The sequence below is a fragment of the Symphodus melops genome, assembly GCF_947650265.1.
Source record: "Symphodus melops genome assembly, chromosome: 20".
In the NCBI taxonomy this organism is placed as follows: domain Eukaryota; kingdom Metazoa; phylum Chordata; class Actinopteri; order Labriformes; family Labridae; genus Symphodus; species Symphodus melops.
In genome coordinates, this window is record NC_136710.1 from 4,111,622 (window position 1) to 4,232,362 (window position 120,741).

Below are 120,741 nucleotides of genomic sequence, written 5' to 3' on the forward strand. Positions count from 1 at the left end.
AAGGGCAAATCTGAAAAACATCACTTAGAATACTCATAATGAAAGTAATTAAATATCATTGATCGGATACAGCTATGTGACCTAACATAAATAAAGATTTTCATGTATGAGTAATCGCTACAAGTCTTTTATCAAATAAGCATTATTAGGTGAATTACATTGTATTCATTCAAGCTAACAAATAATATTGAAACTACTGCAGGCTGTGGTATCTCAGCTACATGTGTAAAAATGTCTGTTCAATGTCCATATCTAATCTCAAAGCAGGAAGAATTGAGCCACATCCTGTAGTGAGAAGTTTTCTATCATTAAATATTAGTTTCACACAAGACACGAGCTATTAAAGAGTATGTATGTATGCATGTATGTATGTATGTATGTATGTATGTATGCATGTATGTATGTATGCATGTATGTATGTATTTATGTATGCATGTATGTATCTATGTACGTATGAATGAATGTATGTATGTATCTATGTATGTATGTATGTATTTATGTATGTATCTATGTACGTATGAATGAATGTATGTATGTATGCATGTATGTATGCATGTATGTATCTATGTATGTATGTATGTATGTATGTATGTATGTATGTATGTATGTATCTATGTACGTATGAATGAATGTATGTATGCATGTATCTATGTATGTATGTATGTATGTATTTATGTATGTATGTATGCATGTATGTATGTATGTATTTATGTATGCATGTATGTATCTATGTACGTATGAATGAATGTATGTATGTATGTATCTATGTATGTATGTATTTATGTATGTATGTATCTATGTACGTATGAATGAATGTATGTATGCATGTATGTATGCATGTATGTATCTATGTATGTATGTATGTATGTATTTATGTATGTATGTATCTATGTACGTATGAATGAATGTATGTATGTATGCATGTATGTATGCATGTATGTATCTATGTATGTATGTATTTATGTATGTATGTATGTATCTATGTACGTATAAATGAATGTATGTATGCATGTATCTATGTATGTATGTATGTATGTATGTATTTATGTATGTATGTATGTATGTATGTATGTATGTACGTATGAATGAATGTATGTATGTATGCATGTATCTATGTATGTGTGTATGCATATATGTATCTATGTATGTATGTTTGTTTGCATGTATGTATGTATCTATGCATGTATGTATCTATGTATGTATGTATGCATGCATGCATGTATGTATGCATGTATGTATGTATGTATGTATGCATGTATGTATGTATGTATTTATGTTTGTTTGCATGTATGTATGTATCTATGCATGTATGTATCTATGTATGTATGTATGCATGCATGCATGTATGTATGCATGTATGTATCTATGTATGTATGTTTGTTTGCATGTATGTATGTATCTATACATGTATGTATCTATGTATGTATGCATGCATGTATGTATGTATGCATGCATGCATATATGTATGTATGTATGTATCAATGTATGTATGCATGCATACATGCATGCATATATGTATGTATGTATGTATGTATGTATGTATGTATGTATGTATGTATGTATGTATGTATGTATGTATGTGTGTAATTTAAGGGGTTTGGAACTTAAACGCCATACAGGCTTCGACACTTTCTGGGCGCAGCTGTCTTTTGACCCCGGTGCAGCTGGTGCTTCTCTAGTGTGACATTTTTTCTTCACTTTAAGTGTTAAAAAAAACCAGTCCGTTTGAGCTCTTTACACAACAGAATGTGTGTCACAGTGTTTTCATGATCATGTGTGCGATTTCCTGCATCTTAAGACTTCTTGTGCATCAGCAAGCATATCTAAACAAAATAGAAAGTGAAAAAACACAGAATCAAGATTAAGACAAACTCTGTCAAACGTCTGTTATAAATGTTTCTGTTAAACAGGAAATATCTGTCTATTTGTGCACGTACAATTCTACAGATCAATTAGCTTACACTTTTCTACGAAGCATCAGACATCATACAGTAGGTACAACACAAGCAAGGATCTAGAGAGGAGGCAGTGCACAGAGACAAAGCACATCACATAGCTGATCTTAGGAGTTCTCATAAGCGTCAAAACCATCCTAAACATCATCATCATCTTCATTAAGGAAGTTTAATAAGCATTTTTTTATGGCTGTTGTTTTTCTTTTAGTGCACGTTTTAAGACTTAACAACTAATTTAGATTTGATATTTTACTTTTACCAAACAATTGAATCTTTATTGTAGGACTTTGACATTTTCATTTTGCCATAAACTGTTATGACTTATTGTACTTGGCCTTAGTAGCAAAACATAGCAGCCATGACTAAATACAACCAACAAAAGACAAATTCTTTGATGAGGTTTCTGTAGCGTCGCTTTGACAATGCTGTTAACCTCACTTGCTTTTCTTACAAATATAAAGAAAGATGGTAGATCCCAGCTTGATCTGAAGGCAACTGGACTTTGTTGAAAATCTAGAAAATATTTCACCTCCTTTTCGAGAGGCTTCTTCAGTTCTAAACTACATAACTGGTGGACAGAGCTGGACGTTTAAGCCTTTGTTAATTATCAAAGATGGTGAAATCAAAGTCGTTGAGCTAGTTTCGCCTTGAGTGGTTAACACCCCTGGTTGTCTGTGAGGTGTTGGGGTCACATGTTCTAAGTTGAGACTGATGGTGCATTTCAGATCTGCGAATTACATCTCATCTCATGATTTAGTTGGCCGAAAACCACTATAGTAACAGCATAAACATCAATGCTGAAGCACGTAGTAGCCATGTTGGATTTTAAGTCAGACCACTGAAGGTGGGTGTTCTCGGTGACGTGTCAGACTGGCACTCTCACTTCGGAAATCAAACTGAACACTCTGTGAGGCTTCAGTTCTTTAAAGAGAGAATTCATAACAGCGTTGCAGGATGGTGATAGATGGTCTGCAATGTGGGACAGGACACACGCATGTTCTATTCAACATGTCTTATGTGAGACCTGTAACATTAAGACACGCCAAGAACTCTTTCAAACCCTTTCTTTCTCTGATCCTTTCACATTTACTGTTTACAGCTTTATCCATTACCTTATATTTAGCCTCTTTGTAATCAGCCTGTTTATGACCAAACTCTATATTGGATTAACTGTGACTCTATGAGCTATCATGTGTTGTTATAAGCATGTTCACCAAAGTAAATCTAGACTATTAGTTTGGTTACTTTGCAGGGTTGTTGGTGAAAACTATGTATAAAACAATCACCTATCTTGTAAATGTAACATTTAATTGTCTTTGTTTTGACAGTTTTATAATATATATTTAAAAAATACTTCCATTTATTGACTTTTTTTGTTGTCTCTGGGCTTTTAGGGTTCCTGAACCAAAAGCTGAACTTCTGCTACTAGGTAAATGAGTAACATTTTCATGTTTGCTGACCTTTTTTTCTTTCAAAATGAGAAGTGAGAGAAGTGGCACTGGTCAGTGAGTCAGTCAAGAAGCAGAACAGAGATGTCCCGACACACCCAAATCCCTCGTAGCCTTTCAAAAAGATCCAAAACATCGACTGCATTTCATCAACAACGTCTTTATTTCCTGTTTGATCATTTTCACATCAACCACATTTACTCCAATAAAACACATCTTCTTAGGCTGACAATACTAAACAGGTACCATTTCATTAGAGAGAATATTTATTATGAAACAACATGTGAGGTCAAGCAATTTGAAAATTGGTGAAATATTATAATCTGCAGAGAAATCTTCCAAATTGGAAACTATTACATGAACTCACTGACGCTTTTACAATGAAATGTAACCACAGGAACCACTCTGCAGCTCTTTACTGAAAGTAAAACCACATGGCTCCACCAAGTGGCTAAAAATGTCCACACGTTCATTTGAACAGCCTTCAACAGTACTGACAGCTCTCCCTTCAAGGTAAAACAAGGAACTACCCATGACATGAAGCCAGCTATAACACAATGGACCAGAACATGCACGTATATGCACAGTATTATAATGCTGTAAAACTTTTTTTGTTTTAAAAAAAACTCTCATCAGTGGTTTGAATTCGGACTGCAGTACCCATTTCAAACACTAGGTATCATTGTTACATATTGCTTCTTTAATATATTTAAAAGAAGCACCCTGAATGCATAAACATGACATGTTGAGTCGCCTGAGCTTCGAGCGATTTGTTGATGATGATTCAGCTCTTTCATGAACCTTCAACAAAATCAGATAAAGCTGTGAGGAAAAAAGGACAAATTAAACAGTTGAAAAAGTGAATAAATTATGGGAGCTCTTTACTTTCAAATAAACTTCCAACTGTGCAGCCGGTGTCTATAATGAGAGTAACGTAACAACCCATGAACTTCTTGATTGATTTGACCTCAGATGGTCAAACTTGACTCCATCTTCTAAGTGGGATAACCTCACCTCACAAACCCCCCTCATCACACCTAATAATATCAGAACAGGATTTCTTTAGACATACCTTGCACTCACTGTGAGTGTCTTATAAAGGCACTTAGGGATGAGCAGACCAAGCTGTGACATTGAGATAATCATGTGATGGGTCATCTGAAATAAGAATATTGAATGACTTGAGTTTTAATCTCTGAATTACCCCCCAAAAAAAGCCCCTAATAAAAAAAAAAAAATGCATCACCTGTCTGAGTGTTTTCAGGAGCATTAAGTGTTTCGTAGACGCAGCCATCACCTTCAAATCAGAGAGAAACTCTTTGAGCGTTAATGATGAGAAAGAGTGAGAACTAGATTTCAGGATCAGATTGAAGACTGACCGTGCGAAAGAGACGAGTAAACATCAAGCTGAGTTTCATCTTGGTTGGCCGTCTGAGATTCTTGGTGCCTTAAACATGTATGAAGAGAAGTACATTAGCTGTAACCCACAGACTAGCATGAGTCAATAAACATGCTAATGATGTAGCTGCTAAAGTGTTCAATGAGAGAAGGGTTTACTTACCTGTTAAAGCGTGAAGCTGTAAGAAAGAGAAGTATTGAATCAATGATCTAGATTGTGAGTTAAAATAATAATTACCATGTAATCTTGCAAAATAATGATTTTTTTTTTACCTTTGGACTTTTTGTAGCAAACCAGCGAGATCAGCAGCAGAGTAACCAAGACTATTCCAATAACTGGTCTAACCACAAGAGGTGAGGAGGTGTACTCTGCAGTATTAAACAAACGGTTAGGAAGTCAATGAGGACGCAGTCATTCAATGCGTATCTGATGGTTTGTGGGAGTGTGTTAAATTAGTCCAATTAACAAGTGTGGAAATAAATACCAAAGTCCTGATTGTGCTGTCAGAATTTAAGGTAAAAACATGGACATGGTTTTCCTTTACCACCATTAGGAAGCTGGTAACAACTCGCTAACACTTCATCAGGACAGGTGACATGTTAGCTAGAAGCTCTTTCAGTGATGTACAAGATGCATACAGCAAATAAAAACCCTAAATGACTCGCTGTGTTTTAAAATCTGCAAACTGGGTAAAAAAAACAACAACATAAAAATACAGTTCTGCAAGATTCACTTGACTCTGCACTCTGCAGGTTGGAAAAATTACAATGTCAGAAAAAAACATTCCTACTTATGCAAAATGGGAGTTTGTTTCTTTTAAATGTTGGATAGAAATGTTGTATTAAATTCAAACGATCAAGTACATTTGATTTTAAGTCAAAGGAATTTCTATTGAACTAACTCTCTGAACAAAATAAATGATAAACATCCTCAGAGAATTTGACTCAACAGCAACAACACCAATAAAAAAGAATATATGAAACTTTAAACCCTCTGCAGAAGATATAAGTCGAGCAATAATTGTGTCTTCTGTGCTTTTACTTTGCTTTAGCAGGTCACTGTTACACGATACAGATCTGGATGCCGACATCTCGCTGACTATATTGTGAACGGTGCAGTTGAACTCTGTGTCTCCATCCTCTGTCCTCAGGTTGTATTGCAGCCTGGAGCCTTTTCTGATTTCGTTCCCTACAGTCCATTTGTAGCTGACATCAATATCAGAGTTCACACTGCACTGGAGCAAAACTGCACATGAGTTGGTGGAGGATTGCCAGGTGGAGTTTCCAGTCAGGCTAGGCTGTTGTGTTATAGAATCTAGTGAGAGAGAGAGAGAAAGAGAGAGAGAGAGAGAAGTTAAGACACTAATGTTGTTACAGACGTTAACAGCATTGGATTGATGCTTGTTGGAGATATTTTATTGTGTGTGAGAATGAAAAGTGGTTTTGATTCGGAAAGAGTACTGATTAAGGATTTGAAATAAAAAAGTCAAAAGTCATATCCTACCATGAACTTTCAGAGTGACTGTGACACTGGGCCTTTGTGTTTCTCCAGCTGAGAGAAAACTGAATTCACCAGAATCCTTCAGAGTCAGATCTTTCACTGTTAAACTCAAGCTTTTGGGGTCCAGTTTTAATCGGCCCTTAAATTGTTTTTCATCAACATTGTTATCTTTGTCTGCAATCACTGACTTTCCAAATTTCCACTTTGCGTCAGTGACTCCTTCAGTTGGTAAGCACGATGACAACTCCACTGTGTCCCCGACTTTTCTATGGAGGACATGTTGACAACTGAGAGCCTGCACATCTGAAACACAAGAGCACATTTCAATTACTAGTTTTTGTCGGGGCCAAATTGACCTTGATATAGTGACTCACCTGAGAGAGAGAGACGAGGGGAAAGGACACAGTTTTGGGGAGCTGGGTGACATGAAGTGATGATGAAAACTTGTAACTAACACACGTTAGCTTTAACGTTTCAGAAATGTTCATCTCTGTCATTCCTTTTATCTGAGAATGAGTGGGCACCCTGTTATACTGCGGGAAGCTAGTGGTTTAAGAGCTTCTGCTTCTGATTTTCAAATGGTAGAGACCGATGTCTGTTGATTTCTCAGGTTATGTTTAATAGAAATGAACAAGACAGAGTAGAAAAACATTCCTTCAGGTTCTACAGTGTGGCTGATCAATCTATCCAGGTACCTCAGACGTGTGATGTTTTCAGCTCCACTGTCTCTCTTCACACCTTTCTGTGTTACTCTATTTTCTCTTTGCTGTTCTTTTTCATGTTTCATGAATAATTGCATCTTGGATGTGGAGGCCATGTGGTTGATTAGATCGTATCGGAGGCAATTCAGAACCATTGGGTAGGTTATGTGACTTATCAGTCTCTTCACAGCGTGACCATCCTTTGATTAAGGCACAAGACAAGCATCTTGTGTTTACTGTATCTTCTTTAAAAGTACGAGTAATAAAAGTAAACTATGCTCTTTCCTTTTTGTACATTTATTTCTATTTGGCAAAGGACGGAAAGTTAAACGTAGAGACACTGCTAAAGAAAAACATCACGCCGCTTTAAAGTACCACAATAAGGAACACACTGTATGTTGCATTGAACTCGACCTCAGAGAAAGTAAACGGACAATATCAGGCGAACATTTTTCTTCACCTCTTCTCTGTTACTGGGTGACTGTGAATGGTTCCCATGATTATGTAAAGCTTACCAACACAACAACACAATAAGTAAGGTCCTTTACCTGCTTTTTGTAAACATAACGATGAGCATGGTTAATGTTAACAGACAAACAGTAAGGTCCTTTACCTGCTTTTGTAAAGTGTCTTGAGATAACGCCTGTTATGAATTAACGCTATATAAATAAAGATTGATTGATTGATTTAATTCATATAAAACTGCATCTTAACTGTCTCTGTTTTTAAACTCCATTACAGTAAAGCCATCTAGCCTCTAACAGACAGGTACAGTATACATACCATCCAGGCAGACCTCCAACAGCAGCAGAGCACTGAATGTAAAAAAGGCCTTCAAATATCGACTGTGATAACCGGCCATCTCTGCAGGGAGGAACGTCTGTTTCCTCTTCTTGTCTATTAAATGCCTCTGAAGACAGGAAGCAGAGCGTGCAGTCTCATTAGATACGTTGTTATTATTAGCAGAGCTGAATGAGGTTAAACATTTTATTTCAATGCTTCCTGTTCCTCTATATGTGGAAGCGGTTTGATGCAAATTCACGACAATAGGCGTCAAGGGGTTAAGAAAAAGAAAGGACGTTTTTAATGTAAAAATAGTCATTGTGTTTTGTTTTGGTTGAAAACATAATGTTTTAAGTCATTGAGTTATTCTTAAGATTTATCAGAAGTTATTCACATAAAGGAGTTGTTGCTAGTCATGCTAAGCTAACGTTAGCACATGCCTCTCAAATTGTCAAAAACTTGAGACTAAAACTCATCAAAGTAGAATCTGAGTCCCCAAAAGCTCATGGATTATATTTGGACACACGGTGGCAGTGTTGCCTCAAACAAGAGACCCGATAGCAGCGCCAGACAGATCAGCAGTACTGCCAAAGAAGCCTTTAAAGACCTCCCGTTCACCTGGACCTCCTGTTTGATAGTTTGAAACATCATATGAACATTAGCTTAGCATTAGCTTTAAACTGTGTTTATTCTAAACTATCAACAAATGAAAACCATTAACTGGATATGTAGGCTCCAAAATGTGTGATTTTTTTGGTGATCAAATGCTTTGATTTTTAATAATGGAGTAAATAATGAAATCATGCGTCTTCCATTCTGCCTTTGCATGCAAAAGTAGACATGTTTGTTTATTCTATTACACACAGGGGGATGACAAACTGAATTTAAAGCTAAATATTAAAAGTCGACTTAATAGTAGTTAACTGCTCTGACAATGTAAAAGCTTATTCTTCTACATTAAATCCTCCATGAGTCATAAAACATAATTAAAAAAAAAAAAAAAACACCCAAGATAACGAGGCTTCACTTGTTGGTGTAAGATAAGAAAACTCCACTTTCCTTTCACAGCTCTAAAATGTGTTGCTGGCTGGATGTTTAGACGCTTACATCAGAATGAACTGGAGATATTATCTGTGTACACACAGCAGCATGCTACTTTATTTTGCAAACAACATTTTTAAGAGGAAATTTGTACAGTGATTGTATAAAAAAAATAAGTGAAAAATGTTTTACAGCAAGCTTTAAAACACCAAAAGAGGATTGATTGTCAATATAAATCAATCAACACAACTAGTCATAAACATAATTGGCCCATTACATGTACAGCTATATCTGTAATGTAGAGACAAGACACGCAGTGGAAAGAGTCAGAAATCAGGAATGAACTGTGGTAAAGGAACCACAGGTCGGATTCAAACTGTACATGTTGTGCGTCAATTAACCACTTGGCCACTAGTGTCCCAACATTTTTATTTCTGTAAGATGTTGATAGGTTAAAAATAAACTGAATATAGGAAAGTTATTTACACAACAGGCACGATGCTAGGTACGACATATACAAAGTTACATACTTAGTTTGAAAGGAGCAGCATGTAACTCAGACACCAAGTGTTCAAAATGGGTACTGCAATCCAGTTTTAAAACAATGGAGAGAGCTGTCTACCTGGAGTCAATGTGCACACAGTACTCTCACCTCTCTCCATTTTTCAAAATTATCTCTAATATTGATCCTAGTTTTACCACGTTTCTGATCGTCAAGCTTATTAGAAAAAAAGCTGGATCTCTTTGGGTTGGGTAGAATCAGTTCTATCTGAGGGTACCAACGTAACTGTGTGTTGTTTGACAGCAGAAATAAAGCATACACATCTTCGTCTACAAGAGCTGACATCTACTTTTTGGTAATCGAGACCATTTTTTTTCAAGTTTGACATTTGGGAAGCAGAGTTTTTACAAATTACACACTTTGTGTTATCTGTGCCTCGGTTGTTTTGTGGAGGACGTAGATCTCTTCATGGACCTGGAACAAAATTAGAGAAAATAATTACAATTGAAAAAAATAAATAAATTAAATATCATAATATAATAGCATTTGATGTTTTTCAATCATTCCCATTATGAAATCATTTTTAATTTTCAATTAAAACATCGAGAATTTTGCATTGTCTCCAGTAGGACTCCCGCCTTAGGTGAAAAAAAAAACAGCTATTTAAATGAAAATGTTTTAATTTTGTTTTAGCAAAAGAATAATAAGCTTTAAGATCTGATGAATAAGTTAAAAAAAAGTGTTGAGCTTACTGTATTCGGTGTTCGCTTGCTGCTGCGTTGGCGGATGAGTTTCATTGACATATTCATTATCGATCTCACCTGAAAAAAAAATAGAATTTAGTTTCACTAGATAGATTATTATCACAGAGATGTTGGTGATTCTACACTTTAGATGTTTTGTTTGTTTTTTTAAAAAAAAGAAAAGTTGGTACTGAACCATCTCCTGTGGTTTTTGGGCCAATGGATTCATAGATAGAGGCATCAGCTGCAGACAAAGTTATGAGTCCATTACAATGAATTTCAAAAAAGTTGGGTCTTTAAAATGATAATTTCATGCTTTATTAGTACAAAAATATCTAACTTGAAGAATTTAGTTCACTCGACTGGACTCAGTCACAGTTGGCACAAACGTTGTGTTTCAAGACAAAGGCAATCACTTCTATTGTGACGACTGACCGTGGATAAGATTGGAGTAAACTTGCTGCGGAGATACATCCTGATTGGTAATTTGATCTTCAGCACTGCTCTGATTGGTTCTCAACCACTGCCTCAACCTTAAAAAAAAAGAAGTAGTAAATGCACAATTTTAATACACATAACTAATAACTTTCTGCTTTTAGAGCAAAGCTGAGAAAACATGGAGTTTTTTACTCACCGGGAACAGTTTGGATCTGTGAAAAAAAAGATGGTGTTCTTTAACAAATCAAATTCCCCCTTTGTAACTCTTCTGTTAATGATTTTTCAATGGAAGTTAAAATGTCTTACCTTTGAATTTTACATAATAAAACAGGAGGAGCAGAAGAATTATAACAACGGCTGCTAACAGGAGCCCAACAAGAACAGGTAAAACAGATGACGATCTGGCTGCTGCAAAGAGAAAGTTATTGGTAAATGGATTTGAGCTTGTTATGGATTGTTATAGACCTGTTATGGTCAAACTCACCTTTGACTGCCACCCAGCTCTCACGAGACTGTCTACTATTGCATTCACATTTGTAAAGTCCTGCATGTGACAGAGATGCTTCAGAGACGAGCAACTGTCCTCCGTTGCCTAAACCAATGATTTTGTCATTTTGATAGAACAACACAGTGCAATCCAATTGTCTGGTCTTCAACTTGCAGCCAAGAGTGAACGAATCTCCCTCAGTGACAGTATGAACCGGACTCACCAAGATCAATTCGTTTCCTGTAAGATATTCAAATATATCATTTCCAATCAGAAATCCACCAAGTACAATACATACTGTAGATGGCCTCTGCCAAAAAATGTCCAATTATCTTGTCTTAATATGAAACTCCTGAATGTATCTATATCGATTTATGTACTCTGTAAATATATTAGATATATATGTACATGTGTATAAGTACATCAGTAATATCTATGTGGTTGCCATCTTGTTTGTGCATGCAGAAGTATTTTTATGGAGGAGGGATATATATATATATATATATATATATATATATATATATATATGGTACTTTGCATTAAAAAAGAAGAGAACCTACTGGTTGCAGAGATGTTGACTGCATTGCTGAACTCCCCTGATCCAGACTCACACCAGTACACTGTATTTTCCTCCTGAGGTCTGGTAATGTGGCACGTGGCTCTTCTTATCATCGGGCAGTCAAAGTTTGAGCGAGGGTTCGTCTTCTGGAAACCCCTCACTCTCCACTCGTCAGAGTCCCCCTCACAGCTCAGCGTGACGGAGTCTGAGGTGAAGTGTTGCACTCTGTCAGGACTCACTTTGAGAGACACTGATGGAAAGTCTGAAAAGAGAAGTGACATGATGAGATAAAGGAGATTACATGGTGCATATTTAGTATCTTATCAGCCCGTGTGGTTGGATTCTTATCTTGCCGGGTTCTTAAGATGCTTGTAAGTCTTGTGATGGTTGGGTATCTTGCTGTAGGGCTCCATTGCTTTTTATTTTCTTCAAAGGTGCTTTAATTAGATTTTTTATAACTTCACTGTCAGACACATCTGACATATTTCTGGAATAACATTTTTCATGGGCGCGACCCAGATAGTGATAATTGCTGCATGACCCACCTCGGGGTCCTGACCCCCCAGTTGAGAACCACTTTATTTGTAATCATTTGATTTGAACAACAATACAAATCATCTGCCTTTATGTTGCTGAGCATTTTAATGGCCCAGTCTGCATCCCTGCATTGACTGTTTAATGACTGTACTCACACCTCTGGCACTACCTCAAACACCACTGTACATGCACATGTAACTAGTTTCTAGAGGGTCAGCACTTTAGTTTCTAAGGTTCCTTAACTGTTTACAGGTCTCTTTTAACCAGCACACGTGTTTCTCTCCTTCACAGGTTATGTACATTTATGCTAATGCTAATGCTAACTGCACAGGTTTAATCTGTAATTATATTTACTCTTCGTCACATAGGGGCTCCTAAATCTTAGTACAGAGGGGAGGGGGGACAGCGGGTGTGTATTGTAACTAATGTCTTGTGTCCTGCCTGTCTGTATACTGCTACTGGATGCCTTGAATTTCCCTTGGGATCAATAAAGTATCTATCTATCTATCTATCTATCTATCTATCTATCTATCTATCTATCTATCTATCTATCTATTTATCGTTCTATCGTTCTATCGTGAGTCATGATTGTGTTAAAGTAGCACAAGCTGAAAAAGATACAAACTGACCTCCAAACCAAACGAACTGTAGATCACTGTATTGAGTGTAATAGAAATGCTCTCCTCTTCGAGCTCGACACACGTACGCCGCTGTGCTCGTCTGTCCTTGAACCACGTAGGAATTGCGTGCGGTCGCCCTGCTGTCACCGGGGAGAAACTCGTATTTGTAGGTCTTGTCTGAGAGTTTTGGGACAGCTTTGTACCAGGAGAACTTCCACCCTGCTTCTTCATCTGCAATGTGACAGCTGAGCGTGACTGAATCTCCAGAATTCAGCCACGATAAAGACACTGCCAGATCGGGTTTGGGTGTTTCTGTTGGAAAGTCATCGACTCAGAATGAATGCTTTGAATCATATATACTTTTAAAGCAGATGATGAATAAAATGCAAAGCAACATTTTGTTGATCTGCAGATGTGACTTACTGTTATTCACAGACACTGTGACATATTCACTCCAATTGGTAATGTTTTCGTTGTTCATTGAGCTTCTGCCACGACACCGGTATTTTCCACTGACGTATTGCTGTGCCGTGAAGATGACTTCACGTTGATTCTTAGGTTTATTATACCCGTCTGTTTCCCATTCATATTCCCAGATTGTCTTTTCTCCATCTTGAATCTCACACGTGAGGATGATTGTCTCGTCTTTATATAATACGGGCCACTGTGGTTGTAGTGTCGCAACAGCCTTGCCGCTAACTGTTAAATGAAAAATAATTTGACAAAAATCACAAACTGCTGAACGTGTTTTTGTATCATTGCGTCGTACTGAAAAGCTCACCAAGATTGTTCAGTTGAATGTCATCCGATTTCGATGTTCTGTAAACAGGGTTTCCTCTTTCTGCGTTACACCAGAAGGTTCCTCCTTGGGAGAACCTGAATTTTGTTGAGCGGAACATCGGGGGCGAAATGTTTTTGTTGTCTCTGTAAAAGGAGTATTTCCAGCCACTTGTCGATGGAGTCACAGAGCAGGTCAGGATTGCGTTGCCCCCTGCAGGAATGTCTTTCTTATCAGCGCTGATTGTCACCCTTGCTCTTTGATCTTTAAAACAAGGACATCAAAAAAATGGGAGTGAAAACAAATTGTGACGGATTTTGAAATGTAAACCTCTTTAATTAAGAAAATCTTATTTAAATGACACCAATTACATCATGGTATTTATTGGACATGTATAAAAGGCATTCAAGAAAGAACAGGTACTTCTTTTTAACACTGATAAATTTCAAAAAGCTATATATATATATATATATATATATATATATATATATATATATATTAAAGGGGAAATGTCGGTGTTGTAACTCTCTTCATTTGTATCCAGACTACCTATAGGTTGATACAAGCTGCCGTCTGGTTTGGCATTAAATATGAGATGTTCTTCTCACATACAGTGTTACTTACAGAAAGTCAGCTTCATGGTCTCACTCCACTCTGTTGAAGAATAAAGATCTCTTCTGTCTCTGCCTTTGCATCGATACTCTCCACCGTCGGAAGAAACGGCCCTTTGGATCTTGTACTCATTAGAGCTCGCTGTTGTTTCTGGTTTGGGTGTCGTCCAAACATACACCCACTCTGTGCCTTCGCCTCCCTGGATCTCACATCGGAGAGTTCTCATCTCACCTGAAAAAATCTTAGTCCAGTTGGGATCCAGAGTCACAACAGCCCTGGCGGAAACTGATCACAAGAAAAAAGCTGTGAAATGACTGAGAACATGGATCAAAAATCAAATATAAAAGTCTACTAGTGATATAAATGATAACCACCATAAAGTGGCAGTAAGCAACATAGACCTTCCTCTTTTTCTGTGCAGGTTAATTCTGATTGGTTGTTTAACTCAGAACATATACGTAAAAAAAAAAAAAAAAAGGGACCGGCACTAACAGACAGATCAGAAACATTTCTTTGATACTGTTTGTGATGTGCAAAAACCATCATTTAAATATATTAATGTTGCTTAAACAAACCGTGCTCACCTAGTTTGTAAATGGTGACCAAGTCGCTGTCCTCTGTGAAATTCATCCCTCTTCCTGCTCTGCACCAGTAGACGCCTCCCTCTGTGACACTGATTGTTGTGTTCGGGCCCATTGTGTCATTTCTCATGAATATTTCTTCACCAGAATCTTTTGTCCCTCTGAACCACATGTACTTCCAGCCAGCAGGGTCGTCATGATCCACCGAGCAGGTCAGCAGCGTGCGTCCTCCCGCTGGTATGGTTGTGTTAGCAGCTCTCAGGGTAACGTTAAACTTTTGAGCTGTAATGATTATTTGACATGTTATAATCAATGTTTGTTGATACAGTTATCATGCCCACTTTGTCTCTCATGTCTTGATTTTATTATCAGGCAAACAGCAATGTATGTTTGAAAACAGATCAAGACCGAGTTCGATCACGATTGGCAAACCCTGAGGAACCTCTTTATGAATCATGAGTTAACAGATGTATTACTTGTCTTATTCTATTGAGCAATAATTGGTGATGAATGACTAAAAATAAAATGGTGACGTTCAAATCTGCAAGATCCTCTTATCGTCAACACAAACTTCCTGCTGACCTTATGAGGTGTTATAATTGAGAGATCCTTTAGGAGCAACATTTATGGAAAACAAATTATTGTTGTCTTCACTCATCTGGCAAATAAATGATTCAATATTAAATGTATTTAATGTTGTTGTACTTCAAAATCAAATATTAAACCTCGAAAGGCCAGAAGGAAGTCGTGCTCCACAGACACAAAAATAGATGTGTGAGTCTTAACAGGAAAGACAGACAGTAGCGGGAGAAAAAAAGGTGTTGGTGAATAAATAGAAAAACATAAATTGTGTAATCACCTTCAGCCTGTCCACTTGTGAAGACCACGCTCGTCACTAAACGTAAAGATTGATACAGCGTTAGATATTTAACAGATAAAGCTGGACTGTTATAAAAGAGAAAATGTGTTCGACTTCAGATGTTTCAAATGAACTGAATCAAAGTCAATGAAAAGTTACTCACTTTCTAAATATATTATATGATACTATATATAAAATAACTTGACATTGATGTCTATATAATTTTTTGAAACACAGGTAGGGTAAATACAAGACAAGACAATGCTAGACAAGCCCCCCCCCCCCCCCCCCCCCCCCAACCACACACACACACACACACACACACAAGTTGTGTAAATCTGAACATTTAAAAAGTCATGTTTCTACTCACTGAAGAGAAGGAGCACAGAGGGAAAAGTGTGTCCCATCCTCCCTTCGGCCACGTTCACTCCGTCACTCTCTGCTTCTCTGAAACCTTGAGGACGTCTTCTCGATGTTTTTGCTCACGTCTGAAGGTGTAACGGACGTTAAGATGAAGATCATGCCACTCTGAGCTCAGTAAGCTTGTGGTTGATAACATCATCTTACTTCCCTTTTTACAAGTATGCTGTCAGGAAAATGTCGAAAACTCGACATCGCTAAAAGAAAATGGGATTACTCGTGAAGCGTTTTGAATACATGTACAGAACATAAAAAACACACTTGTGTATGTACATGTGTGAAAAAATCAGATCGTACTTAACGGGCGAAGCTCCGTGTGTGTGACCACTGTGTGAGGTTTTCTTCACAGCATTAAGTCTCTTTTCTGATGTTAAATTAAATATGTTTAGAGCGTAACCACGACACCACTGTTTACCTGATTAAAGGTGCATCTATAAGGTACAGATACAAACTCTTGTTTACAGTATGCTGTGTCACAGCAGGTTAGAAAAGAAGGACCTTGAGCTAATTGTTGATGTAATGAAACAACTCCAGCCAACCAACAGGTTCCATTATTTTACAAACGTTTCTACGTTTCAATCTCTAAATAACGTGCAACACAAACTCTGTCACCTCTTACACCCTCAAACATTTCACATGAAAAAGAACAATTCATAAAAAAAACCAACAACTTTCAGAGACAAAATGGGAAGAGAGTTTCAGAAAGTTTCCTTACAACAAATTCTTACTTCAGACACATTTCATGATTTCCTGTTTAAAGTGTTGACATGAAGAAAACAGTGTCCTGTCAAGGCCTTTAGTACACTGTATAACGTCTCTGTGGTTTTCTAATATATTCCAGGTTTCAAGGTTTCTGAACCATTTGGTGACTGTGCAGAAGAAACATGAAAAAAAAAGAAGATTGACAGCATCTTGTTATGAAAAAAAAGTTTATTGTTGCATGAAGGAGTGATCTTGTAAAAAGCAAAAAGCAAAATAGACTCCAGATAAAAGATATGAACATACAGCAATGTCTCTAATGCATGTCGTGGGAAATTCTCCTTTGTGAGGTGGAGAGTTGCTAAGTCTCAGAAGAACTTCAGACTTCGGCGCTTGAATCAGATCTCTTTAATAACACGCAGCGTGGAGAGGAGGCCGCAGTCTGCAGCGCTCTCTCTCGAACCTTCACATTTCAAATCCTTATATGCAATCCAGAGAGGAGGTTACCTTACAGTGACAAATGGTGAGCTTTACATTTCAATAATACTTTGAAGTTATCCTGTCCTACTGGAGACAGTGACTCTTTGCTGATACTGAAATGACATCTGTATTTACATTTGTATGGTACTGTCTGAGAAAGAGGATGCCCTCCTGTAGCTCTCTGACACCTCTGTTCTTTCAGACCATTTGGTGGTCTATGTAATTTCTCACATGCAACACAACACACTCTTCTTCATGGACCTAAAAGACAATCAGAGAAACGTTATTCAAAAGGTTCAATAGATTTTGTTCATCCGTTTGGATCATGCAACAAACACTGTGGCGGGATTCTTACCAGCAGCTGTTCCTCCTTTGACTTCAGAATAAAGTGTTTCATGAGACATCTTTTCTACAAATGAACAGATCATTAGTTCAATAACAGCTCAGATTGAACTGAACAGATCTAAATCAGTTGGTCCTCAACAGGTCAGTCGGGACCTTAAAATGGGTCTCTGAGCTTTTTTTTTTTTTTTTTTTGCCAAAAGTCTTTGAAGGGCTCTTAAAAAAATCTCTTAAGTTTTGTTTTAAGTGTGTAAAGAATATGCATGTAAAAGGGAGGGAAACTGAGGTAAATTCTGTGGTTTAACATGTTTTAATGTAAACTAAGATGTTTGCAACAGATACTGTGATGGAAAAAAATTGAGAAGTCTGTTGCAAAATATTTTTGCAACAGACTGCTATTTGCAAAAGAATTTCCAAACAGCCGCAGCAAAAATTTAAAGAAAAGCAAAAGAACAAGTTCTATTGTATGTCCTCTGTTAAAATAAAATGGCACAGAAACTGTCATTTTAGGATGTAAATCGAAGTTTAAGAGTTGAGAAGATGATTGAGTTCTGGTGGTCGGGACCTGAGATGTCTCATTAAGCACCTCGAGTCATTTCAAATATATCAAAACGTTGTGTAAAAATAAAGTCTGAACTTGTGTTTGGTTTTTGTACCTGCAGATGATCCGATCTTCACGTTGTCGTAAGCAGAGCTCTCCTCCTCTGCTTCATTCTGCCGACCTGCTCGTTTGATCGGATGAATAAAAAACAAACAAGATCTTTATTCTCCAAAAAAATTAATCAGAGTTACATTTTGAAAATTCAAAGGCTCTTGTTTTAATAAGGATAATAAAATCTTGTAAACATATTAAGATATAATATTAAGTTAGCTTCGGGAGCCGGACCAGGCTGAGCCATCCCACTCCACCTAGTTTGTCTGATTCCTTCCTCATCTCTTTTCCTACCTTCCTCCTTCCTTCACCCACCTTCCTCGTCTCTTTTATCTTTTTTCTAGTCTGGGCTGTTTTATTATCCTTTTAGTCTTTGTAAATCACAAACACTTTATTTAACTTTAATAATTAAAGTTAAATAAAGGTTGGTGAGCAGGATTATACAGATTCTCTTTTTCTGGGGTTGCCGCCTGATGAAGCTGTAAAGAAGCCTGAAACAACTGTCTTCAGTACTCACCTTTAACTTTTGTGTTTTTAAACAGAATCAATGAGTACGTCACATCGTTGGCTTCATCAGCACCTGGAATAAACATGAGAAGATAACTCACCATCTTAAATCCAGGTTATGTGTCTGTTATACGTTTCCTCAGACTTTAATCCACTTAAATGACACCAAACACAAGTCAACAGCAGAATCAGCTGTTTGGCAGAGCCAGAGAAGATTTGACACGTTTCTCATGGGCGACATACTCAGCTCTGCTGCTCATCCCACAAATAAATGATCCACACAAATGTGGCAGCATTTAAAATGGAAACAAACAGGCTTTCGTACACTATAAGATTTATTGCTAAGAAGCTTTTTTAGGAGAAAGAAATAACCTACCAAACACAAACGTCCTTCCTTTTTGTGCAATGTTTATGAAAAGTGTGTTGTGATCTTTGGACTTATTTAAGGATTAAACTATCCCAGTTACTTTAAAGATCCTGATCTGCTTCATTCTCACTGTATAAATCTGTGAAAGCAGTTTTGATTCAACTTGAAGAAACATAAACAACAGATATACAGAGAGTTTTTTTTTTTACAAACAGACTGATTAGTTCGCTTTAGTTCCTTTCTTACTGAATAATTAATCATCATGTGTTTCTAAGAAGTGATAAGGCCTTGAGGATGAAATGAATCATATAATACATCTTGAGTATTTTATGATATATGATATGATGAGAGAAGATTGCCCTCTCTCTACCTTGAGTCTGGATCTGGTCGACCTCGTCATCTGCAGCACAGCTCTGATTAGTTTTCTGAGACTTTGAGGGCCTAAAAATAACAAAGGTTAAAGATCCTGTCAAACAGACAAGACAAAAACATACTGGATGCACTTTTAGCTTCTCGAGGGGGAAAACGTTTTACCGACCTGGTGAAGAATGTATCTGAAACCAAAAACAAAAAAAAGCAGTCGATGTTAAATTCTTTCATATTGAACCTCAGAATGAATCGATCATTATCTATGAGTTTGTTTTTCTTTGACAACCTTAAAGACTCACATTTTGACTTCCTGCAGTAACAGAACAGCAGCAGGAGAGTCAGGGTGACAACGAGAAAAGAAAGTCCAACGACCAACGGCAGAGGAAAGGAGGAACCTTCAGAGCTGGACGCTTCTGTAATAAAACAACAAAAAGGTTCTTTGTCAGGAAATGATCTCAAACTATTATAACTATAACAAAATGTAATGTTCATCTGTGGACTTTATGTGGGTTTCCTTTTATAGGTTCTCAATTAGGGGGGCAACATGTCTCCCTCGCCCCCCCAAAAAAATCAAAATCAAATTAGATTACAATGTCTAAAAAAAATCAATTACTTTGAAAAGTGATGTTAACAGCATTGCTGAATTGGCCCGATCCAGACTGGCACCAGTACACTGCTGTTCTTTTTGCACGTTTTCTGATGTCACACGTCGATCCTTTCACTGTTCCCCATTCAGAGCAGTTTGAGCGATGGCCTGCTTCAGTTAATCTCGTCACGCTCCAGTCAGCAGCGGCTCCTCTGCAGCTCAGTGAGACAGACTCTGAGGAAACGTGCTGCACTCTGTCAGGGTTCACTTCGATTACATTTTCATGAACATCTAAAAAGACAAGAAGAAGTGAGGGGTCAAATCCAGCACAGAGTTTGACGAAAAAAACTTGATATTGATTTGGAAGAATGAATTTAAAGCCCTAATTTGTGTGCTGACTTGGCTTTTTTTTTTTTTTTTTGTGTAAGAAGCAAAAACAAAACGTCTTTTGTGACCGACACCTGTCGTGCATGTGTCTGTCTGCAGAGGTTGTGATGTCACATCACAGTACAGTAAAGAATAAACAGACGTAAACATGGCGGTGCTAGAAAGAAGGAATGAAAAAACAAAGCATACAGACCTCTAGACCAGAGAAACGTCGGTCTGCTGGTGCGAGTATCATTTCCCCGGATCGCTTTGCACACGTATGCCGATGTGTGTTTCTGTCCCTGAACAATGTAGGAACGTTGATTTTGTCCACTGCAGCTGGGAGACATTGCTTCATGTCTGTAGGAGTTGTTGAATGATTTGGGGAAAGCCTTAAACCAGGTGAGCGTCCACGATGCATCACTGTTGTTAAACCTGCAGTTCAGGGTAACGTTGGCTCCAGGACTCGGCCAGGAAGTGGACACGCTGAGAACAGGTCTGGACTGATCTGCTCAAAACAGATGAAATCAATGGTTTCACATGATTTTAAATACCACACACTTCCTTTCAAACATTCCTTGTGAACAGCCCGGGGTGACTGTAGAGCCTGTTGAGGCAAAACTTCACTTAGTGTTCCCTCCGACCAGCGTTCATCACCAACATTTCCTTGTTGACTTTAAAGGCTGAACTTTTGGTTTCACAGTAATAATGCATGCAACGCTTTGTGTTCTCAGATGACTCCCCCTCAGGGAGGTTCCCTACTGTCACATTAAACAGGCCACTGTTTATGTTGAAGTTTGTGAGCTGTTACCTGCCTTTAATGTTGACAAGCAGCCATGTTTGTTTCTCAGGGAGTGTAACACCAACCAGACTACCGGTAAGTTTTCTTTCACGTAATTTACAAATGCGAATCCAAACATTTTTCTTGATCAAACATTTAAAAAAAATCACTTAATTAATTATTTTAGGTTTTTTTCCAACAAAATTTACAATATTGCAAAATACAGCACAAGTTTGTATTATACAATATTTGGGTTTTATTTGACTTTAATATTAAGTTTTAAATGTAGACAAAAATATGTTTTATTTTTTTCCTGAAACTCAGATAGTCATTGATCATCATATTTATGAACATTCACTCTGGGAGATGAACAGAAGAGACACTTATTACAACATACATGTTAACAGTACACTTACACTACTCTTCCCCAGCAGCTCTCCTCTCATTAGGATGTCCACTTTGTTTAACACTCTTTAACGCGCATTAGTCACATCCTGCTTTGTGTTCACACATGGACTAAAATACGTTTGCAGAAAAGAAAACCATGACTGATGATGCAAACATGTTTGACTCGTCTGGAGGGAATAAATAGAAGAGAAAAATGGGAAGAGTGTTTGTCATCACCTTCAGCATGTCCACAGTGGAGGAGAGTATCCAGCACTGAAATGGAGATTGATACCTCGTTAAATGTGATCACAATTTACAAAATGTTATTTTTAAAGCTAAAACAAGAGGGCGTTTAAGAACTGAAGACTTGATTTTTACAGAACAGCTGAAGTCTCAACGTAACTTTTGACAGCTGAAAAATGTCTAAATATTGAATCATCATTGAACATCAATAAGAATGATCAAAGGGAAGTCATAAAACTTTACAGAAGGTATAAAAACAGAACAGTCAAAGGGTTAATAATTTGAATCATCTTAAATTTACTAAGAAAAAAAAAGGTTAAAATGTTCTTGACAAGTTATCATAAAAAAAACCATCAAACTTGTACTCACTGAAAAACCCCACGACAGAGAGCGTTGTGTGTGCCATGTTGCTCCCAGCACCGACCGTGATGATTTCCTCTCTAAATCTTTAAAGCATGACGCACGCAAACTGTGGGTGAAGCCGTTGACGCTCATATCTTTCTGATCTCATGTTTCCTCGAATGCTAAGTCCGGCCCTGGTGTCTTTTCTTCCTTTTTTTTAAAACACCCACTCTATACGATGACTCTGTCACGAACACAAACTGCAGACGATGCAGATACTACTTTTGTCTTGTACTTGATCTCTGCTAAATACAAAGAGTTAAAAGTACAAATTACGGTATATCATAGACGACATACTGAAAACATAATGCAGCTTTGTGTGTCAGCACGACCTTCATCATCCCAGGATTGTCTGTGTACTGAATCCATGTTGAGTGTGTATGATCTCTGCCTGTTTGGTTTGCTTTCTGTGTACCGAACCTTTGACTGCATTAAACAACTTGCCTTTTTGAATGCTCCCTTTGAGTCTGCATCTGTATCCACTATGAGTCTGTCTTTGTGTCTCACTGGCATCGGTGCTGCTAATTTAAAAAAATGAGAAGCTGTGAGGACGTCTTCGAAATCCAATTTTATTTAAAAGGCATAAATCTGTACAGACATGTTCACCAATAACCACAGACACTTTTAAAGGCTTTTGTTTAAATACATGTTTGACATGGTTTGTTTGAAACTAGAGCACTAAGTTAAATATTTAAAAGAAAGGAAAATCTAAATCTAAAAACAAAGGACGTAAAACAGGCTAACAGCTCTGCTAAATTGTTAGCTTAACGCTTAAACAACAGAGTAGAGATGTTTATACTCTGGTTATGTTTACATTTGTAAACTATTCCTCGTGGACAAAATCTTCTGTTCTTGATACAGCACAATATAAGCAGTTCAAAAAATATGTAATTTATTTTAACAAAACAAAAACATGTGAAATGTAACAATTCAATTTTCCAAACACTTTCTGTCCAGCTATAAGTGTGCCAGTCAGTCACAGGGCTGATGTATAGAGACAAACAACCAGCCACACTCACATTCACACCTACGGGAAACTTCAGAGTCACCAATGAACCTAACCAGCAAGTGTTTGGACTTCGGGGAAGAAGCTGGAGAACTTTTAGAAAATGCACAAACGCACAGAGAGAACATGCAAACTCCAAATAACAACTTGACAGCTGTAAATTTTGATCAAGCAAAGACTTGTTTTTTTTCACGTTGTCGTCCATTCCTGAGGTCTGCTGATATAGAAACTTTATTGATCTGAGAGAGAAACAAACACAAGAAATGATTGGGAAGTATTCAAGAATACTGCAGTCTTTACCAGACCTTTTTCACTGTTTCAAATCAGTTGACATATACATAAAATAAATCCTAACGTTAATGTCCACATGATGTAAGGCTGCATCAAAACCATGAGACGTACCTGGTTTGAGTTCAGAGTAAACAGAGTCTTCAGTTACAGCAGGATTTGGCTTCCCTGAGAGAGACAGTTTTAAAAAAGACGTCATGATAGTGAATATTAAGAATAAAGCTAATGTATATAAAACTAAACACAAAACTGATCGACGCACAGTCTTTAAGTTTCACAAAGTTCGAACATGTTCAAAAGCAACGCATCTAAAACAAATGCAGAATTTAGATAAAAGCGCAGTATGTTTATTCCGCCACCAGGGGGCTCTCAATCAATACAATAACACAGGATGATGCTGAGGCTTGCAGGGAATCATGGGAAGTCTCTCCACTAGGCTTACATCACCTGTGATTTGACACATTACATGTTTGATATTGTGCTGTAGTCGATTGATTACTTCACTCACCTTTCTTTTTCTTGGCTTTACCTGGATTGAGGCTAACGTGGGAATAAAGGACGGATGGATCTGAAACAAAAGACAGATCTTAGGTTAACTTTGAAGACTGAAGTTGTAATGTACAAACAGAAAGCTTAATACTTTATGTATGAGATGGAAATGTGCTTAAAACATCTGGAAATGACATGAATTCAACATTCAAACAGCCAAAAGGAGCAATGAGAGTCATAAATGTCCCAAATTTAGCAAAGATTTTACAAATTTCGTCTCTTTCGACACCCAGTGGAAAAATTCAGTCACGCAAGTTGCTGAATAGTTCCTGAACTTCAAGCTGACCCATTATTCCCTCCAGTGTATGACATGATGCATTTTAACATTTGTACCTTCTGTCTCTAACTTCACATCAGAATAAATCGTGCTGTTGTTTGGTTCAGGGTTCTTTCCTGTAAAAAAATTAAAAAGACAAAACGAATAAATGTAAAAACAATTCAATACTATGTCCAATCTGCTGCATCTTATCGAGATACTTACCTTTCTTGCCGAAGTTTTTCAGCTCAATCTGAGAATATGTAACATCCTGGGACTGGGAGTGGTTTGCACCTGAAATAATACATGTTTAGTTATCCACAAAGAGCCACATCTGGACTGTGCATGAGCTACTTTTCATCTACAGTCAGAAACTATTCAGGAAACGCCAGTTTGGAGAGTGTTGGATGACATCATTGACCTGGTTTCACAATAGTTGCCAAATACCCTGTGAATGTTTGCTTGTTTCATTTTGATGATCATGATAAAGACATGCCGTGCTAAATGTCAGCTAGTTCCACAATTCAGCGAGTATTATGGGAAATTTAAAAAAAGAGGCAAAAGCAAGAAAGAGGAACCGCTCACTTCCAAAGTAAAAGTCACACGCCGATGCTCAGTGCAGCTTTTGATTTAAGCAGGAGGATTAGTGCTGCATTCATGTGCTATCTGACACATCCAGAAAATAAGTTTACGACTTGTAAAATGCACGTGAACGCCTCCTCAAGTCGGAACAACAGCTTGGAAAATGCAAGAAAAAATTAGGTGCCCGACTTGCCAACATCGCCTCATATTCATCATCACATTGAGGGCAAAATATGTTTATATGATTTATTTTGATGTTTCGTAAATGTTAAGATACTTTTATTACCAGTAAGTCGCTTACTGCACCTCAGAGTTTGTCTCATAACAGAGACATTCACACATCTTCTTCATAGCATCCACTCTTTCTTTGTCGTCTTTACAACATTCAAACGTTCCAACATTAGCAAAAGGACAATCTGCTCTCTCTAAACTGGCATTGTTCAAAACACATGAACGACAAAGATTATACACGATGCACCAACCACTTTAGCAAGACATCATCGCTCAGTGAAAGAAATATTAAATACTGCACTGACTGCTCCGTGTTGATTAAAAGTAAACCTTTAAATCTGTTTAAACGTTTTCATTATTAAAAAAGGTAGACACTGTACCATTTGTGGCGTCTTCTGGGCCTTTGATTGATTCATAATGACAGACGTCACCTAAAGAGTGAAAGAGAACGAATCAATCGAGTAACATTTTGTATCTTTGGAGGGTTAAAATAAAAAGGTGTTCTTATATGTACATGTTTAAATGCTTACCCTGCTGTGGGTTTGAGTATAAATCATGCTGAGCGGAAGGATTTGTGGCTGCGTCCTGATTGGTGCCTTCTGACTGGGTTGATCTTCAACATTGAGCAAATAAAACATGTTAAAGCAAAATGGCAAAGTGTTCATGTAGCGTTCAAAATGAGACATGAGAGAGCGCTGAACTGACCTGAAAAGGCTTGAATCTGTGAAAGAGACATTTAGTTTGTCATTATTTCAGATCAAGCAATTGGGGAAAAAAACATCAAATGTGAACGAGAAAAAAAAGTGAAATGAAGGTCTCACCCTTTGACCGTCTGCAGCGATACAACAGAAGCAGAAGAATTATAAGTACAACTCCACAAATCAGCCCGACAATCACAGGAACTAAAGGAGATGAAGAGTCCTCAGACCTGGACCCTGCTAAAACTAATAACAAATAACCGTTAATGAGCTTGTAAAACACATCTTCACATTATGGACAATGATGATTAAATGTTTGGTCATGTTTTCTCAAGCCTTGATGGATAGTTATAGTCGAATACATCATTTTATCTGATACTCTTTCAAATCCTGGACTAAACAACTAAATTAATAATTCAACACAAAATTATTGAATCATCAAAATGTCAAAATCGATTCATCTGAATTACGACAGAAAAGTCCACCTGAGTTTTTACTTGAAAATATAATTGTTGAAGTTATGTTGTCTAAGGTCATTCACACTAGTGAAGTACTGATTGCTAGTCATGCTAAGCTAACATCAACACGGCTCTCTCAGCCAGCTTGATGTTACTTCAAGAGTGTCTGTTTAACTTTAGTGCAAGCAAATGTTTAGGCTACCTTACTTTAGAGATCTCGACAATCCTACCCACCTGTTACTGACATCCAACTCTGAGACGACTCTCTCCCTGAGGTTTGACACTTGTAGAAGCCCTCATCAGACTTTGACACAGCAGAGATATTAAGCTGCTTTCTGGTATCATTTTGAAGGAGTTTGTCGTTCCGATAGAAGAACACATTGGATACAGGGTCGTTGTTTTTTAATGTGCAGCTCAGAATAACTGAACTTCCTTCAGTCACTGGATGGACAGGGCTCACCAGGATGATATCAGACTCTGTTAAACAGTTGAAGCAAAGAGGATTCAACCAGAGATCATCAGGTTCAAACTTGAAGATAAGCAGACACAGAATAATCCGAATATAATTCTTCTTTTACAGCCATGCATTAAAGTCATGATAAATCTGATGTGTGATCTTGTTTACATCTTACTCCTTCTTGTGTTTCAGACTTTGGCATCAGATCAATAATGATTTACACTCAGACTTTAATCTTTGCTCTTATCTCATTAAGAGAGTAAATTCTCTTCTCAATGTCGATCAGGCAAAAAAAAAAAAAAAAAAAAAAAGAGATAAAAATCTTACTCTCTTTAGTGATGTTGACAGCGTTGCTGAACTCTCCTAAATCAGACTCACACCAGAATACATGATTTGTTGAGAAGGAACTGTGTATTGTGCATGTTGATCCAGTCATATGACCCCTCCAGGAGCAATCACTCAGGTAGCTGTCTTGTTGAAACCTCACTCTCCACTGAGTAGAGTTCCCCTCACACTTCAGTGAGACAGAATCATAGGTGAAGTGTTGCGCTCTTTCAGGACTCACTGTGAGAGATGCTGGTGAGGGCAAATCTGAAGAAAAAACAAACAAGGAGTTTAACAAAGTCCAGCAGTCTAAAGATTAAAAAAGAACACACAACTTACCTGCTGTAGGATTTTATATCTAATTAAATAGCCAGCTGCTTCTGCTGTCTGAAAATTAAATGACTTTCTTTGACCTTCCATTTCTAAAGATATGACAGATGAACATTTCATACAGATGTTTCTCCATGGGTAGTTGCGGTCTTACTTTGTGTCTGTGTTTCAGGTCTGTAGCTTTTTCTCATGTTCCATTTATTGTTTTGTCAGGAAAGCCTGAATTAGATTTTTCATATTGTGTGTACATGAGACGGACTACTGACCAACATTATTATAATCACAAACGCCCAAAAAAGAGAGTCTCTCATCATCTTCATTTTAGTGTTTGTCATGCTACCAAAAACAACAACAACCACTCACCAAGGAAACGAGGGGTTAACATTTGGCTGTGTATGTTGTACTGTAGGTCTCATCAAGCATATGTACTTGTGAATACACAAACATTACATACTGGATATGATGTATTTAAATTGTCTATTCAGATAGATGAAGATATTTTTGCAAACATTTATGATTATGTTCAACACTCTCTTTTATGAGCTTCCTGCTTTTTGAGCACGTATATGTGTATGTATACAAGCTGACAACTCAATGAAAAGTTATTCACAGAAAGAAAGAGCATGAAGTCATCGTGATCAATTCTCATCTTGCTCTCTGATTGTTGACTCATAGAGACAAAAGTCTAAGTTGTTCATAAACATCAAATGAATAAAGATATTATTCTCAAGATAAAGACAGAATCTAACTGACCTCCAGACCAGACAAACTTTGGTTCACTGTAAGGAAGGTAACGCTCTGGATCTCCTCTTCCAGCTCTGCACACATATGCTGCTGTGTGTGTCTGTCCATGAACAATGAAGGAAGACTTTTCACTTTCAGATAGCAGCTGGTAGCTGTAGGAGTTGTCAGATAGTTTGGAAGTAGCGTTACAGGTATACCAGTAGAACCTCCATCCTGCTGATGGATGTTTAACCTCACAGTTCAGAGTCACAAAGTCTCCAGCACTCAGCCATAATGGAGACACTGTGAGGACAGGCCAGGGTGGACCTGTTGGAAAAGTGATTATTCAAAGAAATAAATAATCATGTAATGATGGAAAATCAGATATCAGTAAATAAGAAGTTGATTTTTTGTTTAATATAAATGAAAAAGTATTTGAATAAACAGTTTAATATGTATTTAAAATGGACGTTACTTACTGTTTAAAACTGTTAATGTGATGGGATCGCTCCAATCTGTTGGAGACTGGTCACTTCTTTTTCTGCCCTTACAACTGTAGTTTCCACTGTGTAAATCATAAGCAGCTCCAATCCTGTATTCCTTTTCACTTGAAGGTTTGAAGCGGCTTGAGCTGGTTGTTTTCCACTCGTACTCCCACTCAGCGTCGTCTCCATCCTTTATCTCACATCTTACAGTAATCGACTCGTCATAGTAGAATTCAGACCAGTTTGGGTGCAGAGTCACGACAGCCTTGTTTGCAACCGCTAATGTTCAAGAATTCACAGTGAGTATACAAAGATGAAAAAACCTTAAATCTACACCAAATAATGTCAATATGCAAGACTTACTATTTTCCTTTAACTGAACTGAATCACTGTCCTCTGTTTTGTAAGCTGGGTTTCCTCTCTCTCCTCTACACCAGTAGAGTCCCTCCTTAGAGACACGTTTTTGTCCAGTCGAGGAGACATCTTTTACGGTTGATGGTTTAGAGGATTTATCTGCTGTGGACCAAAAGTAGTATTGCCAACCAGATGATAAGCTCACAGAGCAGGTCAGGGTCACATTACCTCCTACTGGAATATCTGTGTCATCAGCCTTCAGTTCAGCCTTTGGTTTTTGTGCTGTTCAGTTTAAAACAGGGAAATAAGAAAGGATTAATGTTTCTTTCAATAGCCCTTAAAATAAAAAATACCTTAAGGAAATAAATGATTTTAAGTCCATCTTACCTGATACTTTCAGTGTGAGTGGAGTGCTCCACTGTGTTGAGGTAAGTACCTCAGTTTTGTGTTTTCCCTTACACTTGTATTCTCCTTCCCTGTAAACAGTAGCACTTAATTCAAAGGATTCACTCTGTCTTACAGATCTATCAGAGCTGGTTGTCTCCCACTCATACTCCCACTCAGAGTCTTTTCCACCCTCGATTTCACATGTCAGAGTGATCTTCTCTCCGCTGTATATCTCAGTCCACTGGGGCTGCAGAGTCACAACAGCCCTGTTTGATACTGTTTGTGTTGAAGAGTTCCCAACAAGGACACAATGAGGAGGTAAAAAGAAACATCTTTACCTTTTTATCAAGAAATGTGTGAATAGAAAACAAAAAAACCTTAAACTTACAGATTCTGTTGATAGAGACTGAATCACTGTAATGAGTGTAGTAAGCTGGGTTTCCTCTCCAGCCTCTGCACCTGTAGACTCCTTCCTTGGAGACACTGATTTGTCCATTTGAGAGGTAAACATAATCTTCTGTGATGGTGATAAAAGAGAATTTGTCTTGTCTGTACCAGAGGTACGTCCAGCCAGAGGATGTAGGGTTCACGTTACAGGTCAGGGTCACAGCGCCCCCTGCTGGAATGGATGTAATTTCAGCTCTCAGTTCAGCCTTTGGTTTTCTTGCTGTTTGATTTGGAAGCAAAGATGTGAAAAGGTAAATTACTGTGCCTACAGTCAAACTCAAACAGTGGTGCTCCCAGAAGGAAAACTGACTTAGTGTCAGAATTTATCTCTTAAATTATGTTACATTTAAAATATATTCATATTAGTTTGATTCCAGTAAAGACCCCATCATGTCTCTATCACTTAAAAAAAAAAACTACAACATGAGAGACTTTTCTCACTTTGACACCATCAGACTTAGGAGAGCTCGATCAATATCAACAAACATCGTCTTTTGTCAAATGTGAATAACAGATGATCTTTATGAGCAATTATTCAGACACTGATGGAAACTTCAAAGTTCACTGACGAAATCATAGTGAGATATATTTTATGCACATTACAAAAGCTCTAATGGTTTCTTAGTTATTTTATCACCATTCTGAAAGGAAAACATAATTAATTACACAGCTCCTTTTAAAAGACTGATTTCTGTTTGTTTAAAGTAAACAATTGTTTTTTTGTAATTTAGATGGAAACATGAACAGATTTTATTTATTGTCAACATGGTTCAACTTACATATTACAGTCAATTCGAAGGGTTCACTCCAGTCTGTGTAGGTAGTATTAGGGTGGACTCTGCTGCCTAAGCAGCTGTATTCTCCGTTGTCAGATGAAGTGGGATGGTCAATAATGTATATATTGTTTGTTGTACGTTGTTCTGAGCCTCGTATTTTCCAATAAAACGTCCACTCAGCGTCTCCACCTCCCTCAATCTCACATCTGAGAGTGATCGTCTCACCCCAGAACATTTCAGGCCAGTTGGGAGTAACGGTCACTCGGGGACGGTTATCTGTTCACATCACAAAGACTCAGGAAAGAAACAGGATTGGAAATAAACTAAAGAGAAAAAATGAGATAGTTTTCATCCATAATCCTTATTGTAATGATCTAAATGTCTGTACAATATAATGATGACAATAATGACACAACAATAATGTTGCACATGGTTTAAAAGTAACGTGTACAGCAGCGTTAAAAGGAGCAGCTGTTAAAGAGAAATAAGAGCTTACAGAATCACAACAGTTTCTTGAGATACCAGCAGCTTTCCAAGGTAAGGACAGAATCAGGTCAAAACAGAAAACTAAAATACATAACTTAAAAATATGTTTTAAAAGCAAACTTTCAGGAAGATAAAGTTCACCTTCCAGGACAATTTCTTTTAAAAATTCAGTGAGATAATATTTAAACACAAAACACTACATGAAGATGCTGTTAAAGTGATGAAGTGGGTAAAAAACAGAAATATAAGACAATAACTCACCTTGAGCCAATCCGCGGGGGAACAAATTCAGCACTAAAATGAAGTGCACTAAATTAATAGTAGACATCAATCAAAGCAAGATAGAGTTTCATTTTAGACAACTGTTATTGTCAAAACACTTGAAAATGAGATGATTCATCTCAAGGGTTTGGCGGTCTAATTAATTCAAAACATTTTACATAACAAAACCATCGACTATTTACTGTACATGTGTTGCTCAAATATTGTACAAACAGCAAGTTCAGTATCTCCTGTTGTTTTATTCAAACTGCCAAACTTCATGTTCATAGAAACATGACTCAATGTTTGAAATTGACAAAACTTAAGATGCACTGATATACTCACAGAAAAACCCCAGCACACAACGCAAGGTTTGGTCCATCTTCACCTCCAAAGAGTCAACGAAACTCTGACGCTTAGCTTTTTAAAAAACATTAACTTTGTGTTTGTAATAATGCAGAAGAATAAAGAGAGGCAAAACAAGGAACAGTTCATTTAAATGTGAGCACAGTATTTCTCTCTGACTTCTTCTTTCTCTTCACTTCCTTCCCTTTTACACAAGATTCTGAGAAGAGCAGTTCATCAACCACAATAAACCTGTTTACACTTCCTGTCTGCTGCTCCAATAAGAAAGAGATCATGTGAAATGAATTCTGTCAGATGTAAAATAAATCAATCAACTATGGCATAAATAAGTAATAATTGCACATCAATGAAACTTCATGCTCAGAACTTTAAGACCACATAAAACAACAAACTATAAATATGATTTCATGCAATAAACAATATGAGTGTCCTTGTTTAATACGTCCTGGTGGTAGAATTATAAAATGAATGTTATTTAAAAACTTACATTAGAAATAATAAGTAAGACTTCATGTCCCGGTGTGGATCATAATGGAGTACTTTCAAGGTGCTTTTGAGCAAGGCACTGAACCCCCAACCTCTCTGGTGTACTCGCTGTGTAGCAGTGTGTAGCAGTCACACTCTGACATGCTCTCTCCACTAAAGCATGTCCACTGGTCCTGTTTGAACACGTGTGTGAATCCGGCTTATGTGTGTGAGAAGCATGTCTCTAAATAACAGAGTGTTAAACCAGAATTTCTCTCAGGGATTCAAAAAGGATATGTAACTAAAAAAACAAAAATTATAATTAAAACAACTAAAGCCACAGTAAGAGGGTGAAAAAAAAAAACCTCAACATGCAAATGTTCCCACATTGTGGTAGAGATCTAGTTTCTAGTTTGTTTGAAACCCACAACACCAGAAACATGAACTGCTTATTGCCCAGGGCTAAATATTATTATTTTTCAGGTTGTTTTCACTAGCAGAAAAAAAGAAGACAAAAAGTTGACAATATGTTTCCTGTAATCTTACATGTAACTTTACTTTCTGCCTCATTTACCATCTAGACGTTTTTCCTTTAGTACTCCGGGAACAGTTGTCCTGATGCTTTCACAGCGGGCTCTAACTCATTGATTATTGGTTTCTTGGGAACTTTGAGTGAAAAGTTGTTTTACTCATCTTAATTAAGCAAAAAGTAAAAACCACAAAACTCAGAACATGAGGGGAACTGAGGACAAATGTAATTCCCCCATGATATAGTTGGTACTTGGTACAGTCTGACTGACCACTTCCTGTTTAAACAGCTCTGCTGCAGGAGGCACATCTTTCACTGACAGCGGCCATGATGTCACTGAAGCAGCAGAATTTACACTATTAATAACTTTGAACAACTTTAGCAGTGTGAAAAATGGGTGGATGCTGAAGTGACCTTGTTCAAATAGCAACATTCAAGTTTTGAAAGCAGCTTGATGATGCCGACAATAAAGCAAATAAAATCAACTGTTTATAAGTATACCAATCAAATATGGGAAAGGAGAATGTGTTACTCTCTATCAAATAGAATATACAGTTTCTTTACTGAAATGAAAACAGAGCTGCAAGTTCAAGTTGTTCATATTTTGATATGCCTGATAAATGGGAAAATTATATGTGACCTCTCAGTCAGCATTTTCAATGTTAACAAAAACGTTTTTGTTTTTCAAGGAGCAAATAGGAAATTAACTAACTTGATAACCACATTAACCTGATTCCTCTCCAAATGGATAATGTACTAATGACTCAATGAGAGGACGACTGTTAAAAAAATGCAAAAGAGCAGATTCAGCTTAATATTGATCGAGTCGCTGCTGATGTTAAACTAATGAATAAGCACAAGGCCCTTGGTCAGTGTAGAACCCTCATCTGAATAAAGAGGTGCTTTATACCAGAGCAAATGTGTCCCATCACATCTGTGCCATATTAATATTTGCCAGTGGTAACCAGATGGAGTCATGTAGTGCCCCATTATTTTTTAATTTAGAGCCATTCAGAATCCCCACAAAGTCTGATACAGACGAGAAAAAGAGACAGCTGTTGGTGAGAGGCGTAAATGCACAAGGAGAAGTTACAGTGAAAACATAGGTTTAAAAAAAAACATGTGGAACGGCTGTGATAGTTAATTAAAAACATGTAGTTACATTTCCTCATTCGAAATAAAAAGATTAGGGGCGCTGATGGCCTTAAACATGTATGAATCATCAGACAAAAATAGGACAGATGAGTATGAAAGACTGAAACTCTTGGTTGTGTTTTGCTTCTGTGACCTACTTAATTAGTTTGAAATGTTTTAGAACTTCATTTTGTTTTGTATGAAATGTTTGAAACTGTGTAACGTAAAATTAGTAGTTCAAGTACTGCACTAGACTGTTGGGTCCAGACAGGATGACAAAGTTCAGGCTGTGTCCCTTTAGAGAACCATGACAAAAGACTCTTTATCCCAGCATGCCTTGCATTTACTCCCAGAAGGCTTTGCCACACCAAACACATAGGTGTGAAGTTTGGGAGGGATAAAACCCCAGGACAACTAGTGTTCTCCCTCTTTCATACGTCGTCTGGCGACGTCCGAGGATATCAACTCTGTTCCTGTTTCGCAGCACGACTCTCTTTGTTTAAAAGTTTTGGCGCGCAGATAACCCAAGGCCTTGAAGCATACCGACATCCTGAATTCCGAGCTTAGATCATCCATTTGAACGCATCTCTAAGAAGAGCGTCTTATTTCTCCCGTATTAAAACGGTATTGAGAGAGATTGTAAGGATTACATCTCGTTCCGTCCTAAAAGAAAGGACATCCACGGAGATCACCTCGCTCGACGGAGGACACTACGGCCCTGCTCAACCCCTTGGACGCGGCGCCATCAGCCAACAACTGCAGGAAGACGCTAAAGATCGTTGCAAGGACCCCTTTTCTTCCTTCATCAACCGCGGACAAACGGTTACAAGTGAGGCTTAGCTAGGTCTGGGCAGTTAGATATATAGAGTGTTTAATAACGGAGTTATTATTGTGAAACTGTGATAATATTTGCTTGGTGTTTGACCACTGTGTCTTAGATTTTATGAGAGTAAAACCTCTTTTGTTTTCTTTATTTGTGCCGCTGCGTCCCGTGTGTTTCTCTGTGAACTCTCGCGTCATAACCAGGTAATAGACTCATTATCAGAAAGACTAGTGTGAACGCCGGCTGATACAAATCCGGCCACTGGCTTCTGGTAGTGAAGTTAACTATGCTCTGAGTTGTGCGTGAGTTCCAGGCTGAGATTGAGCTTCTGAGGTGCGTTCTTTTCTCTCGCTCTCTCCCTTTACACACACACGCACATTTCGGCAGACGCACACACATAGAGATCTGTGGCTTTCCAGACGCTGCAGAAATGTAGATCAGGTAGAGACAGTTTGACTCCGTCTCTAGACAATAGACCAGGTTAGGAGACCTGTATTCTGTGTCCGCCATCACGTGACCACGCGTGGTCGCGCTGCCATTTTGATCTCTCTCTCTCTCTCTCTCTCACTCACTCTCATAGAAACACGCACGCACACACACACACACGTGCCACGCTTGTTTATGTTTGTTACCTGTAGTTTGGTTTATAATAGTTGTTTGTTTGATTGAGTTTCATTGATTAACTTGATGTTTCTTTGTTAAATAAATTCTGTTATAATTTAAAGAGCAGTTGTTTGTGATTACTGTGTATTTGGTTTGTGACGTAGGCTGGGTGAAAGGTCTTTGTGTTCGATATCACACCTTCAATTAAATACAGATTATTAATGATATTGGTATTTAATTAACTAATTTGAGACTGATATTTGTAATATTTTGGTTGTTCCCTGTTTACAGGGCGGTGCCCCAAGGTTTATTAAACTCAGTTTAATAATAATAATTGATTTATTTTAATAATTATGTAAACTTAATTATTCAATTTAATTCAACAACTAAATGTTACATCCTAAAACCCCAACATAATGTTGCCGCCGTGGAAGGTCCCAACAACACTTTTATGTGATGTAAAAAGGGTAGGTATAAAAAACTTCAGTACTAAATATTGATTGAGTACACTACTACCACTACAACTACTAAAAGATGTGTGTCCTTAATGTGTACCATTAAGTTTTACCAGTTCACTTAAATCTCTGCTTTTAAAGAAGAAAACATATGGCTGCTCAAGCGATGCAGAACCTTGGTTATTTTCTGCCACTGAGCTGCGACACTGTAAAAGATGACAATGTTCATAATTTGTATTTCTGTATTTTCGAAGGTAAAGAACTCCACATCGTTGATTGATAATGAATAAACGTAGCACAACAATAACTTTCTTAAAAGGATGATTTTTTAAACGTTTGTCTTTATCAGATATGAAAGCTGAAGATAGAAGGGAAATATGGGAAAGAGAGAGTGGGATAACAGACACTGCAAAGACCGTATTCTTATTGGCTGGTCTGTCAAAAAGCAAGTAAAACCAAAAGAAACTGTTGTTCCTGTTTTAAAAAAATTATTATGATCATTACAGTACTTTAATACATTGACAATATAAAACTGTCAAATAATGGAGATACAAATTACTGACCCTTCAATATATAAACTATAATGTAAATGATTATGTAGTAGATATAACAGTCATGTTGATGTCCTTCTGAGATCTTTGTAAGCCAACACTGACAAAGAAACAGATTTTAATCAACTGGATGCTCAAGCTAAAATAAACAGTATCAAGCAGCTGAAACAACTTAAAAAGACAAAAAATAATGACAAAAAAAGATCTGTACTTGTAAAGATAAGAAACTCTGTGAAATATTCTGATAATAATTGTAAGCTTTTAGCTAATATGAGTGATTGAATATATATTCTGTCACTCTGACTTAAACAGAAAACAAATCGACTGTATTAATCCTTGAACATTTGTGATAATCGCAAAACAGAGATACAAGTATTAATGTTACTGATGTGAAGATAATCTATGTAATATAATCCGCTCCCTTAAACGCACAATATGTAGAAAGTTATTGGACTGTTTACACTAAAATATCAAAATAAACAAACATTGACTGAACCTGTTTTATACATATTTTCTGTTCAGTATTTACATTCCCACAAATATTTCCAACAGTTATCAAAGCCATAGAAATCCTTAATATTATAGTAACTGTGTGGCCGCCATGACAGCACCTCCATGACACACACAACATGTTTATCGTTGCCGTGGAAACACTTTCTGTTGCGTAAAAGACCGCTACATAAATGAGAGGTAACTGCCACCGAAAGCTGCCGAACTGTTGCTGTATGTGCCGCTGTGATAAAAAGATCATGTAAATCAGACGTGGATACATGAGCTCGTCTTTAAACATATTCTCTTCTTCAGGTCTGTTTCACCCGCTTGTCTTCATTATGGTCAACTCCTTTTCAGTGTCTTCAGAGCTTCACTGATTGGTTGACATAATCATCCCCTTTAGAGAAATGAGAATCAAGCAAAAGTTTCTTCATCAATGTTTGTAAGGACGAGTGTCGTACAAATTCATAAATTCATGACAAACATAAAACAACTTTGAGAGACATTTTCCTTCAATTTAAAATATATCTCCTACAGTGTGTATTAAATAAAAAAGTACAGTACCATCGTTGTTGTCCTCAGAGATTTGGAGTGTTTCGTAGACACTGGCATCACCTGTATGAGAAATGAAAACCAAACGTCATTCTGATCTCATTTTGGATCCATATATTCTGAAAACTCTGTGTGTAAACACACAATACCAATGAAAAGCTTACCGTGCAGGAGAGTAGCGTATATGTCAGGTTGAGCCACATTCTGGTAAAGTTCATGACTTCTGGCAGAGTCCTGGTTGTTACTCTCAGACTGGCTGGGCCTTAAACATGCAGCACTGACATGTATTACATTTAGCAGCATGGCTTCAATTACTGTTATATTTAAAATAATTAAAGAGAGAGTTGAACCTACCTCCTGAAGCATGAGTCTGTGAAAAAGACATGTTACACTGTGTTTTACTTCATGTAAGCCACACTGCTAATCTCTGTCAGTACACAACTACATTTAATATAAATAAATAATTTAATATGAAGAAGTAAAAGAAGGTCTTACCTTTGGACTGACGAGAACAATACAATAGGAGCAGAAATATTGCAAACGCTACTCCACAGATCAGCCCAACAATCACAGGAATTACAGGAGATGAAGAGTCCTCAGGCCGGGGCAATGCTACATGTACACCAGCCATAAAGAAGAACAAACAGTAACTGATACTACAATTATACAAACAGTCCTTCAGCTGATTCAAAGTGTTATTAAATACTCTGATTCATGATGTTTCAGTAAAGACAAAACCACTCAAATGAGTACAAATAATATCCAACATAAATACATAATGTGATCACATATGTACATGTTTGAAATCAGCAATGCTTCATATCAGGACTTTGAAATCCACTGACTCAAACAAAACACTTTAAGACTTTACTGAGTCCAAAAATTAATGTTACTTTTAGTTCAGATACATTTTCTCTTAATTTCCCATTTTAAAGGATACAAAACAAATCCTAGTAAACATTAAAGAAATCCAGTCATTGTTATCTTACTCACCTGTTACTGACATCCAACTCTGAGACGACTCTCTCCCTGAGGTTTGACACTTGTAGAAGCCCTCATCAGACTTTGACACAGCAGAGATATTAAGCTGCTTTCTGGTATCATTTTGAATGAGTTTGTCGTTCAGATAGAAGAACACATAGGAAACGTTATCTCTGTGTCTTAATGTGCAGCTCAGAATAACTGAACTTCCTTCAGTCACTGGATGGACAGGGCTCACCAGGATGATATCAGACTCTGTTAAACAGTTGAAGCAAAGAGGATTCAACCAGAGATCATCAGGTTCAAACTTCAGACACAGAATGATGAAAATGTGTCTTCTATCACAGCCATGAATCACCTTCTTGTGTTAAATGTGTTTGAACAGTAACCGACTATAAATAATAATCTTATTTCATAGCACCTTTAAAAACAGCTGTTTACAAAGTGCTTTACAGATAAAAACAAATACATCGACATTCTGGGAAAGAAAGTTAAACAAATGGACCAAACAAGGAGTATAAGTGATCAGTATTTCATGATTTACACTCAGACTTTGATATTTGGTTTTATCTGTTTTACTTCTCAGTGTCGATAGAGATAACGTGTAACTGAATGTTGAATTGAATACTTGGATGCTAATGGATGAAAAACCTTGAGAAGAAATGTAATAAAATCTTACTCTCTCTAGTGATGTTGACAGCGTTGCTGAACTCTCCTGATTCAGACTCACACCAGCACACAATATTTCTTGAGAGGGGACTGTCTATTGTGCATGTTGATCCAGTCATTGTATCCCGCTGGGAGCAATCTGTAAGGTAGCCGTCTTCTTGAAACCTCACTCTCCACTGAGTAGAGTTCCTCTCACACTTCAGTGAGACAGAATCAGAGGTGAAGTGTTGTGCTCTTTCAGGACTCACTGTGAGAGACGCTGGTGAGGGCAAATCTGAAGACAAAGAAACTTGGCTTTTAACAAAGTCCAGCACTGTCTGTTGTGTATGTTCAACACTCTCTTTTATGAGCTTCCTGCTTTTTGAGCATGTATATGTGTATGTATACATGCTGACAACTCAATGAAAAGTTATTCACAGAAAGAAAGAGCATGAAGTCATCATGATCAATTCTCATCTTGCTCTTTGATTGTTGACTCACAGAGACAAAAGTCTAAGTTGTTCATAAACATCAAATGAATAAAAATATTATTCTCAAGATAAAGACAGAATCTAACTGACCTCCAGACCAGACAAACTTTGGTTCACTGTAAGGAAGGTAAAGCTCTGGATCTCCTCTTCCAGCTCTGCACGCATATGCTGCTGTGTGTGTCTGTCCATGAACAATGAAGGAAGACTTTTCACTTTCAGATATCAGCTGGTAGCTGTAGGAGTTGTCAGATAGTTTGGAAGTAGCTTTACAGGTATACCAGTAGAACCTCCATCCTGCTGATGGATGTTTAACCTCACAGTTCAGAGTCACAGAGTCTCCAGCACTCAGCCATAATGGAGACACTGTGAGGACAGGCCGGGGTGGACCTGTTGGAAAAGTGATTATTCAAAGAAATAAATAATCATGTAATGATGGAAAATCAGATATCAGTAAATAAGAAGTTGATTTTTTGTTTAATATAAATCAAAAAGTATTTGAATAAACAGTTTGATATGTATTTAAAATAAAAGTTACTTACGGTTTAAAACTGTTAATGTGATGGGATCGCTCCAATCTGTTGGAGACTGGTCACTACTTTTTCTGCCCTTACAACTGTAGTTTCCACTGTATAATTCATAAGCAGCTCCAATCCTGTATTCCTTTTCACTTGAAGGTTTGAAGTAGCTGGTTGTTTTCCACTCGTACTCCCACTCAGCGTCGTCTCCATCCTTGATGTCACATCTTACAGTAATCGACTCGTCATAGTAGATTTCAGACCAGTTTGGGTGCAGAGTCACGACAGCCTTGTTTGCAACCGCTAATGTTGAAGAATTCACAGTGAGTATACAAAGATGAAAAAACCTTAAATCTACACCAAATCATGTCAATATGCAAGACTTACTATTTTCCTTTAACTGAACTGAATCACTGTCCTCTGTTTCGTAAGCTGGGTTTCCTCTCGCTCCTCTACACCAGTAGAGTCCCTCCTTAGAGACACGTATTTGTCCAGTCGAGGGGACATCTTTTATGGTTGATGGTTTAGAGGATTTATCTGCTCTGTACCAAAAGTAGTATTCCCAACCAGATGATAAGCTCACAGAGCAGGTCAGGGTCACAGCACCTCCTACTGGAATATCTGTGACATCAGCCTTCAGTTCAGCCTTTGGTTTTTGTGCTGTTCAGTTTAAAACAGGGAAATAAGAAAGGATTAATGTTTCCTTAAATAGCCTTTAATAAAATACCTTAAGGAAATAAATACACATGAACGTCAACCATGAAACGCATTTAATCACTGCGATCTGCACTAAAAACTTTTCTTTTAGTTAATTTCTCAAAGAAGAAATAAAGTCACAAGTCAAACTTGTTTTCATGTTGATTTAAAGTCCATCTTACCTGATACTTTCAGTGTGAGTGGAGTGCTCCACTGTGTTGAGGTAAGTACCTCAGTTTTGTGTTTTCCCTTACACTTGTATTCTCCATCACTGTAAACAGTAGCACTGAATTCAAAGGATTCACTCTGTCTTACAGATCTATCAAAGCTGGTTGTCTCCCACTCATACTCCCACTCAGAGTCTTCTCCACCCTCGATTTCACATGTCAGAGTGATCTTCTCTCCGCTGTATATCTCAGTCCACTGGGGCTGCAGAGTCACAACAGCCCTGTTTGATACTGTTTGTGTTCAAGAGTTCCCAACAAGGACACAATGAGGAGGTAAAAAGAAACATCTTTACCTTTTTATCAAGAAATGTGTGAATAGAAAACAAAAAAACCTTAAACTTACAGATTCTGTTGATAGAGACTGAATCACTGTACTGAGTGTAGTAAGCTGGGTTTCCTCTCCTTCCTCTGCACTTGTAGACTCCTTCCTTGGAGACACTGATTTGTCCATTTGAGAGGTCAACAAAATCTTCTCTGATGGGGAAAACAGGGGATTTGTCTTCTCTGTACCAGATGTACGTCCAGCCAGAGGATGTAGGGTTCACGTTACAGGTCAGGGTCACAGCGCCCCCTGCTGGAATGGATGTAATTTCAGCTCTCAGTTCAGCCTTTGGTTTTCTTGCTGTTTGATTTGGAAACAAAGATGTGAAAAGGTAAATTACTGTGCCTACAGTCAAACTCAAACAGTGCTGCCCTCAGAAGGAAAACTTACTTAGTGTCAGGATTTATCTCTTAAATTATGTTACATTTAAAATATATTCATATTAGTTTAATTCCAGAAAAGACCCCATCATGTCTGTATCACTTTAAAAAAAAAAGACTTTTCTCACTTTGACACCATCAGACTTAGGAGAGCTCGATCAATATCAACAAACATCTTCTTTTGTCAAATGTGAATAACAGATGATGTTTATGAGCAATTATTCAGACACTGATGGAAACTTCAAAGTTCACTGAATAAATCATAGTGAGACATATTTTATGCACATCACAAAAGCTGTAATGGTTTCTTAGTTATTTTATCACCAATCTGAAAGGAAAACATAATTAATTACACAGCTCCTTTTAAAAGACTGATTTCTGTTTGTTTAAAGTAAACAGTTGTTTTTTTGTAATTTAGATGGAAACATGAACAGATTTTAATTATTGTCTACATGGTTACACTTACATATTACAGTCAATTCGAAAGGTTCACTCCAGTCTGTGAAGGTAGTATTAGGGTGGCCTCTTCTGCCTGAACAGCAGTATTCTCCGTTGTCAGATGAAGTGGGACGGTTAATAATGTATTTATTGTTTGCTTTATGTTGGTCTGAGCCTCGTATTTTCCAAAAAAACGTCCACTCATCGTCTCCACCTCCCTCAATCTCACATCTGAGAGTGATCATCTCACCCAGGAATATTTCGGGCCAGTTGGGAGTAACGGTCACTCGGGGACGGTTACCTGTTCAAATCACAAAGACTCAGGAAAGAAACAGGATTGGAAATAAACTAAAAAGAGAAAATGAGACAGTTTTCATCCATGATCCTTACTGAAATGATCTAAATGTTTGTACAATATAACGATGACAATAATGACACAACAATAATGTTGCACATGGTTAAAAAGTAACGTGTACAGCAGCGTTAAAAGGAGCAGCTGTTAAAGAGAAATAAGAGCTTACAGAATCACAACAGTTTCTTGAGATACCAGCAGCTTTCCAAGGTAAGGACAGAATCAGGTCAAAACAGAAAACTAAAATACATAACTTAAAAATATGTTTTAAAAGCAAACTTTCAGGAAGATAAAGTTCACCTTCCAGGACATTTTCTTTTAAAAAGGCAGTGAGATAATATATAAACAGAAAACACTACATGAAGATGCTGTTAAAGTGATGAAGTGGGTAAAAAACAGAAATAAAACACAATCACTCACCTTGAGCCAATCCGCGGGGGATCAAATTCAACACTAAAATAAAGATTAATAGTTCATCAGACATCAAAGCAAGATAGAGTTTCATTTTAGACAATTGTTATTATTAAAACACTTGAAAATGAGATGATTCATCTCAAGGGTTTGGCGGTCTAATTAATTCAAAGCTTGTTACATAACAAAACCATCGACTATTTACTGTACATGTGTTGCTCAAATATTGTACAAACAGCAAGTTCAGTATCTCCTGTTGTTTTATTCAAACAGCCAAACTTCATGTTCATAGAAACATGACTCAATGTTTGAAATTGACAAAACTTAAGACGCACTGATGTACTCACAGAAAAACCCCAGCACACAACGCAAGGTTTGGTCCATCTTCACCTCCAAAGAGTCAACGAAACTCTGACGCTTAGCTTTTTAAAAAACATTAACTTTGTGTTTGTAATAATGCAGAAGAATAAAGAGAGGCAAAACAAGAAACAGTTCATTTAAATGTGAGCACAGTATTTCTCTCTGACTTCTCTTCACTTCCCTTTTACACAAGATTCTGAGACGAGCAGTCGATCAACCACAATAAACCTGTTTACACTTCCTGTCTGCTGCTCCAATAAGAAAGAGATCATGTGAAATGAATTCTGTCAGATGTAAAATAAATCAATTATGGCATAAATAAGTAATTATTGCACATCAATGAAACGTAATGCTCAGAACTTTAAGACCACATAAAACAACAAACTATAAATATGATTTCATGCAATAAACAATATGAGTGTCCTTGTTTAATACGTCCTGGTGGTAGAATTATAAAATGAATGTTATTTAAAAACTTAGATCAATGTTCATGTCCCGGTGTGGATCATAATGGAGTACTTTCAAGGTGCTTTTGAGCAAGGCACTGAACCCCGAACCTCTCTGGTGTACTCGCTGTGTAGCAGTGTGTAGCAGCCACACTCTGACATGCTCTCTCCACTAAAGCATGTCCACTGGTCCTGTTTGAACACGTGTGTGAATCCGGCCGATGTGTGTGAGAAGCGTGTCTCTCAATAACAGAGTGTTAAACCAGAATTTCTCTCAGGGATTCAAAAAGGATATGTAATTAAAAAAACAAAAATTATAATTAAAAAAACTAAAGCCACAGTAAGAGGGTGAAAAAAAACAATCAAAACCTCAACATGCAAATGTTCCCACATTGTGGTAGAGATCTAGTTTCTAGTTTGTTTGAAACCCACAACACCAGAAACATGAACTGCTTATTGCCCATGGCTAAATATTATTATTTTTCAGGTTGTTTTCACCAGCAGAAAAAAAGAAGACAAAAAGTTGACAATATGCTTCCTGTAATCTTACATGTAACTTTATTTTCTGCCTCATTTACCATCTAGACGTTTTTCCTTTAGTACTCCGGGAACAGTTGTCCTGATGCTTTCACAGCGGGCTCTAACTCATTGATTATTGGTTTCTTGGGAACTTTGAGTGAAAAGTTGTTTTACTCATCTTAATTAAGCAAAAAGTAAAAACCACAAAACTCAGAACATGAGGGGAACTGAGGACAAATGTAATTCCCCCATGACATAGTTGGTACTTGGTACAGTCTGACTGACCACTTCCTGTACCAACAGCTCTGCTGCAGGAGGCACATCTTTCACTGACAGCGGCCATGATGTCACTGAAGCAGCAGAATTTACACTATTAATAACTTTGAACAACTTTAGCAGTGTTAAAAATGGGTGGATGCTGAAGTGACCTTGTTCATATAGCAACATTCAAGTTGTGAAAGCAATGATGCCGACAATAAAGCAAATAAAATCAACTGTTTATAAGTATACCAATCAAATATGGGAAAGGAGAATGTGTTACTCTCTGTCAAATAGAATATACAGTTTCTTTACTGAAATGGAAACAGAGCTGCAAGTTCAAGTTGTTCATGTTTTGATATGCCTAATAAATGGGAAAATTATTTGTGACCTCTCAGTCAGCATTTTCATTGTTAACAAAAACGTTTTCGTTTTACAAGGAGCAAATAGGAAATTAACTAACTTGATATCCACATTAACCTGATTCCTCTCCAAATGGATAATGTACTAATGACTCAATGAGAGGACGACTCTTAAAAAAATGCAAAAGAGCAGATTCAGCTTAATATTGATCGAGTCGCTGCTGATGTTACACTAATGAACAAGCACAAGGCCCTTGGTCAGTGTAGAACCCTCATCTGAATAAAGAGGTGCTTTATACCAGAGCAAATGTGTCCCATCACATCTGTGCCATATTAATATTTGCCAGTGGTAACCAGATGGAGTCATGTAGTGCCCCATTATTTTTTAATTTAGAGCCATTCAGAATCCCCACAAAGTCTGATACAGACGAGAAAAAGAGACAGCTGTTGGTGAGAGGCGTAAATGCACAAGGAGAAGTTACAGTGAAAACATAGGTTTAAAAAAAAACATGTGGAACGGCTGTGATAGTTAATTAAAAACATGTAGTTACATTTCCTCATTCGAAATAAAAAGATTAGGGGCGCTGATGGCCTTAAACATGTATGAATCATCAGACAAAAATAGGACAGATGAGTATGAAAGACTGAAACTCTTGGTTGTGTTTTGCTTCTGTGACCTACTTGATTAGTTTGAAATGTTTTAGAACTTCATTTTGTTTTGTATGAAATGTTTGAAACTGTAACGTAAAATTAGTAGTTCAAGTACTGCACTAGACTGTTGGGTCCAGACAGGATGACAAAGTTCAGGCTGTGTCCCTTTAGAGAACCATGACAAAAGACTCTTTATCCCAGCATGCCTTGCATTTACTCCCAGAAGGCTTTGCCACACCAAACACATAGGTGTGAAGTTTGGGAGGGATAAAACCCCAGGACAACTAGTGTTCTCCCTCTTTCAAACGTCGTCTGGCGACGTCTGAGGATATCAACTCTGTTCCTGTTTCGCAGCACGACTCTCTTTGTTTAAAAGTTTTGGCGCGCAGATAACCCAAGGCCTTGAAGCATACCGACATCCTGAATTCCGAGCTTAGATCATCCATTTGAACGCATCTCTAAGAAGAGCGTCTTATTTCTCCCGTATTAAAACGGTATTGAGAGAGATTGTAAGGATTACATCTCGTTCCGTCCTAAAAGAAAGGACATCCACGGAGATCACCTCGCTCGACGGAGGACACTACGGCCCTGCTCAACCCCTTGGACGCGGCGCCATCAGCCAACAACTGCAGGAAGACGCTAAAGATCGTTGCAAGGACCCCTTTTCTTCCTTCATCAACCGCGGACAAACGGTTACAAGTGAGGCTTAGCTAGGTCTGGGCAGTTAGATATAGAGAGTGTTTAATAACGGAGTTATTATTGTGAAACTGTGATAATATTTGCTTGGTGTTTGACCACTGTGTCTTCTCTTTTGTTTTCTTTATTTGTGCCGCTGCGTCCCGTGTGTTTCTCTGTGAACTCTCGCGTCATAACCGGGTAATAGACTCATTATCAGAAAGACTAGTGTGAACGCCGGCTGATACAAATCCGGCCACTGGCTTCTGGTAGTGAAGTTAACTATGCTCTGAGTTGTGCGTTAGTTCCAGGCTGAGATTGAGCTTCTGAGGTGCGTTCTTTTCTCTCGCTCTCTCCCTTTACACACACACGCACATTTCGGCAGACGCACACACATAGATATCCGTGGCTTTCCAGACGCTGCAGAAACGTAGATCAGGTAGAGACAGTTTGACTCCGTCTCTAGACAATAGACCAGGTTAGGAGACCTGTATTCTGTGTCCGCCATCACGTGACCACGCGTGGTCGCGCTGCCATTTTGATCTCTCTCTCTCTCTCTCACTCACTCTCATAGAAACACGCACGCACGCACACACACACGTGCCACGCTTGTTTATGTTTGTTACCTGTAGTTTGGTTTATAATAGTTGTTTGTTTGATTGAGTTTCATTGATTAACTTGATGTTTCTTTGTTAAATAAATTCTGTTATAATTTAAAGACCAGTTGTTTGTGATTACTGTGTATTTGGTTTGTGACGTAGGCTGGGTGAAAGGTCTTTGTGTTCGATATCACACCTTCAATTAAATACAGATTATTAATGATATTGGTATTTAATTAACTAATTTGAGACTGATATTTGTAATATTTTGGTTGTTCCCTGTTTACAGGGCGGTGCCCCAAGGTTTATTAAACTCAGTTTAATAATAATAATTGATTTATTTTAATAATTATGTAAACTTAATTATTCAATTTAATTCAACAACTAAATGTTACATCCTAAAACCCCAACATAATGTTGCCGCCGTGGAAGGTCCCAACAACACTTTTATGTGATGTAAAAAGGGTAGGTATAAAAAACTTCAGTACTAAATATTGATTGAGTACACTACTACTACTACAACTACTAAAAGATGTGTGTCCTTAATGTGTACCATTAAGTTTTACCAGTTCACTTAAATCTCTGCTTTTAAAGAAGAAAACATATGGCTGCTCAAGCGATGCAGAACCTTGGTTATTTTCTGCCACTGAGCTGCGACACTGTAAAAGATGACAATCTTCATAATTTGTATTTCTATATTTTCTAAGGTAAAAAAAACTCCACATCGTTGATTGATAATGAATAAACGTAGCACAACAATAACTTTCTGAAAAGGATGATTTTTTAAACATTTGTCTTTATCAGATATGAAAGCTGAAGATAGAAGGGAAATATGGGAAAGAGAGAGTGGGATAACAGACACTGCAAAGACCGTATTCTTATTGGCTGGTCTGTCAAAAAGCAAGTAAAACCAAAAAATTATTATGATCATTACAGAACTTTAATACGTTAACAATACAAAACTGTTAAATAATGGAGATACAAATTACTGACCCTTCAATATATAAACTATAATGTAAATGATTACGTCTGTTGAAACAGGTCATTAAAGATATAACAGTCATGTTGATGTCCTTCTGAGATCTTTGTAAGCCAACACTGACAAAGAAGCAGATTTTAATCAACTGGGTGCTCAAGCTAAAATAAACAGTATCAAGCAGCTGAAACAACTTAAAAAGACAAAAAATAATGACAAGATAAAATCTGTACTTGTAAAGATAAGAAACTCTGTGAAATATTCTGATAATAATTGTAAGCTTTTAGCTAATATGAGTAATCGAATATATATTCTGTCACTCTGACTTAAACAGAAAACAAATCGACTGTATTAATCCTTGAACATTTGTGATAATCGTAAAACAGAGATACAAGTATAAATGTTACTGATGTGAAGATAATCTATGTAATATAATCCGCTCCCTTAAACTCACAATATGTAGAAAGTTAATGGACTGTTTACACTAAAATACCAAAATACCATAAATAAACATTGACTGAACCTATGTTTTATACATATTTTCTGTTCAGTAGTTACATTCCCACAAATATTTCCAACAGTTGTCAAAGCCATAGAAATCCTTAATATTATAGTAACTGTGTGGCCGCCATGACAGCACCTCCATGACACACACAACATGTTTATCGTTGCCGTGGAAACACCGGCTGTTGCGTAAAAGACCGCTACATAAATGAGAGGTAACTGCCACCGAAAGCTGCCGAACTGTTGCTGTATGTGCCGCTGTGATAAAAAGATCATGTAAATCAGACGTGGATACATGAGCTCGTCTTTAAACATATTCTCTTCTTCAGGTCTGTTTCACCCGCTTGTCTTCATTATGGTCAACTCCTTTTCAGTGTCTTCAGAGCCTTACTGATTGGTTGACATAATCATCCCCTTTAGAGAAATGAGAATCAAGCAAAAGTTTCTTCATCAATGTTTGTAAGGACGAGTGTCGTACAAATTCATAAATTCATGACAAACATAAAACAACTTTGAGAGACATTTTCCTTCAATTTAAAATATATCTCCTACAGTGTGTATTAAATAAAAAAGTACAGTACCAGCGTTGTTGTCCTCAGAGATTTGGAGTGTTTCGTAGACACTGGCATCACCTGTATGAGAAATGAAAACCAAACGTCATTCTGATCTCATTTTGGATCCATATATTCTGAAAACTCTGTGTAAACACACAATACCAATGAAAAGCTTACCGTGCAGGAGAGTAGCGTATATGTCAGGTTGAGCCACATTCTGGTAAAGTTCATGACTTCTGGCAGAGTCCTGGTTGTTACTCTCAGACTGGCTGAGCCTTAAACATGCAGCACTGACATGTATTACATTTAGCAGCATGGCTTCAATTACTGTTATATTTAAAATAATTAAAGAGAGAGTTGAACCTACCTCCTGAAGCATGAGTCTGTGAAAAAGACATGTTACATTGTGTTTTACTTCATGTAAACCACACTGCTAATCTCTATCAGTACAAAACTACATTTAATATAAATAAATAATTTAATATGAAGAAGTAAAAGAAGGCCTTACCTTTGGACAAACGATAAGAATACAATAGGAGCAGAAATATTGCAAGTCGCAATATCGCTACTCCACAGATCAGCCCAACAATCACAGGAATTACAGGAGATGAAGAGTCCTCAGGCCGGGGCAATGCTACATGTACACCAGCCATAAAGAAGAACAAACAGTAACTGATACTACAATTATACAAACAGTCCTTCAGCTGATTCAAAGTGTTATTAAATACTTTGATTCATGATGTTTCAGTAAAGACAAAACCACTCAAATGAGTACAAATAATATCCAACATAAATACATAATGTGATCACATATGTACATGTTTGAAATCAGCAATGCTTCATATCAGGACTTTGAAATCCACTGACTCAAACAAAACACTTTAAGACTTTACTGAGTCCAAAAATTAATGTTACTTTTAGTTCAGATACATTTTCTCTTAATTTCCCATTTTAAAGGATACAAAACAAATCCTGGTAAACACTAAAGAAATCCAGTGATTGTTATCTTACTCACCTGTTACTGACATCCAACTCTGAGACGACTCTCTCCCTGAGGTTTGACACTTGTAGAAGCCCTCATCAGACTTTGACACAGCAGAGATATTAAGCTGCTTTCTGGTATCATTTTGAATGAGCTTGTCGTTCAGATAGAAGAAGAACACATTGGATACAGGGTCGTTATGTTTTAATGTGCAGTTCAGAATAACTGAACTTCCTTCAGTCACTGGATGGACAGGGCTCACCAGGATGATATCAAACTCTGTTAAACAGTTGAAGCAAAGAGGATTCAACCAGAGATCATCAGGTTCAAACTTGAAGATTAGCAGACACAGAATAATCCGAATATAATTCTTCTTTTACATCCATGCATTAAAGTGATGATAAATCTGATGTGTGATCTTGTTTACATCTTACTCCTTCTTGTGTTTCAGACTTTGGCATCAGATCAATAAAGATTTACACTCAGACTTTAATCTTTTCTCTTATCTCATTAAGAGAGTAAATTCTCTCCTCAATGTCGATCAGGCAAAAAAATAACTAAAAAAAAGATACAAATCTTACTCTCTTTAGTGATGTTGACAGCGTTGCTGAACTCTCCTAAATCAGACTCACACCAGAATACATGATTTGTTGAGATGTAACTGTCTATTGTGCATGTTGATCCAGTCATTTGACCCAACCTGGAGCAATCGCTCAGGTAGCTGTTTTGTTGAAACCTCACTCTCCACTGAGTAGAGTTCCCCTCACACTTCAGTGAGACAGAATCAAAGATGAAGTGTTGCACTCTTTCAGGACTCACTGTGAGAGATGCTGGTGAGGGCAAATCTAAAGAAAAAAGAAACATGTGGTTTAACAAAGTCCAGCAGTCTAAAGATTAAAAAAGAACACACAACTGAGCTGCTGTTAGATTTTATATCTAATTAAATAGCCAGCTGCTTCTGCTGTCTAAAAATTAAAAGACTTTCTTTGACCTTCCATTTCCAAAGATATGACAGATTAATATTTCATACAGATGTTTCTCCATGGGTAGTTGCGGTCTCACTTTGTGTCTGTGTTTCAGGTCTGTAGCTTTTTCTCATGTTCCATTTATTGTTTTGTCAGGAAAGCCTGAATTAGATTTTTCATACTGTGTGTACATGAGACTGACTACTGACCAACATTACTGTAATCATACAAACCCTCCTGTGGAGACTGTAAGCAGCTATTAATAAGATGCTCAATTATACAAAGTAAAATGTGTATGTATACAAGCTGACGACTCAATGAGAAGTTATTCTCAGAAAGAAAGAGCATGAAATCATCGTGATCAATTCTCATCTTGCTCTTTGATTGTTGACTCACAGAGACAAAAGTCTAAGTTGTTCATAAACATCAAATGAATAAAGATATTATCCTCAAGATAAAGACAGAATCTAACTGACCTCCAGACCAGACAAACTTTGGTTCACTGTAAGGAAAGTAACGCTCTGGATCTCCTCTTCCAGCTCTGCACACATATGCTGCTGTGTGTGTCTGTCCATGAACAATGAAGGAAGACTTTTCACTTTCAGATATCAGCTGGTAGCTGTAGGAGTTGTCAGATAGTTCGGAAGTAGCTTTACAGGTATACCAGTAGAACCTCCATCCTGCTGATGGATGTTTAACCTCACAGTTCAGAGTCACAGAGTCTCCAGCACTCAGCCATAATGGAGACACTGTGAGGACAGGCCGGGGTGGATCTGTTGGAAAAGTGATTATTCAAAGAAATAAATAATCATGTAATGATGGAAAATCAGATATCAGTAAATAAGAACTTGATTTTTTGTTTAATATAAATGAAAAAGTATTTGAATAAACAGTTTAATATGTATTTAATATAAACGTTACTTACGGTTTAAAACTGTTAATGTGATGGGATCGCTCCAATCTGTTGGAGACTGGTCACTTCTTTTTCTGCCCTTACATCTGTAGTTTCCACTGTGTAATGTATTAACACGTCCAATCCTGTATTCCTTTTCACTTGAAGGTTTGAAGAGGATTGAGCTGGTTGTTTTCCACTCGTACTCCCACTCAGCGTCGTCTCCATTCTTTATCTCACATCTTACAGTAATCGACTCGTTATTATAGATTTCAGACCAGTTTGGGTGCAGAGTCACGACAGCCTTGTTTGCAACCGCTAATGTTGAAGAATTCACAGTAAGTATACAAAGATGGAAAAACCTTAAATCGACACCAAATAATATCAATATGCAAGACCTACTTTTTGCCTTTAACTGAACTGAATCACTGTCCTCTGTTTTGAAAGCGGGGTTTCCTCTCTCTCCTCTACACCAGTAGAGTCCCTCCTTAGAGACACGTATTTGTCCAGTCGAGGAGACATCTTTTATGGTTGATGGTTTAGAGGATTTATCTGCTCTGGACCAAAAGTAGTATTCCCAACCAGATGATAAGCTCACAGAGCAGGTCAGGGTCACAGCACCTCCTACTGGAATATCTGTGTCATCAGCCTTCAGTTCAGCCTTTGGTTTTTGTGCTGTTCAGTTTAAAACAGGAAAATAAGAAAGGATTAATATTTTTTTGAATAGCCCTTAATAAAATACCTTAAGGAAATAAATACACATGATTGTCAACCATGAAACGCATTTAATCACTGTGATCTGCACTAAAAACTTTTCTTTTAGTTAATTTCTCAAAGAAGAAATAAAGTCACAAGTCAAATTTGTTTTCATGTTGATTTAAAGTCCATCTTACCTGATACTTTCAGTGTGAGTGGAGTGCTCCACTGTGTTGAGGTAAGTACCTCAGTTTTGTGTTTTCCCTTACACTTGTATTCTCCTTCCCTGCGAACAGTAGCTTTGAATTCAAAGGATTCACTCTGTCTTACAAATCTATCAGAGCTGGTTGTCTCCCACTCATACTCCCACTCAGAGTCTTCTCCACCCTCGATTTCACATGTCAGAGTGATCTTCTCTCCGCTGTATATCTCAGTCCACTGGGGCTGCAGAGTCACAACAGCCCTGTTTGATACTGTTTGTGTTCAAGAGTTCCCAACAAGGACACAATGAGGAGGTAAAAAGAAACATCTTTACCTTTTTATCAAGAAATGTGTGAATAGAAAACAAAAAAACCTTAAACTTACAGATTCTGTTGATAGAGACTGGATCACTGTAATGAGTGAAGTAAGCTGGGTTTCCTCTCCCTCCTTCGCACCTGTAGACTCCTTCCTTGGAGACACTGATTTGTCCATTTGAGAGGTCAACATAATCTTGTGTGTTAATGGATTTGTCTTCTCTGTACCAGATGTACGTCCAGCCAGATGATGAAGGGTTCACGTTACAGGTCAGGGTCACAGCGCCCCCTGCTGGAATGGATGTAATTTCAGCTCTCAGTTCAGCCTTTGGTCTTGTTGCTGTTTGATTTGGAAGCAAAGATGTGAAAAGGTAAATTACTGTGCCTACAGTCAAACTCAAACAGTGCTGCCCTCAGAAGGAAAACATACTTAGTGTCAGGATTTATCTCTTAAATTATGTTACATTTAAAATATATTCATATTAGTTTGATTCCAGCAAAGACCCCATCATGTCTCTATCACTTTAAAAAAAAAAAGACTTTTCTCACTTTGACACCATCAGACTTAGGAGAGCTCGATCAATATCAACAAACATCTTCTTTTGTCAAATGTGAATAACAGATGATCTTTATGAGCAATTATTCAGACACTGATGGAAACTTCAAAGTTCACTGAAGAAATCATAGTGAGACGTATTTTATGCACATTACAAAAGCTGTAATGGTTTCTTAGTTATTTTATCACCAATCTGAAAGGAAAACATAATTAATTACACAGCTCCTTTTAAAAGACTGATTTCTGTTTGTTTAAAGCAAACATTGTCTACATGGTTACACTTACATATTACAGTCAATTCGAAGGGTTCACTCCAGTCTGTGTAGGTAGTATTAGGGTGGCCTCTGCTGCCTACACAGCTGTATTCTCCGTTGTCAGATGAAGTGGGACGGTTAATAATGTATTTATTGTTTGCTATATGTTGGTCTGAGCCTCGTATTTTCCAAAAAAACGTCCACTCATCGTCTCCACCTCCCTCAATCTCACATCTGAGAGTGATCGTCTCACCCAGGAATATTTCGGGCCAGTTGGGAGTAATGGTCACTCGGGGACGGTAACCTGTTCACATCACAAAGACTCAGGAAAGAAACAGGATTGGAAATAAACTAAAAAGAGGAAATGTGACAGTTTTCATCCATAATTCTTATTGTAATGATCTAAATGTTTGTACAATATAACAATGACAATAATGACACAACAATAATGTTGCTAATGGTTTAAAAGTAACGTGTACAGCAGCGTTAAAAGGAGCAGCTGTTAAAGAGAAATAAGAGCTTAAAGAGTCACAACAGTTTCTTGAGATACCAGCAGCTTTCCAAGGTAAGGACAGAATCAGGTCAAAACAGAAAACTAAAATACATAACTTAAAAATATGTTTTAAAAGCAAACTTTCAGGAAGATAAAGTTCACCTTCCAGGACAATTTCTTTGAAAAAGGCAGTGAGATAATATACAAACACAAAACACTACATGAAGATGCTGTTAAAGTGATGAAGTGGGTAAAAAACAGAAATATAAGACAATCACTCACCTTGAGCCAATCCGCGGGGGATCAAATTCAACACTAAAATAAAGATTAATAGTTCATCAGACATCAATCAAAGCAAGATAGAGTTTCATTTTAGACAACTGTTATTATTAAAACACTTGAAAATGAGAAGATTCATCTCAAGGGTTTGGCGGTCTAATTAATTCAAAACATTTTACATAACAAAACCATCGACTATTTACTGTACATGTGTTGCTCAAATATTGTACAAACAGCTAGTTCAGTATCTCCTGTTGTTTTATTCAAACAGCCAAACTTCATGTTCATAGAAACATGACTCAATGTTTGAAATTGACAAAACTTAAGACGCACTGATGTACTCACAGAAAAACCCCAGCACACAACGCAAGGTTTGGTCCATCTTCAACTCCAAAGAGTCAACGAAACTCTGACGCTTAGCTTTTTAAAAAACATTAACTTTGTGTTTGTAATAATGCAGAAGAAAAAAGAGAGGCAAAACAAGAAACAGTTCATTAAAAGGTGAGCACAGTATTTCTCTCTGACTTCTCTTCACTTCCCTTTTACACAAGATTCTGAGACGAGCAGTCGATCAACCACAATAAACCTGTTTACACTTCCTGTCTGCTGCTCCAATAAGAAAGAGATCATGTGAAATGAATTCTGTGAGATGTAAAATAAATCAATTATCGCATAAATAAATAATTATTGCACATCAATGAAACGTAATGCTCAGAACTTTAAGACCACATAAAACAACAAACTATAAATATGATTTCATGCAATAAACAACATGAGTGTCCTTGTTTAATACGTCCTGGTGGTAGAATTATAAAATGAATGTTATTTAAAAACTTACATAAGAAATAATAAGTAAGAGTTCATGTCCTGGTGTGGATCATAATGGAGTACTTTCAAGGTGCTTTTGAGCAAGGCACTGAACCCCCAACCTCTCTGGTGTACTCGTTGTGTAGCAGTGTGTAGCAGCCACACTCTGACATGCTCTCTCCACTAAAGCATGTCCACTGGTCCTGTTTGAACACGTGTGTGAATGTGTGTGAGAAGCATGTCTCTCAATAACAGAGTGTTAAACCAGAATTTCTCTCAGGGATTCAAAAAGTATATGTAATTAAAAAAACAAAAATTATAATTAAAAAAAACTAAAGCCACAGTAAGAGGGTGAAAAAAAAAAACCTCAACATGCAAATGTTCCCACATTGTGGTAGAGATCTAGTTTGTAGTTTGTTTGAAACCCACAACACCAGAAACATGAACTGCTTATTGCCCATGGCTAAATATTATTATTTTTCAGGTTGTTTTCACTAGCAGAAAAAAAGAAGACAAAAAGTTGACAACATGTTTCCTGTAATCTTACATGTAACTTTATTTTCTGCCTCATTTACCATCTAGACGTTTTTCTTTTAGTACTCCGGGAACAGTTGTCCTGATGCTTTCACAGCGGGCTCTAACTCATTGATTATTGGTTTCTTGGGAACTTTGAGTGAAAAGTTGTTTTACTCATCTTAATTAAGCAAAAAGTAAAAACCACAAAACTCAGAACATGAGGGGAACTGAGGACAAATGTAATTCCCCCATGATATAGTTGGTACTTGGTACAGTCTGACTGACCACTTCCTGTTTAAACAGCTCTGCTGCAGGAGGAACATCTTTCACTGACAGCGGCAATGATGTCACTGAAGCAGCAGAATTTACACTATTAATAACTTTGAACAACTTTAGCAGTGTTAAAAATGGGTGGATGCTGAAGTGACCTTGTTCATATAGCAACATTCAAGTTGTGAAAGCAGCTTGATGATGCCGACAATAAAGCAAATAAAATCAACTGTTTATAAGTATACCAATCAAATATGGGAAAGGAGAATGTGTTACTCTCTATCAAATAGAATATACAGTTTCTTTACTGAAATGAAAACAGAGCTGCAAGTTCAAGTTGTTCATATTTTGATATGCCTGATAAATGGGAAAATTATATGTGACCTCTCAGTCAGCATTTTCATTGTTAACAAAAACGTTTTTGTTTTTCAAGGAGCAAATAGGAAATTAACTAACTTGAAAACCACATTAACCTGATTCCTCTCCAAATGGATAATGTACTAATGACTCAATGAGAGGACGACTCTTAAAAAAATGCAAAACAGCAGATTCAGCTTAATATTGATCGAGTCGCTGCTGATGTTACACTAATGAACAAGCACAAGGCCCTTGGTCAGTGTAGAACCCTCATCTGAATAAAGAGGTGCTTTATACCAGAGCAAATGTGTCCCATCACATCTGTGCCATATTAATATTTGCCAGTGGTAACCAGATGGAGTCATGTAGTGCCCCATTATTTTTTAATTTAGAGCCATTCAGAATCCCCACAAAGTCTGATACAGACGAGAAAAAGAGACAGCTGTTGGTGAGAGGCGTAAATGCACAAGGAGAAGTTACAGTGAAAACATAGGTTTAAAAAAAACATGTGGAACGGCTGTGATAGTTAATTAAAAACATGCAGTTACATTTCCTCATTTGAAATAAAAAGATTAGGGGCGCTGATGGCCTTAAACATGTATGAATCATCAGACAAAAATAGGACAGATGAGTATGAAAGACTGAAACTCTTGGTTGTGTTTTGCTTCTGTGACCTACTTAATTAGTTTGAAATGTTTTAGAACTTCATTTTGTTTTGTATGAAATGCTTGAAACTGTGTAACGTAAAATTAGTAGTTCAAGTACTGCACTACACTTTTATGTGACGTAAAAAGGGTAGGTATAAAAAGCTTCAGTACTAAATATTGATTGAGTACACTACTACTACAACTACTAAAAGATGTGTGTCCTTAATGTGTACCATTAAGTTTTACCAGCTCACTTAAATCTCTGCTTTTAAAGAAGAAAACATATGGCTGCTCAAGCGATGCAGAACCTTGGTGATTTTCTGCCACTGAGCTGCGACACTGTAAAAGATGACAATGTTCATAATTTGTATTTCTATATTTTCGAAGGTAAAGAACTCCACATCGTTGATTGATAATGAATAAAAGTAGCACAAAAATAACTTTCTTAAAAGGATGATTTTTTTAAACGTTTGTCTTTATCAGATATGAAAGCTGAAGATAGAAGGGAAATATGGGAAAGAGAGAGTGGGATAACAGACACCACAAAGACCGTATTCTTATTGGCTGGTCTGTCAAAAAGCAAGTAAAACCAAAAGAAACTGTTGTTCCTGTTTAAAAAAATTATTATGATCATTACAGTACTTTAATACGTTAACAATACAAAACTGTTAAATAATGGAGATACAAATTACTGACCCTTCAATATATAAACTATAATGTAAATGATTACGTCTGTTGAAACAGGTCATTAAAGATATAACAGTCATGTTGATGTCTTTCTGAGATCTTTGTAAGGCAACACTGACAAAGAAGCAGATTTTAATCAACTGGATGCTCAAGCTAAAATAAACAGTATCAAGCAGCTGAAACAACTTAAAAAGACAAAAAATAATGACAAGATAAAATCTGTACTTGTAAAGATAAGAAACTTTGTGAAATATTCTGATAATAATTGTAAGCTTTTAGCTAATATGAGTGATTGAATATATATTCTGTCACTCTTACTTAAACAGAAAACAAATCGACTGTATTAATCCTTGAACATTTGTGATAATCGTAAAACAGAGATACAAGTATAAATGTTACTGATGTGAAGATAATCTATGTAATATAATCCGCTCCCTTAAACGCACAATATGTAGAAAGTTATTGGACTGTTTACACTAAAATATCTAAATAAATAAACATTGACTGAACCTGTGTTTTATACATATTTTCTGTTCAGTATTTACATTCCCACAAATATTTCCAACAGTTATCAAAGCAATAGAAATCCTTAATATTATAGTAACTGTGTGGCCGCCATGACAGCACCTCCATGACACACACAACATGTTTATCGTTGCCGTGGAAACACCGGCTGTTGCGTAAAAGACCCCTACATAAATGAGAGGTAACTGCCACCGAAAGCTGCCGAACTGTTGCTGTATGTGCCGCTGTGATAAAAAGATCATGTAAATCAGACGTGGATACATGAGCTCGTCTTTAAACATATTCTCTTCTTCAGGTCTGTTTCACCCGCTTGTCTTCATTATGGTCAACTCCTTTTCAGTGTCTTCAGAGCCTTACTGATTGGTTGACATAATCATCCCCTTTAGAAAAATGAGAATCAAGCAAAAGTTTCTTCATCAATGTTTGTAAGGACGAGTGTCGTATAAATTCATGAATTCATGACAAACATAAAACAACTTTGAGAGACATTTTCCTTCAATTTAAAATATATCTCCTACAGTGTGTATTAAATAAAAAAGGACAGTACCAGCGTTGTTGTCCTCAGAGATTTGGAGTGTTTCGTAGACACTGGCATCACCTGTATGAGAAATGAAAACCAAAAGTCATTCTGATCCCATTTTGGATCCATATATTCTGAAAACTCTGTGTAAACACACAATACCAATGAAAAGCTTACCGTGCAGGAGAGTAGCGTATATGTCAGGTTGAGCCACATTCTGGTAAAGTTCATGACTTCTGGCAGAGTCCTGGTTGTTACTCTCAGACTGGCTGAGCCTTAAACATGCAGCACTGACATGTATTACATTTAGCAGCATGGCTTCAATTACTGTTATATTTAAAATAATTAAAGAGAGAGTTGAACCTACCTCCTGAAGCATGAGTCTGTGAAAAAGACATGTTACACTGTGTTTTACTTCATGTAAACCACACTGCTAATCTCTGTCAGTACAAAACTACATTTAATATAAATAAATAATTTAATATGAAGAAGTAAAAGAAGGCCTTACCTTTGGACTGACGAGAACAATACAATAGGAGCAGAAATATTGCAAACGCTACTCCACAGATCAGCCCAACAATCACAGGAATTACAGGAGATGAAGAGTCCTCAGGCCGGGGCAATGCTACATGTACACCAGCCATAAAGATGAACAAACAGTAACTGATACTACAATTATACAAACAGTCCTTCAGCTGATTCAAAGTGTTATTAAATACTTTGATTCATGATGTTTCAGTAAAGACAAAACCACTCAAATGAGTACAAATAATATCCAACATAAATACATAATGTGATCACATATGTACATGTTTGAAATCAGCAATGCTTCATATGAGGACTTTGAAATCCACTGACTCAAACAAAACACTTTAAGACTTTACTGAGTCCAAAAATTAATGTTACTTTTAGTTCAGATACATTTTCTCTTAATTTCCCATTTTAAAGGTTACAATACAAATCCTGGTAAACACTAAAGAAATCCAGTGATTGTTATCTTACTCACCTGTTACTGACATCCAACTCTGAGACGACTCTCTCCCTGAGGTTTGACACTTGTAGAAGCCCTCATCAGACTTTGACACAGCAGAGATATTAAGCTGCTTTCTGGTATCATTTTGAATGAGTTTGTCGTTCAGATAGAAGAACACATAGGAAACGTTATCTCTGTGTCTTAATGTGCAGCTCAGAATAACTGAACTTCCTTCAGTCACTGGATGGACAGGGCTCACCAGGATGATATCAGACTCTGTTAAACAGTTGAAGCAAAGAGGATTCAACCAGAGATCATCAGGTTCAAACTTGAAAATAAGCAGACACAGAATAATCCGACTATAATTCTTCTTTTACAGCCATGCATTAAAGTCATGATAAATCTGATGTGTGATCTTGTTTACATCTTACTCCTTCTTGTGTTTCAGACTTTGGCATCAGATCAATAAAGATTTACACTCAGACTTTAATCTTTTCTCTTATCTCATTAAGAGAGTAAATTCTCTTCTCAATGTCGATCAGGCAAAAAAATAAATAAAAAAAAGATACAAATCTTACTCTCTTTAGTGATGTTGACAGCGTTGCTGAACTCCCCTAAATCAGACTCACACCAGAATACATGATTTGTTGAGATGTAACTGTGTATTGTACATGTTGATCCAGTCATTTGACCCAACCAGGAGCAATCTCTCAGGTAGCTGTCTTGTTGAAACCTCACTCTCCACTGAGTAGAGTTCCCCTCACACTTCAGTGAGACAGAATCAGAGGTGAAGTGTTGCGCTCTTTCAGGACTCACTGTGAGAGATGCTGGTGAGGGCAAATCTGAAGAAAAAACAAACAAGGAGTTTAACAAAGTCCAGCAGTCCAAAGATTAAAAAAAGAACACACAACTTAGCTGCTGTTGGATTTTATATCTAATTAAATAGCCAGCTGCTTCTGCTGTCTAAAAATTAAAAGACTTTCTTTGACCTTCCATTTCCAAAGATATGACAGATGGACATTTCATACAGATGTTTCTCCATGGGTAGTTGCTGTCTTACTTTGTGTCTGTGTTTCAGGTCTGTAGCTTTTTCTCATGTTCCATTTATTGTTTTGTCAGGAAAGCCTGAATTAGACTTTTCATATTGTGTGTACATGAGACTGACTACTGACCAACATTACTGTAATCATACAAACCCTCCTGTGGAGACTGTAAGCAGTTATTAATAAGATGCTCAATTATACAAAGTAAAATGTGTATGTATACAAGCTGACGACTCAATGAAAAGTTATTCACAGAAAGAAAGAGCATGAAGTCATCGTGATCAATTCTCATCTTGCTCTTTGATTGTTGACTCACAGAGACAGAAGTCTAAGTTGTTCATAAACATCAAATGAATAAAGATATTATTCTCAAGATAAAGACAGAATCTAACTGACCTCCAGACCAGACAAACTTTGGTTCACTGTAAGGAAAGTAACGCTCTGGATCTCCTCTTCCAGCTCTGCACACATATGCTGCTGTGTGTGTCTGTCCATGAACAATGAAGGAAGACTTTTCACTTTCAGATAGCAGCTGGTAGCTGTAGGAGTTGTAAGATAGTTTGGAAGTAGCTTTACAGGTATACCAGTAGACTCTCCATCCTGCTGATGGATGTTTAACCTCACAGTTCAGAGTCACAGAGTCTCCAGCACTCAGCCATAATGGAGACACTGTGAGGACAGGCCGGGGTGGATCTGTTGGAACAGTGATCATTAGATGAAATAACTAATCCTGTAATGATGGAAAATCAGATATCAGTAAATAAGAACTTGATTATTTTCATAAGAAAGTTCTTGAATAAACAGTTTAATATGTATTTAAAATAAACGTTACTTACAATATAAAACTGTTAATGTGATGGGATCGCTCCAATCTGTTGGAGACTGGTCACTTCTTTTTCTGCCCTTACAACTGTAGTTTCCACTGTATAATTCATAAGCAGCTCCAATCCTGTATTCCTTTTCACTTGAAGGTTTGAAGTAGCTGGTTGTTTTCCACTCGTACTCCCACTCAGCGTCGTCTCCATCCTTGATGTCACATCTTACAGTAATCGACTCGTCATAGTACATTTCAGACCAGTTTGGGTGCAGAGTCACGACAGCAACCGCTAATGTTCAAGAATTCACAGTAAGTATACAAAGATGAAAAAACCTTAAATCTACACCAAATAATGTCAATATGCAAGACTTACTTTTTTCCTTTAACTGAACTGAATCACTGTCCTCTGTTTCGTACGCTGGGTTTCCTCTCGCTCCTCTACACCAGTAGAGTCCCTCCTTAGAGACACGTATTTGTCCAGTCGAGGAGACATCTTTTATGGTTGATGGTTTAGAGGATTTATCTGCTTTGTACCAAAAGTAGTATTCCCAACCAGATGATAAGCTCACAGAGCAGGTCAGGGTCACAGCACCTCCTACTGGAATATCTGTGTCATCAGCCTTCAGTTCAGCCTTTGGTTTTTGTGCTGTTCAGTTTAAAACAGGGAAATAAGAAAGGATTAGTGTTTCTTTAAATAGCCCTTAATAAAATACCTTAAGGAAATAAATACACATGAACGTCAACCATGAAACGCATTTAATCACTGTTATCTGCACTAAAAACTTCTCTTTTAGTTAATTTCTCAAAGAAGAAATAAAGTCACAAGTCAAACTTGTTTTCATGTTGATTTAAAGTCCATCTTACCTGATACTTTCAGTGTGAGTGGAGTGCTCCACTCTGTTGAGGTAAGTACCTCAGTTTTGTGTTTTCCCTTACACTTGTATTCTCCATCACTGTAAACAGTAGCACTGAATTCAAAGGATTCACTCTGTCTTACAGATCTATCAAAGCTGGTTGTCTCCCACTCATACTCCCACTCAGAGTCTTCTCCACCCTCGATTTCACATGTCAGAGTGATCTTCTCTCCGCTGTATATCTCAGTCCACTGGGGCTGCAGAGTCACAACAGCCCTGTTTGATACTGTTTGTGTTCAAGAGTTCCCAACAAGGACACAATGAGGAGGTAAAAAGAAACATCTTTACCTTTTTATCAAGAAATGTGTGAATAGAAAACAAAAAAACCTTAAACTTACAGATTCTGTTGATAGAGACTGAATCACTGTACTCTGTGTAGTAAGCTGGGTTTCCTCTCCCTCCTTCGCACCTGTAGACTCCTTCCTTGGAGACAATGATTTGTCCATTTGAGAGGTCAACAAAATCTTCTCTGATGGGGAAAACAGGGGATTTGTCTTCTCTGTACCAGATGTACGTCCAGCCAGAGGATGAAGGGTTCACGTTACAGGTCAGGGTCACAGCGCCCCCTGCTGGAATGGATGTAATTTCAGCTCTCAGTTCAGCCTTTGGTTTTATTGCTGTTTGATTTGGAAACAAAGATGTGAAAAGGTAAATTACTGTGCCTACAGTCACACTCAAACAGTGCTGCCCTCAGAAGGAAAACATACTTAGTGTCAGGATTTATCTCTTAAATTATGTTACATTTAAAATATATACATATTAGTTTGATTCCAGAAAAGACCCCATCATGTCTGTATCACTTTAAAAAAAAAAAGACTTTTCTCACTTTGACACCATCAGACTTAGGAGAGCTCGATCAATATCAACAAACATCTTCTTTTGTCAAATGTGAATAACAGATGATCTCTATGAGCAATTATTCAGACACTGATGGAAACTTCAAAGTTCACTGAATAAATCATAGTGAGACATATTTTATGCACATTACAAAAGCTGTAATGGTTTCTTAGTTATTTCATCACCAATCTGAAAGGAAAACATAATTAATTACACAGCTCCTTTTAAAAGACTGATTTCTGTTTGTTTAAAGCAAACATTGTCTACATGGTTACACTTACATATTACAGTCAATTCGAAGGGTTCACTCCAGTCTGTGTAGGTAGTATTAGGGTGGACTCTTCTGCCTGAACAGCTGTATTCTCCGTTGTCAGATGAAGTGGGACGGTTAATAATGTATTTATTGTTTGCTTTATGTTGGTCTGAGCCTCGTATTTTCCAATAAAACGTCCACTCATCGTCTCCACCTCCCTCAATCTCACATCTGAGAGTGATCATCTCACCCAGGAATATTTCGGGCCAGTTGGGAGTAACGGTCACTCGGGGACGGTTACCTGTTCACATCACAAAGACTCAGGAAAGAAACAGGATTGGAAATAAACTAAAAAGAGAAAATGTGACAGTTTTCATCCATAATTCTTATTGTAATGATCTAAATGTTTGTACAATATAACAATGACAATAATGACACAACAATAATGTTGCACATGGTTTAAAAGTAATGTGTACAGCAGTGTTAAAAGGAGCAGCTGTTAAAGAGAAATAAGAGCTTACAGAGTCACAACAGTTTCTTGAGATACCAGCAGCTTTCCAAGGTAAGGACAGAATCAGGTCAAAACAGAAAACTAAAATACATAACTTAAAAATACATGTTTTAAAAGCAAACTTTCAGGAAGATAAAGTTCACCTTCCAGGAGGACGCTGTTAAAGTGAAGTAGCTAAAAAAGTAGAAATATAAGACAATCACTCACCTTGAGCCAATCCGCGGGGGATCAAATTCAGCACTAAAACAAGATTAATAGTTCATTAGACATCAATCAAAGCAAGATAGAGTTTCATTTTAGACAACTGTTATTATTAAAACACTTGAAAATGAGAAGATTCATCTCAAGGGTTTGGCGGTCTAATTAATTCAAAGCTTGTTACATAACAAAACCATCGACTATTTACTGTACATGTGTTGCTCAAATATTGTACAAACAGCTAGTTCAGTATCTCCTGTTGTTTTATTCAAACAGCCAAACTTCATGTTCATAGAAACATGACTCAATGTTTGAAATTGACAAAACTTAAGACGCACTGATGTACTCACAGAAAAACCCGAGCACACAACGCAAGGTTTGGTCCATCTTCACCTCCAAAGTGTCAACGAAACTCTGATGCTTAGCTTTTACAAAAAAAATCAACTTTGTATTTGTAATAATGCAGAAGAAAAAAGAGAGGCAAAACAAGGAACAGTTCATTAAAAGGTGAGTATTTCTCTCTGACTTCTCTTCACTTCCCTTTTACACAAGATTCTGAGACGAGCAGTTCATCAACCACAATAAACCTGTTTACACTTCCTGTCTGCTGCTCCAATAAGAAAGAGATCATGTGAAATGGATTCTGTGAGATGTAAAATAAATCAAATATGGCATGAATAAATAATTATTGCACATCAATGAAACGTAATGCTCAGAACTGTAAGACCACATAAAACAACAAACTATAAATATGATTTCATGCAATAAACAATATGAGTGTCCTTGTTTAATACGTCCTGGTGGTAGAATTATAAAATGAATGTTATTTAAAAACTTACATAAGAAATAATAAGTAAGACTTCATGTCCCGGTGTGGATCATAATGGAGTACTTTCAAGGTGCTTTTGAGCAAGGCACTGAACCCCCAACCTCTCTGGTGTACTCGTTGTGTAGCAGTGTGTAGCAGCCACACTCTGACATGCTCTCTCCACTAAAGCATGTCCACTGGTCCTGTTTGAACACGTGTGTGAATGTGTGTGAGAAGCATGTCTCTCAATAACAGAGTGTTAAACCAGAATTTCTCTCAGGGATTCAAAAAGTATATGTAATTAAAAAAACAAAAATTATAATTAAAAAAAACTAAAGCCACAGTAAGAGGGTGAAAAAAAAAAACCTCAACATGCAAATGTTCCCACATTGTGGTAGAGATCTAGTTTGTAGTTTGTTTGAAACCCACAACACCAGAAACATGAACTGCTTATTGCCCATGGCTAAATATTATTATTTTTCAGGTTGTTTTCACGAGCAGAAAAAAAGAAGACAAAAAGTTGACAACATGTTTCCTGTAATCTTACATGTAACTTTATTTTCTGCCTCATTTACCATCTAGACGTTTTTCTTTTAGTACTCCGGGAACAGTTGTCCTGATGCTTTCACAGCGGGCTCTAACTCATTGATTATTGGTTTCTTGGGAACTTTGAGTGAAAAGTTGTTTTACTCATCTTAATTAAGCAAAAAGTAAAAACCACAAAACTCAGAACATGAGGGGAACTGAGGACAAATGTAATTCCCCCATGATATAGTTGGTACTTGGTAAAGTCTGACTGACCACTTCCTGTTTAAACAGCTCTGCTGCAGGAGGCACATCTTTCACTGACAGCGGCAATGATGTCACTGAAGCAGCAGAATTTACACTATTAATAACTTTGAACAACTTTAGCAGTGTGAAAAATGGGTGGATGCTGAAGTGACCTTGTTCATATAGCAACATTCAAGTTGTGAAAGCAGCTTGATGATGCCGACAATAAAGCAAATAAAATCAACTGTTTATAAGTATACCAATCAAATATGGGAAAGGAGAATGTGTTACTCTCTATCAAATAGAATATACAGTTTCTTTACTGAAATGAAAACAGAGCTGCAAGTTCAAGTTGTTCATATTTTGATATGCCTAATAAATGGGAAAATTATATGTGACCTCTCAGTCAGCATTTTCAATGTTAACAAAAACGTTTTCGTTTTTCAAGGAGCAAATAGGAAATTAACTAACTTGAAAACCACATTAACCTGATTCCTCTCCAAATGGATAATGTACTAATGACTCAATGAGAGGACGACTCTTAAAAAAATGCAAAACAGCAGATTCATCTTAATATTGATCGAGTCGCTGCTGATATTAAACTAATGAACAAGCACAAGGCCCTTGGTCAGTGTAGAACCCTCAACTGAATAAAGAGGTGCTTTATACCAGAGCAAATGTGTCCCATCACATCTGTGCCATATTAATATTTGCCAGTGGTAACCAGATGGAGTCATGTAGTACCCCATTATTTTTTTAATTTAGAGCCATTCAGAATCCCCACAAAGTCTGATACAGACGAGAAAAAGAGACAGCTGCTGGTGAGAGGCGTAAATGCACAAGGAGAAGTTACAGTGAAAACATAGGTTTAAAAAAAACAAACATGTGGAACGGCTGTGATAGTTAAAAACATGCAGTTACATTTCCTCATTTGAAATAAAAAGATTAGGGGCGCTGATGGCCTTAAACATGTTTGAATCATCAGACAAAAATAGGACAGATGAGTATGAAAGACTGAAACTCTTGGTTGTGTTTTGCTTCTCTGACCTACTTAATTAGTTTGAAATGTTTTAGAACTTCATTTTGTTTTGTATGAAATGCTTGAAACTGTGTAACGTAAAATTAGTAGTTCAAGTACTGCACTACATTTTTACGTGATGTAAAAAGGGTAGGTATAAAAGCTTCAGTACTAAATATTGATTGAGTACACTACTACTACTACAACTACTAAAAGATGTGTGTCCTTAATGTGTACCATTAAGTTTTACCAGCTCACTTAAATCTCTGCTTTTAAAGAAGAAAACATGGCTGCTCAAGCGATGCAGAACCTTGGTGATTTTCTGCCACTGAGCTGCGACACTGTAAAAGATGACAATGTTCATAATTTGTATTTCTATATTTTCGAAGGTAAAGAACTCCACATCGTTGATTGATAATGAATAAAAGTAGCACAACAATAACTTTCTTAAAAGGATGATATTTTAAACGTTTGTCTTTATCAGATATGAAAGCTGAAGATAGAAGGGAAATATGGGAAAGAGAGAGCGGGATAACAGACACTGCAAAGACCGTATTCTTATTGGCTGGTCTGTCAAAAAGCAAGTAAAACCAAAAGAAACTGTTGTTCCTGTTTAAAACAAATTATTATGATCATTACAGTACTTTAATACGTTAACAATACAAAACTGTTAAATAATGGAGATACAAATTACTGACCCTTCAATATATAAACTATAATGTAAATGATTACGTCTGTTGAAACAGGTCATTAAAGATATAACAGTCATGTTGATGTCCTTCTGAGATCTTTGTAAGCCAACACTGACAAAGAAGCAGATTTTAATCAACTGGGTGCTCAAGCTAAAATAAACAGTATCAAGCAGCTGAAACAACTTAAAAAGACAAAATTTAATGACAAAATAAAATCTGTACTTGTAAAGATAAGAAACTCTGTGAAATATTCTGATAATAATTGTAAGCTTTTAGCTAATATGAGTAATTGAATATATATTCTGTCACTCTGACTTAAAAAGAAAACAAATCAACTGTATTAATCCTTGAACATTTGTGATAATTGTAAAACAGAGATACAAGTATTAATGTTACTGATGTGAAGATAATCTATGTAATATAATCCGCTCCCTTAAACTCACAATATGTAGCAAGTTATTGGACTGTTTACATTCAAATATCAAAATAAATAAACATTGACTGAACCTGTTTTATACATATTTTCTGTTCAGTATTTACATTCCCACAAATATTTCCAACAGTTATCAAAGCCATAGAAATCCTTAATATTATAGTAACTGTGTTGTTGTGGTGGCCGCCATGACATCACCTCCATGACGCACACAACATGTTTATCGTTGCCGTGGAAACACCGGCTGTTGCGTAAAAGACCGCTACATAAATGAGAGGTAACTGCCACCGAAAGCTGCCGAACTGTTGCTGTATGTGCCGCTGTGATAAAAAGATCATGTAAATCAGACGTGGATACATGAGCTCGTCTTTAAACATATTCTCTTCTTCAGGTCTGTTTCACCCGCTTGTCTTCATTATGGTCAACTCCTTTTCAGTGTCTTCAGAGCCCTACTGATTGGTTGACATAATCATCCCCTTTAGAAAAATGAGAATCAAGCAAAAGTTTCTTCATCAATGTTTGTAAGGACGAGTGTCGTACAAATTCATAAATTCGTGACAAACATAAAACAACTTTGAGAGACATTTTCCTTCAATTTAAAATATATCTCCTACAGTGTGTATTAAATAAAAAAGTACAGTACCAGCGTTGTTGTCCTCAGAGATTTGGAGTGTTTCGTAGACACTGGCATCACCTGTATGAGAAATGAAAACCAAAAGTCATTCTGATCCCATTTTGGATCCATATATTCTGAAAACTCTGTGTGTAAACACACAATACCAATGACAAGCTTACCGTGCTGGAGAGTAGCGTATACGTCAGGTTGAGCCACATTCTGGTAAAGTTCATGACTTCTGGCAGAGTCCTGGTTGTTACTCTCAGACTGGCTGAGCCTTAAACATGCAGCACTGACATGTATTACATTTAGCAGCATGGCTTCAATTACTGTTATATTGAAAATAATTAAAGAGAGAGTTGAACCTACCTCCTGAAGCATGAGTCTGTGAAAAAGACATGTTACACTGTGTTTTACTTCATATAAACCACACTGCTAATCTCTGTCAGTACAAAACCACATTTAATATAAATAAATAATTTAATATGAAGAAGTAAAAGAAGGCCTTACCTTTGGACTGACGAGAACAATACAATAGGAGCAGAAATATTGCAAGCGCTACTCCACAGATCAGCCCAACAATCACAGGAATTACAGGAGATGAAGAGTCCTCAGGCCGGGGCAATGCTACATGTACACCAGCCATAAAGAAGAACAAACAGTAACTGATACTACAATTATACAAACAGTCCTTCAGCTGATTCAAAGTGTTATTAAATACTTTGATTCATGATGTTTCAGTCAAGACAAAACCACTCAAATGAGTACAAATAACATCCAACATAAATACATAATGTGATCACATATGTACATGTTTGAAATCAGCAATGCTTCATATCAGGACTTTGAAATCCACTGACTCAAACAAAACACTTTAAGACTTTACTGAGTCCAAAAATTAATGTTACTTTTAGTTCAGATACATTTTCTCTTAATTTCCCATTTTAAAGGATACAAAACAAATCCTAGTAAACACTAAAGAAATCCAGTGATTGTTATCTTACTCACCTGTTACTGACATCCAACTCTGAGACGACTCTCTCCCTGACATTTGACACTTGTAGAAGCCCTCATCAGACTTTGACACAGCAGAGATATTAAGCTGCTTTCTGGTATCATTTTGAATGAGTTTGTCGTTCCGATAGAAGAACACATAGGAAACGTTATCTCTGTGTCTTAATGTGCAGCTCAGAATAACTGAACTTCCTTCAGTCACTGGATGGACAGGGCTCACCAGGATGATATCAGACTCTGTTAAACAGTTGAAGCAAAGAGGATTCAGCCAGAGATCATCAGGTTCAAACTTGAAGATTAACAGACACAGAATAATCAGAATATAATTCTTCTTTTACAGCCATGCATTAAAGTCATGATAAATCTGATGTGTGATCTTGTTTACATCTTACTCCTTCTTGTGTTTCAGACTTTGGCATCAGATCAATAATGATTTACACTCAGACTTTAATCTTTTCTCTTATCTCATTAAGAGAGTAAATTCTCTTCTCAATGTCGATCAGGCAAAAAAAAAAAGAGAGAGATAAAAATCTTACTCTCTTTAGTGATGTTGACAGCGTTGCTGAACTCTCCTAAATCAGACTCACACCAGAATACATGATTTGTTGAGATGTAACGGTCTATTGTGCATGTTGATCCAGTCATTTGACCCAACCAGGAGCAATCTCTCAGGTAGCTGTCTTGTTGAAACCTCACTCTCCACTGAGTAGAGTTCCCCTCACACTTCAGTGAGACAGAATCATAGGTGAAGTGTTGCACTCTTTCAGGACTCACTGTGAGAGATGCTGGTGAGGGCAAATCTGAAGAAAAAACAAACAAGGAGTTTAACAAAGTCCAGCAGTCTAAAGATTAAAAAAGAACAGACAACTGAGCTGCTGTTGGATTTTATATCTAATTAAATAGCCAGCTGCTTCTGCTGTCTAAAAATTAAAAGACTTTCTTTGACCTTCCATTTCTAAAGATATGACAGATGAACATTTCATACAGATGTTTCTCCATGGGTAGTTGCTCTCACTTTGTGTCTGTGTTTCAGGTCTGTAGCTTTTTCTCATGTTCCATTTATTGTTTTGTCAGGAAAGCCTGAATTAGATTTTTCATATTGTGTGTACATGAGACTGACTACTGACCAACATTACTGTAATCATACAAACCCTCCTGTGGAGACTGAAAGCAGTTATTAATAAGATGCTCAATTATACAAAGTAAAATGTGTATGTATACAAGCTGACGACTCAATGAGAAGTTATTCTCAGAAAGAAAGAGCATGAAATCATCGTGATCAATTCTCATCTTGCTCTTTGATTGTTGACTCATAGAGACAAAAGTCTAAGTTGTTCATAAACATCAAATGAATAAAGATATTATTCTCAAGATAAAGACAGAATCTAACTGACCTCCAGACCAGACAAACTTTGGTTCACTGTAAGGAAGGTAACGCTCTGGATCTCCTCTTCCAGCTCTGCACACATATGCTGCTGTGTGTGTCTGTCCATGAACAATGAAGGAAGACTTTTCACTTTCAGATAGCAGCTGGTAGCTGTAGGAGTTGTCAGATAGTTTGGAAGTAGCGTTACAGGTATACCAGTAGAACCTCCATCCTGCTGATGGATGTTTAACCTCACAGTTCAGAGTCACAGAGTCTCCAGCACTCAGCCATAATGGAGACACTGTGAGGACAGGCCGGGGTGGACCTGTTGGAAAAGTGATTATTCAAAGAAATAAATAATCATGCAATGATGGAAAATCAGATATCAGTAAATAAGAAGTTGATTTTTTGTTTAATATAAATCAAAAAGTATTTGAATAAACAGTTTAATATGTATTTAAAATAAACGTTACTTACGGTTTAAAACTGTTAATGTGATGGGATCGCTCCAATCTGTTGGAGACTGGTCACTTTTTTTTCTGCCCTTACATCTGTAGTTTCCACTGTGTAATGTACGAGCAGCTCCAATCCTGTATTCCTTTTCACTCGAAGGTTTGGTTGAGCTGGTTGTTTTCCACTCGTACTCCCACTCAGCGTCGTCTCCATCCTTTATCTCACATCTTACAGTAATCGACTCGTTATTATAGATTTCAGACCAGTTTGGGTGCAGAGTCACGACAGCCTTGTTTGCAACCGCTAATGTTGAAGAATTCACAGTAAGTATACAGAGATGAAAAAACCTTAAATCGACACCAAATAATGTCAATATGCAAGACTTACTATTGTCCTTTAACTGAACTGAATCACTGTCCTCTGTTTTGTAAGCTGGGTTTCCTCTCTCTCCTCTACACCAGTAGAATCCCTCCTTAGAGACACGTATTTGTCCAGTCGAGGAGACATCTTTTATGGTTGATGGTTTAGAGGATTTATCTTCTGCGTACGAAAAGTAGTATTCCCAACCAGATGATAAGCTCACAGAGCAAGTCAGAGTCACATTACCTCCTACTGGAAAAACTGCGTCATCAGCCTTCAGTTCAGCCTTTGGTTTTTGTGCTGTTCAGTTTAAAACAGGGAAATAAGAAAGGATTAATGTTTCTTTAAATAGCCCTAAATAAAATACCTTAAGGAAATAAATGATTTTAAGTCCATCTTACCTGATACTTTCAGTGTGAGTGGAGTGCTCCACTGTGTTGAGGTAAGTACCTCAGTTTTGTGTTTTCCCTTACACTTGTATTCTCCTTCACTGCGAACAGTAGCACTGAATTTAAAGGATTCACTCTGTCTTACAGATCTATCAAAGCTGGTTTTCTCCCACTCATACTCCCACTCAGAGTCTTCTCCACCCTCGATTTCACATGTCAGAGTGATCTTCTCTCCGCTGTATATCTCAGTCCACTGGGGCTGCAGAGTCACAACAGCCCTGTTTGATACTGTTTGTGTTGAAGAGTTCCCAACAAGGACACAATGAGGAGGTAAAAAGAAACATCTTTACCTTTTTATCAAGAAATGTGTGAATAGAAAACAAAAAAACCTTAAACTTACAGATTCTGTTGATAGAGACTGAATCACTGAACGCAGTGTAGTAAGCTGGGTTTCCTCTCCAGCCTCTGCACCTGTAGACTCCTTCCTTGGAGACACTGATTTGTCCATTTAAGAGGTCAACATAATCTTCTGTGATGGTGATAACAGAGGATTTGTCTTGTCTGTACCAGATGTACGTCCAGCCAGAGGATGAAGGGTTCACGTTACAGGTCAGGGTCACAGCGCCCCCTGCTGGAATGGATGTAATTTCAGCTCTCAGTTCAGCCTTTGGTGTTGTTGCTGTTTGATATGGAAGCAAAGATGTGAAAAGGTAAATTACTGTGCCTACAGTCAAACTCAAACAGTGCTGCCCTCAGAAGGAAAACTGACTTAGTGTCAGGATTTATCTCTTAAATTATGTTGAATTTAAAATATATACATATTAGTTTGATTCCAGAAAAGACCGCATCATGTCTCTATCACTTTAAAAAAAAAACTACAACATGAGAGACTTTTCTCACTTTGACACCATCAAACTTAGGAGAGCTCTATGAATATCAGCAAACTTTTTTATCAAATGTGAATAACAGATGATCTTTATGAGCAATTATTCAGACCCTGATGGAAACTTCAAAGTTCACTGAAGAAATCATAGTGAGACGTATTTTATGCACATTACAAAAGCTGTAATGGTTTCTTAGTTATTTTATCACCAATCTGAAAGGAAAACATAATTAATTACACAGCTCCTTTTAAAAGACTGATTTTTTGTTTTTTTGTAATTGAGATGGAAACATGAACAGATTTTAATTATTGTCAACATGGTTCAACTTACATATTACAGTCAATTTGAAGGGTTCACTCCATTGTGTGTCGGTAGTAATAGGGTGGACTCTTCTGCCAAAACAGCTGTATTCTCTGTCATCAGCTTGGCTTGTAATGTATTCATTGTTTGTTGTACTTTGGTCTGAGCCTCCTATATTCCAATCAAACGTCCACTCATCGTCTCCACCTCCCTCAATCTCACATCTGAGAGTGATCGTCTCACCCCAGAATATTTTGGGCCAGTTACGAGTAACGGTCACTCGGGGACGGTTACCTGTTCACATCACAAAGACTCAGGAAAGAAACAGGATTGGAAATATACTAAAAAGAGAAAATGAGACAGTTTTCATCCATAATTCTTATTGTAATGATCTAAATGTCTGTACAATATAACGATGACAATAATGAGACAACAATAATGTTGCACATGGTTAAAAAGTAACGTGTACAGCAGCGTTAAAAGAATCAGCTGTTAAAGAGAAATAAGAGCTTAAAGAGTCACAACAGTTTCTTGAGATACCAGCAGCTTTCCAAGGTAAGGACAGAATCAGGTCAAAACAGAAAACTAAAATACATAACTTAAAAATATGTTTTAAAAGCAAACTTTCAGGAAGATAAAGTTCACCTTCCTGGACATTTTCTTTGAAAAAGGCAGTGAGATGATACATAAACACAAAAACTGCATGAAGATGCTGTTAAAGTGAAGTAGCTACAAAAAATAGAAATATAAGACAATCACTCACCTTGAGCCAATTCGCAAGGGATCAAATTCAACACTAAAACAAGATGAATAGTTCATCAGACATCAATCAAAGCAAGATAGAGTTTCATTTTAGACAATTGTTATTGTCAAAACACTTGAAAATGAGATGATTCATCTAAAGGGTTTGGCGGTCTAATTAATTCAAAAACTTGTTACATAACAAAGCCATCGACTATTTACTGTACATGTGTTGTTCACATATTATACAAACAGCAAGTTCAGTATCTCCTGTTGTTTAATTCAAACAGCCAAACTTCATGTTCATAGAAACATGACTCAATGTTTGAAATTGACAAAACTTAAGACGCACTGATGTACTCACAGAAAAACCCCAGCACACAACGCAAGGTTTGGTCCATCTTCACCTCCAAAGAGTCAACGAAACTCTGACGCTTAGCTTTTTAAAATACATTAACTTTGTGTTTGTAATAATGCAGAAGAAAAAAGAGAAGAAAGATCAGAAACATAAAATTAACAAACATTCATTAAAAGGTGAGTATTTCTCTCTGACTTCTCTTCACTTCCCTTTTACACAAGATTCTGAGACGAGCAGTTCATCAACCACAATAAACCTGTTTACACTTCCTGTCTGCTGCTCGAATAAGAAAGAGATCATGTGAAATGAATTCTGTCAGATGTAAAATAAATCAATTATGGCATAAATAAGTAATTATTGTACATCAATGAAACTTCATGCTCAGAACTTTAAGACCACATAAAACAACAAACTATAAATATGATTTCATGCAATAAACAATATGAGTGTCCTTGTTTAATACGTCCTGGTGGTAGAATTATAAAATGAATGTTATTTAAAAACTTACATAAGAAATAATAAGTAAGAGTTCATGTCCCGGTGTGGATCATTATGGAGTACTTTCAAGGTGCTTTTGAGCAAGGCACTGGGCCCCCAACCTCTCTGGTGTACTCGCTGTGTAGCAGTGTGTAGCAGTCACACTCTGACATGCTCTCTCCACTAAAGCATGTCCACTGGTCCTGTTTGAACACGTGTGTGAATCTGGCCAGTGTGTGTGTGAGAAGCGTGTCTCTAAATAACAGAGTGTTAAACCAGAATTTCTCTCAGGGATTCAAAAAGGATATGTAATTAAAAAAAACAAAAATTATAACTAAAACAACTAAAGCCACAGTAAGAGGGTGGAAAAAAAACATCAAAACCTCAACATGCAAATGTTCCCACATTGTGGTAGAGATCTAGTTTCTAGTTTGTTTGAAACCCACAACACCAGAAACATGAACTGCTTATTGCCCATGGCTAAATATTACTATTTTTCAGGTTGTTTTCACGAGCAGAAAAAAAGAAGACAAAAAGTTGACAATATGTTTCCTGTAATCTTACATGTAACTTTATTTTCTGCCTCATTTACCATCTAGACGTTTTTCCTTTAGTACTCCGGGAACAGTTGTCCTGATGCTTTCACAGCGGGCTCTAACTCATTGATTATTGGTTTCTTGGGAACTTTGAGTGAAAAGTTGTTTTACTCATCTTAATTAAGCAAAAAGTAAAAACCACAAAACTCAGAACATGAGGGGAACTGAGGACAAATGTAATTCCCCCATGATATAGTTGGTACTTGGTACAGTCTGACTGACCACTTCCTGTACCAACAGCTCTGCTGCAGGAGGCACATCTTTCACTGACAGCGGCCATGATGTCACTGAAGCAGCAGAATTTACACTATTAATAACTTTGAACAACTTTAGCAGTGTGAAAAATGGGTGGATGCTGAAGTGACCTTGTTCATATAGCAACATTCAAGTTGTGAAAGCAGCTTGATGATGCCGACAATAAAGCAAATAAAATCAACTGTTTATAAGTATACCAATCAAATATGGGAAAGGAGAATGTGTTACTCTCTAACAAATAGAATATACAGTTTCTTTACTGAAATGGAAACAGAGCTGCAAGTTCAAGTTGTTCATATTTTGATATGCCTAATAAATGGGAAAATTATTTGTGACCTCTCAGTCAGCATTTTCATTGTTAACAAAAACGTTTTCGTTTTACAAGGAGCAAATAGGAAATTAACTAACTTGATATCCACATTAACCTGATTCCTCTCCAAATGGATAATGTACTAATGACTCAATGAGAGGACGACTCTTAAAAAAATGCAAAAGAGCAGATTCAGCTTAATATTGATCGAGTCGCTGCTGATGTTACACTAATGAACAAGCACAAGGCCCTTGGTCAGTGTAGAACCCTCATCTGAATAAAGAGGTGCTTTATACCAGAGCAAATGTGTCCCATCACATCTGTGCCATATTAATATTTGCCAGTGGTAACCAGATGGAGTCATGTAGTGCCCCATTATTTTTTAATTTAGAGCCATTCAGAATCCCCACAAAGTCTGATACAGACGAGAAAAAGAGACAGCTGTTGGTGAGAGGCGTAAATGCACAAGGAGAAGTTACAGTGAAAACATAGGTTTAAAAAAAAACATGTGGAACGGCTGTGATAGTTAATTAAAAACATGTAGTTACATTTCCTCATTCGAAATAAAAAGATTAGGGGCGCTGATGGCCTTAAACATGTTTGAATCATCAGACAAAAATAGGACAGATGAGTATGAAAGACTGAAACTCTTGGTTGTGTTTTGCTTCTGTGACCTACTTGATTAGTTTGAAATGTTTTAGAACTTCATTTTGTTTTGTATGAAATGTTTGAAACTGTGTAACGTAAAATTAGTAGTTCAAGTACTGCACTAGACTGTTGGGTCCAGACAGGATGACAAAGTTCAGGCTGTGTCCCTTTAGAGAACCATGACAAAAGACTCTTTATCCCAGCATGCCTTGCATTTACTCCCAGAAGGCTTTGCCACACCAAACACATAGGTGTGAAGTTTGGGAGGGATAAAACCCCAGGACAACTAGTGTTCTCCCTCTTTCATACGTCGTCTGGCGACGTCCGAGGATATCAACTCTGTTCCTGTTTCGCAGCACGACTCTCTTTGTTTAAAAGTTTTGGCGCGCAGATAACCCAAGGCCTTGAAGCATACCGACATCCTGAATTCCGAGCTTAGATCATCCATTTGAACGCATCTCTAAGAAGAGCGTCTTATTTCTCCCGTATTAAAACGGTATTGAGAGAGATTGTAAGGATTACATCTCGTTCCGTCCTAAAAGAAAGGACATCCACGGAGATCACCTCGCTCGACGGAGGACACTACGGCCCTGCTCAACCCCTTGGACGCGGCGCCATCAGCCAACAACTGCAGGAAGACGCTAAAGATCGTTGCAAGGACCCCTTTTCTTCCTTCATCAACCGCGGACAAACGGTTACAAGTGAGGCATAGCTAGGTCTGGGCAGTTAGATATAGAGAGTGTTTAATAACGGAGTTATTATTGTGAAACTGTGATAATATTTGCTTGGTGTTTGACCACTGTGTCTTAGGTTTTATGAGAGTAAAACCTCTTTTGTTTTCTTTATTTGTGCCGCTGCGTCCCGTGTGTTTCTCTGTGAACTCTCGCGTCATAACCGGGTAATAGACTCATTATCAGAAAGACTAGTGTGAACGCCGGCTGATACAAATCCGGCCACTGGCTTCTGGTAGTGAAGTTAACTATGCTCTGAGTTGTGCGTGAGTTCCAGGCTGAGATTGAGCTTCTGAGGTGCGTTCTTTTCTCTCTCGCTCTCTCCCTTTACACACACACGCACATTTCGGCAGACGCACACACATAGATATCCGTGGCTTTCCAGACGCTGCAGAAACGTAGATCAGGTAGAGACAGTTTGACTCCGTCTCTAGACAATAGACCAGGTTAGGAGACTTGTATTCTGTGTCCGCCATCACGTGACCACGCGTGGTCGCGCTGCCATTTTGATCTCTCTCTCTCTCTCTCACTCACTCTCATAGAAACACGCACGCACGCACGCACGCACACACACACGTGCCACGCTTGTTTATGTTTGTTACCTGTAGTTTGGTTTATAATAGTTGTTTGTTTGATTGAATTTCATTGATTAACTTGATGTTTCTTTGTTAAATAAATTCTGTTATAATTTAAAGAGCAGTTGTTTGTGATTACTGTGTATTTGGTTTGTGACGTAGGCTGGGTGAAAGGTCTTTGTGTTCGATATCACACCTTCAATTAAATACAGATTATTAATGATATTGGTATTTAATTAACTAATTTGAGACTGATATTTGTAATATTTTGGTTGTTCCCTGTTTACAGGGCGGTGCCCCAAGGTTTATTAAACTCAGTTTAATAATAATAATTGATTTATTTTAATAATTATGTAAACTTAATTAAATTTAATTCGACAACTAAATGTTACATCCTAAAACCCCAACATAATGTTGCCGCCGTGGAAGGTCCCAACAACACTTTTATGTGATGTAAAAAGGGTAGGTATAAAAAACTTCAGTACTAAATATTGATTGAGTACACTACTACTACTACAACTACTAAAAGATGTGTGTCCTTAATGTGTACCATTAAGTTTTACCAGCTCACTTAAATCTCTGCTTTTAAAGAAGAAAACATATGGCTGCTCAAGCGATGCAGAACCTTGGTTATTTTCTGCCACTGAGCTGCGACACTGTAAAAGATGACAATGTTCATAATTTGTATTTCTGTATTTTCGAAGGTAAAGAACTCCACATCGTTGATTGATAATGAATAAAAGTAGCACAACAATAACTTTCTTAAAAGGATGATTTTTTAAACATTTGTCTTTATCAGATATGAAAGCTGAAGATAGAAGGGAAATATGGGAAAGAGAGAGCGGGATAACAGACACTGCAAAGACCGTATTCTTATTGGCTGGTCTGTCAAAAAGCAAGTAAAACCAAAAGAAACTGTTGTTCCTGTTTAAAAAAATTATTATGATCATTACAGTACTTTAATACGTTAACAATACAAAACTGTTAAATAATGGAGATACAAATTACTGACCCTTCAATATATAAACTATAATGTAAATAATTATGTCTGTTGAAACAGGTCATTAGAGATATAACAGTAATGTTGATGTCCTTCTGAGATCTTTGCCAACACTGACAAAGAAGCAGATTTTAATCAACTGGGTGCTCAAGCTAAAATAAACAGTATCAAGCAGCTGAAACAACTTAAAAAGACAAAAAATTATGACAAAAAAAGATCTGTACTTGTAAAGATAAGAAACTCTGTGAAATATTCTGATAATAATTGTAAGCTTTTAGCTAATATGAGTAATTGAATATATATTCTGTCACTCTGACTTAAACAGAAAACAAATCAACTGTATTAATCCTTGAACATTTGTGATAATTGTAAAACAGAGATACAAGTATTAATGTTACTGATGTGAAGATAATCTATGTAATATAATCCGCTCCCTTAAACACACAATATGTAGAAAGTTATTGGACTGTTTAGACTAAAATATCAAAATAAATAAACATTGACTGAACCTATGTTTTATACATATTTTCTGTTCAGTATTTACATTCCCACAAATATTTCCAACAGTTATCAAAGCCATAGAAATCCTTAATATTATATTAACGGAAGCTGTGTTGTCTTGTTGGCCGCTATGACATCACCTCCATGACACACGCAACATGTTTATCGTTGCCGTGGAAACACCGGCTGTTGCGTAAAAGACCGCTACATAAATGAGAGGTAACTGCCACCGAAAGCTGCCGAACTGTTGCTGTATGTGCCGCTGTGATAAAAAGATCATGTAAATCAGACGTGGATACATGAGCTTGTCTTTAAACATATTCTCTTCTTCAGGTCTGTTTCACCCGCTTGTCTTCATTATGGTCAACTCCTTTTCAGTGTCTTCAGAGCCCTACTGATTGGTTGACATAATCATCCCCTTTAGAAAAATGAGAATCAAGCTAAAGTTTCTTCATCAATGTTTGTAAGGACGAGTGTCGTACAAATTCATAGATTCATGACAAACATAAAACAACTTTGAGAGACATTTTCCTTCAATTTAAAATATATCTCCTACAGTGTGTATTAAATAAAAAAGTACAGTACCAGTGTTGTTGTCCTCAGAGATTTGGAGTGTTTCGTAGACACTGGCATCACCTGTATGAGAAATGAAAACCAAAAGTCATTCTGATCCCATTTGGATCAATATATTCTGAAAACTCTGTGTGTAAACACACAATACCAATGAAAAGCTTACCGTGCTGGAGAGTAGCGTATACGTCAGGTTGAGCCACATTCTGGTAAAGTTCATGACTTCTGGCAGAGTCCTGGTTGTTACTCTCAGACTGGCTGGGCCTTAAACATGCAGCACTGACATGTATTACATTTAGCATCATGGCTTCAATTACTGTTATATTTAAAATAATTAAAGAGAGAGTTGAACCTACCTCCTGAAGCACGAGTCTGTGAAAAAGACATGTTACATTGTGTTTTACTTCATGTAAACCACACTGCTTATCTCTGTCAGTACAAAACTACATTTAATATAAATAAATAATTTAATATGAAGAAGTAAAAGAAGGCCTTACCTTTGGACTGACGATAAGAATACAATAGGAGCAGAAATATTGCAAGCGCTACTCCACAGATCAGCCCAACAATCACAGCAATTACAGGAGATGAAGAGTCCTCAGGCCGGGGCAATGCTACATGTACACCAGCCATAAAGAAGAACAAACAGTAACTGATACTACAATTATACAAACAGTCCTTCAGCTGATTCAAAGTGTTATTAAATACTCTGATTCATGATGTTTCAGTAAAGACAAAACTACTCAAATGAGTACAAATAACATCCAACATAAATACATAATGTGATCACATATGTACATGTTTGAAATCAGCAATGCTTCATATCAGGACTTTGAAATCCACTGACTCAAACAAAACACTTTAAGACTTTACTGAGTCCAAAAATTAACGTTACTTTTAGTTCAGATACATTTTCTCTTAATTTCCCCTTTTAAAGGATACAAAACAAATCCTGGTAAACACTAAAGAAATCCAGTGATTGTTATCTTACTCACCTGTTACTGACATCCAACTCTGAGACGACTCTCTCCCTGAGGTTTGACACTTGTAGAAGCCCTCATCAGACTTTGACACAGCAGAGATTTTAAGCTGCTTTCTGGCATCATTTTGAATGAGTTTGTCGTTCCGATAGAAGAACACATTGGATACAGGGTCGTTATGTTTTAATGTGCAGCTCAGAATAACTGAAATTCCTTCAGTCACTGGATGGACAGGGCTCACCAGGATGATATCAGACTCTGTTAAACAGTTGAAGCAAAGAGGATTCAGCCAGAGATCATCAGGTTCAAACTTGAAAATTAGCAGACACAGAATAATCCGAATATAATTCTTCTTTTACAGCCATGCATTAAAGTCATGATAAATCTGATGTGTGATCTTGTTTACATCTTACTCCTTCTTGTGTTTCAGACTTTGGCATCAGATCAATAAAGATTTACACTCAGACTTTAATCTTTTCTCTTATCTCATTAAGAGAGTAAATTCTCTCCTCAATGTCGATCAGGCAAAAAAATAACTAAAAAAAAGATACAAATCTTACTCTCTTTAGTGATGTTGACAGCGTTGCTGAACTCTCCTAAATCAGACTCACACCAGAATACATGATTTGTTGAGATGTAACTGTCTATTGTACATGTTGATCCAGTCATTTGACCCCTCCTGGAGCAATCGCTCAGGTAGCTGTTTTGTTGAAACCTCACTCTCCACTGAGTAGAGTTCCCCTCACACGTCAGTGAGACAGAATCAAAGATGAAGTGTTGCACTCTTTCAGGACTCACTGTGAGAGATGCTGGTGAGGGCAAATCTAAAGAAAAAAGAAACATGTGGTTTAACAAAGTCCAGCAGTCTAAAGATTAAAAAAGAACACACAACTTAGCTGCTGTTGGATTTTATATCTAATTAAATAGCCAGCTGCTTCTGCTGTCTAAAAATTAAAAGACTTTCTTTGACCTTCCATTTCCAAAGATATGACAGATTAATATTTCATACAGATGTTTCTCCATGGGTAGTTGCGGTCTCACTTTGTGTCTGTGTTTCAGGTCTGTAGCTTTTTCTCATGTTCCATTTATTGTTTTGTCAGGAAAGCCTGAATTAGACTTTTCATATTGTGTGTACATGAGACTGACTACTGACCAACATTACTGTAATCATACAAACCCTCCTGTGGAGACTGAAAGCAGTTATTAATAAGATGCTCAATTATACAAAGTAAAATGTGTATGTATACAAGCTGACGACTCAATGAGAAGTTATTCTCAGAAAGAAAGAGCATGAAGTCATCGTGATCAATTCTCATCTTGCTCTTTGATTGTTGACTCACAGAGACAAAAGTCTAAGTTGTTCATAAACATCAAATGAATAAAGATATTATCCTCAAGATAAAGACAGAATCTAACTGACCTCCAGACCAGACAAACTTTGGTTCACTGTAAGGAAAGTAACGCTCTGGATCTCCTCTTCCAGCTCTGCACACATATGCTGCTGTGTGTGTCTGTCCATGAACAATGAAGGAAGACTTTTCACTTTCAGATAGCAGCTGGTAGCTGTAGGAGTTGTCAGATAGTTCGGAAGTAGCTTTACAGGTATACCAGTAGACTCTCCATCCTGCTGATGGATGTTTAACCTCACAGTTCAGAGTCACAGAGTCTCCAGCACTCAGCCATAATGGAGACACTGTGAGGACAGGCCAGGGTGGATCTGTTGGAAAAGTGATTATTCAAAGAAATAAATAATCATGTAATGATGGAAAATCAGATATCAGTAAATAAGAACTTGATTTTTTGTTTAATATAAATGAAAAAGTATTTGAATAAACAGTTTAATATGTATTTAAAATAAACGTTACTTACGGTTTAAAACTGTTAATGTGATGGGATCGCTCCAATCTGTTGGAGACTGGTCACTTCTTTTTCTGCCCTTACATCTGTAGTTTCCACTGTGTAATGTATTAACACGTCCAATCCTGTATTCCTTTTCACTTGAAGGTTTGAAGAGGATTGAGCTGGTTGTTTTCCACTCGTACTCCCACTCAGCGTCGTCTCCATCCTTTATCTCACATCTTACAGTAATCGACTCGTCATTATAGATTTCCGACCAGTTTGGGTGCAGAGTCACGACAGCCTTGTTTGCAACCGCTAATGTTGAAGAATTCACAGTAAGTATACAAAGATGAAAAAACCTTAAATCTACACCAAATAATGTCAATATGCAAGACTTACTTTTTTCCTTTAACTGAACTGAATCACTGTCCTCTGTTTTGTAAGCTGGGCTTCCTCTCTCTCCTCTACACCAGTAGAGTCCCTCCTTAGAGACACGTATTTGTCCAGTCGAGGGGACATCTTTTACGGTCAATGGTTTAGAGGATTTATCTGCTCTGTACCAAAAGTAGTATTCCCAACCAGATGATAAGCTCACAGAGCAGGTCAGGGTCACAGCACCTCTTACTGGAATATCTGTGTCATCAGCCTTCAGTTCAGCCGTTGGTTTTTGTGCTGTTCAGTTTAAAACAGGGAAATAAGAAAGGATTAATGTTTCTTTAAATAGCCCTTAATAAAATACCTTAAGGAAATAAATGATTTTAAGTCCATCTTACCTGATACTTTCAGTGTGAGTGGAGTGCTCGACTGTGTTGAGGTAAGTACCTCAGTTTTGTGTTTTCCCTTACACTTGTATTCTCCTTCACTGCGAACAGTAGCTTTGAATTCAAAAGATTCACTCTGTCTTACAGCTCTATCAGAGCTGGTTGTCTCCCACTCATACTCCCACTCAGAGTCTTCTCCACCCTCGATTTCACATGTCAGAGTGATCTTCTCTCCGCTGTATATCTCAGTCCACTGGGGCTGCAGAGTCACAACAGCCCTGTTTGATACTGTTTGTGTTCAAGAGTTCCCAACAAGGACACAATGAGGAGGTAAAAAGAAACATCTTTACCTTTTTATCAAGAAATGTGTGAATAGAAAACAAAAAAACCTTAAACTTACAGATTCTGTTGATAGAGACTGAATCACTGTACTGAGTGTAGTAAGCTGGGTTTCCTCTCCAGCCTCTGCACCTGTAGACTCCTTCCTTGGAGACACTGATTTGTCCATTTGAGAGGTCAACATAATCTTCTGTGACGGTGATAACAGGGGATTTGTCTTCTCTGTACCAGATGTACGTCCAGCCAGAGGATGTAGGGTTCACGTTACAGGTCAGGGTCACAGCGCCCCCTGGTGGAATGGATGACGTCTCAGCTCTCAGTTCAGCCTTTGGTCTTGTTGCTGTTTGATTTGGAAGCAAAGATGTGAAAAGGTAAATTACTGTGCCAACAGTCAAACTCAAACAGTGCTGCCCTCAGAAGGAAAACATACTTAATGTTTGGATTTATCTCTTAAATTATGTTACATTTAAAATATATACATATTAGTTTGATTCCAGAAAAGACCCCATCATGTCTGTATCACTTTAAAAAAAAAACTACAACATGAGAAAATTTTCTCACTTTGACACCATCAAACTTAGGAGAGCTATCAATATCAACTTTTTTTTTTAATCAAATGTAAATAACAGATGATCTTTATGAGCAATTATTCAGACCCTGATGGAAACTTCAAAGTTCACTGAAGAAATCATAGTGAGACGTATTTTATGCACATTACAAAAGCTGTAATGGTTTCTTAGTTATTTTATCACCAATCTGAAAGGAAAACATAATTAATTACACAGCTCCTTTTAAAAGACTGATTTTTTGTTTTTTTGTAATTTAGATGGAAACATGAACAGATTTTAATTATTGTCAACATGGTTCAACTTACATGTTACAGTCAATTTTAAGGGTTCACTCCATTGTGTGTAGGTAGTAATAGGGTGGCCTCTGCTGCCTAAGCATCTGTACTCTCCGTTGTCAGATGAAGTGGCATGGATAATGTATTTATTGTTTGTTGTACGTTGGTCTGAGCCTCGTATTTTCCAATCAAACGTCCACTCATCGTCTCCACCTCCCTCAATCTCACATCTGAGAGTGATCGTCTCACCCCAGAATATTTCGCGCCAGTTTGGAGTAACGGTCACTCGGGGACGGTAACCTGTTCACATCACAAAGACTCAGGAAAGAAACAGGATTGGAAATAAACTAAAAAGAGAAAATGTGACGGTTTTCATCCATGATCCTTATTGTAATGATCTAAATGTTTGTACAATATAACGATGACAATAATGACACAACAATAATGTTGCAAATGGTTTAAAAGTAACGTGTACAGCAGCGTTAAAAGAAGCAGCTGTTAAAGAGAAATAAGAGCTTAAAGAGTCACAACAGTTTCTTGAGATACCAGCAGCTTTCCAAGGTAAGGACAGAATCAGGTCAAAACAGAAAACTAAAATACATAACTTAAAAATATGTTTTAAAAGCAAACTTTCTGGAAGATAAAGTTCACCTTCCAGGACATTTTCTTTTAAAAAGGCAGTGAGATAATATATAAACAGAAAACACTACATGAAGATGCTGTTAAAGTGATGAAGCAGGTAAAAAACAGAAATATAAGACAATCACTCACCTTGAGCCAATCCGCGGGGGAACAAATTCAGCACTAAAATAAAGATTAATAGTTCATCAGACATCAATCAAAGCAAGATAGAGTTTCATTTTAGACAATTGTTATTGTCAAAACACTTGAAAATGAGATGATTCATCTAAAGGGTCTAATTAATTAAAAACTTGTTACATAACAAAACCATCGAGTATTTACTGTACATGTGTTGCTCAAATATTGTACAAACAGCAAGTTCAGTATCTCCTGTTGTATTATTCAAACAACCAAACTTCATGTTCATAGAAACATGACTCAATGTTTGAAATTGACAAAAGTTCAAAAGCACTGATGTACTCACAGAAAAACCCCAACACACAACGCAAGGTTTGGTCCATCTTCAAATCCAAAGTGTCAACGAAACTCTGATGCTTAGCTTTTACAAAAAAAAATCAACTTTGTATTTGCAATAATGCAGAAGAAGAAGAGAAAGATAAGTAACAGTTCATTAAAAGGTGTGCGCAGTATTTTTCTCTGACTTGCTCTTTTTCCTTTACTTCCTTCCCTTTTACATAAGATTCTGAGAAGAGCAGTGGATCAACAATATATCTGTTTACACTTCCTGTCTGCTGCTCGAATAAGAAAGATCATGTGAAATGGATTCTGTGAGATGTGAAATAAATAAATTATGGCATACATAACTAATTATTGCACATCCATGAAACTATTTTTTTTTTCATATATATACTTTACTAATCCACGATGGGGAAATTTGGGTTGCACTCTGTTATTTTAGAGACATGCTTCTCACACACACACAGGCCTCAATCACACATGCACAAGCAGGACCAGGCATTAATGGAGAAATGTCAGAGTGTGGCGCCAGCCCCCACTGGAAGCGCCCCCTGAGCTGGAGGGGGTTCGGTGCCTTGCTCATGGGCATCTCTGCAGTGCTCAAGAAGTTTTCAGACATCTCTCCAGCTACCAGATCATCAGGACTTGAACCAGCGACCATACGATTCCAGTCCCAACCGACTGAGGTACTGCCGCCCAAACTAAAAATAATGCCAATAACTATAATACCACATACACACAAAACAATTCTAGTCTTCTAAGTGCTGTATGTTATGCCATATACAGATGATATACATTTATGTGTTGTATTTTTATAAACAAGATCAATATGGTTTCATACAATAAACATAAAATATATGAGAGTCCATGTCTAAAACATCTTGTCCCATTGTAGGACCATAATATGGAGGTTGGGCTGGTAGCTGCAGGTGCCCTGGCTCTTCCAAAGCCTTTTGGCAAGGCACTGAACCCCCAACCTCTTTTCTCAATTAGGGAGTGTAAAATGAGAATTTCTCTTAGGGATTTATAAAGTATATGTAATTCAAAACACAAAAAACAAACGCCACAGTCAGAGGGTGAAAAAAAAGAAAGCAAAACCTCAACATGCACATTTTCCCAATTGTTCACATTTTCCCAGTTCTAGTTTCTGGTTTTCTTTTAAGCCCACAACACCAGAAACACTAACTGCTTATTGCCCATGGCTAAGTATTATTATTTTTCAGGTTTTTTCACTAACAGAAAAAAGTATACTCGGGGAACAGTTGACCTGAGGCTTTTACGGCGGCTCTGACCCTCACCCTAACTCGTTGGTTAGTTGTTTCTTGGGACCCTCACGACTCAAAAGAAAACTCACCTGTTTCCAGGAAGTGTTGTAACAAGTACAGTCTGACTGAGCACTTCCCGTTTAAACAGCTCTGCTGCAGGAGGCACGTCTTTCACTGTGCAGAATTCACAGTGTTAATTACTGAAGGTAGTATTAACAATGAATGAATGCTGAAGGTGAAAGCAGCATCCAAAAATGTACACATTTTGGAAACCTCATTAATCAGGCCCTATTCTAACTTTTTAACAGTCACATCAGAACAATGATAAAGCAGTGCCTCACTGTGCCCAGAATAAGAATAAAACAGACTGAGGCAGAATTTGGGCAAATAAAAGGCCTTCATATAACTCAAATGGCAAATAACAATTTTGTTCATTATTTAGCTTAAAACACAAGAGGTCCCTTTTGTTAATCAATAATTTTAGCAGTAAATAGAATGAAGACAATGTAGTTCATTTTTAACCTTTACCATGATCAGTTTTACTATTTATATTCATACACTATTCATTTCAGATCCATAAGGTACCCATCCATATTATTGTTTTATTTTTAGTGCACTTTTTATCAAACCAAATCTTAATGTAGTATTAAGAAACCATGATCATAAAAATTCAGGGAATGTAAAAGGCATGATTATTAAAAACAAGAGCTGGCAGGAATTAAGATAGATGAATGATTGTGGGGCTCAAATACTCAACATAGATGTGCATGATTGACACAGATAAGTTTCAGCTGAAGAAATCCAGGATACCAGATTAATCCTAAAATCCCATTTGAGTCATTAAAACACAATTAAAAAAAAGAAATACAACAAAAATAACGAGCCCTAATATAACCTTTAAACAACAGTCATACCATACCCATACATCACATCAAATTATTTAAAAAACGTGGATCAAAACAATCCATAATGATGTGTAATCAGGTGTTTAATACCACATGTCCACGTCATAATTTTGAATTTATATTGTACTCTTAGACACGCTTTTATAACTTTTAAATGTTTCTCTGGCTATCAATCTATTGGCTGCTTTTGCAACGCACTGTACACTGTGTCAATTTGCATCGGCTGCGCAGCCTCCCCAAGAGTGACAGATGAAGCTGAAGTAGTATCCTCTACTTTTGTTTGATTTTCTCTGTCACTGTTTCCAAGCGAGTTAGTCACATGTGGCAACTGTAAAACACTGTAGACAGTATCCACTGCCTGACTTTCCTTTGATCCCAACTCCTTCTTTGGGTGGCTGTTTGGATGGTTTATCTGGCTTGGCTGTGCTGCATCCACATTTTCATAAGAGACATCATGTTGATTAGAAGAAGAGGTTGACTCTCTGCTCACAGGTTGTGACTGGGTGACTGGGATTGGCTGGTTTTGTATTAACTGAGCAGTAGATGTCTGTGAATCAGTGAAATGTGGATTAAACATAATTTCACATACTATGGCAAGATTACATCTCAATTTGACATCTTGTTTAAGATGCGAACTTCTGAAAAAAAAAATTACTTATAAAAAGGACAACAGTGTCATTTTTTTACATTTTACATAAATTACATGCAACAGATTTGCTTCTATGTTAAATATTTAACCAAGCTTACCTGATGTCCATTCTTTTCTGTCAAACAGAGTATCTTAATCAAAAAGCCAATGAATGCACAAAGAGTTACACCTATGGCAACTGCTATTCCAATTACTAACAGACTGGGTGGTGATGATTTCTCTACATGTTCATTCGTCTGTTTGCTATTGCCTGGAAACACAAAATGTCAGAAAATAGAAACAGCAATAAAATGAATTATCAAAATTAGAGCAAATTCTCAAAGAATTAAGACATTAAAAAAATATATAGAATAGTGAACTTCATCAAAACATAACTGTTCTCATTGAATAGACTATTGGAAAGATCACATCATATTTACATGTTGTAGGCAGGCTTTCAGAGACATTGCTTCTGCTGACATAGTTGTGTCCACTGCAGACAAACGCTCTGTTGTGAGGAAAAATTGTGATGTTGAATTTACTGAAGGATCTCTCAGAAGGTCTGCAACTGTCTTCATCACAAACAGCCCATAGCCACTCATCCAGGACAGAACAGTTGATGGATATGTTGCAGAATCCAGCAGACCCATTGGAACCTATTACTGACATCCTGATATCTGGTTTGGGAACAGTTTCTGAAATGGCAACACAAGCAGATAAATGTAAGCCATTAACTAGTTTCTGGTTCCCTCTAGTGGCAAGGAGCAGGAATGCTTAACAACCTGTATCAACACAAGCCTCAAATGAAGCATTTCTCCAAAAACAAGTGCACCAAACACACAGACAACAACAAAAAGTATGGTGCTGATCTTCATTTTATATGCATGCTAATTCATTGTTTTATTTTACTACCGTATGTATTTTTTTTATCCTGATCTTCCTTTGCCCCTACAACATATTGCTTTGAGGACCCCAAATTTAGATAAAGGTTCAATTCAATTCAATTTTATTTTATTTGTAAGGGAGCATGTGCAATTAAAACACATTTAACCATGTTATGCATTTTACCAGAGTTAGCCTTGAGCTAATTTCAACTATCATTCTGCAAAAAAAACAACATATATAAAAACATCATACATCAATCAGCAAGCAAAGGGCAAGTAACAAATAGCAATATATTGCACATGAAATGTCTCTTGCAGGCACACACACCCTATGAGGAGATAAAAATGAGTGAGACGAAGTGATTTTTTTAGATTACCTTTAAAGCTACCAAACAACTCACTTTTTTTTTTTTTTTAAATCTGGAATAGTGTAATGGCTTAAAGAGAGAAAGCTGCCCACCCAAAGGCTGAATAGCGAAAGTGTAGTGCAGTTATGTACGGAAGCTATTCTTGTGGACCTTACAGAGTTAGCGCCACGGCAACAGACAAACTTGTGCAAACAGGTGGGAGCCAAGCCTTTTAAAATGTTGTAAACTCTACAGAGATTTGAAAATACTCTACATTTTTCAAAGGTTAGGTTGTGTTTTTGTTATTTTTCTCACAGAGGTGATACCTTCATGGTTTTTTGTCAAAGATTTTCAGAGACTGTTAGTACAAAGACTCTAAAGGCCTGATTGTTTCTGGGCAGGCCTACTTAAATGATAGAGTCACACAACCTTTGTTAGACTATTAATAGACTTAAAACCCTTCAAAAACAAAATGATAGGAAACTATCAATGCTGACTGAACTGAAACAAATAAAACTTTTCACACAGTTTAAAATGTTATCATCAATAGAGATTAACAATTGTGGAGGCCGACGATGAAAAACACTGTAAACTGTGTAGTTTACATAGATATTCATGTGATCTTATCGTGACCTAGACTCTAACCTTTAAGTCCAATTGAAAAGAAAATCTGTTTTGATCAAAAAGTCATTTAAAAACAATAAACTTGGTATTTAACTAAAATACTGTGAACGGATGAATATACTGTAAATGAAAGAACTACCAAGGTAATCATAAAACAAATAAAATCAAAATAAAGACAAAGTACATAGAACTTACCTTCAACAATTAATTTGTTGGTCTCCATTGATTCTTCAATATTGGAATCAACAATCACAGCATTATAATCACCACTGTCTTTTTCAGTGAGTTTTTTTATACACAATGAGTGATTGTTTGGATTGTAATCTACTTTGTCTCTGAAATTTTCTTTGACCACTTTCTGAAAAACAATTAAGTCATTATTAAATCTCCAGCGAACATCTTCATATGGTGGTGATTTTCCAACTTGCAGACATAATGAGCTGTTTTTCATTCGGTAGTGCGTCTTTGGTGGGCCGTTTGCTGCAATACCTGGGAAACAAATGTGATGTTTAAAGTGTCTTTAAGCACATAGACAAATAATGCCTTAAAAAGAAGGTACATGTGACTACAATTACCTAATGATTCATGTCTAAAGTAAAGTAAATTCCTTGTCTAACTTATTTTTCGCCGGATGGACTGATGATGAGTAACTTTAACCTTTTGTAGCAAAATGGATAATGGTAGATGATCAACTTAAAACTTTAAAAACTCCCAAATTGATGCAAATAGGACATTTAAAAAAAAACTGTCTTAAGAAATCAAGACAACACTAAATGCAATATAAAGTTATATCTTATTTCTTCTTAAAGCCATACACAAAATATGCTTAAATAATAAAACTATTTTTAGACTACGCATGCAATAAAAATGTTGGATCTTACCTGCAATTATAACACAACTCAGAAGCAGCAGCATTCTTAATCCGCTGTCAATATCAATGTAGATAAACAGGATGCGGAACCTTAAACGCAGGCTTCACAGATGCAGAAAACCATGAATGCCGCAAAGCGAAGACAGCATTCATCAGATATCTTGATGAGGGCAGGAAGTAAAGCTGTCACTTTTTCAATAATGCCTTCCTACCAATGAATAAAGTGTAATAATTCCATTGAAAACAACCCAGACCGATCAAAGATTGTGGCATTTACCATTGCTCTGTTTTTTAGGCATATAAGTTTTCAAATGACGGTAGGCTACAATGAAGTTTCAGTTCCGTAGTTGAAGTTTGATGATTTACGCTGAAAATTCTATTCATAGTGTTGAAACCAAATATTTTGAAGCAGATGTTCAACTCCCTACCCCCCTCCGTCTGCCCTGCCATTTTGTGACCAAAATCCCATTTTCATCCTAGCTAAAACTTTTAAGGTACAGAAAACTTAATCTAAATTACTTCTGTGTACAATACTGCCTTTTCTTACTTTGAACATCAACTCAACCAGTTTAGCATCCTGCCACCTACAGCTGTGTCTAACTGTATGGCCATCTCAAAAAAGTGAGGATGATCAAAACCTGACTTCACAAATAACTGTCTATGCAATAATCTCAAACCTGGCCTATACATTAACGATAATTTAGCTAACTAAACCACATACGTATAAGACAGTATAAAAGTACAACACTTGTTTACTTACAAGATAATATTATATTTCCACTTTATCATTATTGCAACCCAAATAAGATAAAACTTAAGACTATAGTTACTTAGATCTATTCCAATTCCTTGTGAGATCTTGATAAACCTGGAGAACTGATCAAATCAACACTACACTCCATTACTAACAGTTCACTGATGTGTCAAAACACACACATTATTTTAATGTTAAACAAATTTAAATGCATGTAGCCTACTAAAAAAAAAAAAAATCAAAGCGACACCAAAAAAATATAAGTTTCCTTCAAATTCTTCAACCTTACAAACGCACAAAGGCATACAATAATATAGCCCGCAGTTTTATGACAAGGCTAAAAGTACTATTCACTTAGATCTCAAATAACAGGTAAAAAAGGTTAAACTTACAGTTACCTTTGGATCCTGAAGAGAGTTTCGCAGCAGCAAAATAAGCAGGTCATTGCAGGGGCTGAAATCGATTTTCATTAAGTAGCACCTGATGAAATTTCCAGTCAAAAATGCTTTTTGACCTTGTTGCTGTAAATGACCAGGTGAATGCTAATCTCCATTAGAGGAATGAGTGGTCTCTCTTACCTTAATTCCAACAGCATGTCCAATTCACAACTCGACTTGTTTGCATATTTACTTGTCAAGCGAGTAAATATAACTATTACTTATTATTACTTGAATTAACCACAGCTAGCTAGTTCTACTCCCTTTGCATCCAAACATATAAGGTGCTGCTAGCGAAACTGTTAGCTAGCGCTAGCTAAACTGTTAGCCGGCTAAACTGTTAGCCGGCTAAACTGTTAGCTGGTGATGCAAAGGGCTCAAAAGGTCATTAACCCCCGCTAGTTTAGCGGCTAAAAACTGACGTACTTGTTTTCAGTCGGCATTAATTTAAACAGACACAGTTATGACTAAAACTTTCTGCTGAATTAAGCAGCCTTGATCCTTTTTTCCCCTTGTCTTCTCTTCGGATGTCCACTCTAATGGTGTCAATGTTCCTCTTCTTTAAACAACGTCATGTTCAGCTCTCACTCACCGAACAGGATAACACTTAATAGTATAAAAGCCTATTTTTTCAACTAAAAATGTTCAATTCTGTCATGTAACTCTTAATTATTGATTATTTGAGCCAAACTGCATTTTCTTAGCCTACCAGAGTTAACCCTTTTTACATAAATTGATTTATTTTTTTAAATTTAATTCTATTTTTCAGAAATTTGTTAATTTTTATTTTTATTTTGAAATTATAGCCCACCTACTTTTTGCCACAACCAAGTCATTGTAATATGCTAGGTTTTAATACATTGCCTGGACCTTACAATTTTTGAAACAAAATAATAAATGCACATAAAAGGACATAAAACTGTAATTGAATTATTAATGCACTCTTGCAACTACCTGAAGTACCTTAGTAGTCCACTTGGGGTACACGACGTGGCTTTGGGTCTATAAAATTGGCATGGTCAAGTGTGAGCAGAGCTTATAAGCAGAGTATAAACCCTTATAAATTACTGGCCTATAAACATTATAAATGTTAGCAAATGGGAGTGACGCTGAACAAGGTTGTCTAATATACTGTAGGTTGTAGTGTTCTTATTAAGTAGTTTTCTGTTAACCTAACATATATTTTTGCCTTGAAATACATAGGACCATTAAACTTCTAAGGATATACGCAGGTACTTTACTGTGAATGACTGAAGATTACAAAATAATTTCTAGGAAGCTTTTTCAGTGGGTCACAGGTGTCTGCATGAAGAAAAAAAAAGTGTCAAAAAGTCTATGAAGTGCTTTAAAACTTTGTTTTTGTTTTGTGTCTTAGTCCTGTCATGTTTTGTACTGTCTGGGGTCCAAACGGCACAATTTCTTATTGAACAATTTCTTATTGAACAACAATATCTGAAACTTGGGTTGCAATTTTTTATGAGGGAGTTGGTGATGGGTTCTGAGGCTAAACCAGTTGAGAACCACTGAGTTAGATGATGAAAATACAAGTTAGTGTTGTGAATAATACATTTATTAAATGAGCCACTTACAAAGTGCTTATTAAACAGGCCAACAAGCTTTCAGTTTAATAATTGATCCATACATTAGGCACAGTCGGCTTCCTCAGTATGAATAAGCAGTCTTTCAGCAGACAAATAGATAATGGGATCCTTTTTGCTTTTTTTAAAATATATTTTCAATTGGCTTTGTCTGGAGCAGCAGATAATTTCTGTAAAAATGTCAAAGAGATCATCTGGTATAAAATATATTACAGATTTTTTTTAAAGCATGTTTTTCACTTCCTCAATTTTAATACCTTCTAATTGAGCAAAGAAATATCATAGTTTGATTTCATTTTGCTGCATTGCTTAACATTTCTGTCTAGATTAAGAAAGCAAAACATGTCATTATTATTATCCACATTTGTGTTAGTCATGTTCCAGTAGAATCCACAAATACTTACTTAGTAACAGCATGAGAAAAAAACAAAGCTGTAAAATTGGTGAAGTGAAGTGTGCATTCAAACATTGTGCTTGACAAAAAAAGAAATTGGCATTTTGAAAATGCAGTTATATATCAAGAAATGTACATTGTCGGAAACAAATTTTGTACACTGTACAGAGGTACTTAAAACACGCACACACACACACACTGTACATGGACATGTAAAATGGTTCTTAAAAACAGTGTTGCAACAGTCAAAAATTACCCATTTTCGAGCAAACATAACATGAAGATTTATTTTTAATCACAGTGCATTTAGTATCAAAGTTAGTTCAGTTATTCCCCTTAAGTGAAATGCCACTTTTCTTTTAAAGTTAAAGTGCGTTTAGTAATGTAACTAACTAATATACTCAAATAAACATTAAAGGACATTCATATCGAGGAACACAACATTTCCAATTGCATCAAGTAACAGTGTTAAAAACTATCACGCACATAAAATATGATACATTCCTTTAAAATCCTTTGTTAATAAAAAAAAAGGTTCCTTTTTTATCACCAAAACCGTTGAAGGTATTTAAGTTATTAAAAATGGAAAGAAAACAGTACTTTGATTCAGTGAAGACCATCTATATCAAAAGTTCAACTTCACTGCATAACGTATCTGATCAAGTTTGTTTGTTGATGGCAAACTTCCTATTTTCTAGAAAAAGAATATTCGATGTGGTTCCTTGAAATATATTTTCCTTAAATTGAGTACACTTTTCTTGAGATACCCAGGTTGAAATATTCTTCTTACCATGTCCTCATATCTGACCTTATAAGATGAAGATTTTATTTCAGTGTTTGCAGTAAATCAAGTCAGTTTCACAATGAAAAATGAATCACGTTTAGAAAATATATCAATAGAGGACTTGATATTGTGTTCTGCATTCGTAAATGTTGAGTTTGTGCTGTACTTTCCTCCTTTGAAGTTCATGCACTGTTTTTACACAGGCCTGTGGTTATAGCGTGTGGTTTGTGCAAAGACAAGGCATCCAGGTGTTCAATCTCCACAACCGGAAGAAGGCGTTCTGTATATGTACAAGTGGTGTTTTTTCTGTTAGAGTTTCTTCCTCTTTTGAGCAGCTCATCTTAGTTTCACATCAGCAACCTCTTTTTCTTGCTCACACATTACTGATACGCACACTTAGTGGGCTGCTATCTCTGATCCGCCCCCTTTCTCGCCCTTTCTCTTCCCCTCTGTAGCTCTCCTCCAGGCGCATCTTCTCCGGGTCTCTCCCATCCTCCTTGCCCTTGCCATGGTAACGGGATGCCTGTGATGGCGGGCTCGGTGGAAGGGCCTGCTTGAAAAGGGGCGGCGTTTTGGTTTTGGCCACTTTGTCGAAGAAGGCAAAATCGGCCACATATTTTCCTGAGGGAGACAGGGAGACCACGGGGGGAAATTCATAGCCCCAAAGGATCTCATCAGGAAGGTAGGATGTTCGAACCTGACAGGTGGCGGAGGTCGGCTCAACAGTGGCGCTCATGATCACCAGCAGCTCAAAATCGGCCAGCTCGGGGTCTGTCCAACCACCACCTAGAGAAGAAAAGAGAATTTATATGCAAAAAAAACATTTTTTTACAAATCAATCCTATTGATCAATCTTAATGAGTATTTATCTGTGACCATGCAGCCCATAACAAATAAACAAGAGTTAAGTCTAAAAAAGGCATAAATATTAAACGTTTTTTCTGTTTTGTTTTTAAGTAAAAAACAAATAAACGTGCAAAAACACACATACAATTATACACACATCCTGAAATTTCCAAAACATTAGAAACATTCCACTTGCAGACTCTCCACAAACACTAGACCGGATTTAGCAGACACAAACACAAACAGAACTGACCCCTGAAACTTGAGAGAACACACACTAGAGTAAAAGCTGCCGTGTGTTGGAAACTATACAAAGAGAAATATAGTGAGCATGTTGAAAATTATCCAATCGGAATGTTTGACTATGCAGAATATTCTTGTCATTCATCTACACACAAACCCCAATATCACAAAGGACACACTTGAAGACATGCACTCAAACAATCACACACCTGCATCAACAGGCCTCACTCAGTAGACTGTCATCTGTCCAAACAGTCCCTCCCCTAACCCAGACCCAGTTACGCTCCCAATAGAGTAAAAACACCATGTTTCGCAACTGCTCTGACACTTGGAGAAACTTGAGGGATTCTCTATTTCAATTTCTTGTAGGCGGTTCAAAGAGATCCCTTTGCATTTCTGTTATGATTCCTACTAGCATCTTTAGCAGCAGGGCTCCATATGGTGATGGCAGGGTTAGCTGTTGGATCAGTGGTTAACCGCTTCGGTATGAAATAGCTCTAACTACTGAAAGGGCATCCATTAAACTTTTCTCCCGGTATAAAGAAGGACGTCGCAAGAGGTTAAAGGTGAACTGTGTAGATTTGAAATGTGAAAGTGCTCCAACTAGTAACGAAAACTTTATTCAAAGGAAAAACTGTGTTCCTGGAACAGTGCTGCAGCTAAAAAGCTACCAGGAGAGTTATGGTGTTACGGTTTCACTGTTGCGGGCCCACCACCATAAAATCTGTACCTTTCCTTAACTTCATCAGCTCTGCCATATTTAGCAGTGAAGGCATGTTAGCCTAACAGTGTTAGCAGTTAGCAAAACCATACTCCAGCCGCAGACAGCCTGTAGCGCATGGCTGTCATTTTGTTTAACTTGTTCTGTTTTTGGGGTTGGTTTTGATGTTCAGATGAATCCAATAAACAGTGACTTATTCATGTAGCTAAATTAGTCACTATTTATTAGCAACCAGAGGTATGTGCTGTATTCTTATCTTCCTTGAGCAAGCTAAAGCTTTCTCAAACGCCGAGCATTTTTTCAGCCACAGGAAGTTTTTTTTATAACTCATAGACAGTAAAAGGTATTCAAATCTGTTGTTTTTTTTCCACAGTCAGTGCAATCATTAGCATCTGGTTGACACCTCACCTATACACCCTCCCCCACATCCTGGCCTCATTATTCTGAGCTTCACATATGCCAAGAACATTCACATTGTTTTGTCACTTAAGTTTCTCTTTAGTGTTTTTTTTTAATATTATTGTTGTCTTTGTTGGGAGCTGTACACTTCGGCAAAACCACAGTGGGCTTGATCATGAGAGTAGTGAACAAGAACTGCAGAATTGTGTCTATAAAGGAGACCAATCTAACTTCAAATACTTTCAAGTGACTGATCTATTTGTACATGAAATACTTTAAAAGTAGTTAAGGGCCAAATGTTTCATCAAATTGAAGTAAACATTTATGTGAGAAATAATTGACGTACAATGTATACATATCCCTTGCGTTTCACAAAGCATCCACAACAATGTTTTAGTTTTTAGGTGATACGGTTGATGTCACATGTCACACTCCCTTACACACATAGATCTGCAGATTTTGAGATAGGACAGGATGTCTTCAGTTCTTGACAGGAAACTCTCTTGATAAAGCAATGCTTGATGCCTGTCAGTAAATATGGCTACTATTACAGTTGGCTCTCAGATTAGGGATTACTTTTTTACAAAATAATGAGTGCTGTAATTTTGTCCCTTATAAATGGAATGTTGAAATTACAGGAAGTTCAATAATCATTAAGAAAGTCTGATCAGAAAGTTGACTGTAAGGGATGTCACAATGACAAAAGTTCTGTTATTAGAAGGAATAAGGAAAGGAACTGATAATAAAACAGGAACCACATGTGTCACATGAAGCCATGAAAAGATTTGTGAGTGTAAATAATGCAGCTATCAGAGCCTATCAGCGCTGATGTCTTTGAGACCGTAGTGCTAAGAGGTCTGTGCGGCTGTAAGTGGATCTGCGCAGGCTTCGTGTCAGCACCCCAGACTGTACAGCATTGTGCTCTAATGAGGGGTGTCTCTGCTCTCTCTCACACACATTCCAGCCAGAATGAAACCCTCTCCTTCAGCGCCAAACCAGCCCAACTCTAGACAGTTAGAGGCAGGCAAGCATGCAGCACATGACCGTAAATACCATCACACCTACAGACCCATACTCAACTGAATGTACTGTATATACAGTTATTCTCAAGACATATTTGTTTTGTGGTGTATAACATGACCCTATAGCTGGTCATTTCGTCTTATTTTAGTTTCTACAAACTGATGAACTACAGTTTTATTGTGCACACTTTTTGTGACACATAAGAATAAGTGAACCAGCCAATGAACTTAAAATGATAGCCATGATCTACCTTTAGCTGCCCAGGCCCTGAGGGGGCTGTTGTCATCGATGATGTGGTAGAAAGTCAGGGGGATGATGAGGAAGGGGCTGTCACTGGAAGTATCCACCTGGAAAGGTACATTGCGCTGGTCCAACCGCACTGTCTCACCCTCCTTTGTCAAGGACGTCTGTAGCAACTTCCCCGTCACCTGGGAGCCAAGATGGAGTCAGTAAATGAAGCCAAGAGGTAGCAGAAGGTATCCTGTAACCAAAAGGCCTCAGGTTTAATACCTGCAATGGCCAATATCCTATATATAAGTATGGTATTAATTGACATGCTCAGTCACTAAGAGGGGGTGTAACCTGTATCAAAAACAATAGATGTTTCAACTATATTTAATACTATTGGGGGAAATCTCCAAAGACGCCCATATGTCACTTCCTTACCTGGCATCCTAACAGCAGGCTTTTGCGCATGTTGGCCACACGGATCATGAGGCAAGGGCGACCCTCGTAATTAGACACAACAGCATGTTGACTAAACTTGACAGTCTCGCCTCTCTTCTTGGGACGAGCAACCTACAAGAGGAGGATAACAAGTTAAAGTTTTGTTAAAAAAAAAGATTATTACTGGTTCTACATACCATAAACATAAACCTAAGTAATCATCTACAGGGCATATCATTTCCTCTGTCTGGAAGGATTGTTAGACTACAACTGAGGAGGAAACTGTTTAAATAACCTTGCGTTTGGCAGATAAGATTGTAATAATCAGCAAGGTGACAATCTGTAAACTTAACTGATAACCGAGAAGTTGCTGACAGCTTTTGAATGAGTAAAGGAAGAACTTGTAGGAGTAATTTGGTTTTATGCACCAACAATTAAGGCCTTTAAAGATTTAGAATAAACAGCTATAACATAAAGCTTTGTTTAGATGAGGGTTGAGTTCAGTTCAGCGTTGGACTGGGAAGAAAATTTGGCCCTGGCACTTTAGTTTGAACCGGCCTCTTATTCCCATGTTGAACACAACACAACTGTACAGTACACGATCCATATGTCCCCTTTCAATTGCAATTTATTGATTTACTCCAATCTTAAAACTGACTACCTTAGCGAGAAAGGTACCAGTGATAAAGATCTCCATCACCATGGTGATGACCAGCTGGAAGATGAGCAGTATAATGGCCATAGGACACTCTTCGGTGATGCACCGGAAACCATAGCCAATTGTGGTTTGAGACTCAAGAGAGAAGAGGAAGGCTCCTGTCAGGGTCTTCACCTCCATTACACATGGAGTGTGGTTGGAGGGGGGGTCAAATTCTGAAGGAAGGGAGAAAGAACAGAAGATCATGGGTTGGGGGGGGGTTTAAAACAATTATCAAGGAACACTTGGTTTCCTCTCTAAGTGTTGCGTAAGGTCTTTTTCCTGTGTCTTCTTTGTCATTCACAAAAAGTTCTTGTACTTTGTGGGTAATTTAATTACAGAAAGTCAAAGAGCGTGGATAAGGGAGTTCTTTCTTGACTTAGTTTTCTGGTCTTTTAAAGAGATAGGACTAGCACTAAACTAGTATTGCGAAGAAAAAGACAGGTGACTATAAAAACAACAAGACAGCAACAGTATTGCTCTCATAAATGTGTTACACTCTCTCAATCCTATTTGATAACACATTATGAAAAGATGGCCAACGATAAAGCTCCATCATCCTCCTTACCTAGGAGATCTCCATGTACCATTGCCACCAGGTACCAAAGCACTCCGAACACAAACCAGGTCCCAGCAAATGTGGCAGAGAAGAGAAAGAACTTGTAGCGCCATTGCATGTCCAAGAAAGTTGTCCAGAGGTCCCGTAGGTACAGCGCCCCACGTCCGGTAACGTGCTCAATGCGTACATTACTTCGTCCATCTTTGGAGAGGACTCTGCGCCTCCTTCGAAGAGCATTGGGCCCTGCAGCTTCTTTTCCTCCAGCACCTGAAACAGCACCTGTAGTCCCAGCTGTGGAGCCCAGAAGGGGCTTGGTGATGTCAGTCTGTGTCTGGGAGTGGCACACTTTCTGAGGAGAAGAGCCCTCAGAGGAGGGTGGCGTGGCTGAGGTCATGGCTGGTGCTACAGGGGGTTGGAGACAGAAAGAAGAGACAACAGGAGGTAAGTTAAAGACGAGTGGGTAAAGGACACATACGTGAAAAGACAAAGAGAGGTAAGAGAGCGAGCAAGAAGGCCACCAGTTCTATAGACAGTTACATCAAGCAAACAGCAGGTGATTATTAATGAAAAGGTGCAGGAAGCGTGTAAAGTATAAAAAACAGAACATTTTAGAACCAGATGAATGAGAAAAATAATGTGGTTGAACATGTGGGGCGAGAAGAAGAAGAAGAAGAAGGGGATTAGAAGCACATTTTGTAACTTGACAGTGTTCTGGCTGTCCACAGTGGTCCATTTAAGCCCCTTTTCTCCTTTCACTGGAGGCAGCTGGCCTTGTCAAAATAAAAGCCCTCTTTCAAGCATGAAGGCACAGCTGCTCTTTCAAATTAAAAGCCCCAATGTGCAGGCTCATTCACGTGTTGGTTACACAAGACAGCTACTGAATTGAGATGACGAGACACTTGTGGCTGTTATCCCACGTGGAAAAGAACACCAAAGGAAAGTCTTATACTTTGAATTAAAAAAAAGCTTGAGATCTCTTACTGAACTAACCTTTCCATTTTGGTGAAACTGATTTTATAGTCGACCCTTTTCTTTTTGGCCTGCTTTTGCTTGAATAGAAACCTTTATTTTGCAGCAGATGTTCATTGTTTAAAATTGTTGTTTTTTATTTTTAGCTGTGGCGTAAAATCCCTGTCCATCTGTAACAGTGTCAATGAGGGCATGGTTCTTCTAGTTAGATTTAGGAAAAATGCATAAATGACCTGCACAAAGCCTTTAACACCACTTAGGATCTATGAGACAAACCCGGCTGCCTACTGCTCAATAGGCTTTGTCAATCAATGTCAATGCCTTTGCCTGACTTGCATCTTACAAGAAATATACTTTACTGAGTCAAGGCACTTCAAAGTCATCATTGAGCTGACCTGTTAGCTACTTGTTAGCATTTTTGCTATTTGGATGAATGCATGGTATTTCAAATATCACCAAGAAAAAGCACAGACGTGTGATGCTTATAGAGGCGTGGACATGTTACCAAAGTTGAGGCCTCTGCTCTGCTTAGATTCTTTGCACAACTACACACAAGGTTTGGGAAAGATTGGCTACTTAGTTTTGGTTTTTCATTTTTTAAAACATTTTAATACCTCATACGGCCACCTCGGATGAAGGACTGTTTGCTAACACAGCTACATCCTCGGTCATTTGAGAAGAGTCACGAGATACCCTTTTCAGAGAATGGTGGTGAAGTGTTAGTGGATGTCAAAGAGTAAGCACATTGCATTACCACAATGGTAGCCCATTATCCAACCCTTGGGTGCCATGGACACTTATTGTCACTATGTGAGTTGTTCCTTTTACACCCTTAGCAGTTCTCCCCTTAACTGAGCTTCAGTTTCTCTTCGTCCACTTCTTTTCGCGGTCACTCACTCGCACTCTCACTCACTCACTGTAGACTAAATAGACCCTTTTGTTTCTAACTGCCTCTGCTTTCCGGAGTGAAGACAACAAAACCAAAAAACACAACACAAACAAAAGCCAAAGAAGCAGGGCGATCTGATATGCTCTGTCCTTTCCTGTCCTTTCTGACCCTTCTCTCTCCTCCCTCCATGCTAGAGCTCACACTGAGTGAATGAATAGAGATCTGTTGTTGATGTCTGTGCTCTGAATACTAAGATGTGGAGGGGGAGAGAAAGGAGGGAGGCGGGGTCAACAGGAGGCACATGTGATTGGCCGTGTCCATCTCCAGCTGAACTCTGAACCCTGCAAAGCTCCTGCCTACACGTACAGTAAACACAAATGCTCATGTATTGGTTGTATAGACCTTTTAAACAGCTGGAAAATGATACAATACCGTTTTTGTCCAGAGGAATGTTTGGTTTTCAAAGCTGTCACCTTACAGACAACATGTAGAAGCTAGCAATAGCTTCTACAATAGGCTTACATATGGCAAGTTATGGTCGGTTTGTCTTCATCTTCGGTAGTAACTTAAAACATGACAAAAACCTAAACCAGTAGTTCAGAACGTCTGCCAAGTCTATCACTCAGTCTATAGCAAACCTGTTCAGTATTGAAGATATAAATCTGTGTATCAACAAAAGAATAACATTATCAACTTGTAAAGTCTCGCAAATTAATTTCCCCTTATTATTATTAATGTTTACCAGTGGGGAAGCATTTCCTAAGCATTTACTTCCACAAGTCCAGTTTTATTTAAATGTGTTAAACAAATATGGTGACATAAGTTGGGGATGCTGTGGACTAGAGGTAAAGTGTGTCTTTCATGTACAGTATAAGACTCTCTATAGTTTGATACCTGGCTTTTCATGAGCACATGTTGAAGTATCCTGGGGTAAGATACAATCCCAATTTGATCACTGGTGCACAGACATTGGTGCGGGAGCATATGAATGGATTACATGTATTTGAATGGGGACATACAGTGGTATTTGAGTAGTTGGAAGACTAGAAACCTGCAGAATAAAAACTACGAGGCAACACGAGGAAATGAATAAAACAGAACGCAAAGCTCTGACATAAAACGTAAAATAAAACCAAACCATGATCATTTTGATGTTATACTTGAAGACTTTATACCATTTCGAGTTCTAGTTTATAGTTGTAAGTTATATCAATGTTAATATAGCCAAAACAATATTTGTTAAGTGCATCAGTCTCACTGAGACAAAAAAAAAAACTCCCTCTCTTGTTAGATGACTTTTTCAACTCATTTGACAGCCATACTCAAGGTTAGAGATCTCTTCCTCTCTGTCCGGCTCTCCATCCCTCTCCTTCCCTCTGTCCTGTGTGCACAAGAATCCTTTGTTTTCAAAGAGATGAAAGGGACAAAAGCCACCATTGAAAAATACGACTGGATGAGCGAGTGAGTGAAAAAGAGAACAAGTTAGACAGGCATAGGAGAACGGTACGGAGCGTAAAGTGTGTGTGTGTGTGTGTGTGTGTGTGTTAGCAACTGCGTTTGATCATGTGTGAGTATGCAGTGCTTGACATTTTGAGGAGGCCGAGATGGGAGGAAGAGGAGAAGGTAAATTGGTTTCGGGTGACAAAAGGAGTGAAAAAGGAAGAGGGAGGGAAATGGATGGTGAAGGAGAGAGGAAGGGGTACTTTGGGTAAAAGTGGAGGAAATAGATTGGTGACAAAAGACGGTCATTAGTATTCCAGAGGAGAAAATAATCCCTTCCAGCCAGTTCTCCCTGTGCAATATCTACCGCCATAAAGAACTCCCTGCAGCCGGTACACTGCACTGAAAAGACTCAGTCCAACAAAGCCTGAATGGCTGTGACCAGTGTCCATGCCACAGTGGCCTCCGCGCTGGACTGAAAGGATTGTCTAAACATCAACATAGTTCACGCCAAGAAGGCATCTGCTCAGCCAACACAAGACGAGAAAACCACAAACTTTTCCCAGCCAAACTAAGCAGTGCACACTGTTATACAAATGAGACACTGTTTTGTCAATGGGTCTCTATATGTATGCAGTGAATGACTTGAGACAATTTCATTGACAAAGAGAGCTTCTCTTTAGCGCGTTTTGAACATCTTTACTCCAATCAAGAATCTTGGTTATCTGTGCTATCGCTAGCTAATGTAATATGAATAACTAATGCAGATCTCATACATCCGTCATAAAACACATCAACATATATTTCAGAAGGACATCTGATCTTATACCAACAAGTCAATCACAAATATTACTGTAATTTATAAAAAGACTATCAGGGGTGTAAAGTGTATTAACTAGCTTACACCTACCAAAACTAGCTTACTTGTGCATGGCAGCTGTGTGTTACATTGATTATTCTATGTAAAACAAAAGCAAGAAGACAACATTTAAAGCATGTATTAGACCTTTTCTGACCGCAGGAACTTCCTCATAGTTCGAGGAACTGTTGGGAACCTTTTCTCAGTCTTATAGGATCTATAAACTATTTTAGTTCTTGGAACCCCGTTTAGTGGAACCTTTTTTTAGCTCCTGCTTCAGAGTAGGTACCACAGTGGTAAGAATGCAGACAGAGAAAAGTCCCCATGGTGTGTAGTTCTCAGGGAACTCTGTTGGAGATTGCTCCTCTTGGAAAAGTCCCCAGAACTGTAAGATCTGAAAACACCTATTGTCAGGAGCAGCTTGGGAAGAAGAGGATCTAACCTTATTTGGGAGCGTGCCAAGATGTAGCATCTCCGAGAATATTAAGAGCTTCAAAAAATCTGGTTGAAAGGCCCAAAAATACGACTTAAACATGTTTTAACATAAGAATGTGATATTAGCTTCATAATTTACCAAGATTTGTTCTTAAATTACTCTTTGAAGAGAAACGTTTTGGGTGCATGAAGGTGTCAGTATCATTGAAATAATGCAATCGGTATTTTGTGCCATCTAAACACAGAATGAAGGCAAAAATGGTTTTCTAAACTGAAATTGCACCAAGCACTGTCAAAATTGGAAAGATGAGCTGCAATCATTCATAGTTTTATGAACAGGAATTAAAATGGTTCTCAACTGATGAACCTCAGGACGCACAAACTATTCCTTCATGAAAAATAGCAACTTAAATTTCTTCGATTTTTCAACCATTTCAATTTATTTTTAGAAAAATGGTAATGTTCGGACCTCAGATTGGACAACGTGTGATTGAATAAATAAACTGAATGAAACTAAGCGCTTCATTGACTTTTTGACAGTTTTTTTTTCTAGGCACACATTGCATTTTATGTATTGCATATAAAACACTTGAATAAAGTTGAAGTACTAATGTGCAACTTTCACTTCTAGTGTATTTGAACTGTGGCTTTTACATGGTTAACATCCTAATTAGGAATATAACAACAGATAGTTTAATGGAACCAGTAACCATCCTGGTTCATCTCCATGTGTCTGTATCCAGCCGTCTGTCCAAACAACCACCTAAAAATATCCCTTTGCCACTCGTCTCCTCTTCCTCAATCCAGAATTAGTAGTTAAAGAGTTACAACATTGACCTACATGAAACAATGGGAGCACACAGAGCAGCTGTTTGTTACTGGGCTGTAATTTAAGTCTGACTTCTGGGAGCCAAATGTCTTGCTGTAAATCTGACTCGGTCTACTACCGCTGATGTGCTGATGAGGTTTCCTCAATGAGAAGACGTGATTTGTTTTGACTGAAGGTTTCCGAGCCGAGACTTTCTGTGTGTTTTGAGTCCAAAGAACTGTTCTCCCTACTGTGATTTGTTTAAAGCCTCTTATATTTTAATTTCTGTATTAAAACATTACATTTCATATTCTTGTGTAGCAGTGTCTCAAGCGTGAATGTTGTTCTCTCTTTATTTGTAAGTCAAGCAGCTGTTAAGAATTCACCATTGTTTCTGTCATAAATATCCCTCCGCAGTGTAAACACAGCATGATAGACGCGACAAGACCTGTTTGAATTTTGACCTCAACCAATCATAGACAGTTTGTCTGCTTTGATCATTCCCCACAACCCGTATAGCGGGAAAGTTAAAGAAACCAACATTTTACAGAAATATATATCGGGAGGTTAGAGGAGTATTCCCAGTGCAGTATTAAAGGAAAATAACAAAAAATAATAAAAATACAAGATACAGTGGCGCATGAGAAAAGATTCAACCCAAATACTTAACAGAAGGTTGTTTATATATTTTAGTTTGAAAGCATTTGATGAAACTGAAGCTGCCGAGGATTGATAACTTAAAATAAGTAAATCAATACTTTGCAAGAAATGTACATGATTGATTTTACAATGTTTCAGTGCCTCTTACCTTTCTGTTGACCAAACACAGAAGTTCACTTCGACCTCAGACTGGCAACCTGAAAATTGGAGTAATTTCACTGTCCGGCAGACGTGAAAAAAACAGATACGGTACAAAAAAAATGGAAAAAATGGATTTCACAGTTTTGAATTACACGCATTTGTTGACAGCTCAAGCATGTTTCAAACCACCTCACACTCTGACATCACATTGTTTGCATTGTTTTCTTCTGCAGTCCCTCAACGCCATTGTTAAAAAAAAAATCTAGAAAGAGAAAAAGAGTCAGAGAAAATTTAAACGGAGAAGAAGGAAAAAAAAGGCCAGTGGTCAGTGAGCGTCTCCCAGTACACTGGTACTGGAAGTACCGGTTCTGGCTCACTGTCACTGGATCATTATGTAATCAGATGAGCGCTTCTTCTCTCATGTGGAGCGGAGAGGGATCCCTGTCTGAGAGCTCGGACGGAGAGAAGTTAAAGAAGCCGGCGATGTCCACTCCTCCTGGACCCCCCCTGAAGGCCTCTCTATATAAACCCCAAACTATTCCCCCAGCCGCTGTTTCACGACATTTTTAATTCATTAATTCAACTCTCCTCCCAGCTTCTCCTCCTACCCTCCCTCTCCGAGTCTCTCCCTCACTGTACAACATAAATGGGCCTCTTTGTTGCGAGGCCTCCTCCGCTGTTTCAGCCTTTGTCAACTTTCTCATGTAAATGTTTGATGGTTATAAGATACAAGCAGGGAAGTCGTGGCACTGTAACGGAGGTTTTTACAAATCAAAGAGATAAAAAGAAAACTGGGCTCTTTTCTTGTGCGCTTGGCTCCCTGCAGTTCTGCGTTGGCCACCGCACCGCACGCTGAATGTGTAATGTCGGTGCATCTCTCTGAGGCTGTGCCATGTCCGCCTGCAGGGTGGGGCCGGGGCGGTGGGGAGGGGGGGGTTTGGGGTTGTGGGGCTCGATGGTGTATAGGCGAGTACACATGGGCCTGCTGTGAATGGACAGCACAGAGGATGAATTAATTCAGAAAAGTAACAAATATCAGTCTGAAGCACCGGACCTGTGGAGGACTGCGTTTTAACTTTCTTCTCTGTTGTGCAGAAATAAAAGTATTTTACAATATTTAAAGCTCCTTTGTGTCACAGTCTTTAAGTGTGTCCATTATCCTCTTTAATTCTACTCCATTTCATTCGAGAAAAGCTCACGTTGGGAGTTACCCTAACCCATTCTTTAAGTGCAAAATCCTTCAGAAATGTGAGGCCTTCGTATTGATTACAGACAGGGTTGGTAATTTTCAAAAAACTAGCATGCTTATGAAATAACCTACATTGTAAACAAAATTTCCCCGCCATTTCAGTTGTTTTCTCTGGATTGTGGCTACTTCTTCCTTTTCTCTGAATGACAACGTTGTTTTTCCAATCACAATGGATTTCTTATTATTTTGAGATAACGAAGCTTTTTGTCTTGTGAAAATTGGATGATGCACCGTAAATTCATTTAAACTGGCTCAATACATTTATAAAGATGGAGACTCTATGGAGAGACGTGTTCTAATTAGATGTCAGTATTGACTTGCAACACTTCAGATGTTCTTTTTGTTTACAGATAAACATGGTGTTAATGTATATAAATGACCTACGCTCATTGAAAACAAATGTTACTACTTGGGCTTTGAAGAGAAGATGAAGTTGTTGCCATTGGACAGAAAAATGTAATGACGGCCGCTCTTAAAATTAAAATGAATTCTTGATTTTTTAAATTTATTTTTCTTTATTGATCCCCTGAGGTGAAATTAGGTGTTTACACTCTGAATACAAGGTCAATCCATACCAATGAGGGCTTTCCTTTCCTGATGACTTGATGATTGATGTTGATGATGTTTGTTCTTGTATGATGTCATTGAGTCCTTCAAACTGCTTTCATTGTTGCTATATTTTCATTTAAAACCGTAATTAAACACTTCTTAAACTTATATTACATATTATATTATTATATTACATATATTTATTATATACATAAGTAATTCAGTCTGTACATGCTCCTTACATACAGGTATGTTCCTGTTATACATTTAACCCCCCCTCTGTTACATGTACCACTATAATAAAATCTATGGTCAAACTCCCCATAGAGTTAGTCTGTACCCCTATAGAAGCTTAAAAGAGTCTTTTTTTTATTCTAAAGGCCAACTTGTCATTCAAAGCCTGACCTTTAACTCTGTTTTTGCTGGGGTTAAATTTACCGTATGTTCAGATGAGAGTCTGCAGGAGGGCCTCAGACGCATGAATCTGCAGCTGGGACGCACCGCACAATAAACTGAGCGCTGTGCAATATTTGGCCCGGCAGGTTTCACAAGCACATCAATCTGTGGGGGCCCCTCCGAGCTGCCAGGGGGTGTTGTTCTCCTTCAACACCCTCTCCTGTCCTGCAGAGTTTGGGGCTCCCATCATCTGGAGAGATGAGGCCCTGCATCCATGGGGGCCCATATTATACGAGTGTGTTTACCTCTCGGGGGAGAATCTTTTGCAGGGACGTGTCTCCTGTCGGGTCGGGGTCAACCTCGGCTTCCTGGGTGGGAGCTTCACCTGAAGTCACAAAGCAGCTCGTCGAAGAGAAACAAACACGTCAATATTGTTGTGGAGTTTCTGAAGAGCTAAACAAAAGCTGCATTTTCACCACAGGATCTGTCCACGGAGACCAGCAACCTTTAGAGGAACTCGTTGCTTCGGGACCCAATCACAGGTGTCTGAACGATATTTGATTTGCATGGTTGTTGTTTCAGGTTCAGGGCTTGTGTTCTCTAACAGGAGAGAACTTTCAGGGTAGGATTTGAATTATTGAACATCTCTGATCAGATAGAAACTAGACTAGTCTCTGGACCACTTTTTGAAGGTCTCGATCTCGAAATCGAAAGCATTTTTACTCTGTCTTGTCTCGACGTCAGACTGGGCGGACTCTGGATTTTAAATCAAGACCAGTCAAGACCACCATTCATTGATTATTTTTCCAAGTCATTCCTGTTATAAGAAAGAAACGTCTCTTCATGCATCATTCCCCGGTGTTACGGTTTAAGTGAGTGACACGCCACCTGCACACAAGTTGATGATATTTCATTGATGTTTATGGTCTGGTGCTTGTCTCGGTCTTGACTCGGTCAATCCCAACATGTCTTGGTCTTGTCTTTGTCTTAGAGAACTGAACTTACAATACAAGTACTGTGTGATGGTAGGTAAGATCCTGGCCTTCAATAACAAACCGATTTATTGGTTTATGTTTGACACGATCAACCAAATGATTGTAAAAAGACAGATTTTCTTCGTCCTTATTAGATGCTACAAAATCTGATGGAACGAGTCAGCCTCATGATTTTAAAAAAAATGTAATAATTGGCCGATTGTGTACAGTATGGCTTGCTTTTTGCAGCTTCATTTTCACGTGCACCCTATTTGACCCTCTTCATGTATGTGTGAAAGAATGTGACCTTGTTAAGCTGACAGAAACCAAGGACTCCCATATTTTGTTTTAAGACTGGAGAGAGTTTTAGGAAAACTGTGTCACAAAGGTCATCACAGCGGTCACTGAGAGGGAGTCGAGAACAGAGGGAGAAGGAGAAAAGAGAGAGAGAGAGGGGGGAAAGGGAAGGGGACAAACTGTTAATCTACAAAAAGAAGGAGGAAAGAAAGAAGCAGACAAAGACGGAGGAGAGAGGAGGCCGTACATAGACAATGAAGGAGGAGGAATGGAGGAAGGAGAGAGAGAGAAGCACATGGCGTAATGTGGGCCGACCGGTCGGAAGGCCCCCTCCTTAGTTCACCTCCATCTTCCTTTTTTCCAGCCCTCTCTTTGTTGATCTGTCTCTTTGGCCCTGGATGAGGTTTGTGTTTCCACCACATGTTGCACATGTTGTTGCTCTCCTGTCTTTGTTTCCTGTTTCTTTCTCTTCAACCACATACGCCCACACACACACACACACACACACACACACACACACACACACACACGCATCAGTTAGTAAAAGGTCTCTATTTGCATGAATTCCCCAGTCATGCAAAAGAAAAAAAAAAACCTGTGCAGACAGTATAGTGTCCACACTATGCTGTATGCCACTAAATAAACCACTATGCTTATGGGCTGAACACCCACACAACACCCAGCAGCCACAAATACACAACCAGATATGCAAGACAACAAGAAACCGGAAAGAGGTCAACAAAGCCGTCCTACAAACACGTTATTTAAAACAAGGCCGTCTTCAAGCATCTTCAGGACTGTATCTGAACGGTATGAAGACAGATGAGAAAGGTAAGGAGGAAATTATGCCCGGAGAACAAATAAGGTTCTTTATGGTTTGTTCTTCATGTTAAATCAAAGTTTCACATTGTCAAATTGTGAACAGTGTACGGCGATACCAGTCTGTAAAACAGTGTTCTTTAACTCCATCTAGTGGTTATCTGTCAACACACCTGCTGAAGTGTAAGCAAAGAAAAAAGCTCCCTAAATGTGGATGTGTCTGATTGGATGAGAATATCTATGCAAATGTACACATATTGTTCATATACTTGATTTAAACCAGTGTAAAATATTAACAAACTATACAGACAGTATGAACTATATGTGATAGGAAAACATGCAAATAAACAAAAGTGTTACTTTTCTTAAGGGAATTTTCATTGAAACCTGGGTTGTTCTGCTTGTTGATACTTAATTTCACTTAAATATCAAAATGCATGTATTATTGATTTTATCAGCATCTTAAACTAAATTAAGTCTTGGACTAAACAGGTAAGGAAAATCCTTTTCAAAGATCACATTTTAAATATATTTGGAGATTAAAAAAATGGAACCATGACAAAGAAGCAGCTCAAAGATTTTATAGAAACGTCAGCATATCAGAGAATTTAGCTTTGATTTATTAATTCTGCTCCTCAGCTTCGAGATGCTGGGTGAAGTCAAGTCAAAGCAGGATGTCATCGTGTTATGGAAACCATGACATCAGACTTCTTTTTAACTTATGGGAAGCTGGTACGAGTGAAGATTAGGTCACGTGTGTTTTTGTTATTAAGTTATAATCATTGAGCCTGAATCTTATGACTCGAAACCTAATTTCATTTCATGTGACACGGAGATAAGCTTACAGTAAATGGGACATGCATTGACTGAATAAAATGGTCGATAAACATGACGCAAATCGTTTGGTATGGCCTTTACAGTCCGACTGCTTCCTCTGTGTGTCGATGCTTTAGTAAACAAACCAGTGATTTAAAGGCTCTTTCATACCATCAACTAATTGTGACTTTTTTTCATATGGAAGCCCGAAGCAGACATGCTTTATGTATTTACATTTTCTCGTTATACCAAGCAATATGTGGTGGTTTTTTTTACCCGCAATCGCTAGAATTTCAAAAGATCGAAACAAACAGGAATTGGCTTAACTTATCTCATTATTGTGGGTAATGGTAGCATGGCATGTTGTGACCTGACATATCGCAGCGAACAGCTTATTGTTGTGTTATGTAGATCTTAAAAAATCCATCCTGTTCTCCTGAGGGGAAAAAAACAAACCCTGCCCTGTTAACCTGAGAGAATGAGATAAATTAATGCACGATAAATGTGAATCCAGAGATAACACAACAAATACTGTAAATCGAGAATTCAAGAAAACGACTGAAATTAACCTGTTTTCCTGGAATAAAGACATAGCCAGATAAATAAGTCGAGATCTTGGGAGAGAATCAGATATTACCTGCTATCTCAGGAAAATTGAATATTAAAATGTTTGGTTGTAAGTCTGCTTGCGGCTTCCATAACTTTGACCGACAGACATGCACATGCAACTCGCCTTCTCAATTTGTTGTATCTAATGTGCTGCAGCATGGCAGTCCGTTAATAGCTTATCTAATTTCTGGATTCACGAGGACGAGTTCCCACGAGGACTACCTCATCGGATCTCTTAGAGTGAGCACAAACTAAAAGGTATTTTTGAAAATAAGAAATAAAATGTTTTTCTGTTCGGGGGCGGTTGTTGAAGGCAGTTAGTCACCAGTCCCTTTAATTATAAAGAATTCAGGTTGGTTTTTTTTTATCTCGTGTCTGACTTCTCTGACTTCCTTCACCTTCTCGCTCTGATCTTCATTTGCTTTGCTTCCTGCCTCTTGTGTAACACTGAAACAATCTATTTTCAGCTTAATCTTGGTGTGACAGGATCCCATGTTAGCCTCAGACCAGCTGTTCTTACTGTGACACTCACACTAACGATTAACCACAATAAAATAGTCAGAGTTTTGAAACTTTTGGTAGATAATTCAAGGCAGTTTGTGCCATGCTAAGAATCAGGTTGTTTTTTTCTGAGTTTAACTCTAGTTTTAGAGTCACATCAGTTTTTGTATTTGCTAGTTAAAAGTGTTTTCATTTGAGTGTATGTCACAAGAAAAACGCAAAGTCAGGCGGAAATTCTTCACAAATTCTTTCAAAGCGTCAAAGACATCCATATTTTTCTTTTCACTATTTCAAATTGTTTAGTGCTTTCATTCAACTTGACTACAGTAAATTAAGAGGATGAGGGGGGTCTTTTTAAACATCTTTAATTCTAACAAAGACCTTATAAATACTTTTTAGAAACACCTACATTGTTTATAGGTTTGTTTCAAGTAACCTTTTAATGTCCATGTGTACTGTGAGATAGCCAAAGAACTGAGCTACTTACAATATCTTATGGAGTTCTGCAGGGATCTATTCTAGGTCCTCTACAGTTCACCATATAAAGACTTGCATTACACTCTGGCACCAGTAAAGCTCTATGCCGATGACATAGTTTTCTATAAATATGCTCAAATCATTAGCCTAACAATTGAAACAGTTTTGATCTTGAACTTATATGATTTATCTGCAGTCCAATTGGAATTTTTACCGATTCGAAAGCATATGACCCCGAGGCGTTCCTTAATTTGTGTCATTCACATAAATAAATATAAATAGAAAAGTGATTTTCCTGTCAAAATAAAGTTGCACTTGGACCTGGTTACACAGTGTCATCACTTCCTCCTTTTAGTCATTTAGGTTTAGTCGTAGTTATGACATAATGATGTAATTCTTTGGGATCAGATGTCGGCTAAGAGAAATTTCTAAAGTCCTCAAGAACTGAACATTTTTAATGAAATTGTTATAATAACATCTATGAATTAGATCAATAATTGCTTACTGAAAAATACTGAACCCTGCACCCCTTATCAAAGTGTCTCTTTGATCACCTCTTCTGACCATTGCTGAAATCCTCAGTTTATCCAGAGCTTTGCACACAGGTTATAGTGGTCATCTGTTACATAACTCTGACCTCACAAATTCCCTTATTTTTCCCAACATGCCCTTATTTTTAGTGGGTCATCAGTCATTTCGTCACACTCTTCGTTTGGTGCATTCTGTTTCCGTTTCATCATCCTCATAGATCCCACTGCTCACACGCATATAATTCATATATTTTGAGATTTTTGGAATCCTGAAATGGTTTCTCAGCCGAAGCATTCAGTGGTTTAAACAACTCAATATATCGGCTGTCAATTTCTAAATTAAATTTCTGGCATTTGTCTTATCAGTATATCTTTCCATCCTGTGTATCTATTCCTCCAGTTTGTAAACAAGGTCAACGTGTAGCATTACATGACACTCCATGATTCCATGTTCTACCTTTACAGCTGCATACATACATGTAAGTTCTACATGTTTAAAGCTTGAGATCCATGTCTGCAACATTAAAGATGCTAAATAAGCATATAGAACGCCACATAACACGAGGGCCAAACTATTGTTTAGGGAATTAAAATGTTTGTATTTGTGGATTTATGGGATTCATGTGGAGGTGAAATGCTCTGGATATTTTCTGAGCATTATTTGATGCTCCATGCCAGTGTCACTGTCAATTTAAAAACCCAACCTTTGGCTTTATTCAGCCATCGGTCACATGGCTGTTTTCTCAGTGCTATCTTTATTGAGATAAGCCGTCTGAACGTTATGTAAAAACCATTTGCCTGAATTTGAAAAACACCCATGTAAAGGACATTTTCAAACGACATTTCTTGTAGTTTTATTAACCACTACAAAAGATGTGTTTCCAGATTATTATTTTTTATTCTGTATTAATATTTTATTTTATTATTTATTAATATTTAATTTTGGAAATATTTTGCTCCACACTATTACTGTTACTACTATTTTTTTTGTGGTTTAAAAGAAGGCAGCCTTTGTAATCTTCTCGAAATGTCAAAATATTTTTTTCACTGTTACTGGCACCAAATTTATTCACGTTTTGTTTTTTTATTAAAATACAGTTTGTCACATATTCATCATTGGCATGTTTAGATAAATATCCTCACAGTATTTTTGCGGACGGCAATCAAGAGAATTGTCCAAAAAGTTTCCCTTTTGAAGACATTTCTTGATGTGTGGAGCTGATTTTTTTCCCTCCTGTCATAAAAACCTCGACAGCAGTTAACGAGGTCGACGAGAGAGCGAGCGATCTGCACCTTTGATTGTTGCTGTTCATGTAACAGCAGGTTAGAGGAATGTGTCCTTCCAACACTGATTGTCAAACACCGATGGTATTTTTCACAAGCACTGTCATAACCTAGCGATGATTCACAGCAAAGTTTTGCTTTTATGTAACGTCTTTTTAACTGGAAGAACAACACGAGCAGTTTTTGAATATTGCTGCATGTCGATTAGGTTAATGTGTGTTTTTGTCATATTTCAGTTTTATAGCTCCAGAAGACTTCATTTCAAGGATGCAAAGTCTTTCATTCTTTGAGTCATGTATGTTTATAAACCTCTTTATCCATCTGTGACCTGACCATAGATCTTAAATCGTATTTCTTTAAAATTAAATAAGGTAGCAATGCACATAATTATTAAAAAAAAAAACACAATATATTGCTCAGATCAAATTAAAATGTTCACAGTAAATGATCTGCTGTTATCTAATAATCTTCAATCTTCGCACAATAACAGTTGTAAATCTTTGTGAGACACATTGAATTCAAAGTCTGAATTAATCTTAATTTTTTTTCCTCTGAAAACAAATAGAAGTCAATGAACCCCTTTAGGTTTAACTGTGGGCTTGATGACAGACAGGGATACATTTAGATTTCGATGTTGGATTTATTGCAAAGAAACAAAACAAAGGCTTATGTAGAGCTCAGGTTAGGAGTAAAGGTCACAAAACAATCATTTACAGACGGGACATAATACCAGAGGACCTCTCTGCCCTTCTCTTCCTTCTGACCTTCTTTCAGTACAATAATGGTCAGGAACTCAAAGGGGCAGGAAGATTGTCCATCGTGTGTTCTTCTCTATGATTAAACCTTTTCAGAAACAGATGCGATAAGATTCCCTCCAGATGTTGGAAAGATGTTTGGGGAATAAAATGGTCCAGGTGTGAAGTCACAGTGACCCTGACCACCAAAAATCTAAACAGAGGATCATTGAATCAGAATAGTGCCAACATTGAGGAGAGTGCATCCAAGTGTTTCGGAGATTTTGATTGTGCAGGTCAAACAGTCAGGAGTGTGTTTCAGGACATATAATGATATGGAAATGGAGGTCAGGTCATAAAAACATCAATAAAAAACGATATCATAAAATGTGCATAAAGTAATTTAAATGTATTCTCATCCTTCTGCTTTTCAATTATTATCTGGGGAACTGTAAACTCTTCATACTGCAACCTTAGTCAAAGTGTGGGCTGTCCAATCAGGATGCTGCTCGTTTGCTCTTGCTCTCTCTCTCTAACCTACATTACTGATCAGGCTAGAATCAACACAGATGTTCCAGATGTTGGCACACAGACCTAAAAAGATAAGCGGTACAAAGTGATGATTACATAAATTCTGTTACTTTGACAGGACAGTTGACCATGTTTGTCCCTGTGAGACTCCATCATTGAGGTCATCGATCATTCAGCCCACTTATACTGAATATTAAGTTCCCTGTTGTAGACTGTGTTTCGCTATTGTTACAAGATGGCTTCTTCTTTTTCTTCCAACAAAGGAGGAAACAATCAATTGAATGTCAATCAATCAATTAATAAGTGACTTGTCATGTTTACTTGTTGGACAAGGGGAGCAAAAAAAAAAAAAAAAGAACCCCAGCCAAATGTGAGTCAGGTCAGTGTTAGGACGCACGCTTCAAGCCGCGCTCGAGTACGCTACTGTACGGACGGGACGGTGTGACCGCGCTCTGATTCTCGTCTGCGACTTCAAACAGCTAAAAAAAATATTTGCACAACCTCAGACGTACACTCGGCTTTCTGTGAGATTCTCGTCACCACTTTGAAAGAATAACACGCCGAGCCAAGATAAGAACTGACAGACAGTGAGGAAGAAAGAAAAAAAATCGTACTTTTTAGGGTCTTTGTCGACACGTTTAAACTACTTTGAAGTTTTCCAAAAAAGGTGGGTAATCATTCTCTTACATTTGCCGCCTGAAGAGATGGAAAATACTTCCAACTTGAATTTCCCTTGGGATCAATAAAGTATCTATCTATCTATCTATCTATCTATCTATCTATCTATCTATCTATCTATCTATCTATCTATCTGTCTATCTATCAAAGAAAGGTCAGTAGAACAACATAAAAGAAAAACATTCAGTGAAGACACAAAGGAGTGAAACAATAAATAAAGAACATGATTTTGTTTGGGGGACTTGAACTGCCTCCTGTTATATTGGAGCACTGAGACTTCAGGAGTTCGGGTCAGAGCTCTCCGCTCGTGTGCGCTCTGGCAGCTTAGCGAATGACATCAAGCACGGCAGATGATCGTTGAAGAATGCATATTATGAAGTGTGACTTTGAAAAGCAGCTTCTCCATTCTGCAGGGTCTGCTGACATCGTATCCCATGCTTGTCCTATGTCTGTATACATCATGGCTCAAATCTGACATGGAGAAAAGGCTGTTAGACTGGGAGATGATCATTTTCTATGGGAATATATCCGTGTTTATCTTGGACTTTCCTTTCTGCTTCCAAATGAGATCTAGAGGACTGCTGGGCTTCATAATTATGCTTCAAATAAAGCACTAAATCACCTTCTTTAAAATGAAACTGAATGCACTGTTTAAATCCTAAAACTAAACTGTTCATTCACGAAAGTATACCAACAAACAAACACAGGTGTGTTAAAGCTCAAAACATCAGAAGAGAAAGTATCAAACGATAATCTCGGCGCGGTCCGGTCTTATTCACACGTTTTTGATTTTGGTGTCTTTGTGTTAAAACAATCCAATAGCTCTTTATTTCCTCTGTTTCACCTGATGTCACAAACTGAAAGTTCCTCAAGGGAGTTGTTGGGTTTTTTTTTTTTCGTAGTTTATGATGTTAAATGAAATCAGCAAAAAAAAAAAAAAAAAAAGATAGAGATAAAATCTCCACCTCTGCCAAGAGAGTCACACCATACACAGATGTTGTAACCTCAACAAACCTGTCTTCACTGTCTGTGGACTACAAAGACATAAACTTGGGATCAATGCTTTGAATTTTCTCTCGGTAAGAAATATGTGCGTGACCCAATTTTAGTCTTACAAAGTCGTAGATTTTGCTGAAAAATGGTTTCAACTCCATAACACAGTTTGGTTTATTAACAAAACAACAACGTGACTGCTCTGTTCCAAAAACTCTCCACCTCTCTATTAGAAGAATCTACTGGAACACTTTTATTGACATTTGATTTGGGTATGAAAACTGGCAAAGTTTCCGTGAACCACTGTGCTGCCGTCAGACGGCCTGCACTCATTGGCTGAGCCAAAGGCGTGTAGGCTTTAAGGGAGGCGAGGGGGCAGAGAGGTCAACACCTTATCAGACATTAACAACTCAGCTTAAGAGGTACAAGCGACACTGCCGGAACCCAAACACTGAGGTTGTTGACTCAATGTGAGATCATAATACAGAACTGGACAGCGATGATCCACTTAGACAAAATCCAAACAACAGTCGAGGTCAAAGGCTGTGTGTTTTGGTGCCTCCATGTTTTGGCTGGTGTTAAACTTTGACGAACATGTTGGGTCTGCGTTCACCTGCGTGTTCCTACATAAGTAAACCAAGACAAAGGTCAATAACTGGCTTACGTTCATAATGAGGTAGCTCTATGTAAAAAGGTCTTAAACCTTTTAAACCATAAACCTTAAAGAAATATGTTCATGTAAACTGTAAAAAGAGGTCTTCAAGTTATGCAATATTTGCACGGTTTGTCACCAATATGTTTTCTTCTTATGTAAGTTTGTGTCAACATGCTCTCACTCTGCCAGCGTGAACACAGCACAGACAGTAAAACTGACTGAATGACAGATTTACAGCTGAGTAACTGAGTTCAGCTGGCAAACAACAAAGAAAAGTGAAATCAGTGAAAAGGGCCACATGGGGTGGAAAGTGAAGAACTACATTTGGTCACCATTCTCCGTAAGAGGAACACATCACCACCTGAAATCTGTGAACATTACCTGATACATGTTATTACCTTTTATTTACAAGACAGGTTAAGTATTGTCAACCCTGTGGCCTCTTAGGACTCTCTTGTATTTAATTGCTACTTGCTTGATTGCTTTAGTTCACGTCCAAGTTACAGTCCAGATGATCTTTATCTGAAGGCATTCGATGGTTTCAGAGACTCTGGGTTCAATTTGGTGTCATCTGAGTGAAAACGTGTCGTAAGAAGTGAAACACATCAAGCCCAACATGACGTCGGCGGTCACAACACTGAATGAACTTCATTAAATTGAACTCTTTAAACAGACATCTGCATAAGATGTAAGATGTCATCTCTCCACTTCTGATTGTTAAGACAAAGTCGAGAACAGGAGAGGCTGGCACGGAGCCCTTCACTGCAAACTGCTGGCTGACAAAGGGAAGCTCCAAAAATGGGCGGCTGCTCTGAGAGGCTTCATCACGGAGAGCCAAAAGCAGATTGAATTCAACATATCGCTGACCTGTGGCTCTGCCACTCTGCTAAAGTAGTGATTATGCCTTGTATTATTTAAGTCTAATGTATTTCTTTAACCCCTTTATTTCATTAATGTAAACTTGCTCAGAGCTGTTTTTGCTATTGATGCTGTTTGTATTACCGTAAATTCCGTACTATTGAGCGCACCTGGATATAAGCCGCAGCGGCTAAAAATAAGTAAATAAATGTATTTGTACATATATAAGCCGCACTTGATTATAAGCCGCAGGTGTCCACGCTATAACAAGAGCTATTTACACAGACGTAGGCTACCGGTAACATCCGCAAATACTGTAGCGTCCATACGGACGTTAAAGGACGACGAGAGCGTTCAAATAATAACTTAATAACCCGATCACTGTCGGCCGTGACCACGCCGTTTACAGCAGAGAACAACACATAACTTGCCGTAACAATCCAACTCTCTCCCCCAGCGTTCTCTCATACAGCCACTCAACACGTTCTCGCTGGTGCATTCACTGACTCTCCACATAATCGGAATTATGAACACATTATCAACTACTGACTTTACAACATGAACCGTTACAATACGAAGCCTAGCCGACGGTGTCTGTAACACGGCTGATGAAAAAGATTACCGTAATACATTTCACAAGAAAAAGTCCATCCATTCACTGCCTCAGAATGACTTCATTACTCACTTCCTCAGTCTCTGTTGTCGCTGTCAGTGTCATCTTAACGTGCAGCAGCTCTGTTAGCTTCTTTGACAGCCAGGTCGATCGCCTTTAACTTGAAAGCTGCATCATATGTATTTCTCCGTGTGTTTTCCATCATGAGGGTGCGTGCATGAAGCGCAAAATGACTGATATTAAGATCCGACGTGACGAAGTCAAATGTTTTTGCGGCAGAAGCTCATTGTCCCCCATAAAAAATCCATGCATTAGCCGCACCGGAGTAGAAGCCGCAGTGCTCGAAGTGTGAGAAAAAAGTAGCGGCTTATAGTCCGGAATTTACGGTACCTGTTTTACTGTTTTTCGGAAAGCCTAAATTTCCACCATCGTCAGATCAATAAAGTTTATCCTTTAAGTCCTTTAAGATTGTTTGAACAGAGGTCGATTAGATTCATTGTTTGTTATAATACTGTGACATC

The 120,741-nt window shown here is 37.6% G+C and overlaps 8 protein-coding genes and 3 long non-coding RNA genes across 15 annotated transcripts; all 11 read right to left on the minus strand.

Moving 5' to 3' along the window:
• Positions 1-4,496: 4,496 nt before the first annotated feature.
• On the minus strand, positions 4,497-5,167 carry LOC306841519. Its single transcript, XR_013781538.1, has 5 exons — positions 5,075-5,167; positions 4,965-4,980; positions 4,783-4,850; positions 4,650-4,700; positions 4,497-4,561 (listed from the first exon to the last, which is right to left on the minus strand). It is a non-coding gene; the product is annotated as an uncharacterized lncRNA (long non-coding RNA).
• A 3,738-nt stretch (positions 5,168-8,905) lies between these two features.
• LOC306841758 (Fc receptor-like protein 5) lies at positions 8,906-15,970 on the minus strand. 2 transcript variants are annotated; one of them, XM_079371723.1, is made up of 15 exons: positions 15,914-15,970; positions 15,544-15,579; positions 14,688-14,966; positions 14,116-14,388; positions 13,495-13,755; positions 13,137-13,412; positions 12,723-13,025; positions 11,558-11,818; positions 10,995-11,237; positions 10,817-10,918; positions 10,707-10,722; positions 10,508-10,605; positions 10,269-10,316; positions 10,082-10,150; positions 8,906-9,803 (listed from the first exon to the last, which is right to left on the minus strand). In XM_079371723.1, the coding sequence occupies exons 1-15, from the start codon at positions 15,948-15,950 to the stop codon at positions 9,796-9,798; spliced, it is 2,310 nt and encodes a 769-aa protein (XP_079227849.1). In that variant the 5' UTR covers positions 15,951-15,970; the 3' UTR covers positions 8,906-9,795. The 2 variants fall into 2 exon arrangements, with proteins under 2 accessions (XP_079227849.1, XP_079227848.1); XM_079371722.1 differs by having other exon boundaries at positions 10,264-10,316.
• A 1,418-nt stretch (positions 15,971-17,388) lies between these two features.
• Positions 17,389-21,045, minus strand: LOC306841652 (uncharacterized protein; the record flags this gene model as incomplete). Its single annotated transcript, XM_079371599.1, has 10 exons — positions 17,389-17,403; positions 17,498-17,551; positions 18,141-18,206; positions 18,654-18,716; positions 19,381-19,451; positions 19,549-19,564; positions 19,679-19,792; positions 19,993-20,256; positions 20,546-20,839; positions 20,976-21,045. The coding sequence occupies 10 exons, from the start codon at positions 21,043-21,045 to the stop codon at positions 17,396-17,398; spliced, it is 1,020 nt and encodes a 339-aa protein (XP_079227725.1). The 3' UTR covers positions 17,389-17,395.
• Positions 21,046-22,699: 1,654 nt separating this feature from the next.
• On the minus strand, positions 22,700-31,913 carry LOC306841532 (Fc receptor-like protein 5). Its single transcript, XM_079371463.1, has 19 exons — positions 31,588-31,913; positions 31,243-31,275; positions 30,499-30,771; positions 29,661-29,939; positions 29,273-29,548; positions 28,895-29,167; positions 28,526-28,810; positions 28,077-28,373; positions 26,997-27,260; positions 26,447-26,689; positions 25,878-26,000; positions 25,762-25,777; positions 25,587-25,669; positions 25,437-25,487; positions 24,469-24,537; positions 24,321-24,380; positions 23,947-24,006; positions 23,553-23,606; positions 22,700-23,389 (listed from the first exon to the last, which is right to left on the minus strand). Exons 1-19 carry the CDS (start codon positions 31,622-31,624, stop codon positions 23,382-23,384), a joined length of 2,784 nt encoding a protein of 927 aa, XP_079227589.1. The 5' UTR covers positions 31,625-31,913; the 3' UTR covers positions 22,700-23,381.
• Positions 31,914-36,478: 4,565 nt separating this feature from the next.
• On the minus strand, positions 36,479-43,188 carry LOC306841653 (Fc receptor-like protein 3). The gene is made up of 15 exons (XM_079371600.1): positions 43,021-43,188; positions 42,683-42,715; positions 42,161-42,211; positions 41,114-41,392; positions 40,726-41,001; positions 40,235-40,507; positions 39,872-40,150; positions 39,423-39,719; positions 38,892-39,136; positions 38,206-38,500; positions 37,708-37,824; positions 37,567-37,582; positions 37,377-37,474; positions 37,225-37,275; positions 36,479-37,057 (listed from the first exon to the last, which is right to left on the minus strand). The coding sequence occupies exons 1-15, from the start codon at positions 43,055-43,057 to the stop codon at positions 37,023-37,025; spliced, it is 2,382 nt and encodes a 793-aa protein (XP_079227726.1). The 5' UTR covers positions 43,058-43,188; the 3' UTR covers positions 36,479-37,022.
• A 4,873-nt stretch (positions 43,189-48,061) lies between these two features.
• LOC306841540 lies at positions 48,062-49,051 on the minus strand. Of its 2 annotated transcripts, none has more exons than XR_013781543.1 (4): positions 48,945-49,051; positions 48,755-48,867; positions 48,605-48,655; positions 48,062-48,437 (listed from the first exon to the last, which is right to left on the minus strand). It is a non-coding gene; the product is annotated as an uncharacterized lncRNA (long non-coding RNA). The 2 variants fall into 2 exon arrangements; XR_013781544.1 differs by having other exon boundaries at positions 48,755-48,852; positions 48,945-49,039.
• A 4-nt stretch (positions 49,052-49,055) lies between these two features.
• On the minus strand, positions 49,056-65,088 carry LOC306841654 (uncharacterized protein; the record flags this gene model as incomplete). Its single annotated transcript, XM_079371601.1, has 24 exons — positions 64,435-65,088; positions 64,094-64,126; positions 63,404-63,676; positions 62,624-62,902; positions 62,236-62,511; positions 61,745-62,017; positions 61,391-61,660; positions 60,951-61,247; positions 60,090-60,353; positions 59,545-59,787; positions 59,047-59,163; positions 58,906-58,921; positions 58,716-58,828; positions 58,566-58,616; positions 53,469-53,741; positions 52,698-52,967; positions 52,310-52,585; positions 51,819-52,091; positions 51,450-51,734; positions 51,001-51,297; positions 50,141-50,404; positions 49,593-49,838; positions 49,147-49,211; positions 49,056-49,085 (listed from the first exon to the last, which is right to left on the minus strand). Exons 1-24 carry the CDS (start codon positions 64,583-64,585, stop codon positions 49,056-49,058), a joined length of 4,935 nt encoding a protein of 1,644 aa, XP_079227727.1. The 5' UTR covers positions 64,586-65,088.
• Positions 65,089-67,304: 2,216 nt separating this feature from the next.
• LOC306841533 (Fc receptor-like protein 5) lies at positions 67,305-86,443 on the minus strand. 2 transcript variants are annotated; one of them, XM_079371464.1, is made up of 16 exons: positions 85,819-86,443; positions 85,485-85,517; positions 84,744-85,013; positions 83,931-84,209; positions 83,543-83,818; positions 83,169-83,441; positions 82,800-83,084; positions 82,351-82,647; positions 81,491-81,754; positions 80,946-81,188; positions 80,448-80,564; positions 80,307-80,322; positions 80,117-80,229; positions 79,966-80,016; positions 78,320-79,798; positions 76,521-76,694 (listed from the first exon to the last, which is right to left on the minus strand). In XM_079371464.1, the coding sequence occupies exons 1-15, from the start codon at positions 85,853-85,855 to the stop codon at positions 79,764-79,766; spliced, it is 2,589 nt and encodes an 862-aa protein (XP_079227590.1). In that variant the 5' UTR covers positions 85,856-86,443; the 3' UTR covers positions 76,521-76,694; positions 78,320-79,763. The 2 variants fall into 2 exon arrangements, with proteins under 2 accessions (XP_079227591.1, XP_079227590.1); XM_079371465.1 differs by lacking the exons at positions 76,521-76,694; positions 78,320-79,798; positions 79,966-80,016; ... (11 more) ...; positions 85,485-85,517; positions 85,819-86,443 and adding exons at positions 67,305-68,282; positions 68,450-68,500; positions 68,602-68,714; ... (7 more) ...; positions 72,017-72,292; positions 72,476-72,585.
• Positions 86,444-86,558: 115 nt separating this feature from the next.
• LOC306841541 lies at positions 86,559-87,451 on the minus strand. Its single transcript, XR_013781545.1, has 2 exons — positions 87,141-87,451; positions 86,559-86,751 (listed from the first exon to the last, which is right to left on the minus strand). It is a non-coding gene; the product is annotated as an uncharacterized lncRNA (long non-coding RNA).
• A 228-nt stretch (positions 87,452-87,679) lies between these two features.
• On the minus strand, positions 87,680-92,321 carry LOC306841538 (uncharacterized protein). Its single transcript, XM_079371471.1, has 6 exons — positions 91,613-92,321; positions 91,346-91,495; positions 90,660-90,953; positions 89,050-89,304; positions 88,729-88,880; positions 87,680-88,528 (listed from the first exon to the last, which is right to left on the minus strand). Exons 2-6 carry the CDS (start codon positions 91,377-91,379, stop codon positions 88,151-88,153), a joined length of 1,113 nt encoding a protein of 370 aa, XP_079227597.1. The 5' UTR covers positions 91,380-91,495; positions 91,613-92,321; the 3' UTR covers positions 87,680-88,150.
• Positions 92,322-93,980: 1,659 nt separating this feature from the next.
• Positions 93,981-107,211, minus strand: kcnj10a (potassium inwardly rectifying channel subfamily J member 10a). 2 transcript variants are annotated; one of them, XM_079371468.1, is made up of 7 exons: positions 106,665-107,211; positions 103,637-103,712; positions 100,466-100,858; positions 99,862-100,073; positions 99,201-99,332; positions 98,785-98,962; positions 93,981-96,088 (listed from the first exon to the last, which is right to left on the minus strand). In XM_079371468.1, exons 2-7 carry the CDS (start codon positions 103,674-103,676, stop codon positions 95,676-95,678), a joined length of 1,368 nt encoding a protein of 455 aa, XP_079227594.1. In that variant the 5' UTR covers positions 103,677-103,712; positions 106,665-107,211; the 3' UTR covers positions 93,981-95,675. The 2 variants fall into 2 exon arrangements, with proteins under 2 accessions (XP_079227594.1, XP_079227595.1); XM_079371469.1 differs by lacking the exon at positions 103,637-103,712 and having other exon boundaries at positions 93,982-96,088; positions 106,665-107,209.
• Between the last annotated feature and the right edge of the window lie 13,530 nt (positions 107,212-120,741).

Bases quoted from the DNA above. Each gene is read 5' to 3' on its own strand.
- LOC306841533 (XM_079371464.1), bottom strand. From the start codon at position 85,855: ATGGACCAAACCTTGCGTTGTGTGTTGGGGTTTTTCT. The intron at 85,014-85,484 runs GTGAGTGATTGT...TGATGTGAACAG, and splicing joins CCCCCGCGGATTGGCTCAAG to GTTACCGTCCCCGAGTGACC. The intron at 80,017-80,116 runs GTAAGCTTTTCA...TTTCTCATACAG, and splicing joins ATACGCTACTCTCCAGCACG to GTGATGCCAGTGTCTACGAA.
- LOC306841538 (XM_079371471.1), bottom strand. From the start codon at position 91,379: ATGCTGCTGCTTCTGAGTTGTGTTATAATTGCAG. The intron at 90,954-91,345 runs GTAAGATCCAAC...TTTGTTTCCCAG, and splicing joins GAGTTGTGTTATAATTGCAG to GTATTGCAGCAAACGGCCCA. The intron at 89,305-90,659 runs GTAAGTTCTATG...TTGCCATTTCAG, and splicing joins CAACAAATTAATTGTTGAAG to AAACTGTTCCCAAACCAGAT.
- LOC306841653 (XM_079371600.1), bottom strand. From the start codon at position 43,057: ATGGACCAAACCTTGCGTTGTGTGCTGGGGTTTTTCT. The intron at 39,137-39,422 runs GTCAGTTAGATT...CTTTGTCTTCAG, and splicing joins AAAGTTTGTCTGGTCTGGAG to ATTTGCCCTCACCAGCGTCT. The intron at 37,276-37,376 runs GTAAGCTTTTCA...TTTCTCATACAG, and splicing joins ATACGCTACTCTCCTGCACG to GTGATGCCAGTGTCTACGAA.
- LOC306841758 (XM_079371722.1), bottom strand. From the start codon at position 15,950: ATGGGACACACTTTTCCCTCTGTGCTCCTTCTCTTCA. The intron at 14,967-15,543 runs GTGATTACACAA...TAATCATTACAG, and splicing joins CACAAGTGGACAGGCTGAAG to CTCAAAAGTTTAACGTTACC. The intron at 13,756-14,115 runs GTAAGTAACACT...CTTGTTTTAAAG, and splicing joins GACCATGAAGCTGACTTTCT to ATCAAAGAGCAAGGGTGACA.
- kcnj10a (XM_079371468.1), bottom strand. From the start codon at position 103,676: ATGGAGAGCCGGACAGAGAGGAAGAGATCTCTAACCTTGA. The intron at 99,333-99,861 runs GTAGTCAGTTTT...CTCCTCTTGTAG, and splicing joins CTGGTACCTTTCTCGCTAAG to GTTGCTCGTCCCAAGAAGAG. The intron at 98,963-99,200 runs GTAAGGAAGTGA...CTTGGCTCCCAG, and splicing joins GCCTGCTGTTAGGATGCCAG to GTGACGGGGAAGTTGCTACA.
- LOC306841532 (XM_079371463.1), bottom strand. From the start codon at position 31,624: ATGGACCAAACCTTGCGTTGTGTGCTGGGGTTTTTCT. The intron at 24,381-24,468 runs GTAAGTATCTCG...ATTTTTTTACAG, and splicing joins GAAAAACTTCGGCAAGAAAG to GAAAGAACCCTGAACCAAAC. The intron at 24,007-24,320 runs GTACAAATGTTA...CTTTTGTTTCAG, and splicing joins TGTGAAGTTAGAGACAGAAG to ATCCATCCGTCCTTTATTCC.